The sequence below is a fragment of the Xenopus laevis genome, chromosome 7S, assembly GCF_017654675.1.
Source record: "Xenopus laevis strain J_2021 chromosome 7S, Xenopus_laevis_v10.1, whole genome shotgun sequence".
Classification (NCBI taxonomy): domain Eukaryota; kingdom Metazoa; phylum Chordata; class Amphibia; order Anura; family Pipidae; genus Xenopus; species Xenopus laevis.
In genome coordinates, this window is record NC_054384.1 from 102,032,477 (window position 1) to 102,152,406 (window position 119,930).

Genomic DNA, 119,930 nt, shown 5'->3' on the forward strand with positions numbered 1-119,930 from the left:
AATTTAAAGGAGCCATTGCCTTGTTGATAGTGTAAGGGTTGTTTGTTGAGTAATGAGGATTCTGGTGAGGCGTTGTTGGTTTCTATGAGCGATTTTATTGGTCAATGTTCAGTTAATAATGGCTTGTTATTCTTATTATAACAGGTAAAGATGTCAGAATATTTTAGGGAGCAAAAAAAAGGCAAATTATGCTAAGAAGAGCAGCAGCAGTAACAATAGAGGTGGTTAATACAGAACAATTAAGTTACTGGCATGTTCTTAGACTGAAGCCTTTGTATGCTATGCTTTGTGGTTAGTGGTATATCAATATTGATCAATATTGGTTTAGTAGTATGAGGAAATATACCTTATGCTCTGTGTACCATTGGAAGTAGAGAATCAAAGGAATAATTGCTTAAATGCCTTCTGCTCCACCCAAAGCTGTAGATACAAGGAGGTGGGACCAGGTAAAAATATTATTTTATCTTAATTTCACAGATTTTCTTGTGCGACAAATCCATGGATCCATAAATCCATGGATATTAATGAAAAGTGCAGGCACAATGCATGTCCACTACGAGCCATGATATAATGAGCAAACCTGGTGTGTGCAAAAATATGGAAGTACTTAACCTAGGATCAGTAACAAACTGGGAGTCAGGGGGCTCATAGGAGTCAATGGGTATTTTTTCTTTCCCTAATGTATTGATAATTCATTTAATGGTTGAAGCCAAGTTGGCAATTAACTAGCAATACAGTGCTATAGGGATGTTGAGATGACCAGAAAGGCAATGGCTGACACATGACTAGAAGGTCGGCAATACAGATTAATGATCCCATATTACATTCTAAACAGCAGCAGAAAAGTGAGTGATCTAAATCTACTGCATAATTCTTTGGAATCTTAAAGGAACAGTTCAGTGTAAAAATAAAAACTGGATAAATAGACTGTGCAAAATAAAAAATGTTTCTAATATAGTTAGTAAGCCAAAAATGTAATGTATAAAGACTGGAGTGACTGGATGTGTAACATAATAGCCAAACTTCTTGCTTTTCAGCTCTCTAACTCTGAGTTAGTCAGTGACTATAAGGGGGAATACATTATGTCCAGTGAGTTTGCACTTGATCCTCAGCATTCAGCTCAGATTCAAAAACAACAGTTATCGCCCATGTGACCCCCCTCAAGTCTCTGATTGGTTACTGCCTGGAAACCAATCAGTGGAAACCAAGAGAGCAGAAAAGCAGGAAGTAGTGTTCTGGCTATTATGTTACACATCCAGTCACTCCAGGCTTTATATATTACATTTCTGGCTAACCAACTATATTAGATACATGTTTTATTTTGCACAGCCTGTCTATTTACCCAGTTTTTATTTTTATACTGAACAACTCCTTTAAGTTCCTGTCCTAAAAACTATATTAGTTCATTTTTAAAGTGGCCATACATGGGCAGATTAAAGTTGCTGATTCAGACCTTTCAGACCGATTCGACAGCTTATCTACCTGTGTAAGAGGCCCTCCAATGGGTTTACCTGACCAATATCTGGGGGAAAATTGGCCAGATGTCAGCATTTTAACTTAAGGATTGAGGACCACATCTGCTAATTTTTGTGGTCCCTGATCTGACCACTGGCATAGCAGCAATTACGATGTGATTGTTGTCCCAAGGGCCAAAAGATCCTCTCAGCTCACTATTTTCCACCCCAAGATGGACCTATTGGTGAAAGATCTGTTCATTTGGTAAGCTTGTCAAACGAGTGGCTGCGACTTTTAAAATGTATGGCAACCTTTAGATATATGGGTCCACTATGGTGTCTTTTCCTTCTGCAGCGTAAAGCTGGCCATAGACGCAAAGATTCGATCATGCGAATCTCAGTTTCATAGGTTTTCGGGCCATGTGTGGAGTGTGCCGTCATTTTTTGTGATATGTCGATCGGTCATTCAGTTGATCAGACAGGTTAGAAAATTTCCGTTGGCTACCGATGATATCTCTATTATAGCCGATCTGACGATATCAGTGGGAGATGTCAACAGCTTTTGTCGGACATAATTACATAAGATTGCTGTCAGGGGCAGAACATTGTCTGATCTGTTCTTTTACTACTTTATTTGATCTGAATGGTTAGTGGCAGGTCGGGAGAAGACACCTAACAATGTTCGTCCAATAGGAAGGTAAATCTGCACTAGTGATGGGCGAATTTGCGCCATATCGCTTTGCTGAAAAATTTGCGAAACTGCGCCGGCATCTCGTTTTTGACGCCTGTTTTTGATGCCGGCGCCCGTTTTTTTGACGCCGGAGGCCGTTTTTGACGCCGGCGTCCGATTTTTTTCACGCCAGCAAATTTTTTCTGGCGAATTTTCACGGGCGTTTCGCAAATTTATTCGCTGGCAGCGAATCGCACAAATTCGCCGCAAATTCGCCCATCACTAATCTGCACGTCTATGGCCACCTTGAGGCACAATACACAATGAAACATTAACTGAAGAAGAAGTAGAAAAAGGCAAGGTCTTACAGCATAAAGAAAAATGATGGTCGTTAAGAAGTTTAGATATCAAGACAGGCGTGGGGGCCACTGCTGCTGTGCTAAAAGACATTCTCATCAGTGAGTTCTAAGACATTGACACGAAATATGATTTGCCCAATATAACCCCAGCTGTGCCTCATTCATTTCACCGGCAACATAATTATCTATCTGCAATGCCAGGCTAACGTAATACTTTGGGAATACAAGCTCTTCTAGACTGAGAAGCACTTCCAAAAGATCTTTACCAAAATGGAGCAGCGTATCCCCAAGCAGAAGCAACAGCAGGTACCTATAAAGGAGACATGACTAATAGTGAGCTTCTAGGAAATGACAGGCCATAGAACATCACTCAGATCTCCAGAGATCAAACTCAAAATGCAGAACACATGTGAGAATCCAATCAAAGCAGCATGGTGAAGTATAAAAAAAACAAAGAATGTCTATGGCGGCATTTTCTACAAGGTTCTTTGAGGAAAGAGTAGACAGAATATGTATGACTCCTATTAACATCTCTTGAAGGAGATACTGTACAAAATGTTTTCTTTTTGTCTTTTGACAAAAATAAAATGTATCTTAAATCTTGCTAGAAATAAGTTTATTTGGCATAATGATATTCCCAGCTCTCGTTTCTATCCCTTAAGCCTATGTTTTTGTATCCGCTCGTGGTGCAAAAGCACATTCTGTGTGGGCCCAGCATTGATTGACTGCTGCTTTGATTGTAGGTGACTCACAGAAAATGGCTTGACTCATTCGTATTTAAAAGTCCCGATGTGCCTGTTTAAAAGGGCATGTGTCATTCAATGACAGGCATTGCATTTTAGCCACTGCCTTGTATGAACCCATGCTATATGATATACTCTGTGCTATAATCTATATATAGTAATAGACATGTCTGCCAGAACTGTTTACAAGAATGGTGGCGCGTTGTGGGTGTCCTTTTCCCGTCCCTTCCCTGATCCTTGTTCATGATGTATAAGAAACGCGACCCATAGGCTGATAAAGGTGTAGTTTTCACAAGTAAGCAGATTGAGGCAGCTATGTACTAGCGGTAGGTGCAAGAGCTATGTGCATTGTATACTAACGAATTACATTTTGCACCCATTAGGGTGCATTTTGTATTAGTAGGTGAGCCCTTTTGTATTTTATTTTGGGCAGCTGAGGGTTGCTTAGTAGCAGAAAACTACGTTTACTTTTTGTTATAGCTATGGAAACATAACACTACAGCAGCATTCCTGTGTTTTACTGGAACTTAACCCCCATGGAGAGGTCAGAGGTTGTCTATGTGCAAACTTGTCAGTTATGGAGACTCAAAAATATGCCTGGCAGCCTTCATGTACATTAGGAATGTCCACCTTGAGAGCTAGTAGTCTAAGCATTAACCACAAGTATAAACATTAGATATTTAGGCCCTAGTCTAGTAGAGACAAAAAGCAAAGGAATGCACAGTGTGGCAAAATTCATGGGGACTCTAGATAGAGTTGATGGACTTAATTTTGCAACTTACTGCACATACAGGGCATGTCCGCGTCTGCCAAGTCTGTATGGCCTTCAACCACACATGCTCAGTGTTTGCAAGAAGATCCAAAGACCCACATGGACCACATTTAACTACATATAAAAGTAGAACACAGTTATTGAACCCAGTATCCAGTGTCTTAATATCTGAAATACCCCCCAAAACAGCACAACTCTCTCAAATCCAAGTAAAATCTGCTCCAAAATAGGAATTTTTAAAGATTTGGGAGTGGTTATGGTCTTTCTTCCCCCTCCATTCCAACCCTGAAATGAAGAAAGTAGAATGCAGAGGAGGCAGGAGTTATAACTTCAAAACCTGATTTCTTTAACACAACATGGCATGGGGAATGACAATTTTAAGTTGTCTTTTCTGAAGCAAAGTTACTAACCTAAATGCTTTGGAAAATCTCCAAGACCCTTTGGGGCAACCTTAACCCTAAACCCGTAGAAAGGTGCTAAGAAAACCTTTTCTGGAGGGAGAGTTGCAAATAAAATGAACAGTTGTGTGGAGCACATAGAACTTTGGTTTGTTGGATGGAATCAGTTTCTGAAAATGAATGTACCAGTAATAAAGTAGTAGATTTGAGTTAGGTTTCTTATAGTGTGCAGCCCTTTTTTGGAGTTGATAGAGGGGTTCTATCATTAATGAAAGTTCTAGAGTCACTCACTACTGGTGAGAACCTTGATCGCCTGCAGCCCCTGTCCCAGAAGGTATGGATGCTCCTTTAAGTGCACTAATTAACAAGGTCATGAAGAATGGAATGTCATTACCCAATATCTTAGCTCATAAAATGTCATTTATATCTATGTCTTGCATATAAATCAAAATTTGAATTGGTGGCAACCAGTGATTTATGCCCAGAGTTCCTTTCCTTAATAGAGAACCATTACTCGAACAAAGTCCACTGTCTGATATCAGTTTGCAAGACAATGGTTTGCTGATAACACATAAATGCCCAAAGATGATTTATTATACAGTGAAACATGACTTTATTAAAAAGAATTGTACTATTTGTGAATTACAATTGAACCACAGAAAAATTCTGTAAAATATTTTGGGATAGGGATCAGTAATATCAGTTTTTTTACTGCGTGTGAAAAGTTTCCTTTTGGCTTCTTAAATTATTTGAACACCTAGAAATATGAAGTTATGATGAAAATAGTTGGATGTAAATTACCAGTTTGAAGGAAAATATTGGTTTTCAGCCTACATGGACAAGTACAAAGGGTATTACGAGTGAAAGTCAACTTGGCTTTTTTAGGACTGTTCAACCTGTCCAAAAACAATTCCACATCTGAAGGGTTGTTGGTTGGACAACACTTTATCTTCATGAAGAAGTCTCCATCTATACTGTCTCTCTATTATAACTACTAACCTCTGACTCACCCAACCTACAACCAACTATGACTTCCTAAAGACAGTCCTGAGAGTTGAAATGATGTTATTTCCATACATAAAACAAAACTTTTGTTCTTCAATAGATTTAGTTCAGATTTATTCTAACTCCACTTCTGTATATACAGTACAACCCTTCTTTGGTAGATAGACCTGCAATATACAGTAACTTTTAGGACTGATGTGTATCCAGAAATGATCATGTTTTCTTCTTGCCTCACCCTATCCTTTTGTGAATATGACTTGCCTTACAAAAGGAAGGAATACTACGGAAGAGCACTGGGTCAAGCAAAAAAAAAATTCTGATTATTGATGACTTTAAAAAGTCAAAATTATGACTTTCAAAATTTATAATTATGACTTTAAATCTCATAATTATGACTCTAAAAAGTCAAAATTATGACTTTTAATCTCATAATTATGATTTCTAAACTCATAATTATAACTTCTAAACTCATAATTATGACTTTAAAAAGTCAAAATTGTGACTTTTAACATTATGAGTTTAAAAGTCATAATTATGAGATGAAAAATCATAATTATAAGTTTAAAAATCATAATTTCCACTTTTTAAAGTCATAATTATCTACGGAAGAGCACTAGGGCCAGCAAAAAAAAAAAATCATTTATGACTTTTAATATCATAATTATGACTTTTAAACTCATAATTACGACTTTAAAAAGCCAAAATTATGACTTTTAACATTATGAGTTGAAATATCATAAGTATTTCCACTTTTTAAATTCATAATTATCTCCAGGGCACTGGGGCCAGCAAAAAAAAAAAATTCTGATTATTTCTGACTTTTAATATCTTAATTAGGATTTATAATCTCATAATTATGACTTTAAAAAGTCTAAATTATGATTTTTAATCTCATAATTATGAATTTAAAAAGTTGAAATTATGACTTTTAAACTTATAATTATGACTTTTAGGGGCAGATATATCAAGAGTCAAATTTTGAGTTCATGGGAGTTTCTAAAAGCTCCCAATTCTTTTTTGCTGGCCCCAGTGCTCTCCCATAGGATACAATTCAAGTGTTCTGTATTTTTTATATTATTGTTTTCCAAAAATTAAGGAAATCCTGTACAGTACGTAGAAGATAATAGACAGTGAGGAAATCCAAGAGCTGGACATCATTAGTATGAAAAGATGATATGAAATAACTCCTTAAAATAAAAATATAAAAAATTCAAATTTTGTGACAGCACAAATGAGCCCACTTCTTGGAAATATATGATCTCCAGGTTATCGTCAAAGGGCAAACTAACACACTGGGAACAATGTCTCATTTGTTAAGATTACTGATATACCTCTGGAATCATAAACATCCAAAATAAAGGAGAATAATAAGGGACCAACAACAAGATGGTGATACAGGGACAAGTCAGTGCCTTTTCAGTTTTAACAACACAGTACGCACTTTAGCATACCACCCCGGTGAATTATTATGGCCATTGTCCCCTTATGACCTTATGCTATCACAACACCAGGAACATTGATACCATTCTACTATTATTATTTAAAAAAGTTAGAATTTTTCTCCAGTGCCATTTTCAGCAACTCAGTATAAGGAAGGGTTCAGTTAAGTAATGGCCTTGTGAAAGCTGAGCCCATTTCCTTTTATGATGCTCACAGCACAGCATGATTTAATCTGGATGAAAATATATCTTTTTTTCTATTTGTATTAATTCAGAAATTAGGGATTATGAGATATATTACAGTTGTTGTGGACCTTCTCATATAAGCAAGGAGAGCTGGGTGAACATCATGTTTTCCAATAGCAAAATTTGAATGCATTATTTACCGAGCCATTTCACGCTTCATGACTTAGAAGAGGAAGTCATCTGTGACTACTGATTTTATTTTATCCTTGGGGAGAAATGGTAGGCATTATTAGTCTTTGCACTGTGTTGTTGGGTTACCTCCCGGAGTGAAGGAGTTTTATATCCCTTTGGGAATTTGTCCTGGAAAACTGTGAATAATGAGGGCACTGCCGTTGGTCAGTCCAATATGATTCAATTTCGGTGGCTGAATGAGTAATGTGAGAGTGTATGTTGATGTATGAATGAGTGGGAGAAAATTTAGAATATAAGAAAGTTCTACATCCCATAGGCTTGCTACTTTTATTTCAACTGTTCATTTTGTTGCCTTTTAATTTAATTTGATTTCACTTGATTGTTCATTATCTTCTATAAAAAAAAACTGAACGGTATAGATGATATGCTGATTATTTTATAATGTCTGGTACAGGTGATGGTCTGAATCTTACAATGTCTATGGGGATAAAAAGAGCAAAAATGAACAAAAAAAAGTTGCAAAATCAGTGGTTAATACATTAAAATAATTTAGCACTTTTGCACTGTTGTCATAAAGTCCCCTCCTTATCTTTTCCCCCTTTGTAATCGTCTGCCATTTAGCTGCATTTTCCCCTCCCTCTTCTAATAAATAAAAACCTTCACGCCACACCTAGGAATACAAGATCACTTGGACAATTCTAAGACTGAAATTGTGTTTAGATTAATAAATGCTTCTGAAGTAGAGCTGACATTGCATTGAGTTGGACCAAGTATTAAAAAGAAAAACTCACTGTGCCAATCTGTATTAAAATATATTTTATAGAACTACTGTCATAGAGATTTTAAAGTAGGTTGTGAAATGAGATGATGTATCTTCTGCAAATGTGCCAAAAATAAGGAAAACCCTTATAGAAATTTTCTGAGAATTAAAATGTCATTTTTTTGCCTTACCATATTAAGGAAACTGTCACAAATGTGTTTTTGTGAAATTCTCGACCATTAACATTCATTATTTTTAATAATGGTTTAAAAAAAAATATCTGAAATATGCAAGATATAATTCTTGAGCGTTTTGAAGAACGTATAACATTGCTAAGAGTATGTTGGACTCATGTCAGTGAGACATTCTTTTGGGTCTTGTACAACTGTCCAAATAAAGAGGAATACACACATGGGATCCGTTATCCAGAAACCTGTTATCCAGAAAGCTCCAAATTATGGAAAGGCCATCTCCCATAGACTTCATTTTATCAAGATAATTAAAATTTTTAGAAATGATTTATTTTTCTCTGTAATAATAGAACAGTACCTTGTACTTGACCCAACCAAAGATAGAAATGAATCCTTATTGGAAGCCAAAGAATCCTAATGGGTTTATTAATTGTATATGTGATTTTCTGGTAGACTTTAGGGCGAAGATTTACTAACCGGCGAAAATTTGCTAGCTTCTGCTTCGCATCCATCGCAGCATTTCACCAGACAGAAATCCGCCCAGACTTACATGCGGAGTTTCGACCTGGGGCGCCGAACACTGGCGAATTTTCACTAACGTTACTTCGGCAATGCAAGCAAATCAAAGCGAAGATGCACTAACGTTCAGGCTAATTTGCATACGGCGGGAAATTTAAAGTTGAATGGACCTCTTAGGGGCCGATTCACTAACTTCGAGTGAAGGATTTGAAGTTAAAAAACTTCGAATTTTGACGGTTTTTTTGGGCTTCGACCATCGAATGGGCTACTTCGACCTTCGACTACGACTACGACTTCGAATCGAAGGATTCGAAGTAAAAATCGTTCGACTATTCGACCATTCGATAGTCGAAGTACTGTCTCTTTAAAAAAAACTTCGACCCCCTAGTTCGCCATCTAAAAGCTACCGAAGTCAATGTTAGCCTGAACACAGCTCTGAACACAGATGGAATTATCACATGAGTGAGTCACTACCAAAACTGCCCACAAGCCAGAACATCTTTATCTTTCTCTGATTATCTACTGGGTTCCTTTGCTCAAGTATCTGAAAGTGTTGGACAGGTTACTTTCATGAAATGGTTCAGAACCTGTTATCCTGATCCTGAGAATAACTTGCTCTGTGATCAACTCTTTCTTTTTTTTCCTTCTGAACTGGGGTGGAGTGTGAACAACTGCAAACATTGTACTAGTTCTAGCATCATTACAAAGCTTGATTTCTATTGGTTACTAAACCTGGAGCAAATGTTCTCCCTGTTATTACATTACCCTTATTTTCTAACTACCATCAAATGCAACGATCAAAGGCCACGGATCTGTAGGCCATGGATATATTTTTCTTTTTCTCAAGCTTAAAATATTAATGGAGCAGGCACTCAGAATAAAGGCAATCTTCCACCTGGTTGTTCAAAAAAGGGTAGGCAAAGTTTATTGTGTCTTCAGCCTTACGCGTTTCGTGTTTACAAGGTTGAGGACACAATAAACTTTTTCTACCCTTTTTTGAACAACCTGGAGGAAGATTGCCTTTATTCTGAGTGCCTGCTCCATTGATATTTTTGGTTTGTCCGCTCCCTGTGATAAGGGCTCAGGGTGGTGCACCTGGCCACTTCCAAAATATGATGAGTGAAAATTTTACTTTATTTGGGGTCCCTCGTCCCAGTTCATCTCGTATTTTTTCTCAAGCTTCTCAAAGTCTTCACAGACTAAATAACTGACCAAGTTTTCAGTTTTGATGCTGTCAGTGGCTTCACAGAAATTTCAGTGGCTTCACAAAAATTATAAAAAACAAGAATGGAGGTACCAACACTTACATCATCATCATCTGCTTTACTGCAAATAGGCTACATAAACACCATCCACAATAGTGATTTACACATGAACACCAGCTGATACACTCATTTCTGCATTTGGCTGCCAGACCTATTCTGATTATGTTTAACTCTGCCTTCTTGTTTGGGTGAATATAACTATAACATTTATTTAATTAACCGTTGCACTGGAGAAGTACCATATTCCAAAGTTCTATTATCAGAGCAGAATCAAGCAGAGAAACCACTGCAGCCATTTTGATCTTTTCTTTCCTTTTCTAACATTTAGTAGATGGAACAGAACTTTCCAACATATATGCCTTCAACTGCAGAACCCAATCTGCTTAGAGATAGGGCTTCTTTGCACCCACCTGGTCTTACTGTATCCAAGGGGTGTACCCCAGCACCCCTAAAGTGTGTCAACTTCTCCATCTACTTCTCCCTCTACTATAACTGCTGTCCCACAACTACAACTATATTTGCTGCTGGAGAGTCATTTTTTTTTTTTGTAATACTGATAACGAAGCTATGACTCTATCAGCCATCAGAGAAGCTTGTTTTAAACTAACATTGTTTTATAATGCCAAGAAACCCCTACTGGCCCATCACACCAGCAGAAGAAACTAGATTAGGTGATAGAAACACAACAAGCCCTGAATGACAAGAGAGATGATACTCTAAAATGCTCTTTTTGTAATAGAATAGGTTTTGCACAATTTTGATAAGCCAGATGGAATAAAGATGATAAGTTGTAGCTCAGAGGACGCTCCTGTTCTTTGATGGCAAAAGTCTGGCTTCCAGGAATTTATCCCTGCAGCGATCCCATTGGCTGCTACAGTCAATTCTTCTCGCTTTTACTTATAAAGAGGCTGTTCTTATTTCTAAGCTTCAAGTGCACAACTCTATGGGTGTTTTAATGCCCTAGTTTTATTAATTTAGTTTCAGATGTACCCCTGTTGTACTGCTGGTGAATAGTTGACAAAAAATGAGAAACAACTGAAAAAAAAATGCACAAATTTTTACTGGAGTCCTTCTTTAAAATAAAGTATTATGCAAAGGAGAATAGTGTCAATTTCCTCTGTAAGAAGATGGCTTCAGATCTTCAGAATGAGATTGGCGCTTTGGCAATTTCCATGAGTTTCGGTGCATGTGCAGTTGTCTCAAAACAGAAAATTGCTCCACCTGCACATGCGCCGTTTCGCGGTTTCATTACGAAGATTACCGAAGAGAAGAAGATGACGCCTGTGAACTCCACTGGACAGAATCTGCTCCAAGGGGTAAGTAAAGAGTTAAGGGCATTTGCCTGGGGGGGGGCAGCTAGGCTAGGGGTCTATGTAGGGTAGGGGGTAGGGTTTTTTTTTTTTATTAAGAGTTTGATTCTCCTTTAAGGGGATTATTTATTTATTTAAGTCCAAATGGCAAAAAAAATAAAATAAAAAGATTTTACTATAAAATTAGAATTTTTGGGATACATTATACCCGAGGATGGAAAAGTCTGCATCCGAATATCCGGCATCTCAGACCTGCCGAGGTTGCATACAAGTCATTTTACATTTGTTATAAAGGGATTGTTGGGAGGTTTAAGAGGCAAATGACATGATTGCCCCCTGCATTCTACAATACAGCCTCATTTGGAGACGTAGAGTCTGAATATAAGGATACTGAAAGCTTTGTTGAGAAGTCTCAAAGAAATCCCAATCTGTGCTGGGTCTTGTGCAATAATCTAAAGATTTCCGTACTTACCATTCCATTTTTTCACGATTATGTCGATTTTTTTCCTGCACAGGAAATGTTCAGGAAAATGTATTGATAAATAAGGGGAAATAACCCATGCAGATTTAGCCGGGGTATATTTCAGAAAATCATGAGATCAATTCGGATTGTGAAAATTAACCCTTTAAAACATTATTTGCAAAATTCTTGTTTAAAGGAATGTTGTGGTAACCTGCTATAACACCCCTGCTTTAAAATTCATTTTTGCTCTCTTTTTTGTATTCTTGTATGTTGCTTTATGTGTTCTACACAAAAAAATCATGGCATTTAAGGCAAAGGAAGATGCTATTAGAATGAGTTGGCCATATTTCATCAAGGCTATTTTAAAGGCAGATAATGTAATGACGAACGTGTAGCGAGGAAAGCGCCGCAGACAAGGGAGGAGTGGGTAGTAGTTGTAGTACTGCAGTACCGACTGGGAAAGAACATGCAGAGAAAACATTTATAAGCAGCAACAAATGAGAAGAGTAATACTGCTTCATTTGAGAGCTTTATTCTAACAAATAAACTACAATTAATGGCAATTTGGGAAGCAAGCAAAAAAGCCTACAAGATAATTATATATATATATATGTATATACATAAATAAATAAAAACAGGACAATTACAAATATGAAGCCATTTATACAATGTTCTAGTAATAACTATGGCATAGAAAGGATCTCTTTCTAATTGGGTTGTCGTGGCAACAGGTCCTTAACATATTTGGCACGGATGTATTAGTTCTCACAAACAATTTCGTTCTGCAGGAGGTTCAGATCCCCCACAATAATCCAGTTATATGGGCAGATTCTAGCAATTTAATATATTCCTATAGGGGATCTAAAGTTATGGTACAAACTTTGCTGCTGACATGGCACCCCCAGACTGATTCATTAGCTTATTGGACTATGAATGAGGCCAATCTGATGGCCCATCTGACCGATATCTGTCTAAGGATCAGCCAGATATCTATGCAGGGCACTGTGCCAAGGAGGAGACCCACAATTTACCAATCTGCTTTAGTGACACAATCCCCCCTGGACCTCCTTCAGCTCTGAAAAGGTTAACGTGGGGGGAGGAGGAGGCAGCAATATGAAAGCCAACACAGGGCAGAAGAGGAGTAAGGATTGTGCCTGTACCTATCAATGAGCTCCTTTCTGGTTAGGTATCTGTCTGATCCTTGGCCAGATACCTATCAATAAGCTCCTCTATTGTTTGGAATCTAAGTGATCCTTGGCCAGATACTCATCAGTGAACTCACCTCCTGTTAGGTGTCTGGCGTATCCTTGGCCAGATACCTATCAATGAATTTGTCTCCTGTTAGTTACTTGGCTGGAAGCTTCTTTACTGTTTGGAATCGGAGTGGTCCTTGGGCAGATACCTAATAAGCTCCTTTACTCTTTGGTATCTGACTGATCCTTGGCCAGATACCTATCAATAAGCAGGGGCAATCCGTGGGCTGCTGCCGCCTGAGGCAGCAACCCCGATGCCGCCCCCAACTCCCGCTCCACGCTTAAAAGTTAAACGTTGGATCGGGTCAAAAGCGGCGGTATCGCTAGTGCAATGAGCGCGTACTGCGCTTTCTGCACTAGCAGAACTGAATTTCCAGTTTAAAAAATGGAAATTCAGCTTTTAAAGTTACAGGAGGAGGCTTTTTGCCGCCCCTTGTGACTGGCCTATCACTGCCGCCTGAGGCAAGGTGCTCACCTTGCCTCATGGCAGGAACAGCTCTGTCAATAAGCACCTCTACTGTTTGGAATCTGAGTGATCCTTGGCTAGATACCCAGGGTCGGACTGGGGGGCCTGGGGCCCACCGGGACTTCTGGTCCAGGCCCCCCCCTCCGGCCCCCCTGGCCCCCTACTGTGATGCGCCAAGCTTGTCGTTACTGTGTGAGGGCGCCGCTCAGTGCGCATGCATGAACGGCGCCGGTGAAAACTTTTCCCCCCCAAAATTTAGATATCGGAAGAGGGGGTCTGGCCACGAGGGTCAGGGCCCACCGGGTTATTTCCCGGTTTCCCGCCGGGCCAGTCCGACACTGCAGATACCTACCAATAAGCTCCTTTACTGTTTGGAATCTGAGTGATCCTTGGCCAGATACCTGTGATCATCTATTGTTTGGTGTCTGATTGATCCTTAACTAGATACCTATTAATAATCTCATCTCCTGTAAGGTATCTGATTAATCCTTGGCCAGATGCTTATCAATAAGATGCTGTCATATTAGGTATCTGGCTGATTCTTAGCCACATACATATCAATGAGCTCCTCTCCTAATTGGTATCTGTCCAATGATCAGCCAGATACCTATAATAACATGAGCTAATTTATGCTGTTCTACACTGATGGGGGGTAAAGTGCAATTACACCAAAGAAGTGTATTCCTACCAGTCACAGCATCAGTAGCATTCCCTCATATGTACAGTATGAATATAAATCAGATGAAAATCAACTATGCCACTAGGTGCCATTTTTTATTTGCACCACTGCAAATCAGTCACTAGCAATTGTGCAGGGGGCATTGCACGAGATAAAATAAGAAGAATACTTGGGGAGTGGTTTGGTTTTGCAGTGCATGAATATTGGCCCCACTCAGCAGTTCATTTACAAGCTGAGATAATGTGTCCAGTGGTGAACGTTAACTTGGTAATTGCAACTGCTGACTAAATAGTTCATAGAGCCAAAGCAGATATGTTTAGTAACAGGTGGCAGGGGTCTTTTTTTCTTTCATTTTTCTGCACTTCTAATTAGCCCGTGGTACTTTTCTCTTACTAAATATATCCAGCTTTCAAATATTTGCCATTGAATTGCTACCCTTGCTTAGTTTTATTTCCATCACTCTCCTTACAAGGGACGTACTGCTGATGCCCAGTTATTTATTGCACTGTTCAATGGTTCCAAACCACAGGATAATCTTAACATTTAGGGAAGCTCTATCACCTTTCTGATGGATTCATGGGATACAATGGGCATTTGCATAATCTCACATGGGGGTAAATTTACTAAGTGGCGAAAATTCACCAGCGACAGCTTCGCAGCCATCGCAACACTTCGCCAGGCAAAAATTCACTCCGACAATGCTAATTTACTATACTGCAAAGTTGCGTCCAGGGCGCCAAATGCTAGCGAATTTTCTCTAGCGTTACTTTAGCAATCAAAGGGACGATGTGCTAGCGTTCAATTATGCCTAGTGCAATTTTGTTAGAGGTCTTCGCTCAGGCTAATTTGCATACAGCGGGAAATTATAAAGTTGAATGGACGTATATGTTGCAGCAAATACATTACATTACACAAGTCCAGGGAACCTTAATAAAATAGAGTTGTTAGATTGCCCTACACATGAGCCCACTGTATAGTTTATGTGCCATATGTATGGGGGAACCCAGTTACCCAAAAAAATAAAGGACTTTTGCAGCCTATCACTCTGAAGAAAGGAGAAGATTGAGGAAGATCTATGCACTCCAATGCACTTCACCTGGTCTGAGCTGGCGAACGCAAGTCTGGCGGAAGAGGTAACGTTCAGTAAAAGCTGCATCTTAGTGAATTTGCGGAGTAACGTCCATTCGCAGAGCGAAAAATCGGCTGTTGATATAGTACGAATGAGCGCTAACCTCTGTCTCTTTCACTAGCGAAGTTACGCCTGCGCCCATTAGTAAATCTGCGAAGTGCCTGAAAGAAGTAATGCTGGCAAATCGTCAACCAGCGTTAAGGTGGCCATACACGGCCCGATAAAAGCTGCCAACAGACCGAGTCGGCAGCTTATTGGCCCATGTATGGGGCCCCCCGACGGGCTTCCCTGATCGAGATCTGGCCGAAAATCGGCCAGATCTCGATCGGATGGGACTAAAAATCCCGTCAGATCGCGGCCACGATCGGATCAGCCCGATATTGCCCACCTCAAGGTGGGCATATCGGAGGGAGATCCGCTCGTTTGGCGACATCGCCAAACGAGCGGATCTCTCCACGTTTGGCCACCTTTAGTCACTTCGCCCTTTAATAAATCTGCCCCCATGAAGGTATCAGTTGCTTAGAGAACATAAAGTATCACTAGGGTCAAATAACAAGAGCTAAGAAGAGATTCTTTACATTTTGGGTCCAGCTATGCACACTGACAAACAACGTGACAAGGATTGTATCACTAAGCAATTTATTCATTGAAATGTGCTTGAAATCATAATGGGTGAGTCTATACATCAGCAGGATTTTCCCCCGAGTGGAACAAACAAGTGCACTATAAAATATCCCTCATGTCTTCATGAACATGACATTTTATCTCTGAGCATCGGAGAGAATAGAAACACAAATGTACAGAATGATACACATTATAAGAGGGCTTTGGTGAAGGTCTTTTGTTGAAGGACAGATTTTTGAATGATCAAAGACAGATCAACCTAGTAAATAATATGATCTTTGGAAGCATATGGCAGCAGAAGATGAAATATAATTTTCCCCCATCAAGAACTGCCTACAACATGTGGTGAGATCAGATGCAAAGCAACACATGGTTGCTAAGTCCATTACCATGACAACTTAAGTCTTACCTTTTCTAGTCGTCTTCAACTTTTTGATACGGCGCATCACGGCAATTTAATTTCCTTGGCAACCCTGAACAAAAACTTGAGTGGCACAACATATGCTTCTGTGCTAAACAAAGTGCGGTTAACTAAACCTGAAATATTCATGAATGTATGCCTGATATAAGAGGATCATGTTGTAATTCTATTGTTGGATATACAGCCAGACTAAAACAAAAGAAGGAAGATGTAATTTATTTTAGAGTTTAGTAATGGGTTTTGTGGATTTTTGACCTTACCATGTTCTAAAACCAAAAAAAAAAAGATAATTTAGCTGTTCAAGAAGTTTATATTCATCAGATGACTCCTATATATATATATATATACTGTATATATATACTGTATATATATATATATATATATATATATATATATATATATATATTTATATATATATATAACAAACAGGGGAAAGTTGTGCTCACCACTAGTTTTTAAAATCATTAGGCGGGGGTGCAATGAGGGTGTGACCACAACATACATATAGACAAATACAAGATTCCTCTGCACTCAACCCATTATCAATATATTTAAGACAGAGACATTTTGTGCATACTGCTACTGAAAAATGCCTTACCCTTTAAACAAAACAGGGATTGTTTGTCCATATATTGCAATATATTTAAGCTGGCCAACTACATCAAAGTCATCCCATATCTGGCCAGTCCTATGCTCAATTTTCATCTGATTCATTAAGAATTCTATTGCTTCATTATACATTTTATAAAAGGGACGAATACGTTTTACCTGCAACTTACTAGCTGCTTTCAAAGTAAAACTCCCAAACTTGGCTGCCCTTTTATTAGACACCAGTGGGATCACCTGACTATAGTTGGAGGGGGTGGGAGCTACAACATGGAGCTGGTCACTGGTGTCTAATAAAAGGGCAGCCAAGTTTGGGAGTTTTACTTTGAAAGCAGCTAGTAAGTTGCAGGTAAAACGTATTCGTCCCTTTTATAAAATGTATAATTAAACCATAGAATTCTTAATGAATCAGATGAAAATTGAGCATAGGACTGGCCAGATATGGGATGACTTTGACGTAGTTGTTCAGCTTAAATATATTGCAATATATGGACAAACAATCCCTGTTTTGTTTAAAGGGTAAGGCATTTTTCAGTAGCAGTATGCACAAAATGTCGCTGTCTTAAATATATTGATAATGGGTTGAGTGCAGAGGAATCTTGTATTTGTCTATATTTATATATATATATATATATATATATATATATATATATATATATATATCGTTCCAAGGGAAGCCAGCACTCACGAAAAAAACTATTTAAATGCCTGGGTGCGTGATCAGGGAATGCTTAGTATAAATCAAAGAAAAGGATCAGCACTCACAGGTCTTAAAATGATCAAATAATAGTTTATTATAGAGCTATGGACTAACGTTTGGGCCAAGCCAGGGCTTAAATTCATGTACTGGTGGGAAAACAGCAATAGTGACGTGCATGAATCGTCATAGAACCAGTGACTATCATTTAAAATCACACTGAAGTTATAACATATAATTACTGATGAGCGAATTTGGGGCGTTTTGCTTAGCCGAAACGGTGAAAAATTGCGAAATTTCCGTTTTTGACGCCGGCGTCCGTTTTTTTGACGCCGGCATATTCTCACTGGCGGTTTTGCGAATATATTCACCGGCGGTGAATCGCGGGAATACGCTGCAAATTAGCGCTTGGCGAATAAATTCACCCATCACTACATATAATCCATAAAAATTCAAAACTTACTCTTATGTACCTTCCCAAATGTATCATAGTAGCAAGTAAAGATAAAAACAAAGCAATGTGTAACTCTGTTATCATTGTGGCAACATTGTAATGATCCCATAGAAAGTCTCACGTTACAAGAAACCTCCATTGCCCATGTTGCTCTATACATCCAAGCACACTCAAGCACTTCTGGGTAGTTGTGCGAATTACCATTGAGTCCAACCCGCCTCTCCAACTGAATCATACACCTATAAAAGCTGGGGATCCCAGGAGGTGCCAACACCCAGAACATGGAGGAAAAACCAGCAGACTTGTGCCAAAACAATCACATGCTGGAAATGATACAACTTCCCCTCTGAAAATGTTACCCAGAAATTGCAGCTGAATTTTGAGCACTCATATGTGCAATGGCATTCAATTCAGGCACAATTCCCCAAACAGCATGTAATTAGGCTGGAAATCATTGCATTGTTGCTAAAAAACATGGCAATTAGTAGTCAAAATGGCACTTTGCACGGCATTCAGAAGTTACCTCTAGAAAGGTAGATGCAGCATTTTAGTACAAAAAGAAGAAAGCAGCACTCACTTTAATCTAAGTGCAATACTCAGCATGAGCAAAAACACTTCTATGATGTAAAGTAATGACGTGTGATATACATTGTTAGTGTAAGCAAGTTTAATACAAAATGAGTAAACTTATTTCATATTCTACAGTATTCCTGACATCTTCCTATAGGGGGAGCCCTACATAAAGACAATAAGGTTGGTATCAGGAGTCAGGAAGGAATTTTTTCTAAAGCAAATTAGAGAGGCTTCAAATGGGGGTTCTTGCCTTCCTCTGGATCAACTGGCAGTTGTTAAAAGCTTGAACGTGATGGACGTGTGTCTTTTGTCAACATAACTTACTATGTTACTATGTTACTGTGTATCTGATGAAGCTCTAAAGCTCAGATCATAAAGAGGGAGGTTGCGAGAGTCAGTAGTCAAACCATATAATTATAGATATATTAAGCTTGCAGGTTGCACTCTTGCATTGTTTGACCCACTGACTCCATAAATGTGCTTCAATGCTACCTTGGATGACGAAAGGATAATACACTGGTACATTATCTATTATCTATGTAGACATTTTTATGCTCTTGCTGAGTTTTGTGGCTTTCCTCCTACAGTCCAGAAATTGGAAGACTTCTCATGAAAGAGACCCTTGTACATGTGAGACCTTGTATAGGATATGAACATTAGCCTGTAAGCGTCATTTACTACGACCAGGGAAAGACGTGCGAGAGGACTCCCCAAAGGCAACACTTCTTCCCCATCTCTGACTGACGTCTGCATCTCGCACCGAATGGAAAGACCACGTCCACAGGGGATGCAGACTAGGAATGGACTGGGTGCTGCCATAGGAGACTTAGGGGGTTATTTATCAAAGTCTGATTTAATCTCAACATTTTTTGCTGAAAACTCTGATCAAATCTGCTCAGGTTCTTTATGTTTATTTATGATTACATTTTCCCTGCAATTTGCTTTGCAAGAAAAAATTAGATTTTCTAAATTTTTTCGGATTTTTCACCCGAAAACTCTGATTTCTTCTTTTTTTTTTTTACCTAAAAACATCAGGGTATTGCACGAAACCCAGCGAACATTAAAAAAATAATTGGGACTTCTCCCATTGACTTATATGCAACCTCAACAGGTCTGAGATGCCGGATTAATTGATTCTGAAATTTCCATCCTCGGGGTATAATAAATTCCGAAAAAAATCATGATTTTTTTAAAAGTCCGATTTTATTAAAAAACAATTTTTTTCTGATTTTTGCATTCGGAGTTTAGTAAATAACACCCATTGTAGGAGGGAGGATGCACCTATGGCTATTAAACTGGCTGGAGCTACATGAGAACAGTAAGTCTGCACCTACACAATACCAATTCAATATCAATTAATGAGATAACACACTGGGTTATGTGAAAGAGAAAATGCTACGGCTACAGCTTCTTAAGATACTAAATAACTTACCATAAACAAGTTGGTATGGTGGCTCAGTGATTAGAGAATGCTGCAGGACTGGGCCATCTGAGTTCAATTCCCAGCCTGGACAATGCAACAATGACCAAAGTTAGTTTCCTCCCTAGAATTAATGGGCAAGGAAAAACATCCTAGATTGGAATAAATGTGATAGAGACCTTAGATAGCAGGCTCTTCTGGTAGGTGTCAGAGTTACATAAAAAGCAAAATATATAAACTTGAAGGCATGGAAACATGCAACACAACTCAGTTCTACAAATCTCCCCTGCTGTTGCAAAAAACTGCAAAGCCAATTGTACACCAATGCTAAAAACTCTGCCTAAACACCAAGGGGGGTTAATTATTTAGCTTCAATTTTTTTTTGTAATTTATTAAAGGCTAATGGTGTTAAAGAAAAGAAATGCTACCAAGGCAGTTTATTGCCAATAGATTAGCCACAACAGTGCAAGCTAGAATGTCATTTTTAATCTTTAGAATGCTTTTCCATACCTGAGTAATCAGCTCTAGACACAGTCTCTGTTTTTTAGGATAGCAGCTGCCATATTAGCTTGTTGTGACCAGGGCTGGATTTACATAGTGGGCGCCCCTAGGCCCACTACCATCCGTCGCCCCTGTCCCCTCCAGGGGGACAGGAGCAATGGGGATTGGCGCACGGGAAATTTAAAAAAAATATTGTATCTCCAGCGCATCCCCAGTGCTTTTGAACCAATGTGGGTGTGGTTGGGCAGCATGCCGCCCCCCTAAAATCCTGCCGCCCTAGGCCCAGGCCTAGGTGGCCTTTTCACAAATCCGGGCCTGGTTGTGACATCACTTCCTGCCTGAGGCTTCCGCTGCTGCTCTGAGCTCAGATTATAGCAGGGAGTGGAGAAGGGAGGGGGAGAGGAGAAAACTGAGCATGCCCAAGCCCTGGAGTTTTAAGCTGAAAACAGGAAGTCTGATACAGAAGGAAAGAAATGCAGTGTGACAGAGGACTCAGAGCAGCATTACTTTGAGGGTTTACTAGTGTATTTATATAGACCTTTCTGATAAAGCTTACTTAGTTTTAACCTTTCCTTCCCCTTTAAAAGTCAGATAAAAAAAGTACTCCAACTCAGACCTGCTGAGAACATGTAAAAATCAATGGCAGATGCCCCGTTAACAATTGGAAGATTTCCTGAGTTATGATTGGTTTCCGAAATAATTGTAGCTTTCGGGTGATTCATAGGTTTTGAAAGCAAAATACGGAAAAATCGTAGGATTAATTTTAGCGTGACTTTTTCCGCACAAGAAAAATTGGTGAAAATGTATTGATAAATAGGGGGCAAAAGTCCGTGCAGATTTGGTGGGAGTAGTTTACAGAAAATAGTGAGAACTTTTCTGATTTTGATAAAAGCCCCCCCTATCTTTAGACTCAAGCTTTCAAAACCCCAAATGTTCCCTTCCCACCCCCCGTAGCTGAAGGGAGGAAGCATTTTAGTTCATCTTCCAACTAGCCTGTAACACCTTTCCTACCCTATTTATATGATGCCAGATACATACCTCCTGCCCTAACCCTGAAGCAATTTACCATGCCCAAAGTTAACCATTACCCGTAGCATTGAGCCATATCTATGTTATGATATACAGGTATGAGATCTTTTATCCGGAAACCCTGTTATCCAGAAAGGTTCTGAATTACAGGAAAACCATGTCCCATTGACATTTTAATTAAATAATTCATGTTTTTATTAATGATTTCTTGGTAATAATAAAAAATACCTTGCATTTGCTCCCAAAATATAATGAATCCATATGAGAGGCAAAATGATCCTATTGTGTTTACTTAATATTTAAATGTATTTTGAATAGATTTTAGGTATAGTGATCCAAATTACAGAAAGACCCCTTATCTGGAAAACCCAATGTTCCATGCATTCTAGATAATAGGCCCCATACCTGTACCCATACATGACTATAGCTGGCACACCATCTACTCTACCTGGTATACTCATGACATCAGTCAATATCAATAGATTTAGATAGCAATGTCCATGAAAGAGTTCTTCTAGTGTATTGTAATTACCAAAAAAGCCCTGGACTGTCAGTTGGAAACAGTCCAGCGAGAGAAGGGGGTGGACCATTGCAATGGCAAAGTAGAGAAGAACTTTTAAATTAGCCCCAGTCAGTTAGATGAACCATCACCTCACCCTATAACAGAGTATAACCAATATTTTTGAAAAATATTTTGGTTGAAAACCATTGGTTCAACTGAGAATGAAGACTAACCATAAAGAAAGCAGAATAGTGAAGCACAGGAGCACTCTCATGGCACTGATGAAATTGAAAGCCCATTCTACTAAATTATTAATCTTTGAAGAACACTTCTTCTGTAATAAAGAGAACTGAGCCTAAATACGAGGACTACATGTAGGGGTAGAATAATAGATTTCGCTATGATTTACATAGAGGCCATGTTTTAGTTATTATCATGACTGATTAAATGATATATGATAGTGACAGGGGGCAGAGCAATATATATGTAGCTCATTAGAAATGTCAGAGTGAAAGCAATGGACAGAGACAGGGGGAAGTTGTTGGAAGGGTTTGTGTCTCCTCTGCTTTTATTTTTCTTATTGAACAGGGAACTGGAGCAATACATTGGGACTATGAAGATTCTCATTTATCCAGGTCATGGTATATCTAGTACAGGGCCGCCATCAGGGCGGCGCAGGTGGTACTCATGTACCGGGCCCAGGCCTAAAGGAGTTGGTAATTCTAGAGCAACTGGACTTGCTGAAGATGTTTCACTACTCATTCAAGCAACTGAAGAAGCTGCTCGGATGAGTAGTGAAACGTCTTCAATGATTGCTCAGCAAGTCCAAAACATTTTGAACCTTTCCAAAAACAAAGCAGGTAAAGACAGGGGAGAAAGTGTAGAAAGGGTTACTGGCTGCTCTTCTTTTCTTTTTACTGCAGGAACAGGGACTGGTAACAGGTGCCAAAGATATAGGGACAGAGACAAGGAGAAAGTGTTGAAAGGATTTACTGCCTCCACTGTCAGTATTTACCCCACAGATATAGCGATTGGTGGAACAATAAGTAGAAAAATAGGGGGTGTATTCCTACCCAAACATCTGCCTGCTCCCAGTTCAGCCAACCTTTTCTCCCCAATTCTGTCATACTATACCTATGTTGCTCAAGAGACCTCGCTGGGGTTATGCATTGAATAGGTCTGAATTATCTTCAACATTGTTATACAAATCTTTTTCAAGTTACACAAATCTTTTTCAAGTGGAGTGGGGAACTGTACAATTTACATCGTTGCCATTTCCCTAGTACAGGTATGGGACCTGTTATCCAGAATGCTCAAGACCTGGGGTTTTCCAGATAATGGATCTTTCTGTAATTAGTTGACATCAAGCACAAGATACTGCTTAAATTTTACAGAGAAAAAAAAATAGAGAAAAAAATAAAGCTTTTTTGTAAAAATTTGAATTATTTGATTATAATTGAATATGAGAGACTGCTTTAAATATTTTGGAGCTTTCTGAGTGATGGGTTTCCTGATATACTGTACCTGTCCATTGTTTTGTAATGCTATGCTCCTAATATTATAGTAATGCTATGCTCCTAATATTATAATAATGCTATGATCCTAATATGCAGGGTGCCTTATGTTTACTATACCAAGATAGGAGGTCAATAATTAAAATGTATGGAGGCTTGGATACTCCAAAAAGAGACCAGCGATTATGTTATTATAAGTTCTCTAGAGGAAACCTTCTATTGATTGCCTCCCCCCAAACAAATTCACCCTACTATGTTGGGTTTTCTGGTGGAAATACCAAAGAAACCCTACCAGGTGGGATGTCAGTCCGAATGTAGGTCGACTTCCATTAGTGCAAAGGTTTACAGTCTTTCTTCGTTCAAGCCCCTCCTTCAGGTCAATCTTTTTTTAGGTTAGATTCAAAGAAGAATTCTGTTGTCATTCAGCCATAGTTTCAAGAACATTTAGGAAAGCTGATAATTCTTCGCTCCAACACAATAAATCATTTTCAAGTTGGACTTCAGTCTAGGGACCCCAGCCACTGCTCCAGCCATGTAGTATAAAAGATTGGGATGGGACTCAAATCTGTAGCTTGGAACCCCTCTGTGAGGAATGTGTGTCCAAAGGTTTGGATGCCCTATTGCAGGGGCCCCTAACCTTTTTTACCCGTGAGCCACATTCATATGTAAAAAGAGTTGGGGAGCAACACAAGCATAATAAAGTTCCTTTGCGGTACCAAAAAAGGACTTTAATTGGCCATTTAGTAGCCCCTATGTGGACTGGCAGCCTTCAGGAGACTCTACTTGACATTATACTTCATTTTTATGCAATTAACACTTGCTTCCAAGCTTGGAATTCAAAAACAAGCACCTGCTTTGAGGCCACTGAGAGCAACATCCAAGGGTTGTAAAGGAACATGTTGCTCATGAGCTATTGGTTGGGGATCACTGCCCTATTGTGAGGAGCATGTGTACAGATTGTATGGTAAGGTCAATGTTAAAACTGGCCATGGGGCTCCAAACGTTCTAGCCAGTGATAAACCCAGTTGCTTGAAGTGCCAGACTATCATGTACTGCAGGTGTCTCATTTAAAAAGACCTGGTACAGATTGCAGAGACCCATCACTAAGGGCTTATTCTTATACTTTTAAGCACTGCTACTGCACCCTACACCCTGTACCCTAAAGTGCAGAACTGTAAGACATAAGGGAGCCCTGTATTTAACACTTGCAATGAGCAGGCTTTAAGAACTTTAAGAAGTTCCCTGCTTCTTTCTACCCTTATCGCTCCCCTCTTTTAAAACAACATAAAAACTAGGGGGTGTTCCATAAACTGTCCATGTGCCATCTACACTACTGTTTTAAGTTTCCTGTGGGAGCACCGACTAACAAATTCCATTGGAACAAATTCAGTAGCTCAAAAAATACGTTGCTCTCTTCCTCCATTTTTCTATTGAGCCCATAGCAAAAAGAAAAATAGATAAAACTCTAAATAACATAGGGTTGCATACAGTATCTCTGTACAGCCTTGATAAATGCTGTACAGATATGAGATCCGTTATCTGGGAACCCATTATCCAGAAACCTCTGAATTGTGGAAAGGCCATCTCCCATAGATTCCATTTTTTTCCAGAGTCCAAATTTTTTAAAACTATACCTTTTTCTGTGTAATAATAAAACAGTTGATCCCAACTAAGATATAATTAATCCTTATGGAAAGCAAAATCAACCTATTTCATGATTTTCTAGTAGACTTAAGGTATGAAAATCCAAATTACAGAGAGATCGGTTATCCAGAAAACCCCAGGTCCAGAGCATTCTGGATAACAGGTCTCATACCTGTACATGTATGTATATATAAGAATACTGAATTTCATTTCAATGTGTTTCCATAAATCATGTATTATGGGGGGATCTATACATCAACTGAAACCGTGTAAATAAAAATGCCCAGACAATTATTGCAGTTCGCCGCTTCATATCAGTTATTTTGGGCTGAGCTGGAGGCGTTTGTGCCTGAGACAGTCGATCACTGCTGAGCACAAACACACTGAAATCCATTTCTTTCTTCGAACCGCAGGATTTCCCTGTAGATTTCTTTTCTTGTAAAGCATTTGGCACGTGTTTTCCCCCAGATCAATAAATTATTTGCTGGGAGACATCTTGAACCAAGATAATTCCTTTTGCTTCTATTTGTGTGTGGGTGGGGGAAGGTTGGTTATGTGGATTTTTTCATTGCTTGTTGCTTATTAGTTTAAAGCTTAAGTAAATGAAAACCTAATTAATAGCCAGGCCCAAGCAGAGCGGAAGTCTGGACACAATTAGGCCCAACTGAACCCTATGGAAGCTGTTCCTTCCAGTCTGGCAGAAATGCTTAAGTGGCTGTAGGATTTGAGGGAAGGAGTAGAATGATTTGCTGAAAGCTGTGCATGATAAAAAGCAGCCCAGATGCAAGTGCCTGGCATATGAACATGCAGCGTAGATACGGATAGGATGCAGCAGAAGCCCGAGCAGGTGCAATCATTATCGAGGACTGAACTGGGAATAAGTCAACTTGCTTTCTGCCTTTGCCTGATTCTGTTCTCTGTCGCCTGGACATGAGGCAAGAGCCTTTAAGGGAACCTTAAAATAACAGCACTGCCTGGGAGATCTGATGAATGTAACAGGTGCAGAGATTATTTCCAGTCTATGCGTGTGCGTCTGTGTGTAGCAGCAAGAGGGGGAGAGAGCGAAAAAGCAGAAAGGGGGAGAGCACATTGATGTCCCTGCTGTGTCTCTGTAGCCTGAGAAACTTACAGCAGATTGCCTTTCACCAACCTTAATACTGGGAGAAAAGAAAGAAAGAAGAGCGGAGACAGAAGAAAAAAAAAACCCTCTGAGATCCAACAGGTTTTCTTGATCTTTCCTTTTTTTTCTTTTATTTTCCGTCCCTCTTATTTTAAGAGGCAAAAAAATCTGTGAACACACAAATGATGTGGCCTAATTTTTTCGTGCAAGAGGAGGAGCAACGTTACTCAGGAAGAGGTAGAGGCCAACGTGGAAAAGGCCTGACCGATGCCCAGGAGGGCAAGATCAAACTGGCGTTTTTCGTGGCCCTGGTTGGGGTGACTCTTACAGTGCTGGCAGTTGGGACAGAGTTTTGGGTGGAAGTCAACACATACAAGCAGAACCACAGCTCGATCTGCGAAGCCGCCCATTTCGGGCTGTGGAAGTTCTGCCACAAGAAATTGTGGATAGCAGATGTGGATGACTATCGATTGACCTGTGGCCCCGCAGAGCTTCCCGGAGGTAGGGCAATTGATTTATGTGCTGTAGGTGTGATGTTTATGCATAAGTCGCTAGATTTGCTGGAGGGTACGGCTAAGTTCAGAACTCAGAGGAGCAAATTTGGGGACAATGAGCTAAACCACTTGACTTTCCATTAAATGCTTGAGGGACCTGGGATTTTAGTCTTAATGATAAAAAGCTTTTAAGGCTCTTGAAACAGAGGCAGGAATTGTTTGCAAACCAAATTATTGTTCTTACGTTTTGTTTTTTTTAATTAAAGCCTAAACATTTTTAAAGCAGCACCATCTTAGACGATGTAGCGCATAGAAAAGTAGCTATATAGTTGTCCCGTGCGTTATCTCCTATTTTTTATATCATAATGTATTGTTTGTAAGGGGGCACCAAAAACAGAATAAACAGTATTTGCAACTGAAATTAATGTGCAAGCTACATAAAATGTATATTGATTTAAAGGATTTCGTTGGGCTGGGGAAGTTATTGATGCTTTTTTTTTTTGCTTGCATAGAGAATTTTCTCCCAGTTTTCATATTTGTCTATTACCTCCTAATCATGGCATTCTAGATTTCTGTAAACATGGAGATATTGGAGGCATACATTCACTAACAAGCGTAACCAATCAGCAGTTAGCTTAGATCTGGCTATTGCATTTATACCACCAAAAGCAAACTTCTGATTGGTTGCTCTGGGTTACGTCACCAGTGCAAGTCTGCACCCCTAGAGGTTCCTGTTATTTTGTAAAAGCATTAAGAAAAGTTAAAGACTTCTATAGATTTCACAAGACCCCAAAAGCTGCAACTGCTGGATCATTAAATTATATTCCATTTCAATAATAAAATGTGTCATGGATGAAAGTGTCTGTTTCACAGAGAAGACTACTATATCTGCTTAAAGACAATATATGTGAGCATGGGGTCACCATTAATCTAAAGACCACTAAATCTGGCAAATCTAGAGGAACATTACTCCCATAAACCCCTACCAGTCAATAGGATACATTTGGGGGTCTGATGCATGCCTGTAGCTATTGTAGATGGGAGTTGTAGATCTACAACAGCGTTACTGGAAGGAAGTTCTGACATAAATGATAAAAGTATCACTTAATGCACAATGTAATAATATGTCTACATTTTACACAATGTTGTAGCTGCATGGTTGTGGCCTACAGTAAACATCTAATGCTATACATTAATTTTGCATATATATATATGGATGCCAGACACTCCAATTATCCACTGCACCAGGAATCTCCTGTATTGTATACAGATACCTCTTGTATTTGTCTATATGTATTTTGTGCTCACAACCTCATTGCACCCCCACCTAATGGTTTTAAAAATTAGTGGTGAGCACAACTTTCCCTTGTTTGTTATAGTTATACAGGAGCAGTGACCAGCTCCATGTTGTAGCTCCCACCCCTCCCAGCTATAGTCAGGTGATCCCACTGGTGTCTAATAAAAGGGCAGCCAAGTTTGGGAGTTTTACTTTGAAAGCAGCAAGTAAGTTGCAGGTAAAACTTAGTCCCTTTGTAAAATGTATAATTAAGCAATAGAATTCTTAATGAATCAGATGCAATTTGAGTGTAGGACTGGCCAGATATGGGATGACTTTGACGTAGTTGGCCATCTTAAATATATTGCAAAATATGGACAAGTAATCCCTGTTTTGTTTAAAGGGTAAGGCATTTTTTATTAGCTGTAAGCACAAAATGGCTCAATGTCTTAAATATATTGATAATGGGTTGAGTGCAGAGGACTCTTGTATTTGTCAATATGATGAATGGGCCACCCTAGAATTATGGAACAATAGCTATGTTTCAGTGTATCTTTGTCCTCCTTTCATTTTTCAAGTGCTAATTGCACTCTCACACAAATAAAGTACACAAGGTATAGGGTTATCCATATGCATGCTGGTCAGTCCCCAGTGTATGCTAATCTGGAAATGCACTGGCTGATCTGGAGGAACTTCAGTGCAAGTGAATGATCTACATCTAAATCAGTGGTCTCCAAACTCTTTAGGAGAACCTGGAGTAGTGACAGTGGGGCTCAGCTTAAGGGTCAGTTAGGGTGAGATTTTGGGGAGAATGCCTATTTAATATCCTACATGTTCCAATAAAAATCAGCTTCCACTAGGGGTTGCGGGTGAAATGTATTTGCTGTTTCAGATAGTCTTGGCACTATGAGCGATATTCAACAGTTTTCTATATCTTTAACCTTGCAGTAAGCTCAGAGAGGGCCCTGATCAAAGTTTCAACCTTGAAAAGGGGGCTTAAAACAAAACAAAAATAGTTCAAAACCCCATGCTGTTATGCTTTAGGCAACAGGTAGGTCATAAATGGAAGCCATTTACACTCAAGAAAGCAGCAAGAAAATGCCTAAGATCCCTTAACTGCAACTGATGCTGGGGATTATGGATGTTCTACTTGTCTGCTTTAACTTTTGGTCCATACAAGGGTTTAACAAGAAATGTGTCCAATATTAATAGAATCCAGAAGATAAATTACTTGATTAGATAGTCTGGACCCCCTTGTGAGGAACCAAGCTCCAGTCTCTTTATATCTCACACACCACTCCTTAAATTGGAGTAGTGTAATCTTCAGATAAAATAGTAGTGTGCGCTGCCATCATTTAACTAAAGTTGGTCATAGACGTGTAGATTTAATTTCATATCGGACGAATGTATGCATTGCACGACCTGCCACTAACCATTCAGATAGTGTTGCCACCCGGCCGGTATTTTACCGGCCTAGCCGGTAAAACACCAGCCAAGGCCGGGGCCGGTATTACAAATTTACCGGCAATGTAGCTGCCGGTAAATTTGTAATACACATAAAAAAAGCCCGTGGCCTGCCCCCAGCTTGCTCCAAACGTACCTTTTTTTCCTGGGCTTCTTGCCAAATTTGCGCGTTTGGCTCCGCTCCTTTGACGTCATGACCCGGCCAGCCAATAGCACGTCACGGCCCTGCCCCCTTTATCGTCACGGCCCACCCTTTTAACCCCGCCCCCTCCACCTGCCGGTAAAGTTTATTTTAAAAGGTGGCAACCCTACATTCAGATCAAATAAAGTAGTAAAAGAACAGATCAGCCGATGTTCTGCCCCTGACAGCAATCGTATGAAAGTTATGTCTGACAAAAGCTGGTGACAGTCTCCCACTGATATCGGCAGATCGGCAATACATGCAGAGATATTATCGGCAGCTGACAGAAATTTTCTAACTTGTCTGATCAACCGAAAAATGACAGGACACTCCACACACAGCCTGAAAATCGCATGAATCTTTGCGTCTATGGCCATCTTAACTCTCTTCCTGCCCCAGACATATAACATTGCACTTGTATTTTGTCAAAGGTATTAAGTGATCCCAGCCCTTATATAAAAAGCCTCATACATTTTTAGCTTGTACCAATGCTCAATGAATGTTAACTGCTTGCTGAGAAAGTTATAGTTAAAAATTCCACCTTCAAACATGGACGCAAAACAATCGCTATGTCCCATGCCTGGCAATTTTGTAGAATCTACGCCACCTGCATAAGAGTTGCAGAGTCACTGAAAAAAAGAAGAAAATTTAAGGATTCCAGAAGTTCGGTCCTGTAGCCGTTTCTAATCCTTTCTCCAACCGGTATAAATCTTACAAATCCAAATTCTGTGAAACAGCATTTCACAAGGAAGCCCCGGAGAAGAAGTCCAGAGTGACGAAACGCGTCAGCCGGGGCTTAGTGACGTCAGCCAGGGTGTGCCCGGAAAGGAACATGCCGAGAAGAGTAATTAGACTCCAAACCCAGCGTACCAGGTATATGCAATTGCCCCTGGAAAGGACTGATAAGTGCCAATCTGCTTGGTTTTATGTGAGTGCAATTGTAAACTTATGTGATATTTATTAAAAATCTTTCTGATTTCCAGACAGGGATCTGGACACATTTTAAACAATTGTAAGTACCCATCTTCCCTTGGTGGTGGATTTTTGAAAAATTAAGGAAAACGTGTGACCATGATCTACTGAATGAAGGAGTGGGTTTCACGTGTGATTGGATATCATAGAGTACACAGAGAGGTGGCGAACATATAGAAAATATACTACATTATATTTTGGAACATTTTTCACTTTTTCTTGCTTCTCCTGGGCTGACTTGTGAAGCGCTGTTTCACAGAATTTGGATTTGTTGAAGAGTTACAGAGTGCCATGAGATGGTGAATCAATGGGAAACATGCATTGGAAGACATCCTAAACAACAAGTGCTTTCAGCTACTGGGCCAATAATTATTATCTGTTAAATAACATTACATTGAAATAGGCAAATTTTATTTTTTAGCAAATTTCTATTCCATTTCCACTGTCATTAATTCTCCATCAGCATCACTTGCTAGTTAGCAAACCAGTTGCCATTCAAAAATTGCTGTTCCGGAACAAGAACAGCTGGCAAAATGTCTATTGCTGCCCCCCCCTCCCCCAGGGAGCCTTACATTTCCCAGATGCCAAAAGGAATATTTTAACATTTAGTGGCTCATAATGCGGCATGTTGCACATTTCTAACAGTCTCTGACATGGAAAGAAATGTTGACGTTGGATTGGAAGAACTGTATTTAAAAACATGCATGCTTATGCTGCCCCATGATGGAATGAATAGGCGTGAATAGGAATAGGAATGAAAAGGTGAATTTTAATCGTAAAAAGAATTTGGAGTGTTGTCATTGGTGAGGAACGTGTTTAAAAACACTACGGGGCACATTTACTTAGGGTCGAATATCAAGGGTTAATTAACCCTCGATATTGGACTGTCGAAGTTAAATCCTTCGACTTCGGATTTACCGCAATTCGTTAGATCGAACGATCGAAGGAAAAATCAACGATTAATTAACGATTAAATCCTTTGAATCGAACGATTCGAAGGATTTTAATCCATCAATCGAACGATTTTCCTTCGACCAGAAGTTTGTTAGAAAGCCTATGGGGACCTTCCCCATAGGCTAACATTGATGTTCGGCAGGTTTTACTTGGCGAAGTCGGGGGTCGAAGTTTTTTTTAAAGAGACAGTACTTCGACTATTGAATGGTCGAATAGTTGAACGATTTTTAGTTCGAATCGTTCGATTCGAAGTCGTAGTCGAAGGTTGAAGTAGCCAATTCGATGGTCTAAGTATTTTTTCTTCTCTCCTTCACTCGAGCTAAGTAAATGTGCCCCTACATTCATCATGAAACCCTTTCAGTGCTATCCTGAAATACAACTCTAGGAATAGAAATTGTAATAGAGTTGGAATAGGAATAGAAATTGTAACAGAGTTGGATTTGTCTTAATATTACCAGAATATCAACAACGTTGACAGGGCAACATGGCACACCAAGGTCTCCACTGTAGTGAACAATGTTCCTCTGCAACAGGTTGCTGAGATATATTGCACCATTCCAATGTCCTTTATCTGTACATGAAGAGGATAATGTAAAACAAAATCAGGTCGTGGAACCCACAGTAGATGCTTGCTATCAAATGGGGTAAGCAGTGAATGTGACCGGCTGAATAATGACTATGGGCTAATCTTATTTATACAGTTAACAGTGACAGAACAGAGAGCTCCTGCCTGGACTAAAAAAGGTGTTTCTGGATATGTAAACACAACCAGCGTAATCCAAACATCTAATACTTGCACAACTTAAGCCGTTGATTGTCTTTGGAACATTTCAAATGAAAACCTGGGCTGTTTACAAAAAACAGTAACAACATGACTTTAGTGCTCTTTCTGGCCAATGTCTTTTTGACATCTGTGTAGCTTGTTAGGAAGTGATGAAAGATTTAATTGATGCTGCTGGTGGGCCCATCCTTTCTCCATATGAGGAGCTAAGCTGCTAAACCAGATCCTTCTGTGGCTCCCATAAATAGAAATGGAATCTAGAAACATAGAGCAGTTGGTTTAACTTTTGTGCTCAGTAAGGCTGTTTAACCTTTATCCAGTTGCATGGAAGCTGCCCTTGGCGTCATTAGATCTTTGTGACGGAATAGAGAAAGCATGCTCAAGCCATTTACAAGCCACTTAAAATATGCAGAAGATACAGTATGTACTGCTGAAATGTTAATTTCTCCTAGAAATCTTGATATATTGTCTAGTCTTGAAATAACGGAGTTGGCTGGGCTCGCTTGAGGTCTGAACAGATATGGCACATTTAGCATCTTCTCTTGCATGAGCTTGTTGGGTTTATGGAGTGATAATTACATGTGGGTGTCCCCATCTTTTTGACGTGTCAGGGATTTGATCTACTGTATATGTAAGATAATATCCAGGAGCTGAATCAGGGATTTCTCTCTGGATTCGTCTTGAATCCCAAAACCAATTATGTTTTTTGACTGAAACAATGATTGTTATGCCATCAGACCCCACTGGGACACGAGAAATATTCCTGATGGTACCAGGTTCCAGTAGGCCTTTCTATTCACATGATAAAGAGAAATTGGAGCCTCATATCCATTGCATCAAAAAGGTGTTCTGCCTGTTTGTTATGACCACAGAGTGTCAAAGCAGGTTAACATTCTGGATGGATAAACTTCCCTTCATAAGATGAAATGTCACCCAAAACATTATCCTTTGTTTGAAACTCTGTGTCAGTAGAACACTTTTTTGGTGCAACACGTTTGTGGCTCCTATTTCTCTGAATTGCTGACTTGATACCCTGCCAGGTATGTAGGAAGTATCTGCATCGCCATTATCCATCCATCACGTTCTGTGTGTGGGAACCAGTCAATCAACCCTCCTTTTCACCCAACCATTTGCCTTGGGCATGACTAGAGCATATACATTCCCCATTTCTATGTGATAACAAAGGTGAAAGATAGATAATAGTATATAAGGAGAAGCAATTAAGAGAAGAAAAGAAAGCAAAAGTGAAGACTAAAAAATGGAGAGTGGGCCTGAAGCATTCCCCTACATACATGATATGCATACCTGGAGCTGTAGTCTACAACATCAAGGTTGGATCCTTAAGGGTGGTGACACATGCTAAGATGCCAGAGAGATTAATCGACAAGCGGCAAATCTCCTCTTCTTCGGGCAACTAATCTCGCTGAAAAGCCTTCCCGCCAGCTAGAATGTAAATTGCCAGCGGGATGGCGCTTGGAGCGTTTCGTTTTCCATTGTCCCCCGAAGTTGCCTCATGAAGAAATTTTGGGCTACTTTGGAAAACGAAGAACATCCCGCCAGAGATTTAATTTCTAGCCAATGGGAAGGCTTTTCAGGGAAATTACTCGCCCGAAGAAGAGGAGATGTGTTGCTGGGCTACTAATCTTAGCATGTGTCACAGGAAAAGTATCTCACTGGCGGACGTCAAATGTTAGGCACCATTAGTGATTAGATCTGTTTCACTGAGACCCCAAGACAGTGCTTCTGGTTGCTGAAACTGCACTGGCCCAGGCTACTTCTGTAAGAGCACCACCTATTATCATCCCTTTCTTTTATCTTCTCTGCAGCACCGAGCCAAGTGCACATGCATTAGAGTAAAAAGTCGTCTTTTTTGTTTAGAATTTCTCTTCACTGCACTTGGGCACCTGTACTGGAATGTAGAGTAGAGAAGATGATGGTGGTGTGGTGCTCTTAGAGTAGCACCTTGCAGTTTAATTAAACAGAAGCACTAGCCTGGACTCTCAAGTAAGCAACTATAATTATGGGCAGAAGTATAACATTTTGGCTCAGTCATTATTTTCCCAACTCTTGAGGCCCAGCAACCCATTTAATGCAAAAGACGCACCCGCTCAAAAATCATACAGCTGACACTTTGCTTGTATGACTGTCATTAGAAGGATAAGTAACCTGCAAACCTCTTTCTTCTACCTCTCAACAACTAAGAGGTAATTTACAAATGCTTCCAAAAGTGGAAGTGCTCCAGAATAGACACATTGGAGAGCACAAGTGAATGTAATTAATTAAGCCACTTCATTAAAGTTGCTTGTGTGTCTGTTCTTGCTCTTCTGACAAATGATGTGCAACTGTGCCTATTGACATTGGGGAAACCTTGAGCAACCAACACACTGGACCTAGCAGTAGCTCCAGTGTTCCCACAGCATATTTATGGCAATAAACACACCAGACTTTCCTTCAGTAAAATTAATGAAATTCAAATTTTTTTATGGCACTATTTTTTCTTAAAACAGAGCAATATATACACCTACTACTACTGCATAATTCAGTCAGGTTTAATGAATGAATGTGGAATGATACAAGGCCAATCATGGGAGTGCCTGTAAATGACAACAAGCCAAAGGATGAAAGTAGGAGCACAGAGCTGTATTTAGCTTGGAATGATCCACAACAGCTTTTCAAAAGAACACTTTTTGAGCCTAGTTCAATCATGGGCGCCTAGATGTCTGGGTAGGACATTCTGGTGAGGGACCTGCTATCATTTCACAGCTATATTTTTCCTAACATTGCTTCTCAAGATGAGCTGTTAGATTTCAAACACAATCAAACTGCTTAGAGAATATGATATACTTTACTACATTACAGCGGGATAGGTAATAGTCAGCCACATGTTGAGATATCCTTCATGAGATTTACAGCTTCTAGATCTGCTATCCCCCATTGTCCCAACTTTTCTACACCTACCACTGAACTGATGAATTAGCACAGCATTGGGAGATAAGGCTGCTATTGTTTACAGAGACAATATAACAACATAATATATGAAAAAACATAACTTATTGTAACAGTCCACTTCTCCTAGGCACTCAAGCATACCCAGCTATCAACTCACCTTGACCACCGCTCACTAAACTCACAACTGAGGCTCAAAGTCAAAGCATCTGCTGCCAACTGTGACAAAAACCAACTCTCTAAATGCATGAGTAGGGAGGGTCACTGCTGTGCTCCTGGTTCTCTGCCTGCTTGAAGGTAAATTGCCAACAAACTTCAAAAACCCAATCTTAAACCCATAACTCTCCCAAGCTAATAACTACCTAGGGAAAGGGAATATAGCTAGCATTAGCATACTCTGCTTCTCTCCTTTACTCTACAGCAGTGATCCCCAAACAGTGATTCAGGAGCAACATGTTGCTCACCAACCCTTTGGCTGTTGCTCCCAATGGCCTCAAACAAAGAGCTTATTTTTTAATTGGTGGTTTGGAGGAAAGTTTTGGCGCATAAAATCCAGGTGTACTGTCAAATAGAGCCTCTTGTAGTCTTCCAGTCCACATATACCATATAGTCAATCACAGCCCTTATTTGCCCCCCAGGAATTCATGCTTGTGTTGCTCCCCAACTCTTTTAACAACTGAATGTGACTCATAGGCAGTGACGGATGAATTTCTCCCGTTTGTGAAAAATAAGCGCAACAGCGGAAAGTACATGAAAAATCGTGAAAATGGAAAGTTCATGAAAAAAATCGTGAAATTCGAACGTTTTCATGAAAAATTTGTGAAATTCGAACAGTTTCACAAAAAAATCGTGAAATTTTAAGGTTTTCACTAAAAAAATTGTGAAATTTGAAAAAAATTTTGAAAATCTTAAATTTTCATGAAAAATCGTGAAAATCAGAAATTGATGCGGGTGAATTTTCGTGGGAGATTCGCAAATTTATTCGCCGGTGGCGAAATGCAGGAATTCACCGCAAATTTGTGCCAGACGCATTTATTAGCACATCAGTACTCATAGTTATAAAAGGTTGGGGACCCCTGCTCTACGGGTCATTGGGCACCGTGATTACTGTGTTTACAAAGGTTAAAAGCAAACCTCTAGTTTTTCAGCACAGTTCACTTAATTCCTGTTCTCTTTCAGTTAAATACATATTATATCAAGTTGTGATAATGTTGGACCCAATATGCAAACTTTTCTTGCTTAGCGCCTTGGTAGTAGTGTGTTTTGGCTTACATCTTCAGCAATGTTGCTTTAGCTTGCTTCTATGGGAGAGCTTAATTTACTTTATATTAAATAACTCAAGGCATAAAGTAGTCTGTTGGCTGGATACTGAAGATAAAGATCGCAAAATGAGAGTAGATCAATTTTTATTTCTCTGGAGGTATTCAGGTCTTGTTTCTCTGGAATAGTTATTCAGCCACACATAGATATTCTATATATTTACAGTATTAAAGAGATTTTCCTATGTGTTTCTTTGCATATTTGCTTTAGATCAAAAAGATGTGGATCCCTGTCTACACTGGAGATAGATGGCATCACATGCAAATAAGAGCTTCTAGTCTTTAGCATTTGCTTACAAACCACAGCTCTGGGTACTCAGTCACAAGTGTTTAGACACAGAAGAGCACAGAGAAGAGTTTTATAAATGACTACCAGTTATTAACGTAATGGCAAGTTGCATGAGTGTAGCATGTTCATGGACAGCGACATAAGAACTCCCAGACCATCTTAAATCTGTTACAATGTCATAATTGAAGTTAAAATCATTTAAGACAAAATCATGTTGGATCAATGTAATTACAGCCTAAATTTGGAGATTTATTTCCCAAAGCATATGTACTGTACATGGAACAGACCATAGTCCTTGAGACTATTAACATGATAGGTTAAATGGTTCAATGATAAGTTGGCATTATTACTTAATAGTACAGGTATGGGATTCATTATCCAGAAACCAGTTATCATGAAATCTCAGAATTACTGGATGGCCACAGACTTTATTATAATGAAATAACTCAATTTTTTTAAAAATGATTTATTTTTTCTCTGTAATAAAACAGTAGCTTCACCGCCGGCGAATAAATTCTTTTTTTACGCTGGTGTCCGTTCCAACGCCGGCGACAGTTCTGACGCTGGTGACTATTAAATGGATGCCCATTGACTTTAATGTGTGTCAAATGAAATTGTAGCCGGCGTCAATTTTTACACCATCCAATTGTCGCCAACATCAAAAGTCAAGTTTTGTGAATTTGTCACCGCAAATTTCGTGGCGAAACGAGACAAATTCGCCCATCACTACTTGAATCTAAAGATATAATTAATCCTTATTGGAGGCAAGACAATCCTATTGGGTTTTATTAATTTTTAATAAAGGATTTAATGTATGGCAATCCAAATTACAGAAAAATACCTCATCCAAAAAAACCCAGGTACTGAGCATTCAGGAAAGCCCCAGAACTATAGGCACAGGGGCTGCCTGACAAGGGAATCTGAATGACCAGCAGCCAAATTACACTGGTCTAGGTTAGAGATGTGCAGAATCACATTTAGCTGTGTTTAGGTGAGAAGGAATGAGTTAAATCAGAAGATGGACCCAAGGAATTTGCAGCACTCCCAGTAGTAGTATAAAACGCCTTTATTTTCACATATAGCACAGCAATGTTTCGGACCTTACTGGTCCTTTTTCAAGCTGACAAACACATACTGTTAAGTCTTCCCTGGGGAGACGTCGTGGAGTACCAGGAAGTTGGGAACCTGAAGACTGGGTAACCCGGGGTGTAACCATACACAGCATCACAGAGATCGGAATCCATGATAATGGTGAAAGAATATTTAATAAACTTACACACTCATCTTAAATAATTGGTGTTCTACTGGTTTATGAGTGTGATTGTAACTATAGAATTTTTTTAAATTAGTCTAACGCTGACGACTTTTCAATAGTGATAATTCTTTCGTGCGAGTATTTCACAGCGAAGATTCTATTGATCTTACGTTTAGGTCAATTTGAATAGGGCGGGTACATTAAAGTTGTATGAACGTCTTTATTAGAGATGTTGGTGCAAATGCTTGAAATGACCACTTTTTATTAAAAATGTCCAAGGAACCTTAATAAAGACAAAAGAGATCCTCTAATGCCCTAGACATGAGCCCACTGTACAATAAATGTTCCATGGCCATCAAATGTCAGGGGAAAAATGTTAACCCAAAAAAGTTGCAGGCAATACCACTTAAAAAATGGAAAAGTTGCCAGCGTTTTTTCAACTTTAAAGGAAAACTATACCCCCCAAACAATGTGTCTGGGGAAAAATGTTAACCCAAAAAAGTTGCAGGCAATACCACTTAAAAAATGGAAAAGTCGCCAGCGTTTTTTCAACTTTAAAGGAAAACTATACCCCCAAAACAATGTAGGTCTCTATGAAAAGATACTGAGTAAAACAGCTCATGTTTAAAACCCTGCTTCATGTAAATGAACCATTATCATAATAATATACTTTTTTAGTAGTATGTGCCATTGGGTAATCATAAATAGAAAATTGCCATTTTAAAAATTAAGGGCCGCCCCCTGAGATCGTACGATTCACTGTGCACACATACAAACCACATGTTAGGTCACATGAGCCAATTAACAGACAGAGTTCTGCCTTTTGCTTCCTCACTTCTTCCTGTTACAGTTAGTGTTGTAGTATTTCTGGTCAGGTGATCTCTGAGGCAGCACAGATAGAGTCACGAAATGGTGGTTCAAGGCAAGAGATGTAAAAGGGCAATATTTATGTAAATATATATACCAGTTTGGTAAGATTCTTAAATATGTCATTCAATTTGATATAAACTATCTGTTGCTTAAGTATTCATTTTGGGGGTATAGTTTTCCTTTAATGCATTTTCGGCAGACAGGATTTGATGTAAGTGACATAAGACTGATCTAACTTCATTTTAGCAGTTCGCCTGGTCTGAGGTGGCAAAGTCAACACTGGCAAAAGGTAACGTTCAGTAACATTCACACTTTAGTGAATTTGCAGAGCAACGACCATTCGTCTGAGTGAAAAGTCGCCTGGCGATAGAGTGTGAACGAACACTATTGACGTCTCTCTCGCTAGTGAATTGTCATCTGCGCCTGTTAGTGAATTGCTGATGTCCCTACCGATTGGATCTCTGGTGAAAAGTCGCTAGCGTTAGCCGCTTTGCCCTTTAGTAAATCTGCCCCAAGGGCTGTAAAAAAGTTGACTGCATGTGAATAAATGGAATTTCATCTGAAAATAGGTAACTATATGGGGCAGGCCTGGACTGGTGATATGTGGATTCTAGAAAATGGCAGATTCTGGAAAATGCCATAAACAGTCACTATTTAGTGGGCTGTGGAGGCTGTTTGGGCCTCTGTGTACTTAAAATACCAGATTTTGATATATTTTCAATCTCAGTCCAGACACAATATGGGGTGATATTGTAACTTCAGACCCACTCTGTCAATACAATTCATGAACAGCATATGGTTGGAAATTCAGGCCTGATAGTTGTATAATAATTCTGATGACTTTTACTAGTGATGAGCAAAATTTTTCGTCAGGCATGGATTTCCAGTGAAATTTCGCACTTCGCCATCTGCAGTTTTTTTTTTTTCCACAAAACTGGGGCAAAAATCTGCTGCGAAAAATTATGGATTGAGTACAAAGTACTGCTTTATTATTACAGAATAAAAGGAAATAATTTTTAAAATTTAGAATTATTTGTTTAAAACGGAGTCTGTGGGAGATGGCCTTCCCATCATTTGGAGCTTTCTAGATAAGGGGTTTCCAAGTAACGGGTCCTATACCTGTAGCAACCAACAACAGGCTAGTAGCTGCTAACTGCTTACTAGTTGAACCTAGGGTTGCCACCTTTTGAAAATGTTCTTACCGGCCCGTGGGGGCGGCAACACATCAGGGTGCAATGCAATGATGTTAAGGGCAGGGTGATGATATTGAGGGGCGGGGTGATTATATTGAGGGGCGGGGTGATGATATTGAAGGGCGGGGTGATGACGTGAGCAGATGATGATGTCACCAATACCCGAGAGAGGCTTTAGGACGGAGGAAGAGGTACGTTTTTACTGGATCGGGAGCTTAAGGAGGAGTTTCAGGGTTTGCACTTTAGGTTATTACAAAGTTACTTTGTTATACAGGTCTTGACCCTGGCAGGCAGGTGCCTGGTGGCAACCCTAGTTGCACAATCAATGGCTGTATGAGATAGTGGGATGCAACTCTGAATTTAATGGCACCCCAATTATGGAGTGAATGTGGAGGCTATTTCATAGCTATGATACTTTGCAAATATCCATCTAAAGGTCACAGGGACAGTGAACTAATCTCAAGCTACAGTTACTGCTCACAACACAATCCTCCTCCATGAACAGATATTTCCATTTTGCATTTTTTTCTAAACTGCTAGAGATTCCTTTCCCATAATCAATATTACACACTGTACGCATTTAATGGGTGAAGAGATGTGGTTGTAAATGGAAGGGAACTCAGGAGGAATGGGACAAGCTGGTTTGAGGGAGCTTGATTACAAGACATGAAATGCTATCGATATATAATGCTGCCTCCACACATCAACAGTCTCCTCGAGTAACAGGCTGGACATTTACTCGCAGGGAGAAGCAGGAGTCAGACGAACACTAGAAAATGTGCTTTTCAGAAAGTATCATCCATCTTTGTCAGAAGCAAGGGTAACTTAACCATCAGTGTGTGGGTGTGTGCCTTTACAGTTACAGGTAATGTTGTTGTACTGTTAGCCAGTAAAAATGTTATAGGGCAATAAAGGTGATACCTTTATTGGCTAACTAATATAATCATAGCAAGCTTTCAGAATATTTTAGTCCCCTCTTCAAGATGATTACAATGAAGCTGTGGTGTTCACTGGTTGATTTTACAACATTCAGCTCATTGGTCAAATGACCAACAAAAGGAATATCCATCTGCGTGTAAGGTGTCAAAGTTAGTGATGGGCGGATAAATTTGGCTAGGAATTTCCATGTTTTGCCACCGGCGAATAAATACGCAAAACTGCCACGAAAATTAGCCAGCGTCAAAAAACTGGACACACGTCAGAATAGCTGCTTGCGTCAAAAATGTCGCGCGGCAACATTATTCAGATGCCCATCGAGCATCAACATTTACGTGAATTGACGACGGCGTCAAAATATGCGTTTCATGAATTTTTCGCCATTTCGCAAATTTCCCATGAAATTCGCAAAATATAAATCTGCGTGTAAGATGTCAAAGTTGGCGATGGGCGGATAGAAGTGAAGCGAAACTAATTCGCTCATCAAAGTCATTTGCAATGGGAATTGCAGGAGACAAGCAGATAAGGTACAAGATAATGTGGGTCAAAGATGCTGAATATAAATTAGGGCTGAATTACTGAAATGTGGAATAAAAGGAATTCCATATGATCTCTTAGTCCTGATCCACACATGTTTATATTACTTTCAATTCGTTGGAGAAGGGACTAAACCTGGGCCTTGGATGTATGGCTAATTAATGTGGACTAAGAAAGGACTGCACCAGGTCAGAAATTCAAACGTGTGGATATGGACTAAAAGATCTTTTCATCCCAGACTCCATTAATTCAGCCCTAATTTATATTCAGCATCTTTGACCCACATTATCTTGTAGCTTATCCACTTGTCTCTTGCAGATCCCCTCGTAAATTACTTTACACATAGATCGTTATTCCTTTTGTCGGTCATTTGACTAGTGATTTGTCCCGTTTTGCTTCACCGGAAAATTTCACGCCGCCGTCAATTCAAAATCAAAATTGACGTGGCGACAATTCCGGTGTGCAAAAACTTTGACTCCGGAGAATTTTCGTGTCAATTTCACGAATGTATTCGCCCGCGACAAAACGTGGAAATTCGGCTTGAATTTGCGAGTGGCGAATAAATTCGCCCATCACTACATTTGACCTATGAGCTGAATGCTGGATTTATATACTAGAGAACACCACAGGTATTACCTTTATACCACTTTGTTATTTTTTATTTCAAAAGGGTTGCCCTGTGCCTTTACAGGGAATAGAATGTTAGGAGAAGCATTTAACACACATGAAGTTGCCCCCTGGTAAAGTCTGGCTGGGTGCTTGTCATGGTTGAATCAATTCATTACTTCCACAATACATACATATTCTAGTAAATAATTCCTCTGCATTCCATTTAAATAGAAACTCATATCTAATCTGGGAAGCTGTGAAATCGCTCTCTCAAAGCAAATTTGTTTCGTTCTGACCTTCACGGGGGTGGAGGGAAGATTTATGGCTCGACTAATTGCGACCAAAGCAGTCAACACAAGCGGAAAAGAGAAAGGGATTTGCACATTATTTTCTCCAAGGATCAAATCACATTCTAGAGTTTCAGTGCCGGTTCCTGGATGCTAATGCTAAGGTCCTGGTTCTACAGATGATGTCATGCACCAAGGTGTTTCCATAGCAACTGGAATCCTGAAATTAACCAACGGAAAAAAAGATGAGATAATCAATGCAGAAAGGAGAGGTGGTGTTCCAGAGAACTGACATTGTACTCGCTTGTGTCGCAAAGTAGCCTAAAACAACACGTAGTAGTGGGTAGCGAGGAGGTGGGAGTGTTCTTGGTACGGACTGGTCACAATCCAGTAACCCGCCAATACCTCATGACATCATATTACTTGTATTATTTAAGCCTTTGCTTTAGTGCTGCAAGAGGAAACAGTATCAAAAGAATAACGGTCTCCATTCCAGATAAACAGAGGCAGGAAACTTTGCAGCTCTTCCTCTTCACTAGTTTCTCCCGTGTTTTAATATCTATTGAGGCTTAAGTTAACTGTCTCCACGGTAACTCAAGACGGTTACACCAACACACTGATCTTGCAGTATCATCACATGCAACGGTTACCATGGATACAGAAAAAAATAAAACAGTCCAGTTCCTCTTCACCAAATATGGCCACTTTCCTGACTCAGTGGAACTAGAAGTTCAGTTTGGTCTCTTCGTAAGCTGAGCAGTAATTTTTATATGACGGAACTGTAATAGAGTCGCGAGGAAATATGATAGCAAGGATGTGCACTAAATATATTATACTGACACAGCTGAACCTGCTTAGAGGACAATGAGTTAATATTAGTTACATTAGTGTTATTAATGTAAGATAAGATTTTATGCAGCTTTATACAAAAAAAAAACAGCCAATCAATGTATCAATGAAAAACGAAAAAGAGGGTACAAATAGTTCAGCCATTTAAAAAAAAAATGGGCAATCAGAAATTAAAATTCACTTCTCTGGTCCCATGAAACTAGGGATTAGGCTTCAGGTCAGATCATCATTAAAGGTTACCCCCGAACACTGTAGGTCTCTATAAAGTTATATGTAAAACCCTGCTTCATCTAAATAAACCATTTTCCTAATAATATACTTGTTTAGTAGTATGTGCCATTGGGTAATCCTAACTAGAAAACTGCCATTTTAAAAAACAAGGGCCGCCCCCTAAGATCGTACGATTCACTTTGTACACATACAAACCACATGTAAGGTCACATGAGCCAATTAACAGACAGAGTTCTGCCTTTTGCTTCCACACTTCTTCCTGTTACTGTTAGAGCTGCAGTATTTCTGGTCAGGTGATCTCTGAGGCAGCACATAGACCATCATGAAATGGTGGTTCAAGGCAAAAGATGTAAAAGGGCAATATTTACTTAAATATATATTCCAGTTTGGTAAGATTCTTTAATATGTCACTTAATATGATATAAACTATCTGTTGCCTAAGTAATCATTTTGGGGGTATAGTTTTCCTTTAAGGATTAAGCCAAATATGAATTCTGAGCTGGGTGTTTGGATTTAGCCGAATCCCACACCAAATCCATGATTCCAAGCATCCCTAAAACCTACCTTGGTACTTCGTAATGGAGAACACATGGGCTCAGTTACAATCACAAGTGCAAAATGAACAAAACACTCACTTAAACCACACAACTTGCTCCTAGTGCCAAGTCTGCTGATGAATTGTGCAGGATTTCATAAAAAATGAAAGTATAAAGTGCATGGATGTAAGGAGTTAGTGTTATGTCCAGGGCTTCTTGTGAAAGTTGAAACTACATAAAGGACATTAACTCAATATGTGAAAAAATGTTGGCCTCCTTATGGGGCAAATTTAGTAAAGGGCAAAGTGACTAACGCGGGCGAAAATTCTCCAGCGTGACGTCATTTCAGTGCTTTGCAGATTTACTAAAGGTCGCTGGCATAACTTTGCTAGTGAAAGAGATAGACTCTAGTGGTACTTTGCTCCCAAAGCCCTGGTGAATTTGCGCTCTGACAAATGGACGTAACTAGGCAAATTCACTAAGATGTGGATTTTACTGAACGTTACCTCTTGTGCCAGCCTTCACCACCTCAGACCAGGGAAAGTGCAATAGAGTAGATAGGACTTCCTCGAAAAATAGTTGAAAATGTTTCAAAGTCCCAAAAAACGCTAGCGTCTTTTCCTTTTTTCAGGGTGATAGGCTGAAAAATAGTGTAAATTTTTTTTGGGGGTAACCAGCTTCCCCTTACATTTCCTAATATATGGCCATAAACTATACACTGGGCTCATGTGTAGGGCAGTGATGGGCGAATAAATTAGACTGGTATGAATTTGCAGCGAGTTTTCGCATTTCGCCCGATTTTCAAGTTTTTTTGTGAAAACGTTCGAATTTCACGATTATTTTGGGAAAACGGTTGAATTTCACGATTTTTTTGTGAACTTTCTGATTTCACGATTGTTCATAAATTTTTCCCCGTTTCACAAATGTTTGTATCCACAGTTTATTTATGTGAATGTATAGATATGCCAGCGTGAGTGTGCGTGTATGTACATGCACTGGGTTTCTTTTGCGGGGGTTTAACTGGATGAACTTTGGTAATTTTTCAACCCAAGGACATGTCAACCCCAACGCAAAAATGTAATCACTGAAGAGCCTCTTTGAAATCTTTAAATACCTGCCACTCTGGTTGTTTAAAGGTTAATAGTAAGGCTGCAGCATCCCCTTAATCACTTAGGAGTCCTTCGCCTCCTCTAACCCACTCAGCCCCCTACCTTGGGAATTTCCTTTGGCTGTTGGCTCATGAGCATGCTCAGTACTTCTCGACTCAGATTAATAAACACAGCCTCCAGTCTAGCCACCAATGAAGAGATGGCATTGCTTTTTACCCATTGAAACTCTGTTTTAACTGTCTCTTCCTATTTTTAAATCCTAACCCCTCTCCTGAGCTCATAGTAACTATTACAGTGCTCAATCCAAGCAGGACTTGTCATCATAGTAAACTCTGCCTGTGTAAGCCTGTATTCTTTAATTGCATGAAATTTACATCACATATGTGTTGTTTGCAGATATAAATGCATTGATGATGTGTCAGAGGGAAAATGGCCTCCTGGTGAATGTGATGATGCTGGTAAACTGAGGGGATATATGCAGTACAAATAATGCTATTTGGGTGGGGGAGATGTGCCCAACTTATATACATGGGAGGAAAATGTAGGCTTTACATGTCTGTAAACTATGTAACTATGTAACTAACTTGCAACTCATGTGATTTTTCCAACCACTAATTTGTGCCTTGAATTTGTGCGCAAGTTGTGGCATATGCAATTTTGTGGGAACCTGCTTTATACAATGGAATTAGGATGAAAACGTTTGCATTGCGGGTAAAAAAATAATTTTGGCCAGTACATTTAGAAATTGGTACTTCTCAATAGCACTGACCACACAATGAACAAAGAAGCATTCAAACCAAAGTAAATACCAGACCAAACATAAATACTTTGGTCATTCTTTAGAAAGACCTAACATTCAAAGCAACAAACTTTGGTACTCAACAATGAAGACGGAAGCATTGAAGAAATCAATTTTATTATTTCTAAATGGACATCAAAGAACTGATCCATCAAAGGTGCTTTGGTCCTTCTACGTTGACACTGAAAGCACTGACCAAACAGGATGAGTTGCTCATTCTAAATGGAGTATGAAACACTGTCTAAACAAAAAAATATTTGGTACTTCTTAAGGGAAAGAGAAGAATCGATTAAAAGGCCAAAAATTACATGCTTTCAGGAGGACATTGATTGCCCTTTGTGGAAGTTCTTTTTCCTGAAGGATCTATTTTCATAGGGATAGATATAAAGCTGGTTTCTGCTTTATTGGTTTTAAGATAATACAAATGTTTTAATAACAATAATATACACACATTTTTATTTCTGAGCCGGAATCAAAAAACGATTTTCCCAGTCCTCATTAAAGCTGCACTGTTGTTGCCATGTATTGATTTCATGGTGGATCACTTGATAAAGTACAATGTGGATGGCAAAATAAACTGAAAGACATTATTTCGCAGATGAGAATACTTATCCCAGCACAGGTATTGCTGTACTAAGTCTATTGAGACACTGATCAGTATTAGAGGCCATGATGGGATTTCTGTGACTCTTCTTTAATAGAAGGGGAAAAACAGCTATTTTTTTTTACAGTTTGAAGGGCCCATATATATTTTTGGTGCATTTTCTATATCAACACAGTGCGATTGGAAGGAATGACAGATGACAATGGTATAATTTCTCATTAAAGGAGAACCAAACCCTTCCTGCTCCCCCCCCCAGCCTAGATGTTACTGTCCGTAATTGCCCCTAAGTCTTTACTTACCCCTTGTTGCAGATTCAGTGCATCGGAGCTCAAGGGCGCCATCTTCAGCTCTTCAGTCTTCTCGGGGAAGTAAGCAAAAGTCCCAGAAATAGCTGAAATGAAGTAAGAAGACCCGAAGAAGACTGAAGAGCCAAACAATGCGCCCATGAGTTCTGCTGCAATGAATCTGCAACAAGTAAGTAAAGACTTAGGGGCAATTATGGACAGTAACACCTAGGCTGGGAGGGGGAGCAGGGAGAGGGGTCTATGTAGGGTAGGGGGTAGAGGTTTTTATGATTAAGGGTTTTGTTCTCCATTAAAGGGAGCTGGAGTCTTGGATAGAGGGATCATGACTACATGCTGGTAAAAATGAACAGGGCAGAGAATAGCAAAGAGAAAGAGATAATGCTTCAAGTAGAAGACATATTTACACATATTTTCAAAATAATTAAAAACTTGAAATTAATGTATATCGTCAAGTTTCTTAGAAACATCTTAGAGGCATAATTGCATTTTTTTTGTATTAAGGAGGCATATCATCCATAGAAACCTCAAATCTATCATAACAGTTGGAACCAAAATATTAGGGAGGAATATGATGGTCTTTTAAACAAATTGTAATACCTTTATCAGATTAACCGAGGGCAGAACTTTTGTTTGGAAGTAAGAATTCATGTGAGATGTAGGGACCCCCATGAACTTAAGATAATGATTAGCATTCAGATGATTGGAGATCATTCTGCAGGTTGATATTTGTAAGCCAGTTATTCCTTTATAAAGAGTACTCTACCCATATGGTGACCCATTCACATATAAGTGTAGTATAGCCTATTCATCAAGGTGGACATACAATTTAATATGAAGAGGAGTGCAAGCAATGTAGCACTAAGGAGACCATGCACTTGCCTCTAGCATGTCTACTCATATCCCTTGTAGATGATTAAAAAGTATAGTGAAGAGTGCAGTGCTGTTATGAGCTAGTGCAGTCTGTACTTTATGTCCGCCGTAGCCAGACGGTAAGTAGTTTCTTCATCACTTCATGTCCCCCAATGAATATGATAAGTTTGTGCTTAGAAATGAGTTTGTACTTTTTATTTTTTTTGGCATTTTGTGCCATGCCCTGTCAATGGCAAATTCATCTTCAAGAGTGTAGGTGAGCCGTTGATATTTCTTTATCAGGCAAAAATACTTGGGATTTTTTACTGGATGGAGTTTTAGGGATGAAATCAGCTGGCCAGACTGAGTTTTTGCTGGTCAATAGCATCATTGTTTGATTCCTTGTGGCTGCTTAATGACTAGAGATAACTCATCAAGTAGAATCAGTGATCCAGTTGCACCAGACCCTCAGCTCAGGAAGGAGAAAACCATTAGTTATACAAAAAAACAGATGTTGGCCTCCCAGCACTCTGGGAAGTCCACAGGGCCAAAATATGTCAAGTAAAAAAACAACTTTTATTGGAAAAAAATTCAAAATCTCCAAAGGCCCTATGCATTTAGTGCCCAAGAGACACTTAGTCAAGGGTCATGAGTTCATAGCTATGTGCCTGTTGGGCACAAAATGCATAGGGCCTTTGGAGATGTCTATTTTTGATTTATTTTATGGACATGTGCCCATGACTAAGAGGGGTTATTTACTAAAATCTGAAAATGTCTCACTATTTTCTTAAAACCACTTATACCAAACTCCTGTACACATTTTTACCATATCTATCAATAAATTAACTAGAAAAAAATCTGATGCGGGAAAAGACTTGGAAAAATCTGAATCGTGCAACTGATTTTTTTCATCACCTAAAAACCACAAATGCATCAGGTTATTGTATGAAACCCATCGCAAATCATGATATCTTCCAATTGTACTTGACCTACATGACCTCTGCAGGTTTGAGATGGAGTACTTTTCTATTCTGGCTTTTAACCACAGGTTAGGTTTAGGTTTAATAAATCATGGAAAATTCTAAGGTTTTTTACTCCAAAAAATTGTGTTTTCCCTTTTAAAACTCTGACCAGAAAAATGTTACTTTAATAAATAAACCACTTAATATCTGTTGGGCACAATAAATGTTGGAGCCAAATCTTACCCTAATTGACCTCCTGTCTGTGCCTTCAGGTGCCTTCATGTATATCTAGGATAACAAATAAGCCATGCTTACTTTTTGACCTCTTTTGAGGCCTCTTGGTGGCGTAAAGAAAAGTTAATAGAGGAGGCAAATCAATGGCTGAAAGAAGGCACCGAAATGGAAACAAAACAAATTAAATCCAATACATAAACTTGAGGGAAAACTAAAAGGAATCTTAGAGTCCAGGTTGCAAAATGTAATTTGTCTCTGAATGAACAATATAAACCTAACTTTCTAACTGTGGACTCTTAAAAATGAGATCAATTATAATACTAATATGAGACTTTCAGTTGTGCAGTGGCAACGAGGCTGTGATTTATCATTAAACCAATATTGTGTTACACTGTGCCTGCATCCTTGTTACTTTAACACAATATAATGAGTCATTTGCTGGACTGCTGCTGTTCTACAAGGAATCACCAATCCACATAGAATGAGGACAGCGTGAATTCTCATTTATGCTTTCGCCTGGTCGTTAGGTTGCCAATTAGTGGAAGAATATGTGGGCTGGTGATGAAAGTGCAGAACTTAAAATCAGATAGCTTAAAGGTACAATAATGATAGCCCTCGATCTTATTCAAAAGAGCATGTCAGCTTTAAAAAGATTCATAATAATGTGTATTCACCTTGACTTGAAGGGCATGTGTTGGCCAAAATCATTTTACCCTACCAAAGGCGCGGGCTAATAGAGCCCGCACTCCGGTTGGGGGTAACAGTAGTTCTTTTTAAAAAAATTGCCCCACCACTGCTAGGACACCCAAACTGGGAGGGAGCTTCTAGTTGGAGCGAATGCATACGCATAATGAATGAATGCAGCAACTAGCTCATTATGCTCTCTACGCAACATGGTCGCTCCCTCCCAGTGCAAGTGTCCTAGTGCTAACAGGGCCAAAACTAGTTATCCACAACTGGAGTGTGGGCTCTATTAGCCCGCACCTTTGGTTGGAGATAATATTTTCAGTAAATAATGTTAATGTTAATTAACATTTATTTAGAATAAACTGCACATGATGAAAGATTACATCAGGCTAAGAACAAATACAAGAGGTCAATACAAGAAAGTCAATCCAGGCAGAGGTCAGTTCAGGCAGCAAGGTTCTTAGTCAATATAACAGGCCGGGGTCAAGATCAGGAATCAAGGTCAGAAGTAGTAATAACACACCCAGGAACACTATAAGTTGAAGCTATAATCAGGCAAGGTCTACAAGGCTCTGGCGTCTTTTAAAGGCTGATTTTTGTGCCAAACGTGCGTGATTATGTCATGCATTACGCGTTGATGTTGCACATTGACGCTGTGCGTTTTGACGCACAGGCATCCTGACCCTGCGCACGTTTTGACGCATTGGTGTCAGAACATGCCACGTGTGTTGCCTGAGCACCTCCATCTTGCCAATGGCGCCGGAGCAGGATGGAGTGCCGGTGGACGTGGTAGCTATGGGTGCCGCCATTTTGGATGCACCCTCGTCGAGGAGGAACGCGCTGACCGGCGCTCCTGACAGTTTGTCCATATATTACAGTTTATATAAGCTGGCCAACTACATCAAAGTAATGCCTGGTCTGGCCAGTCCTACACTCAACTTTCATCTGATTCATTAAGAATTCTACTGCTTCATTATTTTACACATTTTACAGAGGGACTAAGATTTACCTGCAACTTGCTTACTTTCAAGGTTAAAACTCCCATGTTTACTATACATCAGGCTAAGGGCCACAGCACAAAAAGCATTTTAATTGCTCAAAATGGGGACTGGTGAAGAGCAAAACCAGAGGTAGAAGGTTACAGATATGCTACGGTAAGGGCTTCCATGCAATTTTTAAGCTACAACCCCATGTGGCTTCCAAAATTCCAGCACTATATCAGGCTCTTACTGCACAGCATGTTGCACAAACAATTTGCTAAAGTAAATGCAAGAAATTGGAACATGGCTTCTGAGGAGGCTCCATATAGCACTTCTAACTGGAATGTTTTCTGTCTCTGCTTCAGTGCTTTCCAAGTCCTAACCCCTCGGAAGCCATGTTCAGATATTTTGCACTGATGAAACCTAGAAAGTCAAAACAGGCAAGTCTGCAAGTTGGCATTTATGGCTCTGAATTATTAGGTTGTATCAGTGCCACGAAACCAACAGTTATGGATGCACGGATTGCCACATGGATTTCAAGGAGTGATTTGCATCTGTCTACCCGTGATTTCTTAACAGAAAGTTAAAGCCTCTTATTTTTGGTTTTAGGGCAGTGATATGTGCATAGAATGAGATCTTCTGATTTCAGAAGGCTCTCTGTGTATTTCTTACAATAGGAAGGACCCTTCTCACCCTAACCAAAATCATTTATCTGTTAACATGTGTCTATTTAGGAGTGTTGTGAGTTTTTCCAGTGTCATCTCCAGAGTAAATTCATTTTACTCTGTCATCTCCAGAGTATTGGTGTGCATGGTGTCAATAATGGCATTGAACATGTGGCAGTTGCACTTGTAGGTACAAAACACTGTGGAAATAAGTCTTCATCAAGGCGGGAGGCCTTCCCTTAGCTAAATCCCCCAAAAGACAAAGGTACAACAACATTATCTGTTTATGAACCAGAACTACAAAACTTTGCTGGTTCCACCTAGTGTGTGTTAAGCAGCCAGTGGCAAAATGGACATTTTAAGAGTTTTATGGGTGGATCGATGCATCGAAATAGAAACCAAGCAGAGATTACTAGTAATAATGTGCTGTAAAATTATCTATCTATCTATCTATCTATCTATCTATCTATCTATCTATCTATCTATCTATCTATCTATCTATCATCTATCTATCATCTATTTATTAAAAGCATAAGAGGTATGGGACCTGTTATACAGAATGCTCGTGCCCTGGGGCTTTCTAGATAACAGATCTTTCTGTAATTTGGAACTTCATTCCTGAAGTCTACTAGAAAATCATATAAATATTAAGTAAATCCAATAGGATTGTTTTGCTTCCAAAAAGGATTAATGATATCTTAGTTGGGATCAAGTACAAGCTACTGTTTTATTATTACAGAGAAAAAGGAAATCATTTTTAAAAATTTTGAAGGGCTGCCCAGGTCAAAACTGCCTGCCTGATTCCCTATGATTGACATGGCGATCAGCCAAACACTGATCACTGCATCATAGCACCGCCCCCTCAGTGTCATCACCACACCCCCTCTGCATCATGACCCCACCCCCTCTGCATCACGGCCAGCCCCCTGTATGGTCTTCACCGGACTAAAAGCTGGCAACCCTATTCGGATAACAGATATGGGAGACAGCATTCCATAATTCGGAGCTTTCTGGATAATGGGTTTCTGGATAACAGATCTGATACCTTTATATGTTTATAAAACTTTGCAGGTGCTTACTATCTGGGCAGTGTCATGGGCACAACAGTACATATCATGCATAAAATTGTGATATTATGACCAAATGTTGTAGAAAATGACCAACACTTAGTATTTTGACGAGCTAGCCATTGACTCTCACCATTAGATTCGCATAACAAGCCTATTTCGACCTGAAATGAGACGTGAACACTAATAAAGCCATCTCTGTCCCCATAGAAACAGGCATATGCTAGAAAGGGAATTTTCTTTTAACCCGAGCGTGACAAGAAAGAATCACAGGAAATATATATATATATATATATATATATATTTTGTTTTTTTGTTTTTAACATGCCTTTTATTACTCTTTATTTCTCCTGTGCTTTATTTATGCAGTTTGTGCTGTCATTTTCTAGAGCTCTGGCCACAATTCCTTAAAATTCTGGTTGCCATGGAAACTAGTTAATTCTGCTGCACTATGGGAGAAGTGCATGGTGATGTCAGTAGGGTATATCTGCAACATACACACCATGCAAATGCCGGAGACCGTAAGACCCATAAAGTCCAAACACTTGGCCAAGGTTGGAGGTCGCAGCGAGAGTCTCCGAATGAACAGCAGGGATTTGAGAGCAAAGCTTAGCCTTATTGATAACGATGACTCACAAAATTTGCCCTCTGGGAATGGCTTAAGTAAAGTGTGAAATCAAACTTGTCATTTGAGGAGAAATAAGGAGGTTATTAGGCTTGGAGGGTGGGGGGTACAGAAGAGCCGTTATCTATTTCTCATCTACAGCACAGGGATCATTTGGAAAGGCACAGTTTATCATATAAAGAGAAATGATTGATATTTTTTAGAGATTTATACGGCTGCTGTTCAGTTATAGAAAGTCATATTGGATTTTAGATACTTAGATCAGAGTCACATTTAGCATTTGTTTTAAATACATTTGTAAATGTATTAAATTTAGGTACATGACTGCACCAGTTAGGCACCATATAGGCAAATCAGCTCTGATCTGTACTAATTAGTGGGCACAGCAAGAAGAGAAGCAATGATTGTGATGTCATGTGAAAGGTGGTCATGATATTGACACTAAGGCACTGGCTGATAAGTAGGCTCATTTATGACTGACCCTGCTGCAAGTGCAAGCCCCCTCCAGGCCCCCAGCCTCAACCACCCCTCCCCCCTCTGCCTTTTTCTTGCCACAATGGGGACAGGAGAGGGAGATCGGGGGCATCAGTAATGGATTCAGGCAGGGAGCGAGTATGGGCCAGTAGGACCAACAAGAGCCAGGGCCCAACAGGTTATTTTCCAATTTCCTGACAGCCCAGCTTGAGCCTGAGAGAGTGCAGAACACAGCATCAGGGGGAGCAGGTCGGCCCTGTTCTTACCATCTGCCAACAGGGTCTATATGACAGACAAGTTGGGGGGGCACTGACCTTTCTCCCTCCACCCCTCATGAATATAGTTCTATTCCTGAGGGGCAGGTAGGGGTGACATGAGGGTGTCTACTAAGATTCACAGTTTCATCCATTCCATCCAGTGGCGCACTGCAATCCCCAGTCATTCTCCTTATTGGCCACTCCCTGCCCAAATCTGCCCACAGCCCTCCCCATGTCAACCTGCTCCCCGCCCAGTGTCTTCTGGGCCCCTACGTCCCCCTTCCCTGCCCACAGATAAGAGAGTGGTTGGGAAGTGGGGTATTTTTTTTAGCTATAAAGGAAGGGGGTAATGCATACTGTACATGCCGTCCCTGCCCTCTGTCCGCTCCTTGTGAATATAGAGCTGCCAAATACAGGCAGCACTGTATTCATGGAGGATACAAATGTCCTCAGTGCAAGGACCTGTGTTAAACGTGGGACAGTCTACAAGTTGTGAAAAAAACATAGAAGCCTGTGCCTGTTTTGTACTTTACACCCTGACCCTCCATCGATTCAGTTCGGGATTCGGCCTTTTTCAGCAGGATCCAGCCAAATCCTTCTGCCCGGCCGAACCGTATCCTAATTTGCATATGCAAATTAGGGGCAGGAAGGAAATTGCATGACCTTTTGTCATAAAAGAAGGAAGTAAAAAATGTTTTCCCCTTCCCACCTGGTTTTGGTATTCGGCTGAATCTTTTGCAAAGGATTCAGGGGTTCGGTGCGTCCCTACTCAATATCTACATATTAAATTAACACTGTTGGGTAGGAATTATAGTTATAGGAATAGATTTATGCAACTGCTGTGCTTTAGAACAGGACCTCTTTTCATTAATTGCAGCCCTTGTAGCTGATACATGGTCCATGAACAAAGCACTGGTGTTGGGGGCAGTAGTTGTACCTTGTGGTTGCTTACAAGCTGTACTGTGTATACCATGCCAAAGCACTAACCAAGGCTTCATTTGCCCTTTCTAAGAACATTATGTCATAATAATATGAGCAGTGTCAGACTGGGACACCAAGGGCCCACCAAAAAACTTTAGATTAGGGCCTCATTCTCAGTACTATTTCCTTCCTCACTCAACCTCTATTTTCCTAGTCTATTTTCTTTACAGACTATAATCTATTATTCCATCTATTTAGCCTCTTTGTTCTCATAGAAATAGGAAATGGCCATGAAATAGGCCAAATGTTTAGCAGCATGAGGGGCCACTGACATCTGGGCCCACCTGGAGTCTTCCTGATAACCTGGTGGGCCAGTCGCACACTGAATATGATCCAACCATGTATAATTCTAACATCATAGTTTTATTCCATCTAAGAGCACATACAGAAAGCTGTTGGGCTGAAGCGGATGTTATTGTTTGGAGAAACAACACAACAGTGCTTAGCAATGAAGAACAACCCCCATAGGTGCTTACATCAAGTGAAAAAATTAAATGCTACATTTAATTATGCATTGCGGTCCATTCAAGGGAATGAAAGTTTTACTGCATCAGTGAATGGCCATTACCCAGCTTCCTGCGAGGGTTTAATTAGTAAATGGCAGCTCCTCAGATGCAATGGGATCGCCAGTCAGCAGGCATGATGGAACAGCTTTACGTTTATAGATGGAAGAGAGACACCATAAAGCTATGTGATTGATAGTATCCACCTGTACGAAGCATAATCCTGCAGGAACAAACTTAATTATTGTGGCCTTTTAATGAGTGCTTAATGGCAAAGATTATTAAGAGGGAAGTAGACTCCAGGGAGTGGAAAGTCCAACATTAGAAAAGTATGTGTTAAGCTCTCTCATTAGCTGGTATGTCATTTCCCAGCAAGTTCATACCATTTGCTAAGGAACCAACTTTGGCATAGACTTCTTTCTCAAGGTTGAACCAATGTGTTGCCAATGTGGTACTAATTGTACAGAGGTACTGATTCTCTGATTTCCCCAGGGTCTCTAAAGAAGGGTATATTTGCCTCCGTTATGTGCAAGACTCAAGGGTGGGAGCAGTAGGCCCAGGAAGAATAAAAAACATGTGTAAGATAAATGTTATTTATGGGTCCTTACCATTCTCCCCTCATCTTCTGGGCCCCCCTGAGATCCTACCTTCTTCTGGGTTTCATCTAATTATCCAACAGCACATTGTTTTCTACACATTCAATGTGAACCTTGCTTCTAAGACTGAGCAGCTGCCAGCCAATCAGAACGCCCGTGGCTAAAATTGCAGCCAAATACACACGTGAGACATAACTGGAAGCTTGCTTTGGGGATAAAAGAAAAATTCTTAAAAAGTGGTAACACTGCCACTCTTAGGGTTTATTTATCAAAATCAGAATTTTTCAGATTTTTTAAATAAAAAAAAGTCAGACCAAACTAGAATCCATTATTTGTCCTTATTTATTATTAAAAAAGCTCAGTTCTGGTAAAAACTCGATCAAATCAAATGAAAACATGAATCTTACAATTTTTTTCCCGAATCACACAATTTTTTCAGGCTTTTTCCCGAAAAGCCCACTTTTTTCGGATTCTTGCCCAAAAAGGTCAGAATAATTCCAGTGCAGACCACAGAAACTTCAAAACAGGATAGGGACCTCTGCCATCACAAGAGGACTTTCCAATCCAGGTCATAGACTGCCTGTCAACAACAAAGCCCTTTGCCTAGTTCTATGACAATTTGACATTGCCGCTATCCCGTAATACCATAGGGAGAGAACAACCCGCCAAGTCTCCTTCAATTCCATATCAGTCAAAGTTGACCAATCACAAGAGGACTTTCCAATCCAGGTCAACAACATAGCCCTTTGCCTAGACTCTGTGACAATTTGACATCGCCGCTATTCCGTAATACCATAGGGAGAGAACAACCCACCAAGTCTCCTTCCTTTCCATATCAGTCAAAGTTGACCAATCACAAGAGGACTTTCCAATCCAGGTCATAGACTGCCTGTCAACAACATAGCCCTTTGCCTAGACTCTATGACAATTTGACATCACCGCTATCCTATCCCGTAATACCATAGGGAGAGAACAACCCGCCAAGTCTCCTTCATTTCCATATCAGTCAAAGTTGACCAAACACAAGAGGACTTTCCAATCCAGGTCATAGACTGCCTGTCAACAACATAGCCCATTGCCTAGCCCTAGACTCTATGACAATTTGACATTGCCGCTATCCCGTAATACCATAGGGAGAGAACAACCCACCAAGTCTCCTTCATTTCCATATCAGTCAAAGTTGACCAAACACAAGAGGACTTTCCAATCCAGGTCATAGACTGCCTGTGAACAACATAGCCCATTGCCTAGCCCTAGACTCTATGACAATTTGACATCACCGCTATCCTATCCCGTAATACCATAGGGAGAGAACAACCCACCAAGTCTCCTTCATTTCCATATCAGTCAAAGTTGACCAATCACAAGAGGACTTTCCAATCCAGGTCATAGACTGCCTTGTCAACAACATAGCCAGTTTATTCATCAAAATCCGAAAATATTTCATTATTTTCTGAAAACTACTCCAATCAAATCTGCACTGGCTTTCCCCCCTTATTTATCAATACATTTTTCTGAAAATTTCCTGTGCTGGAAAAAAACTTGAAAAAACTTGTGAAAAATTTTTAATTGTACAAATTTTTTTGGAATTGGTGCCGCAAAAACTCAGATTTTTTGTATTTTTGCCCAAAAACCACTTAAATCTTCGGTTTATTGCACAAAACCCATATCAGATCAATATATCTTCGGGACTTCTAAAAAATCGGATTTTATGGTTAAAAAGTTTTGGTTCAAGTTATTGCCATTTGGACTTTAATATATGAACACCTACAACACATCTTCGGTAGATCTGAGATGGCGGATTTTTGGAATCAGGCTTTTTGCTGCATTGAGCTTTAATAAATCTCAAAAAAATTTAATTTAAAACAAAAAAAAGCCCCGTAATGTCTTTAATGACTACAACACACTGAAGTGAATGGCAGAACAATTTTAGAAGAAATCGTAGTGCTGTTTACACTGAATGCTGTAAAAATAACATATAAGGACTTGTACATTATTATATAACTGACTAAATAATATTAATGTACCAGCCCAGAGGTTCAGCATCAGCAGCCCTTTAACTTTTAAAACAATTATAAACCAGATCTTCACTGTTGTCCATAGTGCAATATTTTTTGCACTATCAGTCAGGTTAATAGATTCCCTATGTGTATCATACTGGCATCTCAAATAGAAAGCAGTTAAATATAAAAGCTAGAGTAGGGAATAAAAATATTAAAGAGAGCTGTGTTCCTGCATAGTGGTTTTTTATGTGCATGTTGCATTTAAGTGATGGGCGAATTAGTCCCGTTAAATGGGTGAAAAATTGACGCCGGCGACATCTTCGACGCCACGACATTTGACGGCCATTAAAGTCATTGGGTGTCCGTTAATCGTCGCCGGCGTCTAAATTGTCACCAGCGTCTAAATTGTCACCAGCGTTGGAATCGTCGCCGGCGTCAAAAATACTTTTTTTTTTTTCCGATGCAAATTCGCAAAATGTATTTGCTGGACGTGAAACGGGGTAATTTGCCCAAAATTTGCCCATCAATACATTTAACTTGTGTAGAGTAGAGCCCTATGCTGTGGTTACAGGGAAGGAAGGGGTCTGTTAACCCATGTGATTCTGCATCAGCACAAAGAAAAACTTATATAAACGTCCTTGTGATGTCCCTTCACTAAACGTATTATGCAAGGGATCTGACATTAAGTTTGGATCACAAAGTGGTCTATGAGTCCAAAAATTCTGATACCCTCTCTGGCATAAGAAGAACCAAATCCTTTCACACTTATTTGAGTTGAGAAGGCGGCTGATTTGCAGCTGATTAGCAGCCAGTTCCCACTGAATCAACATGAATGGGATCCAAATGCTTCCGGTGTGACTGCAAATTGAGTCTGGGTCACTATACACATCTCTAACTTTGCCTTAGCACAAAATGAGATTATTAGAAATGACATTACATACACAGGTATGGGATCCGTTATCCAGAAACCCATTACACAGAAAGTTCTGAATTACGGAATGACGGTCTTCCATAGACTCAATTTTATCCAAATTATCCAAATTTTGAAAACATTTTCCTTTTTTTCTGTAATAATAAAACAGTACCTTGTACTTGATCCAAAGATGTACCTGTAATTAAGCCTTATTGGAAGCAAAACCAGCTTATTGGGTTTATTTAATGTTTAAATCATTTTATAGTAGACTTAAGGTATGAAGATCCAAATTATGGAAAGATCCGTTATCTGGAGAACACCAGGTCCCAAGCGTTCAGGAAGCAACATCCTCCTCAAATCTTATGTCAAGGACATCAAGTCAAAAAGTCATAAAAGTTCTAAACAAAAACAAAAAAAAAAACGCTGGATTTTTTTCATATTTTAAAGAAGTATTGGCTTTAGAAGTTCTAACTAATAAAAATGTTTGTGTTAATTTTTTTAACCATTTGAGGGGCATGTCACATTTGTTTTAGGGAGGACTTATGTCTAGGACATTAGAGGATCTCTTTTGTCTTTATTTTGCTTCCTTGGACATGTGTAATATTAAGTGGCCACTTCAAGCATTTGCACCAACATCTCTAATAAAGAAATATATATGACCTATATGTACCCGTCCTATTCAAATTGAGTGTAAGAGTACTAACGAAGTTTCGCTAGGCAGAAACAAACTTTAGAGAAAAGTCACTATGAAATGTTCGCAATGATAAATTAACGCTAGTGAAACTTCGCCAGCGTTCCACTCCCGAGACTCAACTTCAGATTTTAGGGGATTAGCATAGTGGTAGTGAATTTGCGCCTGGCAAAGTGGCGCAGGCAGTGTCGGCCCACCAAAAACCTTAGACCAGGGTACCACTCTCAGTACTATTTTCTTCCTCTCCTCACTGAACCTCTATTCTCTTTTCTTTACATACTATAACCTATTATTCCAGCTATTTAGCCTCTTTATACTTATAGAAATAGGAAATGGCCATGAAATAAGCCAAATGTTTAGAAGCAGGAGGGCCCACTGATACCTGGGCCACCGGGAGTTTTTCTGGTATCCCGGTGGGCCAGTCCAACACTGGGCGCAGGGAGTGTGGCAAAGCCTTTGCAGGCAAAATTTCACCCTTTAGTGAATTTGCCTCAATGTGGCAATCCTGGAATTACAATGGCTCAAGGCCGGGCCAAGGTATAGGCAGAGTAGACACGTGCCTAGGGCCCAGCACATACCTGCTCTGTCACCTACCCCATCTTTCCCTGTGTAATTGTGCTTTTGCGCATGTATGCACAGCAATTCGCGTTTCTACGTATGCAAGTACGGCGATGTGTGCAAGCGTCAACTCGTGCATAGGCGCAGATGCGCCGGGCGCCTGTCGGGTCTGGCCCGGCTCTGCAATGGCTGCAATGACACTGGAATTTCTAGGAAAAGCCAGGGCCGGAACTAGGGGTAGGCAGAAGAGGCACCTGGCTAGGGTGCAAAGGTATTTCTTCCGATGCCTACCTCTAGTTCCAGAAGCTGTGGCAGCAATTTTTTTCTCTTGTGAGTGTGCGCGTCCTCGGCACATTCGCCCTTCCCTACGGTGGGGGGTGACGTAGTCAGCCGGGTTGCCTGGGGCACCCGGTCGACTTGGCCCGGCACTGGGAAAAACACTGTATCATATTTTCTGTTATCCAAAGAAGTCCATGGAAGCCTTAAAGGAACAGTTCAGTGTAAAAATATACAGGCTGTGCAAATGTTTCTAATATAGTACGTTAGCCAAAAATGTAATGTATAAAGGCTGGAGTGACTGGATGTGTAACATACAGCACACATACACTTAGTTGACAAAAACTGGGGTTAAGGATCAGGAGGGCAAAAACTGCATCTTGCAAAATATAAATATGTATTTTTCTGACTGGTCAAATGGATTTGGACTGGACAAACAAAATTACAATCATTTTCTTTTGTAATCAGCAAGAAATTGAATCATGATTTCCTGCTTCCCATTACCGACTTCTACATTTACAGTTTCTCGACTCTATCGGCTTCAGTTGCTATGGAGCGCTCATTTAAAAAAACGATAATATTGCAGCGTATGTAACAATTACAAACGACCATGGACTTGAATCACACAGCGCATTATGAGATCTTAAAACAAGCGCCAGCAATTACCACCCCACCAAATATTAAAATTAAAATCCCACCTAGGACACTATGTACATAACGTTGGCATTGTGATTATGTTTGTGCTTCTTGTTGAGCATTACATCAGGAGGCAATAAAAACGAAAAAAGGGAAATATTGCAGATTTGTAAATAACTTGTAACGAAAATCCTGTTGGAAAGTTCACAGTATAGTTTCATGGCAAGTGCCAAAAAGAAAGGAAAGTAATAGGCATATCATTAAATAACATTCCAATTAAATGCAATATACTGCTTGATTCTGCTAATGCCTATCCAGGGGTGCTCTTTCTGATTCCAAACCCCCAAACTCAACTCATTCTTGCCACTTTTGGGCACTGCCACTCCCCTTCGACATTAAAATGAATGGTGTGCCAGGTGCCTTGTATTCCCCTATTTAATCGCTGCAGCTCCATCTCTATACACAATAATAAATGAAATAGGTACAAATAGGGTATAGTTCCCCTTGAACACAACAAGCAACAGCAAATAGGTACAGTATATCTCCAGGTTCACTTGAAACAGAGGAAATAGCAATGTTAGAAAGGCAGAGAGATGACAGATCGATAGAACCTGGTCTGACTGTCAGCTGTGGGCCTGTTTTGTGTCTTCACCTATGTGATGGTTAGTTGGGTGCTCAGCTTTCAACACCACTATTTATTATTCATAATGGTTGTAGGTGCCAAGTTACTTCATATATCCCAAGTGTCCCGTTTTCTGCGGGACAGTCAGGGCTGGATTTCCTTCATGCCCACCCCTAGGCTGTGGCCCTATTCTATGCGGTCCTAGCGCCCGCACTGCCCTCCTCGCCACAAGCTCACGCACTAAAGCGCCAACGCACTGGGGAGCTGCACATCCCCAGTGCACCACAGAAAGTGCCTGGGTGGCATGCTGCCCTAAATATTTTGCCGCCCTAGTTCCCGGGCCTTTGTGGCCTTGCCACAAATCCCGGCCTGGGACAGTCCCGATTTTGAATGCTCAGCCCACAGTCCCAGGATTCTTACGAAATTTCTTACGAAAGAGTTTCTCTTTCATCTCTTGCACTGACACCAGAAAAAGATACAAAGTTTCTGAAACTTAATTAAAATAAGATTATTTTTGAGGCAGAGAGCCCAGAACACTGTGCAGCTGCACTTGGATACATTTGTAGCAACAAAGGAGCACCATGTGGCGGGCGTCCCTGCCAGCCCATTAGACCACCAGGGTGAGCGTTTGTTACATAAGCTTTGTAGTATACAATGGGATTCTTCAAAACTTATCTGTTTTCTACTGTGTAGCCTGTGCTTGAATGGCTGCCCCCATGGCTATACAGCAGCTTGTTTATATAAACTATAGTAGTACTTATCTGTTATCTACTGTGTATCCTGTGCTTGAATGGCTGCCCCCATGGCTACACAGCAGCTTGTTTATATAAACTATAGTAGTACTTATCTGTTATCTACTGTGTATCCTGTGCTTGAATGGCTGCCCCCATGGCTATACAGCAGCTTGTTTATATAAACTATAGTAGTACTTATCTGTTATCGACTGTGTATCCTGTTCTTGAATGGCTGCCCCCATGGCTACACAGCAGCTTGTTTATATAAACTATAGTAGTACTTATCTGTTATCTATTGTGTATCCTGTGCTTGAATGGCTGGTTTTGTGGATAGGTGGTATTTCCATAATGTGGGTCTCTAGACATTTAGTCTGCTAAAAATCATAAAAAAAAAAAAAAAGGCTGGTTTTGCCTGCAATAAAGAATAATTATATCTTAGTTGGGATCAAGTACAAACTACTGTTTTATTATTATTATAGAGAAAAAGGAAATCATTTTTAAAAATTTGGATTATTTGATTAAAATTGAATCTATGGTAAATGGCCTTCTCACAATCCAGAGCTTTCTGGATAACAGGTTTCCGGTAGTGATGAGCAACATTTTTTGCCGCGTTTCGCCTAAAATATTATGCCCATAGACTTCAATGGGTGACAAAAATCGAAAATTTGACAAGCAACAAAAAAAATCGACGCCCATAGGCTTTAATACATTTTGGCGAAGGTTTGCCGTTTCGCAAATATTTGAAGAAGAGAAACGGTTCAGATTCACCCATCACTAGTTTCCGGATATTGGATCCCATACTTGTATTCTGTGTCAGCTCCTATATCAGCTCAGCTATGAGAATCTCATTTCATTCCAGGGACAGAATGTGTCTTCTATATGTACTAATTCAATTAGGTTCTTCATTCCAATATGAAATATTCCTCATATTTCCCTTTATCTGTTATCCTTGCAGTGATAAGTTGCTATAACTGGAGAGACGAGGTTGCAGCAATATTAAAGTAATGGACGTGACAACGACAATACAATAGAAAGGAAGTGTCTCCTTGTTCCTGACTTTGCATTTCCAATAAGAGTCCAAAGAGTTAACATTACAGCTTCCAGCTTGTCAGCTTGGCTATGGTCCCGCATAGAGCTGGGATTCTTCTAATGGCTGAGACTATCTGTTAATCCTGTTTGATATAAACAAAGGGATATACATGCAACACAGACTTGTAGTGCAGAAATTGCTGTCGCATTCCTGGTATTTGCAGACATTGAGAGGTGGCCATTTTTTTTTTTTAATGTCACATTGTTGCCTTGCAAGCCCAGCATACTAGCATACTCTCTGTGTTTAATAAAATGATGTTATCCAGGCACAAATACTTGTAGAAAAGTACACTGTCAGGAAGAAAAAAGGCCATTAGCCTCTTAGCACATAATCTGAATTTATATCTTTAAAAGCATCACCACGAGAGCTGAATAGCTGCAGGTGTTTGGAGATGATTTTAAATAATTTCTGTTAAACATGTTTTTTTTTCACAATGCATCAGTTAATAGTGGTGCTCCAGCAGAAATCTGTCATTCAAAATAACAAACAGATTTTTTTTATATTTAATTTTAAAATCTGACATGGGGCTAGACATATTGCCAGTTTCCCAGGTGCCACCAGTCATGTGCTGCAAGTTGGATTGATATCACCCCTCCCCCCAGCAGCCCATCAGCAGAACAATGGGAAGGTAACCAGATAACAGCTTCCTGGTAACATAACACAGTAAGTTAGGTTGAAAAAAGACACGTCCATCAAGTTCAACCTTTTGACTTTTATTTTTGAACTGCCTAACTGCCACTTGATCCAGAGGAAGGCAAAAAACCCATCTGAAGTCTCTCCAATTTGCCTCAGAGGGGGGAAAATTCCTTCCTGACTCCAAAATGGCAATCGGACTAGTCCCTGGATCAACTTGGACTATGAGCTATCTCCCATATCCCTGTATTCCCTCACTTGCTAAACACCATCCAACCCCTTCTTATACCTATCTAATGTATCAGCCTGTACCCCTGATTCAGGGAGAGAATTCCTCATCTTCACGACTCTCACTGTAACAATTTTTAGGCGGAACCTCTTTTCTTATAATCGGAATGGGTGACCTTGTGTCAGCTGGAAAGACCAACTGGTAAATAAAGCATTCAACAATGATCCCCAACCAGTAGCTCGTGATCAACATGTTGCTCTCCAACCCATTGGATGTTGCTCTCAGTGGCCTCAAAGCAGGAGCTTATTTTTAAATTCCAGGCTTGGAGGCAAGTTCTGGTTGCATAAAATCCAGGTGTAATGCCAAACAGAGCCTCAATATAGGTTGACAATCCACATACTGTAAGTGGCTGCAAAATGGCCAATCACAGAACTTATTTGGCACCCAAGAACATTTTTCATGTTAGTGCTGCTCCCCAACTACTTTTACTTCTGAATGTTGCTCACAGGTTCAAAAGGTTGGGGATCCCTTCATTAGAGAGATTATTATCTGATCCCCTTATATATTTTTACATAGTTATCATATCACCCCTTAAGCGCCTCTTCTCCAGTGTTAACATCTCCAATTTGGCCAGTCTTTCCTCGTAGCTAAGATTTCCCATACCTTTTACCAGCTTAGTTGCCCTTCTCTGTACCCTCTCTAATACAATAATGTCCTGTTTAATCGATGGGGCCTTACCAGTGCTCTATAAAGCTTCCTGCCATGAATCAATACCCCGTTTAATACAGATATAAGTTAATATAAGAACAACACTCAATAGTAAAAATCCATGTCCCACTGTGACTCCTTCATTTACATTGAGTAGGAGAAACAATAGCATGTTAGAAATCGGTTCCACAGTGAAGCACATGACCAGGTAAAATGACCCGAGATGCACCTACACACCAATATTACAACTAAGAATAAATACACTTGATGGGTTAGGAATGAAAGTTTACACAGTATTATTTGCAGAGTAAACAGTGTCATTTAGAAATAAAAACTACGGGTACGGCATAAAAATCACGACAGAATCCCTTTAAGTTTAAGCACTGAATGCTTTAGTTGTTTTTAAACTCCCTTGATCTTTCCTGGCCGCTAAGAGTTGTAGTTTAATAATAGCTGGAAAGTGTTAAGATAAAGAAGTGAGGACTAGAGATCATATTCAGCTTATCAATAAGCGGTTCCCCTGCAGGTCCTACACCCTCTCAGCTGCCAATACTAAGGCTCAATGTTTGACCCTCTGCTCTTTGCAGTCCTATAAGTTTCTACACTTTGTAACTCAATCAGCAGCTTTAGATATCGGGAACATCTTTATGCTGATTATTCCCCACTCAGCGTATTTTTCTGAACTCTTAACTTCAGTGCTGCCTAATGCCACTAATTATTTTTCAGCTCCATCCTCCTTCATGTTCTCCAGTGACTTATCTTGTCCTCATATTCCTGCCTAATCCTAAGGTCTTGAATTCTCAGTTTCTGCAGAACACATTGAATTTTCTGAATGTTATTGAGCTGAATTCCTCTACCAAATACTTGTAATGCATAACAACCCATGATGCCATGTCCAATATTTTTTGCATGTTGTACTTATATAGCACAGCAAAAATAAATATAATACAACACGGTAGTGATGTGTGGTCCTGTCCGCAGCTCAATGGACCCACTGGTTTACTCACGGGTCGGGCGGGTTGTGGGTGTAAGAAGCGCCGGGAGATTTCCCCGTTCTCTTACCTCCCGGTGCGTCTCTCTCCAGCTACTGGGGCGCATGCGTGCACTCCACGGTGTCACACGCACTGGCCGTGCACAAGTGACGCAGGCGCTGCCTGTTTTGACTTCAATTCCTGCCGCCTGCCTCGACCCTTTTGTCTACACTTTGCCTAATCCTTGCCGTTACCTCTTTACGGACTTCTTACTATCAAACGCACAAATTCCTTGTTGGTTTCGCAGCAGAAAGCCCGGGGCCCCAAAAGGATGTCGGTGAACCAGAATCCACAGGGATTCCCTTTTTATATACTTGCACAGGACCATCCCCACCCTTTTGTGACATCACAGTGGGGCAGGGCAGTGTGGGTGTATAAAGAGAAAGCGAGCCGGATTAGGGTCGGGTGCATATGGAGGAGCAGCGTGTTAGGGTCGGGTTTTTTTCAACCTGCATCACTACAACACGCCATTTACATTATTCAGGCACAATTAGTCCATACCATATAAAACTTAAAGGGGACCTGTCACCCTAAGAAATCATTCCAAATTCTTTTCTATCATGTTTGTTGAGCAAAATAAACTTTACTTACACTGTACTTATTATTTAAATGTTGATTCCTTCAGTCTTGGAATTACACAAGGACAGCAAGCAGGCAGCCGCCATTTTGTGGACACTGTCCTTAAGACAAATTGTGCCCCAAAATCTAGTGTATACACCAGAATGGGGAACCTAATGCCCAAGCGCAGTGCCCTACACAATAATAGAGCTTGAGGAGTGAAGGGGTATGTAAGGAGTGCAGTGACATCTAAGGTTGTTGCTTACAGAGTAGATCAGTTAAGATATTCGCTCCAAAGCTTGGACTCAAGAGTCACCAACCAGCTCTTCAAGCTGGCCATGCTTAGTAAGACCTGTTCATTTTACAAGATCAGGACAAACAAGTATCTTTGTTTGGTTTTGTTGTCCATGGAAGCCAAATCGTGCTGACCTGATTATTCGGCTTGTGGGCCTAGTTCGGATCCCAAAGGTGAGCATGAACAGACCCATTGGCTGAAGACTGAATCAATAGGCTTCTCCACACAACCCAGTATCTAACAACCCCCTTTTATTTTGTTCAACCTCGTGGGTCAGTTTAAATGCCATGGAAATGCACAGATTTAGTAATTGCATAGGGAAGTGATTTTCTTGTTATCCATAAGGTTGTTCTTGCACCCTTTCTTAGCAGTGGCTAAAGCAATGCAGAATAAGCTCACACTCTATTAATGCCAGTTGCTACTATTTATAGTATAGGGACATTTGCTATTAAATTATGCACATTTTCCATTGAAACCAGAGACCCTGTAGCTGGCATGTTGCTGAGACCAAAGCGTGCCAACAAGGGGGCAAAGTGGCCTGCCGGGTTGCCTTGGGTGCCCGGCGGCTTGGCCCGGGCCTGGTCCAGGTGCTCAAGCACCAGACCTTCAGTTCGGGAGGCAAATGATATGCAAGTAGATAATGAAGGGCTGGCACATACCTGACCACACTCCTTAAGTTAATGTAGTTAAAAAGTATTGCATATCATTTGCCTCCCCGAGCTGAAAGGGATCCTGTCATCAGAAAACATGTTTTTTTCAAAACGCATCAGTTAATAGTGCTGCTCCAGCAGAATTCTGCACTGAAATCCATTTCTCAAAAGAGCAAACTGATTTTTTTATATTCAATTTTGAAATCTGACATGGGGCTAGACATTTTGTCAATTTCCCAGCTGCCCCAAGTCATGAGACTTTAGGAGAGAAATGCTTTCTGACAGGCTGCTGTTTTTCCTTCTCAATGTAACTGAATGTGTCTCAGTGAGACATGGGTTTTTACTATTGAGTGTTGTTCTTAGATCTACCAGGCAGCTGTTATCTTGTTTTAGGGAGCTGTTATCTGGTTACCTTCCCATTGTTCTTTTGTTTGGCTGCTGGGGGGGGGGAAGGGAGGGGGTGATATCACTCCAACTTGTAATTCAGCAGTAAAGAGTGATTGAAGTTTATCAGAGCACAAGTCACATGATTTGGGGCAGCTGAGAAATTGACAATATGTCTAGCCCCATGTCAGATTTCAAAATTGAATATTAAAAAATCTGGTTGCTCTTTTGAGAAATGGATTTTCAGTGCATAATTCTGCTGGAGCAGCACTATTAACTGATTCATTTTGAAAAAAAATTTTTTTCCCATGACAGTATCCCTTGAAGGTCTGGGGCTTGAGCACCTGGGCACCCCTTTTTTCTGGGTAAGTAAATCCCTTCTCCTACTATACTCAACACTGAATGCTCCTCTATAAGCTACTTGTCATTCTTACATACTGCTACATACCATGGTACATTTTTTTTAAAATAGGTTGTAAGGAAATAGCTATATCTCTGCTTGTGGCGCAATACTTAGATCTAGAGTGCAGCTTGCATCTCCCACCGGTATAAGTGCTCCTATATAAGTATTTATTTAGCAAAAAACATCACAACAAAGCCTTATGCCTTTTCGTGCCTTGGGGGCACTTAGTCAAAGTCTGACTCTGTGATGTTTTTTGGTAAATAAATACTGTTTTACTACATTAACTTAAGGAGAGTGGTCTGGTATGTGCCCTTCATTATCTACTTGCAGTATGTAAGAATGCTTTTCTGAGCTAGTATGCCTTTAAGGGGGTTTGAGCAGAAAAAGAGCAGTCGGCAGGAACACTCACAGGTTAGAGAACAAAGAGTAAACAGTATAATCATGCCTTTCATAGAACAGTGATTGCACCATAACTCTGCTAATCCCTCCTGTCATTGGCATGACATTCCTGTAAATATTAGGCTCGCTGAATGGCTTCTTTGGCATTAAATAAAAAGGAACCTTGTGCTGATGTTATTCCCTTCTTGAATAGAGTAGGAAAGGGTAAGCAAAGCACAAGCACTGCATGAACAAAGTAAAGCCTCAGTCAAAAGATGACCTCGAGCTATGGTAAAATTCATATTTATAACCGGCCACCCTTAGAAACTCACCCCTTGGCAATTATGGATTTCATGGGGGCTTGAATGCAATTAAAGGATAAGTGAATGTAGAATTGATGAGAGTGTTCTTTTATCATTTACATTCATTATTTATTTTCTTTTTATTCCAAGATATAAAGGGATATATGTACTGTTAATATAATTCTGTTCCAACAGGACCACCTACTGGTCAGTTTCCCACCAGTCTGACCACCAAGTAGTCAAGGAAGTTGTCAGGAGAAAGAAAGAGGCTGCTCTGATGTTCTTCTGCTTAGGAAAGATTTGAGAGAGTTTTTAATTTTTATTCCTAAGTAGAAGAACATCACAGCAGCCTCTCTCCTGACAACTTCCTTGACTACTTGGGGGTCAGACTGGTCAGAAACTGACCAGCAGGTGGTCCTGTTGGAACAAAAGTCATTCATATTAACAGCACATGTATCCCATAATATCTTGGAATAAAAAGAAAATAAATAATGAATGTAAATTGCAACGGTGCTTAGAAACTTTCATCAATTTTATATTCACTTATTTTAAAGGTTTACTTATCCTTTAAGTAACACAATCCAGTCCTGCCCTGCACACCATTTGCCATGTTTTTGTGTAGCGTAAGAGCAAGCAATTGTTAAGTAGCTCCTTTTTGGTATTCTTACTGCATTTGTCTCTAAATGGGTCACTTCTGGTTCAATAAATGTAATAGAGTTTGATTGACAGAGTTCCCTGGTGCAATGTGCACAGTTGTTGGAGTAGACAATTCGATGTCAAGCATTTGTGCTTGAGTTATTAATGAGCCTTTAGATCCCCCAAACATTGGTCCAGAATAGAGTCCAATTACTCACAGTGAAAATCCTTAAAGGAACAGTAACATCAAAAAATTAAAGTGTTTTAAAGTACCGTATATACTCGAGTATAAGCCGAGTTTTTCAGCATCCAAAATGTGCTGAAAAAGTCTACCTCGGCTTATACTCGAGTCAGGGGGCAGTAGCTGAGATTGCAGTCACTTTTAATCATTCCTATACCAACAGTTCACTTGGGGAGAGACTGCAATATCCCACAATGCCCTCTGTTGGTTATATGAAAGAATAACAGTGACTGCAATATCACACAGAACCCTCTGTTGGTTATATGAAAGAATAACAGTGCGCCCTCTGTTGGTTATATGAAAGAATAACAGTGACTGCAATATCACACAGCGCCATCTGTTGGTTATATGAAAGAATAACAGTGACTGCAATATCACACAGCGCCCTCTGTTGGTTATATGAAGGATTAACAGTGATGGCAATATCACACATCTCCCTCTGTTGGTTAAACGAAAGATTAACAGTGATGGCAATATCACACAGCGCCCTCTGTTGGTTATATGAAAGAATAACAGTGACTGCAATATCACACAGCGCCCTCTGTTGGTTATATGAAGGATTAACAGTGACCGCAATATCACACAGCGCCCTCTGTTGGTTATATGAAGGATTAACAGTGATAGCAATATCACACAGCACCCTCTGCACATGGTAGTGGGACAGTGGGACAATGCACACAGTAATCCGTTTGGCAATTCTCTGTCACCATCAACTTTTCAAAGAAGTCCAGTTGATCGCTGGGGGGGGGTCACTTTGGCGGAATATGCGCTGCTGGGAGACAGGGCTGTAGTTGTGTCTAGGCTTATACTCGAGTCAATAAGTTTTCCAAGTTTTCGTAGGTAAAATTAGGTACCTCGGCTTATACTCGGGTCGGCTTATACTCGAGTATATACGGTAATAAAAATATAATGTACTGTTGCCCTACACTGGTAAGAGTACTGTGTTTACTTCAGATACACTACTTTTGTTTATATAAATAAGCTTTTGTGTAGCAATGGGGGCAGGGGGCAGCCATTCAAAGGATAAAAGCTCAGGTTATACAGCAGATAGCAGATATGCTCTGTAGAACATAATGATGTTATCCGTTATCCACTATTTAACCTGTGCCATATAGTCTTTTTTTCAATTTACACCATTTTTACACAGCAGCTTGTTTATATGAACTATAGTAGTGTTTCTGAAGCAAACACATCAGTTTTACCAGTGCAGGGCAACACTACATGATATTTTCATTACTTTAAAAAACTTTCATTTTTTGGTGTTACTGCTCCTTTAATGAAGCCCAGCACAGGGTGTTTGTATACTTTTGTCTTGTATGGGATCCATTATCCGCAAACCCGGTATCCAGAAAGTTCTTATTTATGGAAAGTCTGTCTCCCATAGACTCCATTTTATCCAAATAGTCCAAAATGTTAAAACTTATTTCGTTTTTCTGTGTAATAATAAAACAGTAGCTTGTACTTGATCCCAACTAAGATATAATGAATCCTTATTGGAAGCAAAACCAGCAAATTGGGAATATTTAATGTTTACATGATTTTCTGATAGACTTATGGTATGGAGATCCAAATTACAGAAAGATCCATTATCCAGAAAACCCCAAGTCCCAAGCATTCTGGATAACAGGTCCCAAACCTGTATTAACAGACTGGGGCAAATGTTGGTCAGATAGCAACCACCAAGCAAGTAGCTTCAATTCTTCTATTGCAGGTAATACAGTATATAGAAATGGGCAAGTGAACATTTGCCCGTTGTTAGCAAGTAAGGATATATTTAAAGGGATACTAAAACCAACCATAAATGGGATCACAACTGCAACCCCTAGTTGGCTACAGAAGTTGACCAAACGCTTAATTACACAAGGAAAACAATTTACCAGTAAGAATTCTACTCACCAAAAACATAATTACAGATGCAAGAGAATTCACCAATGAGAATACTGATTACTTGTGCTATGTCCGCCATCTTGCTCTTATCTTGCGGATGAAGATTATTATGTCATTTTGGCCTCCTTATATTACACAATGGAATCAAACATGTGGATAAAGGACAGACCTGTTTAGGGAAGCTGTGCTAAAAGTTTCCAACTCCAATTGCAGAAACAAAGAACATGGAGGCAGAGTTACACAAACCAAGTTGGGTTTTCACTGGAGGATTACTTTGCATTTAATGCATCTGTGGGGCCTGGAGAGTTGGGTAAAATTTTAAAGTATTGCTTTAAATAATACAACTCTAAAGGTGCTGGACTACACTCCAAACATGCCCTAACCTTTATAATATGTTAGAGGACCAGTAACATAATTTTTAAAAAAAAAAATAAATTCGTTGAAAAAAAAAAACACTAAGACAAACTACACTTTCAAACTGCAAAGAAATAACTTACCAAAACTCTGCTTCCGCTCCTCCTCAGAAAAGGCGACAGGGCGACTATCCATCGCGCGGCTCTTGATTTTTCCTCCCTGCCTATAAGGAAGGCAGGGAGGAGAAATCGAGCACCGCAAAATGGATCGAGGAAGAGGAACGCAAGCGGAGTATCGGTAAGTTTTTTCTTAATAAAGACTTTGCGATTTGAAAGTTTCATTTGTCTTAGTGTTTTTTTCGATGTATTCTAAAGAATATTTTTTTAAAAAATGTTGATGTTACTGGTTGAAGTATACTAGGCTTTGTAGTCTAGCAGCATTGGAGTAAAGTGTGGTTGAGCAGTGCAGTAGGGTTTAGTGCCCCTTTCATGGAAATGGTTCCATAATTAAAACTAGGTCTCTAATGGACTCTTAGCAAGAGATGGAACTAACCCAACCTAATCTAGGGCCTTCCTACATGGAACCTCCCACTTTTCTCTTCTTCTTCCCTTATCACTAATATGGCCTTAAGCTGGCCACAGACGCAAAGATCCGATCGTACGAATCAACGTACGATCGGACTTCCCCATCTCCTGACCTGCCACTAACCATTCAGCTCAAATAAAGTAGTAAAAGAACAGATCAGTTAATGTTCTGCCCCTGACAGCAATTGTATGAAAGTTATGTCCGACCAAAGTTGGTGACAGTCTCCCTCTGAAAATCATATGATCGGCAATACATGCAGAGATATTATCAGCAGCCGACAGAAATCTTTTAACCTGTCCGATTGACCAAATGACCGATCTCCATGTGACGAAAAATGTCGGGACTCTCTACACACGGTCTGAAAATCGTATGAATCCTCGATTCGTACAATCAGATCTTTGCATCTATGGCCAGCTTTAGGGATCCTAGTCTAGCACTACTCTTTTCTTTCAATGCATTAATATTGTGGAGGGAAGGTAGGGAGGACAAGTCCAGTATTAAACAATGTACATTCATTTTTTTTAAATTTTACTTAAAGTGATGCTGACACAAAAAAAACTCTTCAAAATATGAATGTGCATTAAACGTTACATATAAGTCATGTAGACTGTTCACTTGATAGTTCTGCATTTGTAAGTAAGTTGTTACTTGAAGTTCTTAAGCTTGATTGTTTTTAGTGATGGGCGAAAAAAATTCGCCTGGCACAAATTTGCTACGAATTTCCGCGTTTTGCAACCGGCGAATACATTTCCGAATCTCCTGCGAAAATTCGCCTGTGTCAATTTCTGATTTTCACGAAATTGTTCGTGAAAACGTTCCAATTGCTTGATTTTTTCGTGAAAACGTTCTAATTGCTCATTTTTTTGTGAAAATTTTGAATTGCATGATTTTTTCGTGAAAACTTTTGAGTTTCATGATTTTTTCTCGAACTTTCCAATTTCACGATTTCAAGATATTGCTGCACCAATATGGCAGAACCTCTAATAGAGGATCAGGGGGATCAGATAAAATAGATTATATAAAAGCTTCGGGCAAATACTTTAATGGCAAAATGATAGCATACGAAGACAAAGCTATGATAGATAAAAGGAAGGTTTATTTTCTGGTGTCAGTATCTCTTCAAGTTCTTATGTTTTACTACCCACCATCCCCATTTAGTCAGTGGTTTTCAGACTGGGCAAGCGATCTCCAAATTATTGCTGAATGGGACCTCACCTCTTTAGCTCCGATTGGGATAGTTGTGGGGGGAATAAATATGAAAGAAATGTTCTGTTATCTCTGCAAAAGGAAGGACCTGTGTTCCCTTATATCATTAAAGAATGCACCTTATCCCTGCCATGCAGAAAGATGATTGAGAAGGAGAGCGAGGGATAAGGATGCAGAATCCCAGAGCCAAGCAAACCTGCTTATTCCTTCAAATTACATTTCCCATAAATGATTTTTTTTTTCACTTGGACATTTGACTGCAGTTTGCCATTTCCTCCCATATTGGCCGCAGGTGAAGCGTTACGCAGGACGCCCACACAGCCATTCACAGGCATTGGAAGCGACGCTGCACAATGGCATTGCCAGAAGCATGAGATTACTGTACTTTAGCAAACAGCAAAGGGCTGGACATTCATTCACTCACATCTCATGAATCAATTCCCAGAGCCGCTTACACAGCTTCTTCTCTCTCTCTGCAGCCATGTTACTGGAAAAGAAAATATATTTGAGAATGGAAAAGAGACGGAGAGGGACCAGGGTGAAAGTGTAGTTTGGTAACGTTGTTCTGCATAGACAGGATTATACAAGATCAGCCTGTTTTAATATATATATATATATATATATATATATATATATATATATATATATATATATATATATATATATATATATATATACTTGGTCTCCATTAATTCTCTTTGAGGCTGCCGGCTTTTTATACAGCACAAATAATCCGCAAAGATCTCAAGTGCCGCTCATCAACCTCTTTCATCTTCATTAATCCTTCTATGGGTTGCCTTAACACTACATGTGGCCATTAGTGATGGGTGAATTTATTCGGCAGGCATTGATTCGAGGCGAATTCTGCATTTGGCTCACAAATATATTCATGAAAATGCAGCAAAAATTTGCAGGCGAAAAATCTGCGCACCCCAAAAAATTGTAGCGTGCCTTGACTTTAATGCATTTGGACAAAATAGTTGTGCATCAAAATTATTTGGACACCAATTGACTTCAATGCATTTCTCTCATTTTTTAGCTGTTTCGCTAATTTTTCAGCCAAGCCAAACGGGACAGATTCGCCCATCACTAGTGGCCATCTATGCATCCAGGACCCTTTGTTTAATAGCACAAATATAGCCTAATAATTCCTAAATCCAAACTTTATTTTTTTAATTGGAAAGTAGGTGTTTTCAATCAGGATAGTGCTATAAACATACCTCCCAACATTTTGGAAGTAAAAAGAGGGACAAAATTTTTTTTCCGGCACGTAGCGCAGCAATTTTTTTGACCACACCCCTTTCTGTGGCCACACCCCCTAATTACCATGTTTGTTTTACAAAATTTGGCAGGTTATGAAAGTTTGAAAATATTTCTCCTTATCTAAACTGTGTTTTTGTGTCTCAAAATTGTTACAAAGTATCTTATTTGCACCTGTTAGCTGTTCTGGGTAGTGATGGGCGAATTTATTCGCCAGGCGCGAATTCGTGGTGAATTTGCGCGATTCGCCGCCAGCGAATAAATTCGTGAAACGCCCGAAAAAATTCGTCGTCGTCAAAAAAAATTTTCCGAAAAAACGGACGCCAGCGTCAAAAACGGGCGCCGGCACCGTTTTGCAAATTTTTTGCCGTTTCGCGAATTTCGCTAATTTTTCGGCGAAGCGAAACGGCGCAAATTCGCCCATCACTAGTTCTGGGCTCTCTGTTAAAAGCCAATTAAGTGAGAAAGTTTGTTTCTTTTTCTGGCTGTTCAGTGCATAGAAAAGAGGGACTTTCCAGTACAAATGAGGGACTGCAGGTTGAGCTGTAAAAAGAGGGACTGTCCCTCCGAAAAAGGGACAGTTGGGAGGTATGCTATAAACATGTATGTACATGGGTGCATTCAAAGAAGAACCCCCCCCTAAAAGGAAAGGTTCTACCACTTTATCTCCAACTCCCTGGCGAAAAGGTCAAGGGTCTTCAGATCCTCGGGTTCTGCTAAAGCTTCCATCAGGGTTTCTGTAGAGCAACATTTTGTCTATGGAGGACAGGAGTCTAATGACCACACAGTTCTCAGTTAAATCTATGGGACACAGCACTGATTGGTTTTATTGCACCCTCAAACCCCAAAGTGAAAAAAAAATATAAAAAGACATAAAAAGTGCCATGGATTAAAGCCCTTCTCAAAGTAAGACATAGTATAATAGGCCTTCTGAAATCAGAAAATATCACCATGCCAGCATATTGCTCGCTTCGATGTTTCTGTTGACAAGTACATTAGTTTAAAGAATCCAAATGTAGTAAGAGATCATCCTGTAGTAAAGCAGTAGCCAAAAAAGTTTTATGAAAGTAAAAAAAAATATTTTTGAAAATAATCAAGCGCCACATGCTCACAAAAAAAATGGTTTGCTTGACTGTGACCAAAAAAAACATGATTCTTAGGCTTCGGATTTGGTTGGGCCAGGCACTCAGATTTGGGCAGATGTGAGTAGAATATAAACATATGTTTATTGTATGCATAATAGACCTTTCTTCTCACTTTAATTTGTATAAACCCAGAAGTAGGTGTCATGTGTGTTTCCTGTTCTGAGAATTCTCTATAAACGGTAATTAAATGATGAGATGGAAACTCTATATAAATATTTGGTTCTTTTGGGACTAATGTGATGGGAGCTCTTTTAGCCAAGGTCATCATTATGGCAGTTTCTTCTAATATTTATATATATATGCACGTCTGTCTATCTGCTCAGAAATGTTCTGCATGTTCCTTCAGGACTTCGCTTCATTAGGCACAATAGCTTCCACAAGCTTCTGTGCAATTATACAGGATATTCTATGGGCTGCTGCATGACCCAACCATTGGGCTCTTTTGTAATTAGGCTGCATTGTGACTAAAATAATTCCATAACATCCCACACATCATAACCACAAGGTCACTATAACTACTGGTCCTCAGTGCCAACTTCACTCTCTACCATTACTATTTCTGGAAACAGAGAATAATTTCATTCTGATGACTTTCAATATGTTAAAGATGAATTTTCTTGGCACCACTAACTGTGTATAATTGTTACCACTGTCACAGACACACAACTGCATAACAGCTATGCCCACATTATGTTTGTGCTTAATTGCAAGAGAGTGTAACCTTAAAATATGGAGCCATAGAGCGACAACATCAGCATGTAGAGAGTCAGTTAGTGCAATACAGTAAATGCCACTATAACAAGCTGTCAGCAGGCTCATAGGCCTAAGGACTAAGATTCAACAGATAAATGCCAAAATGTTCTCGTAGTCTGAAAATTTGGAAGTACTTTAAGTTAAATTTCACAGTTGGAGGAAACAGCAAGGCAATCATCACTGCTTGTCAGAAAGAGAGAGCATTAATATATGAATAATTCCAATATTAATAGCTCTGACCTAGTTCACAATGGAAGGGTGGATGAAATGTTGGTACAGCCTTAACTTTCCTCTGGATAGGGCAAAGGCTGCTTTCTCCGGTCACTAGCATTGTGATCCACAGTAATAGGATGTCCAGTCAATTAGAAAATAATTTGTCACATGCCAAATTCAATGACATGAATGTGATGACACAGCTCCTACTAGGGCCTAGCAGGAACAAGTATGAAGCGGGATACAGAAAGTCAAATTTGTGGTATCCGAATGATTAAGAAAGTTTGAAGTTGTATCCAGGCGAAAGATCAGGGCAGGCAGCAAATAGCAAAATCAGAATCAAGGCAGCAAGTCAGGAACCTAAAAATAAAGTCAAAATAGCAATCTAGAACTTTACAAATAAAGACCTATAGTTGGCCATTGCACCCAGGTCTTTGGCCTTCTTTTATTTCAAGTCCTCAAGAGGAGGACACGCCGCCCGGAGCTCCTGGGACTGCTCCGGGCGGCGATCGTGACAGTGACCCATGTGTAACATTGGCACCACCAGTTTGAATGTGGTGCAGAAGAGGAGAAGAGCACCATGGGGGTGCTCCTTACACCTACTGTCCAATTGTAGAGTGGCTATCTTTCCTGGCAATTAGTGACCAGTCCTTAACTTGCTCTTAACCACATACAGTGATTGGCATAGACATTTTATATTGTATTGATTAATGTCACTCTATTGAGGAGAAACATTTTAGAAGCACCTGCCAAATACAGGTATGGAATCCATTATCCAGAAGTACACAGAAACCACGCGCACACTCAGGCCCTTCGTGAGTTAACGCTGGTGCCCAAGACCTAAGGGAGACGGCACTCCCAATGGACCAATGTAAAGAAAAAAGGCCTGGCACACGGAGCAAATTAAACCGGGGTCCTACGGATCCCGGTTTAATTTGCTCCTTGTGCCAGGCCTTTTTTCTTTACATTGATTCATTATCCAGAAACCAGTTATCCAGTATGCTCTGAATTACGGGAAGGCCATCTCCCAAGGCCTTGAATTTTAATTAAATATTTCACATTTTTAAAAGCGATTGATTTTTTATTCTGTAATTAATGTATGTATGATGAATCCTTACTGGAGGCAGAATAATCCTATTGGTTTTTATTCCTGATTAAATTATTATTTTAGTAGACTTAAGGTATGGAGACCGCTTATCCAGAAAAGCCCAGGTACCAAACCTGTAATGGTCAGTAATTGGATGGTTTGGTTTGTTTCTCTAGAGTGTGAGCACCTATTGAAAGTTTTTGTTCCATGTGTCCCTGTGCAGTCACCATTGAAATGGATGTGGCTAGAAAAGAGCTATATCAAGTCAACTGCCTGTTTTCCAAATGATCCTGCTGGCTAAAGAGAACACTCCGTCTTGGAGAAGCAGCCAACTTTTCTGGCATACACCCAACTATACATGTCCACGTTTTTTCATTGTGTTCTACTCAGTAATGAGTGACGTATTTTGTTAGGGGGTTCCTGAGCATTGCTCGCCATAGCCAAGTCATTCTTCTCACACTTGTGCAACTTTTGTATAACTCCTGGTAGTGCACTTTTATTACAGTCAACCGATTTGTGCCTTTTATATCAAGTAAGCCAAAATGCTGAAGGAGAACACTGGTTGCTATTTGTCTATTTTTATCAACACCAATGCGAACAAAATTCCAGTAGAAGTTTTGTGAATTGGTTTATTGTGAATTGCCAATGTCAAATGTGTAGTGATTATGGTACTCCTTATTCAAGATTTGTATATGCGACCCTTTCCTTACCACACTTCTTGTAGAATCGGATCTCACACCCTTAAACAGCAATTATCCCTTTGCAATCCAGGGCCCTGAATTCTCTTTGTGCATGAAAGATACTGGGAACTGGGATTCACAGCACAGTGTCTCCACCTAGAGGGCAGAGAGGAGCACACCTCAGGGGAATGTCACTAGCAAAATAAAACACACAGTTTGCAGTAAACCAATTTAACTTTATATAAAATAATATAAAAGTTTGAAAAATGCAAATACAATATTATTACTGCACTGGGAAATGTGGGTCTGTCTAGTACAGTGATCTCCAACCAGTAGCTCGTGAGCAACATGTTGCTTTCCCTTGGATGTTGCTCTAAGTGGCCTCAAAGCAGGTTTTTATTTTTGAATTCCAGGCTTCGAGGAAACCACGTGTACTGCCAAACAGAGCCTCAATGTAGGTTGACACTCCACATAGGGGCTACCAAATGGCCAAATGGTACCCCAAGAACATTTTTCATGCTAGTGTTGCTCCCCAACTCCTTTTACTTCTGAATGTTGCTCACGGGTTCAAAAGGATGGGGATCCCTGATTTAGTATGTGCAGTGAATCAGCAGAAAGGAAGATGGGGAGCTACTAGGGCATCTTTGGAGACACAGATCTTTACTGCTAAAGGGCTGTGGTTGCCTTGTTCTGGTACAGAAGCCCAAAACATAATGTACAACAATTCTAGCTTACTTCTTTAATTAAGCTTTAGTTCTCCTTTAAACCATATCCCTCCCCCCCAGGCTGGGGAGTCCCTTCCATCAGCTTGTCCAGTGTTGAAGCGATGCATTTGGGTGGAATCAGTCCACCAACCATGAAAAGTAGACTTCTGATAAAACCCAAGGAATCACCACCATTTAAAAAGATGTGTTTTATGGGTTATTTCTAGTTTGTGTATATGATATAAACAAATATAATATCAATAACTTAACAATAATGTCAAATTGAAATAATGTGTTGTAGTTTGTTATTTTTTATCATTCGCCAATGTTCCTGATTTTCAACGCATGATGTTAAAAACAGCAGAAGCTTGCTCTGGAGAGGATAGAACTATTCCTCTGCTTTTGAGGGATATAACTGCCTATTATAAATAGGTATAGGGTCAGCATAAAATGTTTCTACATGTTTTTATTAGAAGAGCTTTACAGGGGATAGGAGGGCTTCCAGGGAGCAGAGGAGATGTGCTTTCATCTTCAGCTTTGTAGCAAGGTTTTGAGTAATGGTAGTAAAACCCAAGAATATTATTGCCTTACAGCAGGAGGGTTTAAAGTGTATAGGCACATTCAGCAAAAAGCTTTAATAATAATTCAAAATAATTGTTAGGCGTCTTTGTAGAAAACATTTTGAATGCTAATAATCATATTATCCTGGAGTTTGGATTTAAAATAAAAGCCCACAAAGGTGTTTGGTATAAGAAAGGGATTTAGTCCCCCAACTCAGCATAGCTTTTGCTAAGGTCATTTATCTACTCCACCTAATACTATACTTTATTATACTCTGTTATACATCATTTTCATCAGTCCTACTCCTTGCACCAGTATAGCTTGCAATCTAAAGTCAAAATTGCATTCATACAACAAATTAGAGCTTATTTAATTAAAAGCCAATTTACCTGTCAGGACCAGGTCCTTCACCGACATGCCACCCACATAACAGCATCAGGTTAAAGGGATCCTGTCATCGGAAAACAGGTTTTTTTCAAAACACATCAGTTAATAGTGCTACTCTAGCAGAATTCTGCACTGAAATCCATTTCTCAAAAGAGCAAACAGATTTTTTTATATTCAATTTTGAAATCTGACATGGGGCTAGACATTTTGTCAATTTCCCAGCTGCCCCTGGTCATGTGACTTGTCCCTGCACTTTAGGAGAGAAATGCTTTCTGGCAGGCTGCTGTTTTTCCTTCTCAATGTAACTGAATGTGTCTCAGTGGGACATGGGTTTTTATATTGAGTGCTGTTCTTAGATCTACCAGGCAGCTGTTATCTTGTGTTAGGGAGCTGTTATCTGGTTACCTTCCCATTGTTCTTTTGTTTGGCTGCTGGGGGTTGGGAAGGGAGGGGGGTGATATCACTCTAACTTGCAGTACAGCAGTAAAGCGTGATTGAAGTTTATCAGAGCACAAGTCACATGACTTGGGGCAGCTGGGAAATTGACAAAATGTCTAGCCCCATGTCGGATTTCTAAAATTGAATATAAAAAAATCTGTTTGCTCTTTTGAGAAATGGATTTCAGTGCAGAATTCTGCTGGAGCAGCACTATTAACTGATTCATTTTGAAAAAACATTTTTTCCTGTGACAGTATCCCTTTAAGGTCAGACACCCTAGCCTTGGACCTGTTCTAAATGTATGTAAGAGTAGTAGAAAAATATAAAAAAAAAGATTCACATTTCAATTTGATCTCTTGCTCAGTATAATTGCAGCTAAATGTGTCCCATGTTATAACTGAGCCAATAGGGGCTAAAACATATAATGTATAGAAGAGCATTTCATTTAATTAACATATCTCCTTTTCTTTTCCCATCTAGAGTCTAACTGCACTTATTTCAAGTTTTTCACGACTGGTGAAAATGCGCGCATATTTCAACGCGTTACTCATAAAGGTAAGAGGTCCCATGTTGCTTAAATAAGTTTAAAGGGAGACTATCATGATTTTAATGGTATAGTCTTTATTTCTAATTTACACTGTTTACACTGCAAATAATTCACTCTACCATTTAAAAAATTTCCCTGAACCAACAAGAATATTATTTTTCCGCTGTAATATCGGTGTGTCGGCACCATCTCAGGTAATTTTGCCTGATGCTTTCAGAAAGAGCCAGCACTTCAGAATGAAACTGCTTTCCGGCAGGCTCCTCCTACTCAATGTAGCTGAAGGAGTCTCAGTGGGACTTGGATTTTTACTATTGAGTACTTTCATTTGCGAAACGCTGAAAAAATTGTGACGCCTGCATGAATTAGCTTCGTCAATTGCTTGCGTCACTTTTGACACCATTTGGCAATATTTCGCCGGTGGTGAATTTTTGGCGAAACAAAACTGGTCAAATTCTCCCATCACTTGTCCAGATTTTTTCCTCCTTTGTTGCAAATATATATATATATATATATATATATATAGATAGATAGATAGATAGATAGATAGAGATAGATAGATAGATAGATAGATATAGATAGATAGATATATATAATATATATATTTATGTATTTAAAGTGACATAGTACCGCACTCAATGAGAATACTTTTGAAAAAAACAAGATTTATTGAAAAAATTTTTTATTTTTTTCAATAAATCTTGATTTTTTTCATAAGTATTCCCGTTAAGTGTGGTACTATGTCACGTTATTCACCTTATTTACCAGCACCCGGGCAAGTTGCTAAACAAGTTTAGGTTTGCTCCTCCATGTTTTTCTATTTATATATTTATATATATATATTTGTTTGTGCCGGTGAAGTTCATGAACAGGCCTCACATGTTTTTTTTATTGTTTTATTGTGTTATTTGCACATTTCCGTTCTTACATGTCCTGATAATAAGAATTAAACAGGCTTCTGGTCATGAATATGTAGGAACTCAGGTTTAATATGCCCCCATAGCTTTAAATCCCCACACTTCCTATTTGTCCTAGTTGCTGGACAGATGCCCATGTATCTAGTTATTTCATTGGCCTACAGGCCTTATGACCACTTCCTGCCACACTGTAGCATAGTGCCTGGTTAGTGATGGATTTCCTCTTTGTCCTCTTGTTGCTGACCCAGCTGGATCCTGGGAGCCTGGGTACACCAAGGCCTAGTAAAGCTGCTTTGCTCTAGAGGGACCAGTACCTCTAGTGATAAGTCGGAGAGTAGGGACCTCGTGAATGAGGCAAGCTAGAGACAGGTTAACTCTTTCATAGTACTCTATAGGAGAGTAAGATAGAGAGAGAGATTAAATAGCATGAGCAGCCTGTGTCCCTACAAGGACTGTTGTAGGGAGTAGCTCTCCACTAGGCTCCACTAGGCTCTGAGTTGGCCTATAGTGAAGGGACGGGAATTGGATAGGGAATCAGGTTTTAGATTTATTATCCTTTATTATTCCACTGTATGGGATCCGGACTACTTTTTATATTCTTTGATGCAAGAACCTTCTGGCACTCTTACTTTATTTTTAAGCAAAGTAGCCTCTGAGAGTTGTAGGTCAATGTAGGTCCCATAATGTTACCTGTCTAGTGCAGAATGTTGCACCACATTTTTTTTTATCTTTGTGTGTTTTGTTTTACTTTTATGACTTTTCCCCATGAAACTCCGTACCATCGGAAGGCCTTGGACAACAAACCATAACTTTATTTATATGTATATTAGTGTTCATATTTTATGTGAACATTGTAGCCACAGCATTCACTTCTCTCCTTTTTTTCTTCCACAGATCTGAACATTTCTGCTGCTGTAATGTCTCTTCTAAGCATCACCTTTATGGTAATGGGATCAATTTGCATAACTATGGTTCTAAGCAAAGGGGTAGAGTTCCTCCTGAAGCCAGCATCCTTCTTTTTCATACTTTCCGGTAAGGCAAGCCGATTTATCCAAAAATGGGAATCATTATCCAGATATGGAAGTTATTGGCTCACAGGGTTGCAGATAAGAGTTAGGAGGAGTAAAGCTGGCCATAGGTGTATCTGACGACCAATCGTACATCGCAATCTTCTGACCTGCAATTAACCATTTAGATTAAATAAATAGTAAAAGAACAAATCTGACGATGTTGAATGATCGTACAAAAGTTATGTCCAACAAATAGTAGTAACACTCACACATTGATACCATCAGACAGGCGATAAATGCAGAGATATTATCATTAGCCAACAAAAATTTTCTAACCTGTCCAACCGACTAAATGATCCATCACCATGGTACGAAAAATCTTGGGACAATCCACACACCATCCAAAAATCATACGAACCTTCGATTTGGACTTTATCTTTGCATCTATGGCCAGCTTTAGGCAAAGCAATGATACTGTATCTTCTTCTTGGTACATGGGTTATTAAATGAAAATGGGTTGCCGTGGAGAACAGACACATGTTACACGAGTTGAACAGTTCACGTTGTTTAGGCAAGCATCACCTGCGTCAAGAATTAAAAGTAAGTTGAGACCAAAAAAAGCTAAGGCTGGCAAAACATGTCCAGAATTGGTCAAGCAGATTACAACTATACTGCTCAACAATCTGTAAATGCCAGCTCAGAGGGCCATTTCAAAAAGCCATCATGCAATCTTCTCAGAACTAAGGTGATCAGATGTGTTTCTTCACTTCTTGAAGTTCTGATTGCTCAGGTTGTCACATACTGCAGAGTATTGGCCAGTGTACGACCACCTCAGAGTTTATTAGATCACATGTACAGCGTACAAATTGTGTAATTCCTTCATCTATAACAGCTGCACATGGCCACCTACCCATGCATTGGATGGTGAAAGAAATGATGGTTGTTGATGCAACTTGAGATGTTAAAAACCTGGTGGGTTTATGATCTTCCATCATCACATGTATAGAGTCATAAACTCAACAGGTGTTCAGCCTGAGGTGTCCACGCAGCATATGAGTGGATTTGGCCATAAGTGGGCTCACATTGCACAATCTCAGACCAAATGGCCCAGGGACTGATGAAACACATATCCTGACAACTGGACCAAGGCAACTAGTCTTAGTTATCAATTTAAGGGATATATGAAGATAAGGTACAAATAATAAATAGTGATGGGCGAATAAATTCGCCAGGCATGGATTCGCAGTGAATTTCCGCGTTTCACGAAAATTTTACAGAAATTCAGCGACAAAAAATCGTTGCGAATCAAAGTTATTCGGACGCCCATTGACTTTAATGCATTTGGACAAAATAGTAGCGCGTATAAAAATTGTGACTCGCATCAAAATTGTCGCCCGTCAAAATTATTTATCCAGGATTCTTGGGACCTGAGGCTTTCCCGATCGCGGATCTTTCCGTAATTTGAATCTTCATACCTTAAGTCTACCAGAAAATCACGTGAAGGTTAAATAAACCCAATAGGTTGGTTCTGCTTCCAATAAGGATGAATTATATCTTAGTTTGGATCAAGTACAAGCGACTGTTTTATTATTACAGAGAAAAAGGAAATCATTTTTAAAAATTTTAATTATTTGGATAAAATGGAGTCTATGGGAAATAGCCTTTCTGTAATTTTAAGATTTCTGGATCCTACATGTTTATTTAAATGTTCTTTAGTAGACCACATGTATGAATATCTAAATTATTGAAAGATCCCCCCCCCCCAATACAGAAAACCCTAGGTTCTAAGCATTCCGGACAATAGATTCTATACCTGTACAATGAATAATATCAAATAAGTGGTGATCAAACGTGTTTTGTCTTCATTTCACACTCGGTGGTGTTAACGGCTTCACAGTGGTAGCCAATACTACAGTGCATCTAAAGAATGGTTGTAATTCTAATGTATCTCAAATTAACTGAAGCACAGCTTGTTCCTTCCATTTTAAGATAGCCAACTATAATCCAGAGAAGCATTACCCCGCAGGAAAAAATAGTAAGAGTTTAAAATTTAACACAAAGTCCAAATCACACAGAGAGCTGCTGCACATAAACGGGAAGTAAGTTCTGAAATCAATGTGGGCCTTCAGCACTTCAGCTTGAACTTAAGCCATGCCATAAATATGTCAAGCTCTACCCATTAGTGCTCTGAGGAAAAGACTCAATCTAGCATTTCTCCAGCTGCATCAGAAAGCAAATTAAACATTTATCCTCAAAATGAGCCCAGAGTAGTCTTTTTGATAATAACATTAATGCACACGGAGCAGCTACTGGTTAACCTTTCCTAGTTCCATTGTGTCTGCAAGTTCCTTGCCAAAGAGTGTAATACAAATGTGGTACATACATGGGACCTGTTATTCAAAATGCTCAGGACCTGGGGCTTTCTGGATAACGGATCTTTCCATAATTTGGATCCTCATACCTTAAATCTACTAGAAAATCATGTAAGTATTAAATAAACCCAATAGGCTGTTTTTGCTTCCAATAAGGATTAATTGTATCTTAGTTGGGATCAAGTACAAGGTATTGTTTTATTATTACAGAGAAAAGGGAAATACTTTTTTTTGAAATTTGGATTATTTGGATAAAATGGAGTCTATGAGACAAGGCCTTTCTGTCATTTGAAATTTTCTGGATAACAGGTTTCTGAATCACGGCTCTCATACCTGTAATTTCTATAACTGTGATATCATGTTAATTGCACCATGGTGTTGGTTATGATTCATTAATGGACGATGTGGTGTTACATCAATAATAAAAAAAAATCCTGTTTTAAAGGTACAGTGTCTATTTAGCGTGATTTGCTCTGTACTGAAAGCTAACGTCATTTATTGTTCTACTTCTTACATGAACTATCCTGTCTTTATCATTTACAGCCAGTGCTAAACATTGTACATTTTCTTTCTTATATATGTTCTACTGGCATGTTAATTGTATTACAGGTATGGGATCTATTATCTGGAAACTCATTATCCAGAAAGATCCAAATTACAGTAAGGTGTCCCCCATTTTATCCAAATAATCCAAATTTTTAAAAGTGAGATCCTCTTTGTTGTGTTTATACAAATGGCCTGTAGATTTCACTGTGCCCAGACTTATACTGTGCATACTTAAAAGTGAAAGTTACTGTTGTGTAATGGCTGCATGACTCTGCTAATAAAGCACTGTTATACTCTACTCATCCTCGGCTACCCAAAATATGCCACTTTTTACTTTTTACTTTTTTTTATTACTCTGTAATAATAAAACAGTAGCTTGTACTTGATCCCAACTAAGATTTAATTAATCCTTATTGGAAGCAGAACCAGCCTATTGGGTTTATTTAGGGGGTTACTTATCAAGTATTTGTAACATAAAAATCCGATAAACTCTAATTGCCCGAATGGACCTTATTTATCATTAAAAAAAAGTCTGAAAAAATTGGATTGCGCAAAAATCCAATAACTTCGGAGCTTTGCCCGAAAAGTACGAATTTTTCGTACTTTTCTGTGAATACTAGTTTTCAGACTTTTTGATCCAAAATCCCAGAAATGATTGGATATCAGTACAGACAGCATTGCAGACACTGGGACCTTCACCATTGACTTACTCTTTACAGGACCTTGAGATGCTGGATTTTTGGAGTCGGACTTTTAAGACCATCAGGCTTTAATAAATTCCGATTAATTTTGTAGGTTTTTTTTTTAGTCCGAAAACCATGACTTATTCAAACTTCGGAGCATCATAAATAACCCCCTTAATCTTTACATGATTTTCTAGTAGACTTAAGAAGATTCAAATTATGGAAAGATCTGTTATCTGGAAACCCCCAGGTCCCGAGCATTCTGGATAACAGGTCCCATACCTGTATATCATATTATCTAATTCAACAGGATATAAACAGTTCATGAAACCCATATGGTTCCAAGTCAAGAGAGATAGACAATTACATACAAAGTAGACCAGTAAATGCCACTTGGTGAATATTGGCTACCCATTTGAATCCCATGGGATAATTTTGTTTTCTCCTCCATCCAATGGCATTATTTTATTTTATTTTTTAATTGCAAAGACATAACTCATACTAGTCCTTTCATTTCAGTGTGCCATAATTGAGGTTGTCCTGTATTGTCTATTTCAGGTACTTTTGTCCTGATCACCATGGAGCTATTTCGGCAAGCAGTCAGGTGGCTAATGGCGAGTAATCAGAAAGTCCCGCTGGAATATGAGTACTCTTGGTCCGTGGCTTGTGCAGCAGCGGCAGGGGTCATATTGATATTTGGTGGAGGCTGCTGCTTGATCCTGGTGTTGCCTGCTTTGCCCAAGAAACCCTGGGAATACTGCCTGAAGAAAGGAAACAGTTCATAAAGAAAGAAAGAGATTGTACTCACACTAGTGTCACTAGACGAGGGGACTAGAGAACCATGCACTGTGCCATGGTGTGTAACTGAGATGTCCTTTTCTTAGAAGGACAACTGTTTGTTTACCTTATTGTGTTTCATGCACCTGATCCAGGTTAACAGTCGGTATACAGACTGTAGGAATGATGGCTACGGCAAAAGGAAACGTTTCCACTTTCAACCCTTTAACAGACCTGACTTTTTCTTTTTTTGTTGTTGTTGTTTCTCTATCTCCTTGTAAATATGCTTTATTGCTTGTATATTATTTGGGGGGTGGGGTAGGGTCGAGGGAAGGGATTATTGTATAGAACCCATGAAGAATCTGGTGTCATGTTGTACTGTGCTATTAAAGTTTATTTTTACTCTGCTGTGTGTTTGCCTTTGACAAAAACAGGTTTACACGTGACTCCTTCCTCGCATAATAACAGCTCTGAAGATGCGACCAAGGACGCCGTACTTAATGTATAGTCTGAGCCAGATCTCTATGGCAATGGCAGATGTTAAAAACGAACATTCAGGTTGAATGCCGCTCATGCAAGGGAGTATTTTACTAACACACAATCCTTCTACTTCATTCTGGGATACATATAAAATCATTTGGTGGTCCTAACATAGTCTGAATTAAATCCAGACTATGAAACATGTTGTTTGTAGGACATTTCATCCAACACATAGGGGCATATTTATCAAGGGTCGAATTTCAAATTGAAAAAACTTCGAAATTCAAAAAGACCAACCGAAATTAAGTCAAAGATTTTTTTTTTGGTCGAATAGGTCAGTTTTTGATCGCATAGGTCCGTATTCTGCCGAATTCGAATCGTTGGAATGCAAGTAACTGCGAATTCGATCGAATTTGATTAGAAGTTTTTCCCAAAAAAAGTTTTGATTTTTTTAAAGTCCACCAATTGACTCCAAATAGGTTGTAGGAGGTCCCCCATAGGCTAAAACAGCAATTTGGCAGGTTTTAGATGGCAAATGGATGAAGTTGAATTTTTAGAGAGACGGTACATAATAAATTTCAATATTCGAATTTTTGCATTAAAATTATAATCGAATTTGGACTATTCCCTAGTGGAAATACACAAATAGCTTGAAATTCGAATTTTTTTTATTGAAAATCCACCTTGAACTTTGATAAATCTGCCCCTCAGGGTCCCCTTACCTTTGGGAATTAGGGCTTATTACTCTGTGTTCCACAGCCCCCCTTCCAGCATTCATAGAGCCTGCTTTCTTTTTAACTACCTGAAAAGGTGTAACTAGATGATATTGGGCCCCACAGCAAATTCATTTTAGGGCCCCCAACATATCCAGAGGTTGTACTCTTTTACCAATATATGTTGAAAGGAATTAAGGCTTCATGTTGCCCCCTGTAGCTCCTTGGCCCTCCTGCAGCTGCAGGGTCTTCTTCCTCTGTAGTTATGCCCCTGGTTACCCTCTGCCATATTGCTTTCCTTACCTACAGCAACCGAGCTACAGTATCTAATGGCGGAAGCTCACACTCCTATAAGGAATGCAAATATGTTCTATGCAAGCTGTGAGCTATTTGCCATTTATCTAAGGCATAATAAACAAAAGATAAACTCCTCTAATAAATATGATCCCTTTATGGCCATTTGCAAATCACAGAATATCTTTATTTGCTTCCCAGGACATCAATAGGGAAGAACATCCAACTTCTTTTTAATATTTTTACCAGCTAGCCCAACTGCTTTTACCCGGCAAAGTTCCATGCTCCAGAATTCGAGATTTGTGGGTTGTTTTTAGTTTTTAATACGATTTTTGTACATTTTAAAGCCTTTGGAAAAAATGCAGATATCTCAGAGGTGCAAGACCTCTCCCCACCCCACCCCAGTGCAGAGCAGGGCCACTCCGTGCTGATTAAAGTGGATAGTTTACTCTGCTATAGTTACAGAGCTTAAAATAACTGGATACCATCTGTGATGTGCAGGCACAATTTTTGTCATTCCTTCACCAATTATCAGCCTTAAGCTCTTTTATTAACGGTTTAGAAACTGTCTCCTCTCTCACATACACACAAAACAAAATGACATCTGGAGGAGAACGCTTTATAAAGAGCATTTATAGGAAATACGTTGAACAGTGGACTGCGCTTTGTATATATATATCTAAAATGTATAGCTTTTACAAACATATAATTATATATATTGTATCAGACATGAGTGTGGGTTTTTGTGCAGTGTGTAACCTTGCAATTTCACCAGAATAAAATGATAAAAATGATTTGTTCAGTAGTGTCGTTGGACCATTTCGATCAGTTGGCAGTTGGGCTCATCTTTAAGGGCAGAGACACACGTTCAGATTCGGGGAGATTAGTCGCCCAGTGACAATTCTCCTCTTCTTCGGGGCGACTAATTTCCCCAAACTGCCTCTAGCTAGAATATAAATTGGCGGCGGGGTGGTAATCGGTGCACTTAGTTTCCCGAAGTCGCCTCACCAGGAAACTTCGGGCGACTTCGGAAAACGAATCGCTCAAAATGCCATCCCTTCTGCGTTTTACATTCTAGCCGGCTGGAGGCAGTTTGCAGAGATAGAGGTAGAGATAGAGGTAGAGATAGAGGTAGAGATAGAGATAGAGATAGAGGTAGAGATTAGTCGGCCCGTAGCAGAGTAGATTTGTTGCCGGGCGACCAATCTCCCCAATCTGAGCATGTGTCTCTTCCCTAAGAGTTCGGCAACTATAAAGTTAGTGCGTCTGTTTATGCAAGTATGGGATACATATCCAGAAAATCTTTATTACGGGAATTCCATCTCCCATAATAGACTCCATTGCAATCAAATAATTCAACTTTTTAAAAATGATTTCCTTTTTCTCTGTAATAATAAAATCCAAATTACAGAAAGATCCATTATCTGGAAAACCTCTGGTACCGAGCATTCTGGATAACAGATCCCATACCCTTACTGGTTGTTGAAACTGAATTGGAGTGTATGATTCCTTATCAACCAGAAGGTTAGCCACAGTCCATGAATCCCTATGGTTCCATTATGGGATCAAGTCTGTGGAGTTTTATTTATTTGCCTTCTTCTTCTTCTCCTGACTCTTTCCAGTTATCAAAGAGGGTCCCTGACCCCATCAAAAAAACAAATGATCTGTAAGGCTACAAATGTATTTGTCATTGTTACTTTTTATTGCTAGGGTAATCTGGATCATAGCAACCAGATTGTTGACATTTCAAACTGGAGAGCTATTGAGTAACTCAAAAACAACAAATAATTTAAAATGAAAACCAATTGCTAATTGTCTCGGAATATCAATCTCTACATCATACTAAAAGCTAATTTCAACAACCCCTAGAAGCACTTGTTTTTGCAGTCAAAGATCAGTCGTATGTGTCCCTATATTTGTATGAGGATGTGATATGTAAACAATGCAGGAAGTATAATACCCCTAATGCGTCCACCATAAAGTTAAATAGGTTGGCCAAGCTCATGATTCTTTATCTTTATCTTGACATGCTAATTTCTTTGATGTGCTTGTTATCTGCTTAGGGAGGTGTTTGTGCCCAGGAAGTGATATTCCATTTGCATTTACCCTTCTGCGCCCTCTTGTTACAGTGACTGCCCAGCTGCAGTTCATTGGATGACAAATGCTAGGAATACAAAACAATGAAGGGCTAGAAGGTAGATCAATGGCAGTTTTGAGAACCCATGAAATGAGCAGCAAAGCTGCAAATACAGTTCCTTCTGTAAACATTTGGGTATTATGCAACCCACTGTTGCTCTAGTTTGTTCTCTTCTATGTCTCTTCTCCTTTAAAATTACTGCTTCTCACCCCTTTTGCTTTTTAAACCTTTCTGGCCCATTTTGTTCTAATGGTTTACTCCAGAATCCTCTCCATATTGGTCTGTCTCTTCTTCTCTTTATTTGTTTCCTCTAGAAATACAGAATATATAACTTCATAAGTCACCATTCCCTAACCTGTCTTTGCCTCTACCCCAGCAGTGCTTGGTAGTCAATTGCCTCCCAGTAGAAGAGGTGAGTCACACCTGTTTGGATTGCAGACCCATCGGTTAAGTTAAAATATAAGTTGATACTCTATGAACATAATATTGTTCTTGTTTTTCTGTACACTATTTGTATCATGTTTCATTCTGAAAAAAAAATGTTCTGGAAGGTTATTTAGCCTAAATAAAGAAGTATCACCAAACACTATAGCGCTCAACTTTTTGTTCTCACTTGCATCATAATGCAATGATCCTACCCAATAATGTATGTCCTAATGTGAACTACCCATGTATGCAATGTATTTTGTTCTACACATCGGGGACAGTGATGGGCGAATTTCTCACAGTTTGCTTCACTGAAAAATTTGCAAACGTCCCACAAAATTCGCGAAAAAATAGTAAAAAACAAAACTTTGGACGCGCGTCCGAAAAGTCTCTCTCATCAATGGGCGTCCAAGTAGTGTTGACCCGCATCGATTTTGACGCGACTTTTCGGACACATGTACAAAATTTTTTGATGCAGGAGATTTGTCGCAGGAGATTCGAGAATTTATTCGCCAGTGTCAAATGTGGAAATCGGCCGCGAATTTGTGACAGGTGAATTTTTTTGCCCATCACTAATTGGTGAGCCTGCATTATATTGTTATCTGCATAACACAATATGTTTCCTGGAGGCAATATGAACCTTCTCACCAGCTTGCTCTAAATTGCCTCATGGTTTAGCCGAGGGCACGGGGTCTTAATCAGGAGACAAGTAGTGATAAGTGATACTTAGTCTGGTTCTTGTTGGGCTCTGGTTACATACTGCTGGATCATAAACACTCTCCCCCAACATAGCTCCTTCCATGTGTGCAGTTTGTCAGTACTTGTGTCGAATGGCATTGCAAGTGGTCATGCGAAGACTAAGCTCAATGCATGAGAAATATGTAAATGGCTATATGTGAGGCCATCTATCCCTCATGGAAAACTGTGCAATTGGTGTTGCTTAAAAAGAGTGGCACAATCTGTTAGAGACTTCCCATTTAAAGGGCATGTAAAGTCTAAAATAGAATAAGGCTAGAAATGCTGTATTTTGTATACTAAATATAAACATGAACTTACTGCACCACAAGCCTAATCAAACAAATAATTTATGCTTTCAAAGTTGGCCACAGGGGGTCACCATCTTGTAACTTTTTCATACATCTTTGCAAGAATAAGACTGTGCACATGCTCAGTGTGGTCTGGGCTGCTTAGGGATCGTCATAAACAAAGCTGCTTGAGTTCTGCATGGCTGGGAAGTAAGGCGGGGGCTCCCCCTGCTGTTCATAAGTATGATTGTTTCCCTGCAGAGCAGTTAGGGACCGTCTGACAATTCCTATCCACTGCAGTAAATGAAGGGAGAATTTCACTGCATACAGTCAGGTTTCTTATAAAAACGGTACACATTTTTTAATTAAAGTATATTGGAGATAGGTTTCCTATCCATTAAAGAAAGTAAAAATGGGATTTTATTTTTTTGCCTTTACATGCATTTAAGCACCTTGGATAAAGCGATCAACCATAAGCAATGAAAATACCTCTGATTTGGAAATCCCTTTATATTCTTGGGTCAAGGCAACAGCTAAAGGAAGATTATACACTATACAGTCCTGCTTATGGAATCATGATAAAAGTCTTGAATTGACATTAGGGCATGGTTTTACCCATTTCCATTGCCAAAAGACAGCTATGCCATTGCAGAATTATAAAAGCAAAGATGGTTTCCAAGCAATGCTGTGTCACTTCCAAGGATGTGATTGGATGAGATGTAGGAAAGGTATCAAAGGGGAATGCTCCCAATTACACTGTAACTGCCCCCCCTAACCTGACTAACCTGAGTATGGATATTGTCCTAGTCGGAAAACCATAAAAAATTAAGGTGAACGGTGCATTTACATTTAATGCTGCATTAAATGAAGACTATTTGAATGTAGTGGAACCTTTGTTTTCTACCTTTGATTGCAAAGTGTATTGGGATATATATATATATATATATATATATATATATATATATATATATATATATATATATATATTTATATATATATATATATATATATATACTGTATATATATATACACAGTACAAGGGAACAAGGGAAAGTTGTGCTCACCACTAATTTTTAAAACCATTAGGCGGGGGTGCAATGAGGCTGTGGCCACAAAATACATATAGTCAAATACAAGAGTCCTCTGCACTCAACCCATTATCAATATATTTAAGACTTTGAGACATTTTGTGCATACAGCAAGTAAGTTGCAGGTAAAACTTAGTCCCTATGTAAAATGTATAATGAAGCAATAGAATTCTTAATGAATCAGATGAAAATTGAGTGTAGGACTGGCCAGATATGGGATGACTTTGACGTAGTTGTTCATCTTAAATATATTGCAATATATGGACACACAATCCCTGTTTTGTTTAAAGGGTAAGGCATTTTTCAGTAGCAGTATGCACAAAATGTCTCTGTCTTAAATATATTGATAATGGGTTGAGTGCAGAGGATCTCTTGTATTTGTCTATATATATATATAAATATATATTGTGGAAAAGACATCAGCACAGATTTCTGAAGGCTAAAAATACACTTGAAAGAATAAGTAAACCATCTGCTGCAAAAGGCTCAGGGATATGGTACCAGAAAACATTTTCACGCTAACTGGAGCACTGCTTACCTCTACAGCTGAGAGTCAACGTAATTTGAGATCCAGCACTTTGAGTTTGTAAGGGAATCAGGGTTGGTTTCTGGAAGACTGAGCCAGTGGGAAGATAAGATACTTGGAGAACATGAAACTTTAGTCTGTGTTTTGAGAGCGCAGAGACTGCAGCAGGGACAAACACTATATAAACAGCCTTGCATGGGCCTTGAAGAGCCAAGTTTATAAAAAGAACAAGAAAAAGGTAATGCAATGATGTAATGGGCTCAGTGATATCAATATGAAGTGTGCTGTGATACCATATCAAATGGAATGTGTTTAAAATTAAAATATGATATGAGACCCCTTCTCACCCCATTGAAATGGAGAACCAATGATATATTGTATATATTCACCCAAAGTGTCTTGAAGTTATTATGGACCTGCAGCTTAATCATATAATGTGAGGAATTCTTTAATTTAAAACTGTCAGGGACCAAGAATGCTTTTCTTTTGATAGCCAGAAAAGGAACTGTGTTGTTTAAGAGAAGTAGGTTATATGTGGTCATATGTTTTGCTAGTTACTGGTCTATTAATTTTAAACATTTTTGCTTTAGTTGCTAATCCCTGGATCACACAGGTCTTCTCTATCCAGAAGATGTCTGGATAGCCTCAGGTCCTAGTGGTGGCAAGCCAATGACAACTCTCAATAGCCCTCTCTTATTTTCATGGCCATTGTCCATTAGACTCTCTTTTGGGCCCTACTAGGCCTTTACCAACACTGGTTATAACTGTCAGTATGCTTCTACATTTATAATTGTATTTATATGTCTTGCTTTGAGTAAGTATATGCAAAGGACATTATTTGTTTCTCTGTGATCTGGTTTATGTCCCACTATTCTCCTCTTCATTAGCATCAACCAATACAGACAGTTTACTTGGTGCTAAGAACATGAGTCATATTTTCCTACTTTAAATTTTCATCTTTATTTGCCAACATCAATCACTGACTTTCCTAAACACTGTTCACTACTTCGGCTGTTATCCTTTTCCTCTTTGTTATTTAGTGTTTTTGAACAGCTTTTAGAAGGTCTTCTTATATTAGAGGATCTATCACCCAAAGAAATCATTCCAAATTCTTTTCTTGCATGTTCGTTGAGCAAAAATAACTTTATGTAACGATCGGTATCCCAAACCCAGAACTAACTCCAAGATTCCGATCTCAGTCCGCTCTTCTGCCTTTAGCAGCCATTTGGGTGGAGCCCTCCACTACTCAGATGTTACCAGGTATTATTGCGGGAGAACCAGGGAGAGAGTTCTGGGCAAGCAAGGGAACCAAATGTATATGGAAAGGACAGAGGAGCAGTTAGCAAAGTCGAGGAACAGGCCAGGTCAAATCACACGGGCAACGAGGTCTCAAGGCAGATATCAGAAGCAAGGTCTGGGCCACAGGCCAAGGTCATAAACAGATAGAACAAAGCAGTGCCAATCAGAATCAGAAGAGTAGTCAAATACAGGCAGAGATAAAACCAGGCAGCTAGAAGGCAGAGTCAGGGACAAGCAAAGGTCAAACACAGAATATCAGGACTAGAATCAGTAACAGAATGCAGCCAGGAACCAAAAGAACCTTTACATTGGGTAATTTCAAAAAGGCGCCTGCGTCTTTAAATATTTGAATTTTGAGCGCAAGTGCGATGACGTCACCTGCACCGCTTGCTTAAACTCGGAAACGAGCTGCACGGTCAGCCCCTCTTATGTGAAAAAATGGGTTTCATGTTTACTTTGCAAAAGACTTTTATTCAACTTTTTTTTGTGTGGCTCCCTGGTCCCCATGAAGAAGCTATTTCTTGAGCACATTTAGCCCAGGGTGCTTGATTGTCTGTGATTAACTTAGTTCTTCTAATAAAGTACTAAATATGCTGAGCATTTACAGCACGCACAAAAGGTTAGTTAGAACAGAAAAGTTTATAGCCTTTCTATGTTGGTCATATTCAGAGGAGAGAACTAAGCAACAGTTGGAGTGAAAAGAAGATTCAGTCATGAAAGGAATCTGCGAGAGCACATATCAAACAGATTCTTTACACAAGGGACTGTCTGTAGCATCTAAAATAGTTAATTCATTTGAGACCTGGTGTGTGTCTATAGTGGTAAATGTAATGTTCCTGAGTTAAACAAATACACAGCAGTTAGGAAAAGATCTTACTTCCTGATGAGCCAGAAGAAGGCACAAAGACCCTGTAGCTGTCTACAGCTTATGTCAGAAGTGGAAATAATATAATTTTTTATCTAAAAGGACCAATCTCTGGACCCAGTGATAGACAGGACCAGTAGGGGCCCAACAGATAAACAGACCAGAAGCCCACTCTTCAAGCTATATTTCCTTCTGTCCTCAGTCAACCTCTTAGACCAGAAGCCTACTCTTCAAACTATATTTCCTTCTGTCCTCAGTCAACCTCTTAGACCAGAAGCCCAATCTTCAAACTATATTTCCTTCTGTCCTCAGTCAACCTCTTAGACCAGAAGCCCAATCTTCAAACCATATTTCCTTCTGTCCTCAGTCAACCTCTTTGACTAGAAGCCCACTCTTCAAACTATATTTTCTTTTGTCCTCAGTTAATCTCTTAGACCAGAAGCCCACTCTTTAAACTATATTTCCTTCTGTCCTCAGTCAACCTCTTAGGTCAGAAGCCCAATCTTCAAACTATATTTCCTTCTGTCCTCAGTCAACCTCTTAGACTAGAAGCCCACTCTCAAACTATATTTCCTTCTGTCCTCAGGCAACCTCTTTATTTGCCTAGTCTCTTTTCTTAGCATACTATGTTACTCTTCCACCTACTTTGCTTCTTTGTTCCTATACATGAATAAGGAAAGACCATGAAATAAACCAAATTGTTAGGAGCAGGAGAGCACATTGACACTGGGCCCCACTGGCAGTTTTATGGTATTCTGGTTCAGCACTGCCTTATACTTTCCCACTTGCCCAACCTTACAATTCTCATGTTAAAAAAGCTCTGAAATCTCAGTTTTTTTCTAATGAGTTCTCTAGAAATATCCACTGGTGAATAAGTCATCTTAGATCGATATGAGCCTTTTACATACTGACCATATTTAAGCCCCTCTTCTTCAATCTAAGAAGTCCTGACTAAGAAAGACATTCTTCATACCTTTATACATTTCTTTTATATATATTACAAAGGCAATACTTCTCATTTTAAGACCTATTGTTTGAGGTGTTCCTCTACTTTGCCCTTCATTGTTTTGAAAAAAAAAATCTAGACCTGAAACAATAATTTGACTTCCAAAAAGAGTTTTGTGCAAAAACATATTTTGCAGATACTTAATGTAATATTTTAATTGTACTTCGTGTTGAATTCCTGCCTACATTTTTATTCTAAAGACTGTGTAGGGCCTGGGAGTAGTTTAGAGAAAGAGAACACAAAATTACCTTGTATCAGTGCTTTGTTCTGAATCACGACTTTCATAATGTGCTTTATTTTTTTTTTCTTTCTCTTTTTTTAAGTGATAAAGTTGGTATCTAAATTTCGTAGCTGAAGTGACAGCCTGTGTGTTGTTTTCTTTACAGAAAAAAGATATATCTATTGAATAATCAATTCCTTAATGACTTCAAAGGTAGTTTCGGACTCAGGCACCAATGGGCCACCAGAGAACCTAATATCAAGGGCCCACCAACAGGACCCTTTAAATATTTTCTTTTGGTATCTTCATGTTTAAGAGATTAATTGATTTAATTTAACTTACTTATACAGCCAAGAAAGCATTGTTTTTTTAAAAAAACCGATTAGAGGCCAGTTCACTAAAGTCTATGGGAAATATTTTATACATGCAGATACACCAACCAAGATATAAATCCTGTGTTGCAGTTTCCAATAAGAATGGAATTACCAATGGAAATATATAGGGGCAAATTTACTAAAGGGCGAAGTGACTAACGCTGGCGAAACTTTGTGACGTCATTTCGTAACTTCGTCGATTTACTAACGGTCACTGGTGTAACTTCGCTAGCAAAGGAGATAGACTCTAGTGGTACTTCGCTCCCTAACGCCAGGTGAATTTGCGCCCTGGCGAATGGACGTAACTACGCAAATTCACTAAGATGCGGATTTTACTGAACGTTACCTCTTGTGCCAGACTTGCCTTCACCACCTCAGACCAGGCAAAGTGCAATAGAGTAGATAGGAGTTCCTAAAAAAATAGTTGAAAAAGTCCCAAAAAAAGCTAGCGTCTTTTCCTTTTTTCAGTGTGATAGGCTGCAAAAGTCCTTACATTTTTTTTGGGGTAACCTGCTTCCCCCCTACATTTCCTAACATATGGCAAATAAACTATACACTGGGCTCATGTGTAGGGCAATAGAACAACTTTATTTTATTTTATTAAGGTTTACCGGGCTTGTGTAATGTAATGTATTTGCTGCAACATCTACGTCCAGTTTTGTATGTTTATGATTGAGGTTTTCTGGAGGTTGACTGCTCTAAGAGTGCAGCCAGCAGCAACGTTCCTTGTCTACTAAAGTTAAAGGGGAACTATCGCGAAAATGAAAAATTAATAAAAGCTTCGGCATATTGAAATAAGAAATTTTCTAAATATAATTCTTTACCGTTTCTGAAATAATCAAGTTTAAGTTCACTATTCCTCTCTCAGCATCTCAGCAGGAACCCCCCCCCCCCTATAAGTTATATTGGATCTAACTGTCAATGATTATCTGACACCCAACTGCTGCATGAAGAGAGAATGAAGAGAAACAAATGCTGAGAGAGGGATAGTGACTATGAACTTGATTAGTGCAGAATATTTAATTGATTGCATTTAGAAAGTTTTTTATTTCAGTATACTGTAACTTACATTAAAAATTTCATTTTCATGGAAAATATAGGCCAGTTCTGAATCCATAACTGATTGTATTTTTGGACACCATGGATCCCTGTGTGGAGGACCAACCTAAAATATTCCCCAAACTCTGTAGAAGCGGCTGCTGCTTCATTGGGGTCTGCAAACACAGTGTGATAGATACATATACAGTCTGTACAGTCTCCAAAATAAATTGATAATGATACTGTACATGTGGCCGATCCTATTTAGAACACCCTATTTAGAACACCTTGGACAATGTTATTTCCTTAACTGTAAGAGTGTTTTATATCTTGCATATTATACTGAATTGCCTATATGCTTCCAGGCATGACTTTTTTTTCCAAGCTTGAAGGTAATATATATAATAGTCAGAGTCATTGCAGAAGAAGTGTTTCAAAATATAATGTTTCCAGCACAAATGAAAAGCTCTTAAAGACACATTTGAGAAGGCTTATAGAGTAATAATGTCTGACAGTATATTCTGAAAGCATTACATTCAGAAAAAAAGCACAGATTATTACTAGGAGAAATGCAATAAAACATAGCAATCAGCCTCTCCTTTTAAGAATATGAATTTATCTATTATGATTTGGTTTGCACTTTGTAATCAGAACTTGTTATTTCATTTTAACATTAAAGTGGTAGCATTTTACACAGGAATGAATTTAGTTCATGAATGTTGGATGCAGGTGTAGGGGGCCCTTGATGTAACTCCCTGCTGCCTCAGGAAATCCCAGTTGTGTTACCTATGCCCTGTGAAAAAACAATTTCTCTAATTGGCCAATGACTATATACTAAAAAAGCTCCCCAATTGGCTCCCGACCATCACGTGTCCAAAATCCAGCTCCCTGGCAACAGAGCGTCCTCACAACTTTCAAAAATGGATTTCCATGGCTCGTTTTTCGTGATATAATAAAAGCTTCTTTATTTAATGTTATATTATTTGCATGTCAGCCTTGACACAGTGCACATTAACGTTACTACTGACCGGTTTCGTACCTCACGGTACTTCCTCAGAGTATACATTTTTTCACACAATACACAACTTTATAGCTAACCTTGATTACAGACAAATATCACACTCGTTACCTTAAAGGGATATACCCTAGTTCTTATACCAATTTATTACCACAGTCTATTTTAATTTTAATAAAAACATTTAAGAGCAGAAGGATGCTAAAAACATTGTGGATCCATGTATGCAGTTCTGGGTAATATTTTGATTGCAGGGATGCTTTACATACACTCTTACATAGTACCTCTCACTATTACAAGTTACAAGTTATCCCATTTAAATTTAAATTTACTTATTTTTCTCTTATTCAATATAAAATTTGATTTCACAATCTTTATTGAGACCCAAAGGCTTTTCCGTTTCTAAAGTAAACATCCACCATGCTTCTCTCTTATTCATTAGCTTCTCCAGATCACCTTTCCTCTTATCTAATCGGACATGCTCTATGCCTTGAAAGGATATGCAGCTGTCATTTCCATTATGTACATTCAGAATATGATCAGCTATAGAGGATGATATATCCTTTCTCCCTACACAGGCCAAATGTTCCAAAATTCTGTCTTTCATTTTCCTCATAGATCTTCCAACATACTGGCATCCACAACTACATGTAGCTAAATATATAACATTTGTAGTTTTACAGTTAATGTATGTTCTACACTCATATTCTTTTCCTGTCACCGTACTACTAAATTTTTTTGAAACATTTACTATATACTGTCCATAATCTAATGGAAAGGAGATACTCATTCTCTTCCTGGACCCCATCCTAGTAGGAAGAAGATCTGCCAGAGGGCTTGAGGTGGAAGTAGGCCTGAGGTGTACATGGCCCTCAGTGTTGTAGACCAAGTTGAGCCTAAGGTAACCCAAGCTTTAGAAAAGTCATGGAACAGGAACCTCATTAACGAGTTAAAGGCAGCGGATAAAAGATTCAGTCTTAGAGCACTCCTATGAGCTATTAATGTGGTGGCAGCCCTCCGAGGAGATGCCTTGCTAGAGACACTCAGTTGGAAAGGACAGGTTCTAATCCCTGAATGGTTTCCATTGAAGGGGATCCATTTCACAAAAAGACTTTTCTACTGTTGAAAATTAAATTTTCACAACTTCTATTCCTGAAGGCTGGAAATACTTGGGTTTTGAGAGTTACGCCTCCTCTAACACCCTTCTGAGCTGAACGAGTGGGTGGAGGTGAAACCTTGATCTCTGGTCAGCAGGATGTTTTGCACTAACTGCCCAAGAAGCCTGTGACTAGTCATTTTATGATGGACCTGTCACTTATTCAATAATGTGAATAAAACTGTATCAGTGCAGGAGGGAGGGTATGACACTGTTCCATTGTGGTGGTGGCTTTGTTGTAAATGAGCCCCATTGTGTTCTCCATTATTATTTCAGCAGCATAACTACAGTATATCCCCTAAGCTATTTATGTATCTATTCCTGCCTAAATGCACACTCGCTGGCTGCCAATGCCAAAGACAATGTTGACTCATTCCTATAATTATTATTTTGCTTTCAAAATACTGAGGTGTAGGAGGAATCTGAAGCAAGACTAGCCGTCATTTTATGGAAGAGGCATTTTGTGGTTTAATACAGAGTATGCCCAGAATATATTATCTTAGCAAGGTCAGCTATACCCCAGTCTATGCCCCTTTGACTACTCTAGTTGGTAAGTGAGTTCCAAGATCCCTTAAAATTAGCATATATTTACCCTTTAAGTAGATCAGAGTTTGTTTTTGCGCATCTTAGAAACCATTGTTCACAACAGTCCACAATGGGACCTCAAAACGTCAGTGACATAAAAAGTTGCTTAAGCTACCAAATCATTATCCATAAGAAAATTGTAATACTTTCCATTTAACAGCACTCAATAAAAATGATTAGGTGCTGTAATTCAGCCTCCTACTATATTTAATAGTATCCTAATCCAGTCCAATGGAAGATTACTGCAAGATCTGCCACCCAGAGGTTGATAAACTGAATGCCAATTCCCCATCCCTTTCTTTGAAACTTGAGCCACTAAACCTAATAGTTAGGAGAAACATGGTGCTCCAGAATAATTAGTAAATGACTCACCAATCTAATCCTGTCTGGTCCTGTGGATCCGTTTGAGTGCCGGTCGGCCCTGCTTCCATTTATCCCACTAAACTGTGAGGTTAGGGTTTTAACAGCTGTTTAGGGTTTCAATGAAAGAACTACCTTTTGTTTATGGTTAGACCAGTGAACTAATTCAGCAATTTCTAATAGCTTTCTTTCTTTTCCCTCTACTCCTTTCATATTTCTCCAATATTCCTCCTCCTTCACAATTCTCTTCCAACCACCTATTTCAACGTTCATGCATGCTTCTCCCTTTGCTCCAGACCAGAAACCATCGCCTCCTTCTCTTTACCCTTCATTCCTAGTGATGGGCGAATTTATTCGCCTGGCGCGAATTCGCAAAAAAAAATTGTCGCCGGCATCCAAAAAAACGGGCGTCAGCGTCAAAAAACGGGCATCGGCATCAAAAAACGCCGGCGTCGTTTTGCAAATTTTTCGATGTTTCACGAATTTCGCGAGAAATTTGCTAATTTTTCCTCTAAGCAAAATGACGCAAATTCGCCCATCACTATTCATTCCATTTAAACCCCCAACTCTTCTCTGCACCTCTGATCCTTAAAGTCTTCTCTCCTCTCTATTTTTATTCTCTTCCCTTTTTGTGTCTGCCCCTCAGTCTCCTTCATCATCAATTCTTTCCTGCCATAAATTCCTCTTTTCTCTTCCACTCTTCTTTACCTCTCTACCCTTTCTTGTCAGGTCCCTTCCGCTTATTCTTTGCTATTCCTCTTCTCTCTTTTTCCAGTTTCTCTTCAATTCTCCCTTGCTCCTAGTACTGTTCTCTCACACCTCCTGCGGCCTCCAGTCTGCCCCTCAATCAGCCTTTTTATATTAATCCAGCTGTATCCTGCTCTGGGGTACACCATTGAAATATTCAGGAATTTGCAGGTTGTTCACCTTTGAGATAACTTTTGGTATGATGTAGAAAGAGATATGTTTTTCAGACAATTTGCAATTGGTTTTTTATTTTTTATTATTTGCGTTTTTTGAGTTATTTAGCTTTTTATTCAGCAGCTCTCCAGTTTGTTATTTCAGCATTCTGGTTGCTAAGGTCCAAATTACCTTAGCAACCATGCATTGATAGGAATAAGAGACTGGAATATGAATAGGAGAGGCCTGAATAGAAAGATGAGTAATAAAAATTAGCAATAACAATACATTTGTAGACTTACAGAGCATTTGTTTTTTAGAAGGGGTCGGCGACGCCCATTTGAAATCTGCAAAGAGTCAGAAGAAAAAGGCAAATAACTATAAAACTATAAAAAAAAAAGAAATAATGAAAACCAAATTAAAAGTTGCTTTAGAATTGGCCATTCCCTTTAGCAAGATTCAATGTGATATACACATAAATGTAGTTCTGCCTAGAAGTGCTGAAGTGGGATGTCCGTTTGCAAAGCTCGACCACAAAAATATTGATTTCAGCTCAGGTTTCCGAAGCACAAGATGTTCTCTTTGATCTGCATTCATGTTTAATCAATTTGTAGCTTTTCAATATTCTGTACTGTATAAAGGACTACATTATTCATTTATATCTCTGTGATCTTATTTTTATATAACAAATACATCAATAACAAACCCTGCCCTGATTCAGTGATACAAATGTACTGTCTGGTTTTCTTCTGTGGTCTGTTGATGAAACCACTATATGATATACGGTGCTGCTGCTGATCTAAACACTTATAAATTCACTTGCATTATAGAAGTGATTGTTGGACTGTTTTAGTTCAAGTCGCCTTTTGTGGTCCAGAATTTAGTGAGGATTAAGGGCCCCGTTAGTGACATAAATCAAATCATCACTATACCACTATAGCTCCCTGAAAGTTACCCATCAGATTTTTGTATCAGTCCCATTATATTTTAACCCATTTGACTACATCTGACTTGAGAGATGTGTTTTGTTGATCTGACACAATCTGACAAAAGATTCTGTTGAGTTTAGCCTTTAATCGTACTCTAATTAAGCTTTAAGCCAGGCTTCCTTATAGCTTTGGACTGGAGGGTCCTGAGCCCACCGGGGTACAAACGGGAGCCCACCATCTCTTGCATCACGATCAGGGTGGCAGGTCAGAGAGCAGTGTTCTGTATCAGTGTGAGGGAGCGGATCTGGGTCGGCGGCACCCACCAGGTTTTTTCCGGGTGCTCTGCCGGCCCAGTCCAACCCTGCTTCCTGGAGTAATAGGGGAGTAAATTTGTATTCATCACTAATCTCACCTTAATTGAGCTTTAGGTAGTCCCATTATTAGGGGGTAGATCATTGCATTATGGTATAGTTTCAGGGAGATCATATCTATTATTTGGAATCCTTGGGACTGGGTTGCCATGGGTAGTGATGGGCGAATTTATTCGCCAGGCGCAAATTTGCGGTGAATTTGTGTGATTCGGCACAGGTGAATAAATTTGCGAAACAGGCACGAAAAGGCTTAAAAAAAATGGAATATGCTCCAACTAGCCAAAAAAACAGACGCCCGCGTCAAAAAAATGGATGCCGGCGTCAAAAACAGACGCCGGCGTCAAAAATGAGATGACAGCGCCATTTCGCAAATTTCTCGTTGTTTCGCAAATTTCACGGGAAATTTGTCGAAGCGAAACGGCGCAAATTCGGCCATCACTAGCCATGGGTGCCCTTATGCATTGGTCCAGCTCAGTTATGACCCTAAGATTTCAAGAAATCCTCCAATATTATTAGAGCTCAGGAGTAAAACAAGCCCAAACGACTTTCCAAAGCACATTTTTATCTGATAGCATCATACCATACCTCCCAACATATCCAAAATGGAATTTCTGTGTTTCGTCGCCGGCGAATAAATTCGCTAAACTGCTGCGCAAATTTTTCTGTGAAACGGGACAAATCCACCCATTACTAGCAGCATGGCAAAAAATGTTGACCATGCACGTTTTTTTGGCCACACCCCCTAATTACCATGTCCATTTTACAAAATTTGGCAGTTTGAACACAGTTTTACTGCAATGTTTTGTGCATTTTACCAGTTTTGCTAATGAAAGTAAATTGCCCTTTAAGCTTCTACTCTCAGTTCCCCCAAGAGCCCTGCTTATCTTAAATAGTTACATTTATATCTTTGCTTATCTTAAATTGTTACAAATGTATCCAAGTGAAGCTGTTCTGGGCATTCTGCCAAAAAGTCTCTTATTTTAATTAAGTTTCAGAAACTTTGTATCCTTTTTTGGCATCAGTGCAGGAGATTTAACAGATTCTCAGGAGCTGTCAAAATCTGGACTGTCCCACAGAAAACTGGACAGTTGGGAGATATGTCATAAGACGAAAGGTTTCAACACTCTGTAAGGAAAAACATTTTCAGCATTTTTTACTGTTCCAATGCACAAGAAAGGAAAAGAAAAACAATATTCTTTCAGAGACTTTATTTGTCAGTTCATGTGACACTTTCTATAAACACAGGCTTCAAATTCTATTTACTGGGCTGATTTGTCCCAATAAATAAGGTGCCCATTTCTTGCCAGAACTAATAACCTGGTCACAGTTCCAGCATCTCTGCACTAAAAGGCATCTGTTGGCTGTAAGTGACATTTACAGTGGAGATAAACAAGCAAACTGCTCGGGTCCATAGATTTCTCTTTCTAAAATGTGCCACGTACACTAATCATTTTATCTTACTACCGTGAAAGTGATTTTAAGCCATTAGGTGGGATGCGATGAGGATTCGACCTAAAAATTCATATAGACAAAGACAAGAAGTCCTCTGAATTCACCCATATTGCTATAATTAGGGCATTTTGTGCATAGAAATGTGCATAGGAGAGGAGGGCAGAACTGAAAGGGACAGGGCAAATAATGTCACAGGGAGGGGTTAGGATAAAACTAACTAAAATAGAAGAGACAACTATAACGTGGACTGCTGCGGAGGACCGAAAATTTGTAAGGAGGTAATGTTGAAGAGGTGAAGAGTGGGATAGAGGGGAACAGGCAGAATTGGGGTGGATCAGAGGCAGGCTGGAGGCAGGACTACTAAGGGATTACTAAGTGACCCGCAAATACATTGCGGGTACATTTGTGATACTAATCCCAGTCCTGACATCTAATGAGTAGGCCAGTGTAATTCTACTCCTCATGCCGCAAATTAGGTGCAACTGGCAAATGGGTGAGCGCGAGTAGGCACAAGGACATGGTGTTAGTTTTCGAAAAATGGTTTTCAGATAAAAATTGAGAAAATGTCAGAGTTTGATAAATAACCCCCTAACGAAAATCACAAGGAAGTGTGTAAATGTGTGGTGTTTTTTAAGAGACAGTATACACCCCTTTTTAATATGAGCTCAACAAATAGCGCTTGTGCTGAACATACTTTTTGCCTTTTGTTTTAAGTAAAAACTATCGATGATTTCTGTTATTTCTGACACTAAAACCATATGAAGCCAGTGTCCCCTCTGAAGATTTTTTGCAGGGGGGCCCAGCACACTCTAGTAGTGATGGGCAAATAAACTTGGCAGGCAAATTGCAGCGAATATCCGCGTTGTGCCCCCAGCGAATAAATTTGCGAACATTCGCCTGCAAAAATCTGCCGCGTCAAAAGAATTTGGGCGCATGTCAGAATAGTCGTGTGCATAAAAATTGCTGTGCATAACAATTATTGCATTAGAACAAAACAGGCGCGCACATAAAAAATTGTCTTTGACGCCCATTGACTTCAATGCATTTTGTGAATTCTTTGTCGTTTTGAGAATTTCGCATATATAGATATGTCCCTGTGTTCCATAGAAACTGAAAACTGAGAGTTGCTCAAAAGCTGCTGCTTAAAGAAGGGAGGGGTTTGTTTAATGTTAGACAGGGAGCTCTGAACAAACTGCACTGTTTATAAAGGAAGGGGTGGGGTTAAATTCAGTGAAAATAGCCCAACTTTCAGACAAGTGCTTTATAATGTTAAGAAAATAGGAACATTTTGATTTTCAACATTAAAGCTATAGGCAGAATGTCATTATAATTCAAGTTATATTATTATTATTATTATTATTATTATATTATAGTGCTTATTTTTAGCAAAGATGTTTTTAGACTGTGTAATGTATAAAGCAACAGCCATGAAAAAAAACAAACATGAAAAGTTTAGAGTAATGTAAAAGGGCTTGCAGGTCAATGACAGAAGTTTAGCATCTGTACATACAGTCCAGAGAGAGATGGTTTTCATTTTTCTGATTCCAGTCAATTATCTAAAATGGCCTAGTTCATCTGAAGCCAGACTAAGCCGTCATTTACATGTGGGTTATGTAGGGTTGCCACCCGGCCAGTATTTTACCAGCCTAGGCCGGGGCCGGTATTACAAATTTACCGGCAATACAGTTGCCGGTAATTTGTAATACCCTTTAAAAAAAGCCCTCGGCTTGCCCCCAATTCGCGCAGAACTTACCTTTTTTTGCATTGTTCTTGACATCGGGACGATGTTGCCCCGCCCCCTTTCGCGGCACGCTGCGTAGCCCACCCCCTTTGCATCATGGCCCGCCCCTTTTTTTGCCCGCCCCCCACCGGCTGGTAATTTTTTTCAGTAAAGGTGGCAACCCTAGGGTTATGGGATTTACTTGCTGGATTCCTCTAGCTCAGTAAGGCTACATATGAATGAGGTGCGGGGAGTTGAGGTGCGCCACATCTCATGAAGAACCTACGTGAAAGGAAGGAGCTTGTCCCACCATTCTTATGCCTCATTCTTATACTATGTCCGGATATTAAAACTTCTCTTTCCATATAATCCTAATCACCCAATTAGATTATGTCACTTTAAAGGGATTATTTATCAGAATCTAAAAATATCGGAGTATTTTCGTCCAAATCCGCACAGGTTTTTACCTTTTATTCATCAATACATTTTTCTGAAAATTTCCTGTGCGGGAAAAATCGAATCGTACAAATATTTTGGATTTTACGCCTGAAAACTTCAGATTTTTGCCCTGAAAACCACAAAATCTTCAGATTAAAACCCAACGCAGATCAGGATATCTTCGAGACTTCTCCCATTGACTTCTACTGTACATGAACTCAGCAGGTCTGAGTTGGAGTACTTTTTTATTCTGACTTTTAACACCCTCTGGGTTCAATAAATTCTGAAGAATTCGAGGATTTTTTTCTCACTAAAAATCCGGATTTTTTGAGTTTTTGGCATTCAAACCTTAATAAATAACCCCCTAAGACCAGAACACTAACCACTCTTGCATGTCTGCCTTTCTTTCTGCCCCTTTACATTATAGAAATAGCCTAGTGGGTGGGCAGCTGGCCATTTCCAGATACTGTATGTGCTGCTAGTAATTATAGGCACGCTGCATAGACCTTCTTTAAATACAAATATATTTTTGTTGTCTATTGTTGATCTTATTTGCGTTCTTACCATTAGGGTCAGGGCACATGCTCAGATTCAGGGAGATTAGTCGCCCGATGACAAATCTCCTCTTCTTTGGGGCGACTAATCTCCCCAAACTGCCTCCTGCCGGCTAGTGTAAATCGTTGGCGGGATGGCACTCGGAGCACTTTGTTTTCCAAAGTCGCCCGAAGTTTCCTCGTGAGGCAACTTCAGACGACTTCGAAAAACGTAACGATCCGAGTGCCATCCCATTGGCAATTTACATTCTAGCCGGCAGGAGGCAGTTCAGAGAGATTAGTCGCCGAGCGACTAATCTTCCTTGAATCTGAGCAGGTGCCCTGACCCTTCGTAGGTTTGGGAGCCAATATATTTACAAAGCAGCTGGACTGTACAAATTATAGGGGTAGTATGTCCCTTTGGTTAACATGAGTGCAATGATGAGCATACATTTAGCCTAGTGTTTTAACTAGAAAAAAAAATCGATGTTGTTTGTTATTTTGGATTGTGAGCTAAACAGGGAGAATGAAGCTACTGCATGGACGATGTTTGCCAGATAAATAAGTAGATTCCCAGTGCACAGATAAACCAAATGCCTTTATTCAATGGAATTATTATCATTATCCTTATTTACCCAGAATTAGTGATTCTCTAGCAGAATAGTATTATTTTAACACAGATCCAACATAAATGCTACAACTTTGGAACAACTTGACTTTTAGGGCGAGCATCCCCCAGGGCCGGAAAGTCAAAGAGGTACGTGCCTAGGGTGCAACTGTGTAGGTGGAGCCTGATCCAGACCCTTGTTTCCCCCACTGCTTCTTGCTACTGCCGATTGTCTATGCAGTGGCAGCACTACCGGGGGAGCAGGGGGTTTCGAGCGGGCCAGGGCCCGCACCCCCTCAGGGCCCCCCGGCAGTCCGTTCGCCGCTGAAAATGCAGCCAAATGCTGCCGTTCGGAGGGGGCGGGGCCCGGCTGCGTATCACGCACCAGGGCCCGCCCCCCTCTAGGATCGCTACTGTGTCTATGTGCACTTCCCACCCCATATGTCATCAAAGCGCATGCTGGGAGGGGGGCCTGGCATCCCCAACTTTTACCTGTAAACCACAGTGATAGTAACATAGTAACATAGTAAGTTAGGTTGTAAAAAGACACATGTACGTCAAGTTCAAAATTTAAATTCTATATATAACCTGCCTAACTGCCAGTTGATCCAGAGGAAGGCAAAAAAAACAAACAAACATTTGAAGCCTCTCCAATTTGCCTCAGATGGGGAAAAATTCCTTTCTGACTCCAAAATGGCAATGGGACCAGTCCCTGGATCAACTTGTACTATGAGCTATCTCCCATATCCCTGTATTCCCTCACTTGCTAAACACCATCCAACCCCTTCTTATACCTATCTAATGTATCAACCTGTACCACTGATTCAGGGAGACAATTCCACATCTTCACAGCTCTCACTGTAAAAAAATCTTTCGATGGAAATGAAAAAAAGTAAAAAAACAAGAACTTGGGGGATGCCAAATAAGAGCTCTGATTGGCTATTTCGTATCCCCAGTATGCAAGAAGATCTTCTTTTGTCTTTCTGTCTCTAAAACGTGTATCCAAGTCAGGAATTTGAAAACGAGCATCAGTTTTAAAGCCAATGGGAGCAACAAGGTAGGGGGTGGTGAAGTTGGGGATCACTGCTTTAGGGTGTAAGACCTGTGCAGCACATGGAATGGGGTGGTTGAATGGACCATCTACAGCCTTTAATACACACTTTACAGTAAACTGGATATTACTAGATTTCATCCTGTGAATATGCAACAGAAGAGATTATATGATGTTGGTTATAGTGGTTATATTAGTTATATTGGTTATCTAATTGCTGGTGCAAGGATTCCAGCAAGGCATCATTAACCATAAAACTCACCTGTACACTGCTATGTGTTAACTGTAACAGTTACTGAAGTGAGTTGCACTCTAATACCCCTACATGACACATTAGCTTCGTTTTACCCTCAATCTGTGAGGCCCAGTTGACACTTTTGGCTGACACTCTGAAGGTCACATTGCACTCCCCTTGGCTTTGGTGAGAAAGATTAAGCATTTCACTTATTAATGAATAAATGTGTTCAGCAATGATAGATTCCAGGAAAGTGGAAAAGCAACGAAGCATGAGAGGAAAAGCAGAGATGCTCTCTGGAGAGGTATACAGGGAAATCAGCAGGAGGGTAAAAAGAGGCACAACCACGCTAAAAGATTGTTTGCTGCAAAATGTTGATTGCGAAAACTGTGAAACGAAAATGAAAAATGTGTGAAATGGAAATGGAAGATGGAAAATAGACCGAAAGAATGTCCAGCCAACTGTCCTGTCATTCACAGGCTGTCAAAGGTTGCTGGAAATTATAGTTCAAAATAACTAGAGGGTTGGACAACCTTGGACTGCAGTATTTATACTTAATACTGAAATGTTGTACATGATGATTTGTGCTTCTGTACCAACCCAAGGCAACCACAGCCCTTTAGCAGTAAAGATCTGTGTCTCCAAAGATGCCCCAGTAGCTCCCCATCTTCTTTTCTGCTGATTCACTGCACATGCTCTGTGCTGCTGTCACTTACTGAGCTTAGGGAGCCACTCACAATATACAGTACACATAGAATAGAAATGTCACAATATAAGGCTGATTAGTAATTTATACAGATAATTACTACATGGCAGCACAGAAACCAGTGCAATTAGCATCAGAATTTAATAATCAGCAAACTTGTAGCATCAGCTTATATTACAGCCAGGGAAGCTCATTTTCTGCTGGATAATTAGTGACGAGCCCTAAGCTTAGCTTCTCAACAGCTGCTCAGAGCCCACTGAGCATGTGAGTGTCACAGACACTTCTAACAATAGAAAAAAAGACTGGAAACTCCTGTGACAACCTAGATCATTACTACTATAGAGATGCTGAACTCTCAAGCTGTTTCAATATGTTGAGTATATAAAATATGGCATTTCTAGCCACATTCCTTTTAAGGGCTTAGTTCTCCTTTAAGCAGAGGGGATGCAGAACCACTCTCTGTTGTCATTATATTAATAGCAGTGATATGAACGTGGAGCGAAGGGAAGGCATTGGCATAGAGAATCCTCTTGTAAGAATTATACAGCTGGGGTTCTGCAGAGCTTAAAGATGGTGACTGGAATTCAAATGAAGAACCGCATGGAAAAAAGTGGCCTTCGTCAGTCTCCGAGTTCTCTTTTCTAGCCGACCCCCCTCCTCCTTCCTTCGAGTTCTACGTTCCTGTGATGCATTGAGATGCTGGTGGATTGCACAAAGCTGCTACGTTAAAAAGAAATAAAAGTAAACTGAGAAAATCAGGGAGCACAATGGTGCAAAACAAGCCACGTTTGAAGGACTTAGACATATACATCGCCGTGTCTCTAGTAATGTGCTGACAGGCTCTGCAAAGACAGATGTACTGTAACTCCGCTGTAAAATTAGCTGCTGTGACAAAGACTGTGTCCTGATGAAATGCTGTCTGGAAATGAAGCAATTAGAGCCGGCCAAACTATACCACCGCTCAGCAATTTTTATTTTTGCTTTTGCCCTTGCGCCGGCCCTGCAGGGTATGTGAGAAAATAACATGCGGCTACCCACATCAGGGATCATACCTCATGCCCAGCATTTCTACGTATGGAAGGGCCTGATGCTACACGCTGTGTTGATAATGTATACAAACATTACACTTTGAAAAGGCATTTGAAAAATGGACCTGTAGGTTTCCATATTGATATCAGTGGCGTAATTAGATTGCGTCAGGGGCGCTCCATCCTGGCTCCACCCTGGTACTTTAAGAGCCGGAAAACCAGAAATTCAGGCTCTTAAAGTACCAGGAGCAACACTTTTGCTGCCCCTGGTACCTAGTGGGGGCACTGCTGCCTGAGGCTAGCTGCTCAACTCTCCTTATTGGTGGAGCGCCCCTGGCGCAATCTAATTACGCCACTGAGTTAGCGTCCTGACCCCCTCCACCACCCTCGTGGACCCCCCCGGACCAAAAAAGTGAGCGCACCGGGGGGGGGCGGCAGCAAAACCAAGCTGCCTCAGGGATCGCCCCTGGATTTCACTGGCCCCCCTGCCGGTTAGTAAATCTGCCCCATAGTGCAATTTTTGCAGAAGTTAACAACAGCCCCTCTCCCCCGATGGAGCCCTAAGCAGAGATGGAAACCTGTGCCCTTCCCAATGTTGAACTTTTTTATATTCAATACAATTTGTCTCATCATTACCCCCTGAGGAGTATACTTGGGCCCCAGTAGGTAAAGGCACTGCTCAAATTTTGTACAAAGTTCATAGGTTTCTCCCCATAGTACCACGGAGGGTTTTTAGATTTTGATTATTCCTAATGGCCACAAATATCTGGTGTTATAGGACAATGAAAAAAACCAACCAAGAAAAAAGGCAGAGGTACATTCTGTATAAGTAAAGCAGGTTGAACTGAAATAAATGGTCAGAATATGGTACTTGCCTGTGTGTTAAAATTAAATATGTTTTCAAATGGAGGGCACTCTAATATAAGATATATATAGTATAGTTAGCATATGGGTGCAAACAAAGCCCTTACAAGGCCACCATATAAGGCCAAATACAGAACAATGTTAACAAAAAAAGGGCCTGCACACCAAATAAACAGCAAGACCACGTGGTATTTGAATAGTCATATATTTTTATATATTTAAAAAAGAGAATATACATACATATTACAGGGCAAAAAATATGTCCAAAAGATATCACAAGAAATCAATTATACATACCACGCAAATATGGTCAAACAGCAATAGGGAACAAAGAGAAAAGCGGATACACCTGCCCTGGGGTGATTCTCTTCTCAGGGCAGGTGTATCCGCTTTTCTCTTTGTTCCCTATTGCTGTTTGACCATATTTGCGTGGTATGTATAATTGATTTCTTGTGATATCTTTTGGACATATTTTTTGCCCTGTAATATGTATGTATATTCTCTTTTTTAAATATATAAAAATATATGACTATTCAAATACCACGTGGTCTTGCTGTTTATTTGGTGTGCAGGCCCTTTTTTTGTTAACATTGTTAAAATTAAATATTCATATTCCTGTACATTTGGGGGCCCATTTACTCGAGTGAAGGAATAGAAGAAAAAAAACTTCGAATTTCGAATGTTTTTTTTGGCTACTTCGACCATCGAATTGGCTACTTCGACCTTCAACTACGACTTTGAACCGAATGATTCGAACTAAAAATCGTTTGACTATTAGACCATTCGATAGTCGAAGTACTGTCTCTTTAAAAAACCTTGACCCCCTACTTCGCCACCTAAAACCTACCGAGGTGCCATGTTAGCCTATCCCCATAGGCTTTCTAACAATTTTTAGGTCGTAGAAAAATCGTTGGATCGATGGATTAAAATCCTTTGAATCGAACGATTCAAAGGATTTAATCGTTGCATCGAACGATTTTTCGTTTGATTGTTCGATCTAACTATTTGCGGTAAATCCTTCAACTTCGATATTCGATATTTGATATTCGAAGTCGAAGGATTTACATTCGGCAGTCGAATATCGAGGGTTAATTAACCCTCGAAATTCGACCCTATGTAAATCTGCCCCATGGTGTCTGTGGTGGACAAACTACAGCTTTGTTAAGAGTTGGGGAACAACACCAGGAAGAAGGTCCTATCTGAAGGTGCAGAAAGGAGTTTTATTATAATTATTATTATTATTATTAACATGTATTTATAGAGCGCCAACATATTTTGCAGCGCTATAAAGTAAATGTGTTTATACAACTAAATCACATGAATTACATACATAAAACATATGGAGTTACATACATCACAACCAATACTGGGACAAAAGGTGAGGAAGGCACTGTGCAAAAAGAGCTTACAATCTAAAGGGAAGGGACTACACAAGGTATGGGAGTGGACAAGATAAGAATTAAGTGGGTGTATGTGGTGTTGCATTTGGTAGTTAAGCAGAGTGAGGGTAGGCTTCTCTAAATAGGTGGGTTTTAAGGGATTTCTTGAAAGCAGAAAGGTTGGGACCAAGCTGGACAGACTTGAATGCGAGCATGTGAGGAGGTAATGAGAGAAGAGTTGAGTAGCAGGTCAGTAGAGGAGCGTAGTAAGCGGTTGGGTGAGTATATAGAGATGAGTTCAGAGATGTAGGATGGGGCAGAGTTATGAAGTGCTTTGTATTACAATGAAAATGGTAAAATTATGAATTCCCCCCTTGAAGCAGTTGTACCGGAAGGCGCATTAGGCAGTTTTAGAAAGAGTTTGATGCCTTTTTGGCAAATGATTAAAAATAGGTTTACTCAAATTAACTCGAAAGTGAATCCAGAGGCTCATCCATCTGTCATTTTGGAATTAGGAAGGAATTTTCTCCCCAAACTCTGGTAAACTAGAAGTTAGGGAGCTAAAAGAAAGAACTTGTTGATTTTCTACTTTATCAACTTTGTAAGTGTGTATTTAAAGGGACAATATACACCTACTGTTTGTTCAACATAAGCCGCATAAAGAATGCTGAAGAATTGTGTAGTTGTTTTTCATTTTAATTGGAAAACTTTGATAAGCAGCTCCCACAATTGGTCATATAACAAACATATAACAACGACAATCATTTCTAATAAAAGTCTTATTTTTTTTGGCTCGTGTTGAACATGACTTTCCCTGTTTAGGAAGCACCAAATCTTAGCGGTTTCTTCATTCAGAGCTGAAAGCAAAACAAAGCCAAAAAAAGACTGTTTTACCATCCAAAGCACCAGCGTTTCTGCAGCTGAGAGCTCATTTGTTGTGCCTGTTCAACAAAGACAAAAGTTCTGATGAACCATTAACAATTCTGCTCACACTCTGCAAATATCTCATCAGTTCCACCATCTGTCACATCCCTGTACTACTTCCATTTCACAAAATAAAGCAGAGAGAGAACTAGTTCTTCCGTTGCACTAACTTAGGGATTACGTTCACTACTATTTTCAAAGCGTAAATACCTTCAGTCAAGAAAATGGCTTGAAATCGTGAAGCATTGGCTGAAAAAAAATAAAGACATAAAGAGCAATAAAGATGCACTACCAAAAAGGAAACCACATAATATTAATGGCAATCATTTTGTGTTCTTTTTAATATTGTGATATAATAGGGGATAAAGGGATACTATGAGCTGAAAATGTACCTTTTCTTTTTGTCAAGAAACAATATTATCAGTTAAACCCATTCTTGAGATTATATAGTATATCCATATACTGTATCATATTTTACTTAAAGGGATACTGTCATGGGAAAAAAATGTTTTAAAAAAAACGCATCAGTTAATAGTGCTGCTCCAGCAGAATTCTGCACTGAAATCCATTTCTCAAAAGAGCAAACAGATTTTTTTATATTCAATTTTGAAATCTGACATGGGGCTAGACATTTTGTCAATTTCCCAGCTGCCCCTGGTCATGTGACTTGTGCTCTGATAAACTTCAATCACTCTTTACTGCTGTACTGCAAGTTAGAGTGATATAACCCCCTCCCTTCCCCCCCCCCCAGCAGCCAAACAAAAGAACAATGGGAAGGTAACCAGATAGCAGCTCCCTAACACAAGATAACAGCTGCCTGGTAGATCTAAGAACAACACTCAATAGTAAAAACCCATGTCTCACTGAGACACATTCAGTTACATTGAGAAGGAAAAACAGCAGCCTGCCAGAAAGCATTTCTCTCCTAAAGTGCAGGCACAAGTCACATGACCAGGGGCAGCTGGGAAATTGACAAAATGTCTAGCCCCATGACAGATTTCAAAATTGAATATAAAAAAATCTGTTTGCTCTTTTGAGAAATGGATTTCAGCGCACAATTCTGCTGGAGTAGCACTATTAACTGATTCGTTTTGAAAAAAACATGTTTTCCGATGACAGGATCCCTTTAAAAATGGAGACAACAAAAGAAAAAAAAAATAGAAGAAGGGCCCAGTAGTATAAAGTTAAGAAACTCTTACACACTGTCCAAAATGGAGAACTTAGGTGCAAATTCACTAACCTTCAAAAATTTGCCAGCGATGGCTTCGCTCACAGCACAACACTTCACCAGGCGTAGATTCGCCAGGACAACGCTAATTCACTAAAATCTGAAGTTGTGTCCAGGGCGCCTGACGCCGGCCAAGCAAAGCGAAGTTGCGCTAGCGTTGGCTCATTTGCATACGGCGGGAAGTTAAAGTTCAACGGACGGATATGTTGCAGCAAATACATTACATTACACAAGTCCAGGGAAACCTTAATAAAATAAAATAAGAGTTGTTATATTGCCCTACACATGAGCCCAGTGTATAGTTTATGTGCCATTCTGCTCTTTTATCAGCCTATCACCCTGAAAAAGGAAAAGTTGTCAGCGAAAGTTGAGAGCAATTGAAAAAAAGTCTTTATTTGTGGTGAACAATCTGTAAAACAACTCATCTGTAAAAAAAAAGTATTTGGAAGATGAACAACCCAATGTTACACTTACACCTACAATTTTATTCAAGTCTTCAGTATGGAACTAGTTTCTTTTCGCATAATTCTTTTCTCTTTGTTGTAGTTTTTTTTGTTTTGTTCTTGGCCGGTTACTTGTTTACAGCATTACTTGTATTTTAAGATGACTAAATATTGCTGGATAGTTTTTTAGGTCTTTATAAAGTATTTCTTCAGCCTCGGGTGTCTAATCGCTTTTTTTGTTTTTTTTTTCCACCACATTAGTTTATTATTGTCTTTTGTGAAATTGCTTTGCCATTATCTTTCCCCGGGTGATACAGATATCCCTTTCTTGTCGCAATTTCCTAAATTGCATGCTGTGAGTTAGTGAGCTCTGCGGAGGTGCAGATAAGATGGCTCTGCAGCCGTATCTAATAAATCTAATCTAACTTTTACAGTTCGGCTGGAAAACATCCGCGATGCATTGGAACAACAGTACATTGCTGTGCAGACTCTACAACACTATGGGGCGCTCATTAACTGAGAGAATGCAACTGCGCTTTTGTTTTTATTGGACTTGCACTTTCTGCACTTTACAGAACAAATTTACAGCATCCCAGGTATGCATAAGATGTTTTGACTTGCTGCCAGTGTATCCTGGGGCTATGGGCAACTCTCTGCAACTCCCAGAAATGTGTATTGGCCCCTTAAAGAACCTTACCCTTAGTGAATTGACCATGTTGGAAATAACAGCAGTCCAGGGGTTGCTGCAAACAGATAATGTTCTTTATTGAACAGATGATATGGCTCACAGCAGTCAGACAGTATAGCTCTCCAAATACAAACACAGCACAGAATGGAAAGCTTTATACTTACTGATATTACCAGTAGATCTCTCTCAGGGGATAGTACAGCCTGTCTTGGTGATGTTCCCCAGCACTAGGGATCCCACAGGGTATCTTGCTCCTTGGCACTTTCCCTGCTCCTGAACTGACCCACTCATGTCTCTGTCTGGCAGATTGATCACCACAAGGGTGCTAACCCCAACTACTCTCCTTGCTGGAGCCAGAAAGCTGCTCACTAAATACCTGCCTCTACCTTTCACTCCTAGAGCGACTATTACACAAACTTCTCAGACCCTCTCCTGTAACCACTTCCCCCCAAGGAGGGATCCAGGAAGAGAGCTGTGAGCACACGTGTGTTCTCCCTTTAAAAAACATTTAAACACTGCCTTCTTCTGGGCAAACCTTGAACTACAATGGACCTAGGAAAAGGGGCAGAGCTGCTTGGGTGAATCAGAGGATCACTTATGTGTCCAAATACAGTAAACCATACCTAAACCTCAGGGTCTCTACACACCTATAAACAAGCCTTAGCTGGTTACACTGGTGTAACTATAGACAGTGTCGGACTGGGATGCCAGGGGCCCACCAGAAAACCATAGACCGTGGGCCCACTTTCCAAATTATTATTCTTCCTCTCCTCACTCAACCTCTTTATTCTCCTAGTCTTTTATATCTACTTACTATATTCTTCCATTATTAAGCATTTTCTCCCATAAAGATATTTCTTTATGGGAATGACCATGAAATAGGCTAAATGGTTAGAAGCAAGAGACCCACTGACACCTGGACCCACCGGGAGTTTTCCTGGTATCCCTGTGGGCCAGTCTGAAACTGACTATAGAGGAAGCAGACCCCAGGGGGGCATGGAAAAGGGTGACCCCAACCACAGGGCCTGTTTCCTCTGCAGTGTTGAAATCCCCCTCCCGCCACTTTCTTTTTCTTTAAATTGGTGCGTGCAGGAGACCCTATGCGTGCCGGGGCCCTCTGGATATTTTTTGGCTGAGGGGGCCTGGCGCGATGTTGTTACACCCCTGGCTGATTAGAAAAAATGCATTGATGTTTTTCTGAGCACTTTTGCAGTCTATTTTCATTTTCTATTTCTAGTGTTTTCTGAGATGTTTGCAGTTGAACCAGCTAATGGAAGGCCATTGACTCAACTGAGAAACAGAACCCCTAGGATTAACTGAATACAGCAAATGCATTGGACAGTTTGGGTCGCTCTTGGTCTCCGAAAATAACTATTGAGCTGAAGCCTGCCTACAATTAAAACTACCCTCTAGGTTCTGAGCTCTGGGTACCTAACTATCTATTTTAACTCTTGATCCTCAAAAAGTTGTGACTGATACTAGAATAAAGGTGGTCATATAGGAAAATATATTCTCGTTTGGCGATGTCGCCAAACGGGCAGATCTCTCCCCAATATGCCCACATTGAAGTGGGCGATATCGGGCTGATCCGATCAGATCATAATGCATCTGATGCGGGCGGATCGCAGGACTGCATAAACGCACAGATGAGGCCGCAATCCAACAGAATTTTTTAACCCACCCGATCGAGATCTGCACGACTTTCCGCCAAAT

General features: G+C 39.7%; 1 protein-coding gene across 1 annotated transcript; it reads left to right on the plus strand.

The window, feature by feature from the left end:
* The first annotated feature begins 25,772 nt into the window (after window positions 1-25,772).
* Window positions 25,773-88,522, plus strand: LOC108697824 (voltage-dependent calcium channel gamma-6 subunit). The gene is made up of 4 exons (XM_041571632.1): window positions 25,773-26,859; window positions 81,746-81,820; window positions 83,621-83,758; window positions 87,896-88,522. The coding sequence occupies exons 1-4, from the start codon at window positions 26,541-26,543 to the stop codon at window positions 88,120-88,122; spliced, it is 759 nt and encodes a 252-aa protein (XP_041427566.1). The 5' UTR covers window positions 25,773-26,540; the 3' UTR covers window positions 88,123-88,522.
* Window positions 88,523-119,930: the final 31,408 nt, after the last annotated feature.

What these genes read in the sequence shown, in the direction of transcription:
- LOC108697824 (XM_041571632.1), top strand. Translation starts at nt 26,541, where the DNA reads ATGATGTGGCCTAATTTTTTCGTGCAAGAGGAGGAGCAACGTTACTCA. An exon ending in CCCCGCAGAGCTTCCCGGAG is followed by an intron (nt 26,860 to 81,745) that starts GTAGGGCAATTG and finishes TTTCCCATCTAG; the next exon opens with AGTCTAACTGCACTTATTTC. An exon ending in CTTCTTTTTCATACTTTCCG is followed by an intron (nt 83,759 to 87,895) that starts GTAAGGCAAGCC and finishes TGTCTATTTCAG; the next exon opens with GTACTTTTGTCCTGATCACC.